This window comes from Chrysoperla carnea, chromosome 2 (assembly GCF_905475395.1).
Source record: "Chrysoperla carnea chromosome 2, inChrCarn1.1, whole genome shotgun sequence".
Lineage (NCBI taxonomy): Eukaryota > Metazoa > Arthropoda > Insecta > Neuroptera > Chrysopidae > Chrysoperla > Chrysoperla carnea.
In genome coordinates this window covers 12,905,038-13,049,216 of record NC_058338.1, presented here as the reverse complement: position 1 = coordinate 13,049,216, position 144,179 = coordinate 12,905,038, and the positions used below count along the sequence as shown (strand labels likewise).

Genomic DNA, 144,179 nt, shown 5'->3' with positions numbered 1-144,179 from the left:
ACTAATGATTTCAATAAAATTTTGTGAGTTCATATAATAACGAGAATCAGTTATTCAATTTTCAGGCATGAAATTTTTTGTTTTCAGGTATCAGCCTTAAAGAAAAGCCGACCGATCAAGAGAAATAAAACCGAAAACATTTTAGTTATTGGAGATATTTTACAATTTACTGTATTGTACTGAATATTGTCACTCAAACAAAATCTCATTATAATATTCGACAATGGGATCGAGGGCAGTTAATTCGTGATAATTGATTCAACTGCAATTTATTCTACGTTATCTGACTTCGAGGACGCTATTTTCTTCGATATCCAGAGTGCTGATAAACAAAAAAAATCTAAAAGAAATTGAAATCGAAAGACTGGTCAACAAAATTTGATTTTTTTGTCACATTGATGCGATAGAACATTTCTTATAGTGTTCGTGAATCTCAATTTGAATTCAGCTTCATAATTTCGGGGTAATACATAATGTTTTGGAAATATTTTTACATTAAAAAGCGAAAAATTTGCTTTTCGAGATTATATTTTAAGTTTTGTAACATCACTATGCTATTCTTTTCTCATCAGAAATTGAAAGACTTCCTTTTCCTTCTCTCTTCCTTTAAAATAATTTTTGAATCTTTCCAATATCCCCTTTACTCCTCGAAAAATTTTTTGGTATTTATTTAGGTAAAATATACATCCTGGAAAAAGATTTTGGAAAAATTTTAAATGGTTTTTGGAAAGGAATGAATGATATTTTGCATAAACTGATAAAACACGAATTTATTGATAAATTTAGTGACGCCTCCGAAGCAGTTTTGGGCTGAGATTCGTATTCAGGACGTAAAAAACTTTAGAATTAGTAAACTCATGTTTCTGTGACAAAATTTGCGTTGACCAGTATAATCTACAGATGTTCAAAGATCCCAATTTTTTTTGAATTCCCGTTATCATAAAAAAATAAACTTCCCATCGAGATCACTAACTGAACAAAAACCGTTGTCCTGCAAACATTCAAAAAAAAATACATTAACAATTGTGTTAAAAAATTTGCACATCGTGAGAAAAACTTATTCCAGTATTGCACACAGGATCAAATAGTGCAAATATTAAAAGTACAAAAAAAACAATAAATGAGTAAAAAATTAAACCTACTCAAATTAAAAACACACCTTGATACTATGATAAAATTTAATGAAAAACCATCTGATCAACTACAGTTTCAATATTTTTTAACAATTTTTTTTCCCAGGATCTTAAAAAAATAAGTACAGTAAATTTGACCTTAAAAAACTACATGTACAAGCATCTTTGTCTTACCTATGTTTTCTATTTATCTATGAAAGAGATTATTATAAAAAAAAACGGAACTTATTGGGGTAGGAACGTTTTTTTAACAAATAAAAAAAAATAGTGCCCTTTTCCGCTAGGTAAGGGTATATCAAACAAAAATAAAAAAATCTTATGTGTGCATAAAAAATATGGATAGAAAAAAATTATAGGGGTAAAGTGTGAGTGAGTTGGTCTTAAGACAGACCAGATGGTCCATGGTTCTTTTTTGTGTATTGTGTAATAATATGCTAAGGGTTGTTTCTTTTTTTCTCTTGTATTTATAAACATATGGGCATGTATATATGCAATTTGAGATTATATTTCGTCTATAAAAAAAAAATTGTGTACCTATAAAAATGTGAATGTGAAGTTGGATCCTTTAAGAAAAAAATAACTGGACCATTGAAGATCAAAACATCCGCTTTTGTTTAATTCTTTTAAATTAAATTTTTTTTTTGTTTAAGGATTTTTTTTATAATTATATCCGTTTTAAATTAGATTTGGATGAAGTGAATGGTAAGCCAAATTCACAGATTTTTTTATTGAAATTTGAATAATGTGTGCCTTATTTGTCTTTTTGAATCCTTAAAAAATTCACTATAAAAATTTTTTTTATTCTATTAAAAGTACTATGGCATTTTCTAATAAAATTTCCTAGATTTTAAAAAATGTACGTTATTTTATCCTTTTCAAACCAAACTCTCCTTTGTTTATTATTTTTTATTTGATTTTTTGCTTGGAAAGAAATTAGCTATTCAATGATTTTTTAACCACTGAATGTCAGATCATTTTGAAAAGTTCATTTACATAAGTTTTTGTGTGGTTTGAGTACAAAATTTCCGTTTTACTTTTTTCTTTAAATTCATAAGCTTTGAACCACTTTTTTCTATAAATACAATTTAATTATTATTTAATATTTACTAAATCCAAACACTTTATTCGATTTTAGATCAGTATCCTATCAAAATCGTAGAAGATATCATATCAGATTTCGGAATGCTGTCATTATCCTGTCATCAAAATGTCAGAAAAACCACAAATTTTTTGATTTATGCTATGCTGTTAATATTAATGTTATCAAAAGGTCATACTGTCCGACAATATTCGACTTCATTGTGCTCATTTGAGAACGAAGCGCTTTCGAAAAAACTTGAAGAGAGAAGTTTGGTAGACTCGTCAAAAGGAAGCCACTCACGAAAGTTCAAGTTTATATTAATCATTTTACAAAGCAACCGATCTATCCCGCTGTCGAATGGGTCTGAAATGTTCGGAAAAATTACAATTACAATTCTTGTGAAAATATCTTGATTTTTATGCAAATGACATGCATATTGGTTTGGTTTTATACGTCCAAGCGTGAATTTGAAGTTTAAAATTAATCGATATACCGGTTTTACACGGGCTTAGTAATAGCATCTTGACTATCACATATAAAGGGCCCGTGTGCAAAGTTGAAATTCAAGGTTCGATAGTAGTGAAAGTATACCATACGGGAATGATCCGAAGCTAAATTTGATTAAGGAAACCTTTTAGAATACTACTTTGAGACGATAAGTTTGTGGATGTCTGGCTCTCGTGGTAGTAGTGAAATTTCGAGATTAGTTGCATTACAATTAGGGGAATAAATCCCGGAGCCCAATATTACACATGGAACCTCAATTGCTTAAGCTAAAGTGTTAATTACCTTTCCAAATAATTAGGCTATAAAGTATCTTTTTTAAACCATTTTCCGTTATATATCGATATGTATTATTGCTTTTAAAAGAATCCAATATCATAAAGAGAGGATAACTCAATTTAATTCCAAACATATTTTATTCGTTATTCCATAGATAATTGAATCTCTGTCAAAGAAATATTCACAAAGAGTTTTTTTTCGAAATTAATGATCTAAATATTAAATTACAAAAATTTTATTAAAAGATTTCTTCAAACTGTTCATTTATTTATTAAACACAAAATCACCGTTAGATTTGCAACTACACAAAAAAAACCTAGTATTGCATCAGCAAATATTATGCAACAAATAAAATTGTACCTGTACCATCGGGGACCATCTGTGCAAAAAACTGAGAATAAAAATGCATTATCAAAAAATAATAATAAAAAAAACGTATCAAATGATAATGTACCTGAACAATCAAACAGATCTCCTCTCATCAGAACAAAAAAGTAAAGGAATAAAAAATCTCTCACGGCCTAGAAAAAAATAAAACTACCTGAAACTATGTGAGGGGGTTATTATTATTTTATGCTTTTAAAAAAATAGTTAATCAAATAATATATCAGTAAAAATCTGTTCAAATGTTTTGATGGTCACTATATAGGTATACTAGAGTGATACTCACCCGCTTCGCTGCGTTTAAAAGTAAAGATTGATAAAGATTGCTCTCGCTTATCTCCTTTCTATAACACTCGAAATAATGGTAAGTATTGTTTTTCACAGGTAAAATATATGTATGGTTTTCTATTTTTTTAAATGTATAATAATGGTAATTATTCATTGAGTATATCAGAAAAGATGGCCGTGAAATATTATATATTGACTATTTTTACAGAAAACTGTAATTTATGGTAATGTCAAATGACTACTTTTACAGAAATCTGTGATTTATGGTAAGTCAAACTAAATTGATTTTTTATTAATATACCTTTATAAATTATATCTCATGTGTTATTCTGAAGTATGAGTTATATTGCTGTACAGTTTCATTAAAAACCATTCGCTAGTTTTAGCGTGAAAGCGTAACAAACAAACAAACAAACAAACATGCTTACTTTTGCATTTATAATATATAGAAATAGAGATAGGTACCTATATGATGTCAGTTTTTATGGTCCAGAAAACTGCAATACAATGCAACTATAAGAGCTGTCCCTTATCTTAATAATATGCTATGGAGGTCTTTGACAATCGATTGTTTATCTATAAGTGGTTTTTTAGTATTTTTATTACGTTAGGTTCTATAATAGGTATTCAATGGTTGCAGTTTTTTTTTTTTTTTTGTAAAAATTTCAATGTTATTTAATACATTTTTTAAATGATTTAAAGGCGATGAATACCGAAGATAAGAATTTCGCTTATAAAAACTTGTAAATTTATTTGAACATTAAGGCTTTTTTTGCAAGAGGAAATGAATTTATTTAAAAAAAAATTGGTAAATATCAATCTATAAACCAAAAAATATACAATTATAGCTTTTTTTTTAAGTAATGAGTTATCCTACTTACGCTCAATCGTTTTCACTTAAGCCTCAGCCTTAGAGCTCGTGATGGTGATTCTGAGAAAACAATAGTTCTTTTATTGATCACACCAGTAATATTACCTCGAAAAAGAATACTTATAATTCTGTTATAATTACATACTTAATTTTTAGTAAGAGTCTTAAGTGGACTAACAAGTAAACGACTGTCTATAAGAGTAATCAATAAATTTTTCAATAAATATTTGAAGAAATTCTTTTAAAAACTGTATATACAGAATGATTCTTAAATAATACTTTTTTAGAAACATTACAATATTCTTGACTCAAACCAAAACATTACAACTCTTGATAAACACTCTATATATTTAATAATTATGTAATTAAAATCAATAAGATTGTTTTAATAATTTAAAATCTATCATCCATTTATATTAAGGACGTACATATAGCTCGCTGAAGTCGTTGAGTACAAACTCATTCGCAAAATGTTATTGGTTTTTAAAACACATTTTGAGTCGACCACGATAGCTCAACTCGGCAGAGACACGGCATAAGACAAATTATAAACATTATCCTATTATTATTCAATCCGGACATACTTAATAAATCCAGACAGTTTCGGTAGTGTCTAATTAAATGATTGACATCTTCAAAAAGGTTCGTTTCCATAATACCACAAGTCACAAGTGCACTTGTTAAAAGTTCTTTTCATACTTGTGGGTAGTACGCATTTAAAAAATATGCTAGTGTAGTGCCACTTTCTCATAACTTGACAGTGAGACATTCAGGCTTCCGTACATAAGACTACTTGTTAATAATGTGATTTTCAATTGTTCATAACTTCTTAAAATGCCGACGAGAAGTGTTGACTTTTCGAGGAACGGTTTTTACTTGATTAAACTTTCGAAAGAGCATTCAATTCAAACATTTATGTACTAAAAAGCCATGCACTCGTATGTCCTTAAGCATTGAACACGACAAGTTAGTAATATAAGTAAGTAAGTAATTCAATTTAATAAATATTTAATCATAAAATTATGATCACAATTCCAATATCAGATGACCATTAGTAAATATTTATAAGAATAATAATAATAATCATAATCAAGTCACTTAGTTTAAGTTAGTTATTATAAGTAATGGTTTGTGTTATTTATATTGAAGGTAGTAACGGTCTACTGAATGTTGAGAATCTGTTCTTAATTATTATTATGATTTTTATATTATATCTATATATGTTTTGTTTTTACTTTAAATGACATACTCGACCGACTGCGACTGTCCTATAGTTATGTGGACATGATAGTTGTGTCCATATGATATCATTTAGGATTTGAAACGAAACGTCATTCTATATTAGGAAATATTTAGTTAAGTTTTTATTTTACTATACACTTTTATGATTTTTGTGTGTCTAAACAAGCAACTGAGTTTGACAAATAATACTTCACGGGAACTAAGATTTGTTTACATTAAAAAATCGATAAATTATTTTATTTTTTTGATTTATAATTAATTCAAAATAACTTCGTATTTAGAGTAGTTCAGTTGGTTAAGGCGTAACCAGTTTCGTTCGTGGTATGCCTAGGGTAGCGGGTTCGATTCCCGCCGTCACAACAAAAATTAATTTAATTAAGGATTGTGATGGGGTGGGGTAGTGCATGGTATTCGCTCCGTGCGTGAGTTTCGTTTCCATGGTAACGATACACTACTTTAATTATAGAATTGTATGGATGCATATATAATTTTATGGATCGCATTTAAGACTTACATTTAAAATTTAATATTCTTGTCTCACAAATTTAAATAAATAATTATGATAATTTACATTTGAAAAATAATATTTGTTCAATTTGATTTCTTATTTTCACAATTTTTAATGCATTAAGTTTAATTAATTCGTGTTTTTCAATAATTTTAATTTGACATTTCTATTACATTAACATGTAAAGAATTGCAAATTAGTCATAACAGCCCCCTTTAACTCCAAAATTTTTCACTTAAAGCGCTGGCATCGATTTTATTGTCCCTACCATGACTACGCACACAACGAATATGCATGAAGAAGGTGCATTTAGCCTCTGAAATAATTGAGGAGCTAATATATAAAAGAATCAGCGAAAAAGGGGTAAAACACATACGGTATCACAATGGGCTTTACGCAGAATAAACCATTGCTTTTGCAATGGTATTGTTTTAATCAAAGTGTTCTCTATAACAAATGCATAATCTATCATCAAGGTTACTTCTATGAAAACTTGAATCATTGAAATTAGTTGGACAATTGACATGACAATAATGTATGAGCATGACAACTATGTTTTCCTGCACAAATTCAGCTTATTCTGTTAGATTTCGTACTCTCCGATTGCTGAGTGTAATTACCAACGACATTACATGCTAAAAAGCACCAAATTTATAACTATTTCAGAATAAAATAAGATAAAACATACCCAATTAAATATTATTAAATTAATATATAATGCAGCATTTTAAAATACTGGACGCATTTTTCATGTTAACAATAATTCAAAATTCATAATAATTTTTTCATAAATTCAATGACAACAATAAAGTCACATTACAAGTAGCAAGGATATGTTGGTAAAACATTTTTTTTCTAGCTGTTTACATCAAATTTAACGACATGTATAATAACAATATTGAACGGACTTTAGTATAATGTGAACACATATGAAGAACAACAAGATCATATATTTATAGAGGGACACTGTTGAGACATTGGCGATGTTATTATACTGGTGACAGATTGATACCAAATGTGTTTTCAAGATGCTAACTAATCAATTCTCTTTTATAATAATTCAACCAAATACTTGTAAGCTTGGAGCTCGCATCATAGCAATCCAATAATTATTTTTGTCATATCATTTTATATCTTCCTTCTGGTTGATTTTTTTTGCTCTGAACACAGATTATAGTTATAAAACTAGCATAAGAATGTAATAATAAAACATAAGAGGGGTACCGCAAGTGAGTCTCTAAGAGATATTAAATCAGATGAAGCTAAATGATTCTGCTTGAGCCAGACGCTACGCAAAAAGCCCACAGCTTTTCCACCGAGATCTCTCCTAGGATTGATGAATCCAATTTTTCGGTTCCGAAAATTCTGAATCTAACGCCCTGTAGAATTCTGCAGATGCAAATAACCTGCATGGAGGTTTCGCGTTCTACATGCAGGCCCTGCAAGTGGGATCATCTGAGAGCCTCATGTTATGAACGTGATAGTTCATCATTTGTGTCCTGTTGTGGGGCTCTCACCACTCTTCTCAGCTTTGCTCTGGTAAGTTCCAAGTAAATGGCCTAGCTGTGGTTATACACAATTTGGTCCGTAGCGCGTCCAGTACAAAGTTCCAATGATGTGCTTGAGCACAAAGTTCCAAGATGAGCTTGTCGTACCCATTCCTTGGTTCTGTAAATTACGGATCGTGACAGGCTCAGGTAGAAAGCGCTTGGAACGATCCCTCTCGTGCCAACGAGTACAATGCTTCATTATCATTAAAACCATTGTGGACTGTGGACTGGAACTTTAGTACCAGGTAATTCAGCTCCTCGAAGCATTGATAGACTATTCTCGTTTGGAATCTTGACGCCTCAAAGGCTTGATGGGCGACCTGACTATCTGAGAAGATGCTGTTATATTCCCCAATGTAACCTTTCGAGTTACAGATCTGAGCTTATCTCATGATGGTGAAGATTTCCGATTGAAAAACCGCATCAAAGAAATCCAATAATTAATTTTACCAGATCATTCTATATTTTTCTTTTTTTCAAAACTAGAGAAGGTTTATTTTAAGGGGGTGTCATTTTAAGGGGATGTCTCCCTTAGCCAGAAAGTATTTTTAATTACCTCGACCTAGCTTATTTTTAGTAGTAGTTATTAGTAAAATAACCATTGCATTTTCAATTTCTTCATAAAGGCTTATGAAATTGTTGCAAAATTCATTTTCGTGAGAATTTCAAAACAGACAACCGAATTTAATTCCAAACAATTTTGAGTTTAGTTAGAATTTGATTCTATTCAATCATTTTATCGTACAAAAAATTTGCAGTGCCTAATCAATCAATAATTACAAAGAAATGGAAAAAAGTCGTAATTATTTGCGGTTACAAAACACCAACCAATCTTTATTCTTCATATAATTTAATACAGACAAGCGTGATATTTAAACATATGTGTGGTAATATTAACCGTATGATGTCATATATGTATGATGGACAGCCAAGACATTAACAGACAGACAGACAAACGGCCACAAACATAGTTGTCGTCGGACAAGAAGACAACACTATAAATATATTTATATGTAACATATTAAGAAGTCAAACCAAGTTATTATTATATCGGAGGGTTGATTGTATATAATAATATTAGTGAATTTTTAAGGGATGTTATGTCTTCCACACCAAAAAAAAAAAAAAAAAAATTATACCAGCATGTGTAAAATAAAATCTTTTTTCGTGACTTCTTCAATGTAAATAAATTACTGAAAAAGTAATTTTTAGAAACTATACTTATAAAATGTCGTGTAGGAATACAGAATTATAAAACCCTTACATTCAAGTAAAAATATTTTTTAATTTTTTTTAAAGATAAGGTTTTACTGTACTTAAAGAGAAAAATAAATTTTTTGCTTGCCTACCTATACAGATACACCATCTATAGCACGTTAAATTTTTAAGAATTTCAAGAAATCCCCGACACAAAATTAAGTTTGATCGATTCCCTTGTCGCATCGTAATTCCTAAACGAGTGGGTATTTATTTATGTTTCAAGAAAATCTGCTTAGCCGTTTATGGACATCTCTGATTTTCTGGTTATCGAGTATAGAGCTGTAAACTCGAACTGGAGACATAGGTTAGAACACTATCGATGAAATTATCTTTAAAAAAAAAAAATCGGAATCAGTTCATCGGTTTCAGAGTTACGATGCTACAGACCGATACACAGATACGTTAAATTAATAGCATCAACCTTTATAGTCGAGGATAGATAAATTAATATAAATAAAGGCTTTAACACGCTCGGGAAAAAAGGACTACATTAATGTAATACATTTTTGATTTAGCTGATTTAAAGATGACTCTGAGAAAAATTGAATTTTTTTTTCTTTTTAAATTTTTAAAGGCAATAAAGACTTTGTATTTCTTTATAAATACAAATCGAAGAAGATATTCCTAAAACTAATATTTTCTTTACTTACAGTACAGTGCACAATTATAGCTACTGTGAATATTGTAAACAACTTAATTTCGAAACCAAAACTTCTAATTAATTGAACAGTATTAGCGAATTTCTAATTCAAGAATAATAAGCAATTGGTTAGGTACCGATGGTAAAAATTTGTAACAATTTCTTTAAATAATAATCGATTGTACCAGATTTATTACAGCCACAATTATTTTTCTAGGTGAAGTAAACAACATAACTGCGCTGATAAAGGGAAAAATTGATGACTATTTCTATTTTGAATTATAGTTTTTGGAGATATTCGCATAGTTTACGCAGCTTTCGTATATAAAATATTTTTTCTTTAATATATAAGACGGACAGTAGCTTTTATATTATTTAGGCATTTAATATAAAAATATATGACAATAAATATATTAATAATATTTTTATACAATTTAACACTTGTCTGTTAAAAGTTTTTAATGAATTCAAAATACACAATAAATAAATAAATAACTGTTTATTTTTTTATAATATTTAATAAAATATAAATATTAATAATAATAATTTTATTAACAATGTAATAAATTATACATACATACATATAACATTGTATTTATATTATTATTTATACATTTAATATTTATCTTTTCGTCATTTTAAATCAATTCTGGAATATTGTTCATCAAATCTTTCCTACAAATGTCTAAGTAGGTATCTATTATTTTATTTGTAGTTGATAAATTTATTATTTATAAGCGAAGATGTAGTGCCAGGACCATGGTACATAAGTATGAACTTTGGTCGAACATCATAATGTACCATGGTTCACATCCCAATGTATCTAAAATCACCCACGCCAGTTGTACCTGAACATTCTCTCTTCAACATATAATCGTTACAGTTCACTTATAATTAAAACATTAAAAACTCCGTCATGTTTCTCGCGGCCAGATTCCAGATACATTATGCTGATATATCAAATACTTTGCATATTTGAAACTCAACTGAAAATCGAACGTTATGCTTCAAACTGGAAAACGTTATATAAACTTCCTCACCATTAACCATTGATTCACAGAAAATCAAATTATTTTGCTTTAACGTTATTTTTTATTTATTCAAAAATAAAATCACATTGACAATCAGTCTTTAGCCTACCTACATTCTGATAAAATATCCTGATCTCAGTACAAATGCTATTTAGTTTATGAGAATCTCTGCCGAGAAACTATGTATCATTTGAGATACTTTTAACTCTAGGTACTATATCTTACCCCTTATCATTTATAACTTCCATTCGATTATTGTTAAAAATTAACTTTTCTCGTCATTTTTTTATAAGCTTTTTATATTTGCAAATTTTATTAGAAAAAAATTCCTTTTAGACCATTTTTTAACTTACTTCGAGTAATCTTTAGAACTGTTCGATAACAAGATCTCTAATCAAATTAATTACATTTCCAAACTAGTTTAAAAAAAAATGATTAATTCAAAATCGATTCATTTCTTTTTTTTTATTTGAGTTATAAAAATTGAAACAAATTATTTAATGGAGTTGAAAATTTCAGGATTCATCAGGATTTTTTAATTTTTCAGTTTTTAAAACTCAGCAAACAAAAAAATCGAGGAAATTAAGGCCAGCAATTTCAATACTATCCAACAAAGCTTCCATACCATGATATTATTTCTGTTTCGGGGCTTAGCCATCCTTAGTCCTTCGAACGAAAAGTATGCTTTTCATTAAAAAAAAACAGTGAAACCTTTCACTTCGGAAGCTGAATTTTTTTTTTTTTTTTTTTGTGGTAGTAATTGCGATTACAGTAGTTACACGATGTAAACAAATTACAAGAAGTAAGAAATTACGTATTTAGATACTTATTTGAAAGTACCACTTTAATAAAATAATACCTATTAGTCAAAAATTATTAATAAAAATATTAAATTAAAAAATAATGTTTTTAAAAACTGTTTTTAAAATCTTTATTACACGCATATTAACATTTTGAGTATATGGAAAAAAAACATTTATCTACACATATTATTAATTAATAATTTTATTGGATAATATCTACCTATCATATCTTTATCGATGGGTCAAATATATAAAAATATATTTATAATATATAGGTGTATTTATTTTTTTTAAATATTAATAAAACTCAATATCTATTAAAATCAAACATTTTTATTACATCTTCAATCATTCCGTCTTCATTTCCTTAAGCATTGGCGGCGAATTGAATGTGTGTGGGTTCAAATAACTTGATATGGTCATCTTGACCCTTACTAAATAGCAATAATTACAAAAAAAAACAAGTGAAGTTTACAATATATAATTAACCCTCAACAATAAACTCGAACTTGAAACATATCGATGAAGACTCGCCATTAAATTACTGTTTTCCTAAAAGCATTTTTCAAATTGAACCAATTATGAACATCTTCGCCAATTTTTTAGTTTTTTTTGTGTACGGAACCCTAAACTCGCACTTGAAATCTAGCTATTAACACTTTCCAATAAATTAACTTTCAAACGAAAATAAAAATCAAAATCGGTGCATCCGTTTAGGCGCTACGATGCCACAGACAGACAGACACACACACATAGCGGTCAAACTTATAACATCCCCTTTTTTTTTAGTACGGGGGTTAAAAATTGAATATGAATAAACTCCAAAACTTAGTCCATTCCCTCAACTGGAAGCTCATTAGGCTTTTATGTGAGTCTAGACTGACTTTTACTTTCCTGATTTTTAACACCCGAACCAAAAAATGGGTGTTATAAGTTTGACCGTTATGTGTGTCTGTCTGTGAAATCGTATCTGTCTGTGGCATCGGAGCGCCTAAACGGATGAACCGATTTAGATTTTTTTTGTTTCTTTTAAAAGGTTATCAATGGGGAGTGTTTTTAGCTATGTATCAAATGTGAGTTTGGAGAAGGATTTAAGGATAAAAGGTACGTTCTTAGATACGTTTCAAGTGCGAGTTTGGAGTTCGTATCCGAAAAATTTCTCGGGGGTTATAATTTTCTATTTTCAAATTTTTCTATTTTAAGTTCAAAGCTTAAGTTGATTTTTATACTACCTGGAATTCCCTCTAATCAGCAGAATAACTTTTCTTTGTAAAATTTTTCCCAAAAATTCTTCGCTGAAGAAATTTTTAGTTGGATTATTTAAAATGTTGTTGGATGTATATCCGGTAAAAGGTAAAGATAACTATTTTTAAAATACTCCCATTTAAAAATAAGTAAATATAAGGATTTATGTGAAATTAAACAGAATCACAGTTAACACCTAATTTATTATCGATTTCAACGCCCACCTACTAACGATTAACAAAAAAAAAAACATGTCAATATTTATGTTTCTTTTTTTTTAAATAACCACACAAAACCTGATGATGATGATCTATGTAAAAATAAGATTGTAATTTCATTTTTACAAGATTTACTTTCAAAACGAAGTCATAAAACTAATGTCACAATAAATAAATATAATTTCATGTGAAATTGTAAACAGAGTATTTAAAATCTATAACAGTATATACTTTCAACAAACAATACAAAGGTCATTTTTATAGGTTTTTAAACATAAAAGAAGGCCCATTGTGTAAAAGATAGTTGGCATAAGGATGTATGAGCATGGTAGTGGGGGCACAAATTTAAAAATAGATATTTTCAATTTTGGTGATAAATTTATATTATTACTTGACGATATAAGACGAAAAGTAAGAATAAAATTTTTCGATATCTGGCTTAATTTTCAAAATATCGAAAATTGAAAATTTTGTTTAATTAATTAGCTTTCGATATTTCGAAAACCAAGACACATATCGAAAAATTTTATTCTTATTTTTCGTCTACATTCATGAAGTTATAACAAAATTCATCATCAAAGTTGAAAATAAGATAAAAATAATTTCAACCCTTAATCTACCCTGCTCTTACATCCCTTATATGGACGGTGACACTTAGTTTTTTTCTTTTCTAATTCATTGCTAATATGTTTACTTTCTATTAAAAAGTTTTTTTTTAAATTTGTTTTCATTCATTCCAAATGAAAATTATCAAAAACTTCCAAAATATGTCGTTTTTTGAGATTCCTCCATAAGAGCCAATGTATTTTATATCGATTTTTAATGACGTTTTTCTTAAAAATTTGCACGGATACCTAAGCTGAAATTTTAACCACATATTCTTTGAGTAAAAGACTACCTACAAACAAATTTTGAGCCTTTAAATCAAACATTGTTGTCATGCTCATACATCCTTAACAAGGCTCAAATCAAATGAAGCTTGTTGAACTCTGTATCTCATCTAAGAAAGATATTAAAACTTAAGTATATTTGTAAAAAGTTTTATGTAGTAATACAAACAAATTATTATGTAAATATAATTTTAAACAATAAATTTATCTTCCAATACATATTTGCGTATGCATGTACACTCTGCGTCACAAAATCTGCACTGAGCAAATGTAAAAAAGGTGCCAAACTTTTTTCTCTAAAATATATTCGGTGAAAAACATATAATATACCTATCAACAAAATCTTAGAATTTTTTCTGATTTAATAAAAACCAACTAATGCAGATTTTGTGACGCAGTGATACCTCCGCAGTTCGCATTCAGGTAAATTGATGCACCTCAAGTCTAATTATTTAAAGAATGCCTAAAAATTGGGAAATGGGTTGCATAAACAATAAATATTATAAATTTCAAACTCTTGCAAGATTGAAACTTGATCTTGATCGATTGTAGTGGGTCTTTATCTTTATCTTGATGAGAAAACTTCGCTCTGCACTGCGTAAAATATAATGAATTTCTGAAAACATATTTCAAACTAAAGTAGAAAGCTCGGAATGAACGCATTGAATCTATATACCAATAAATATATTTCTAATGCTATTGGACGATACTGTACTTCCACGAAACCTGGGGCTTGGGCGAAATGCTGGGCCCATTATGATATTATACACCTAGATATTATTATACAAACTTAAAAGAAATATTTTCGTGGATAATTGTCTCAACCGAATCAATTTTATTATATCAACGAAATTTTTTTTTATAATTAACTTTTTAGTCCTTATTTAGACTTGCAACTGTTTAACTCCGATAGGTTTCATTTTTTTAAAGCTCGAATGTATATTATATTTTAAATAAGTATATATACATATACTATATTGAATAAAGATATTTTCAATCGATAATAATAAGATAAAATAATACATTTATATAATACATCTACATATATATAAAACACATACACACACCTTTAAATGACATTTGACTCAACCTGTAACACGTTTAAGGTCATCATGGACCTTTGACACCTTCACTTATTCTTTTTATAATGAATATATTATTCGTATGTATACGTTCCTAATATAAATATAAAATTTAAAGCTTAAAAAAATAATCAAAAGAATTTTTATATGAAAAATTATTATAGAATTTTTGGTTTGTATTTATTGGAGGGTAAGATGTAATACCAACAGTAAAATGTACCTTGGTTAATTTTACTGATATTGGGTGTTTTTGTACCATGTATTTTTCTTGAGAATTTAAATACCAAAAAACTATCAGTATATACGGGTGAACAACGGTACATGATATGTGAACCATGGTATAACATCGTACTATGGCTCACACTCTAATGTGTACCTTGAACCAACTCCACCGATTATACCCGAAAGCTTTCTCTTCAATATTACATCCAGGGTTCTAGCATTCGTAGTTCTGATTGGATGATGGAACGTTCATCCATGGAAAGGTCATGCTCTGAACGTTCAGCAGTGGTTTTTTTAATTTTAACATGTAGAAAGAACAGAAAGAACCGGACAAATTACACAAAAACCGGGACTCGAACCCGAGTCCCTTAGATATCCGGCATTGGACGTAACCCTTGCTCTATGTGAGTGACCCAAACTATATGTAGCCTCTTCGTGTTTTTGTTCTATTGGTATGTTTAAGTACACAGAACAAACAACTTTTTTACACTATTTTGTGAGATTCATAGTACATCACGTTGTGTATATGAAACTTTACCCTCTCAAAATTTAACGAATGCAACTGGAATATGGTATAACAACTTACTCATTTAAAACCAGTGAGTTTCGTTGAGTATGAATTAAAAAAAATATGCAATTATCCTCTTAGAAAAAGACAAGCATAAGAATCAAAAATTTATTAATTTCCAAACAAATTGTATTTTTGGTCTATTCGAAAAGATACCCACATTGGAAACAAGTCTTCAGCCTATCTGCATTCAAATAAAACACCCTTATGTCAATACAAATGCTGTTGATTCAGTATTAATATCTACCGTCAAACACAAAATTTAACTCTAGGTATTACATTTTACCCTACTATACGTGTAATGTACGATGGATGCGTGCAATGTGTGATCACGTACCTATATAATTAAAGTAGTATTTACTTTTGAATGTCTTAACTCGTCAAATTGTAAAATACTTTACTCAGTATAAATAGTGTTTGATGCATGAATTAATTTTATTAACACCTATAAATCTTTCCATTATATTTTGCTTTATTTTAACTAATAAACTTGAAATTTCTTCAACGAAGAGTATGTGAAAAAAATTTCCGAAGAAAAGTTGTTATATTCGGAGGGAAGCAAATTCTAGAAGACGTAAATTTGACCTGGATAAAAAGTTATTATTTATAAATAACAAACAACTTTATTGTAAACTTCATAATTATGGCAGAAATTGGAAACAAAAATCTGTCTTTACTCATAAAAAAGTGATACGAACTTTTTTTCTACCCCTTATTGGTTATGAACCTAATTCTTTTATTAAATGATCTTGAAAGTGAAGTTCGATGGCGAGAAAGATGTTTTACGAGATTCCTACCTCTAATACAGATTTTACTGGGTACTACTGAGTACTAGCTATCATTTTTTCCCAAAAAAATTTTAAAGGTATTTACCCACGAAATCTACTATAAAAACTTTCTTAACTTCTCGTCGATTCTTCCAAGTCAAAAACTAATTTGTATTTGTCCATGAAAACACGCCTAGATGCTACCAAACTTTCTCATTTTCAATCGAAAACCAAGGGTTCCTGTGCACCGAATTCGTATATCGGGACAAGCTCTAGTTGTTATGAAACGTAGACTGATATGAAGGTATCATGGTTTAACTTTTATAACATACCTAGATTGATAACTAACACAGTAAATGGTTTAATTATCATAAATAATTATTCTTTCTTTGGCTGGGGAAAGTTGGGGACGAGGTATGTCTGTCATTAATGGGAAATACCAGATATGAAAACTGTTGAATTGGCAAAATCACATTTATCATTTTTACCAAACTTAACCCAATCACCAATCAATCTTCCAAAATTCATTATATACTCATCGTTTTTCCGGAAAATAAATATCCTAAATTGAGCCAACTGATAATAGACTCTTGAAAACATTGCCAGCTCTTGTACTATCATGGTTCAGAGAGTATAAAGTTGGGTAACTTTTCCACATTATAGCCGTACACTTTTGTATTGATGCATATAACAAAAAAATCAAATTATGATCCATCGATCAAATATTAATAATCAATAAATCATTTTATTTGTGTGAAAAAATTATTTAGGCAATCATTTCTCAATTAGTTAATCATAATTTATCAGAAACGTATTTACGTTTAAATTCATTTATTCACTTATTATTATGAGGTCTTGATAATAAAAAGTCAATTTTATTTTGAAGGTTAGCAATGTGATATAAACGGGATATTTTCATTCCAATCTTAAAAAAAAAAAATATTTTTTTTAAAGAGAATGACCTATGATTCGAAGTGTGTCTTTCTTTTCATAACGGGAAATCTTATTGCATAGTTTTCAATAATATTTCTGTAGAATATACGAATAAAATTGTTTATAAGCTCCGTCTAATCACACATTAGCCCAGGCAGCTTCAATTTTAGACATAATAGTTTTGTTTAAACCTTGTGTAAACCTACAGTACTGTAAAAAAGTTTTGGTTTATTGCACGGTACATACAAAAAAACGCTTTGTAGTCAAATAATATGTTATTTTTTCCTTTACAATACCATGCAACTACAAAAATATATAATATATTGTGTGCAAGTGCTGCTTATAAAATAGATATCGCTCTTCAACCATTAATATTCTAGCTATAATCGTCTCTGTTCATCAAATGATGGATCTTCGATGAACTCATAATTAAATTAAAAATTTGTTTTTATATCATCGACAACCTTATATTTTTATGGTATTATTATAAACTATGCAAGATTGTAAAATATAATATTCTTTAGGCATGTTTTTATATAGAAATATCCAATTGAAAAGGATAACATATATGCTTCATCATTTTTCAGCCAACTTTGACCGATAAAATAATAATAAAAAGCCCGATGACCTAAGAATTTTTTATGATTTTTGGAAACTTTGTTAATCAAAAAATGTATTTATAAAGTTTTATTGAAATCCCTAGAATTATTCAATCCTTGCATATCTCCTTAAAGTTTTTATACCAAAGATCTACCTGGTAAAATATTCGTAGAGAATTCGTTTTAAAACAATATTAAAATAAACAAATGTTAATAATAAATTTCTAGAAAATGGAATATTAATAATAATAACAATTTTAAAATGCACTTGTTTATTTGTTTTGATACACATTTGAGAAACAGAAACAGAAGAGGACTCCCGCATGGTCAAAACCATGTGTATCAGAGTCAGTAATAATGTGTCTAGCATATACTAAAGTTTTTTTTTTTTTGTTTTTTTTTTTTTGTTTAAAAAGATCCGTGTTTAAAACATACACTATACATCTATATACATTATTTTCCTCAAAAAAATAAGCTTGTGAGAAATTAGAGCTTCGTTTTCCTAAAAATACGAATCACCTACAAAAAATATAGGGTTTCATTTGAAAAAAGTTGGCCACTATTTTACGTAGAATCTATCCACCTGAAAAGAACATGCATTTAAAAATTATCGAGGCTTTCAAATGATCAAACTTTTGTTTGTAACAATTTTTGGATCTGACTTATATTGTTTCAAAAGTCAATTTAAAAAAACCGTCCTATATAGCAAACAAAGACATAGAAAATGGACTGAGCAATGCCCGCAAAAAATAGACTGGTCTGTAGAAAGAGACAAAGCGACTGTGCGGTCAATATCTGTTTCCTTTTTATAGGCCTGTACAAATTCTAGATAGAGGCAGCTACTGGCTGTACATTCGCTTTCTCTCTCATAGTTTCTTGCCTTATATCTGAAAAAAGAAAATCCGAAAATTTTGAATTCATGACAATTGTAACTCTTTATGCACATCCTTCCATATTTTTACTTCCTTCTTCTTAACAATATGAAATGATTTCAGATTTCGATAGAAATATCTGTTTTGACGATCTACTGAATCAATGTCATTTCCTTTAAGTTTAATATTCACAGATACATTTGCAAATGAAAGCATGTTTCTTACTAAATATTTCTTCATATGGAAGTTATGTGAATGTTTCAAACCAAAAGATTTTGTAATATAATAATAATAATAATAATAGTTTTATGTAGGTCCGTCCATACGTCCATTTGTGCTCATATTTAAAATGTATAAACATGGTATTTTTAATGCCACCAGTTTTCTTCTGAACATATAATTCATGTTTGTTTTTTTGTCGTTTTTGTATACAAATTGTGTTATAGATTCTATTTTGGGTCCGTTTTCTCTCTTCAAATTATAGGATTATGTTAACTATCGGTCTGATATACGACTCCTCTGTAGGTACTGCATAATTTTTTTTAGGATTGTTAGACAAATATTCAGTACCGTGCAAGCTATCGTGTAAAATTTCTGTGCGTTTCCAAATATTAGTTGATTTTTCAATTTAAAACTTGTTAATCTAACCCATCAGCACTCGCGTTATGATAATTTTGCGCACGCTCAAATAATGATGTGGGTGGCCTCTGTTATAGGCGTATATGTCAGAGAAACGGAGGTTAAACCCTATAATTATTATATAAAACACTTTTTCATTTTTCAGAAAAATAATACAAAACTGTATATAACTCCTTTATACAAAACAAATATAATAGCAGACACAAAATGTCTATGCATCATATGATTATGACCTATGATTATGACAAAGACACAGGGGAACTTACGGGCAGTCTTCTCTCTCATTCACTATATCGCGTCCACTTACAGGCTAGTAGATTCCTCGCGTTCTCTATGTATATAAACTCTTCAAAACCATTCCTAAAAGATGTTTATATTACCATGCAAAAATTTGAGCTTTAACATTAAACTTTTAATTAAATGAACGATTAAAAAACGATTTCGATAGCTTAGATGACATTTTTTACACTTTAAATAACTAAAAGTGTCTATGAAGAAAATTTTGTAAAATTATTAAAATACCGGTTTTGTATATCACAACTTTTTAGAATCGCAACGAGTATAACAGACTTAGGACCAAAGATGGACGGATGCTGATATTGAAAAAGTACTTAAAATACTAATAATATTATTTTATTATTAAAATGTTAAAAATTTTAAGATGATGTGTTGGTTGTTCTTCAAATGTAAACAGGACAATGCATGGAAGACTTGATCACATAGTGCGGTATAATAATAATGTTTTTTAAACATTTTAATACATACATTCGTACTTGTTTATTATTTTATTAAAAAAGATTTTGTTATTGTTTATATTATCATAAAGAGTATAAACAATATGTAATGTCCATCTGTAAGTGAGTTTACATGTAATATTTTTACATATTATTACAAACATCAATGTTATAATATGTAATGTTAATATGTATGCATTTTAATGCATATACTTTTCTAGTACAATCGAACTCATTAGAAATTAATGTACCTACTCAAGTTTTTGAAGACAATTTACAAAATTTAAAAAAACCCCGACAAATGCGATTTACTTCTTGTAAACTCATTTTTGGAAACTTAGCTATAAAATATTTTCAATCAAGTCGGTTCAAACGTTTAAGAGCTACGATGTCACTAAGAAACACACGGACGCACAGATAAACACTTTAAACTTATGAGACTCCTTCTTAAATCAATATCAAAGTGATGTTCAAGGACATCAGATTAGATGAAAAGGATACTTAAAAGAGCTATCATTTTTTGGGACAAATTTTTCGAAATATTTTAATTGAAATTGAAATATTTGAGTTAACTTTGTTCTTTTGATTTATTGTTTTGAATTACCTAATTATTTTACCATTTCACTTTTCAAAATGAATTGAGCCAGGTTTATTTGACCATTCATTTCCATAGTAATTATTTATACCTATGTTATAATTATATGCCATGCCTTTTCCAAATTGAATCGATTTTGAAGATTATCTCAAATTTTTTTATGTTTTTTCGGGTATGGAAACCTAAGCTCTGAGATAACAAACACAAAAAAGAAAATCTTCTTTTCCTATTTTTTACTGCTTTCTGTGAAAAATAGTACATCACCGGGATAAAATGTGAACTAAACATGATAATTTGTCTATTACGGTTATAGCTCAAAAATGATGAAATAATGGCTCGCAGTATGTCCCACATTTTGGGTTTTTCGTATTTTTATACCATGCATATATGAAATATACATAGTATATTAAGTTTAGTCCCAAGTTTGTAACGCTTAAAAATAATGATGCTAGGAAAAAAATTTTGTCATAGGTGTTCATAAAATCACCTAATTAGTCCATACACGATAACTCAAAAACGAAAAAAGATATCGAGCTGAAATTTGTACAGCGTTCTCAGGACGTAAAAAGTGAGGTCAAGTTCGTAAATAAGCATCATAGGTCAATTGGGTCTTGGGTCCGTAGGACCCATCTTGTAAACCGTTAGAGATAGAACAAAAGTTTAAATATAAAAAATGTTCCTTATCAAAAATTATACAACTTTTGTTTGAATTATTTTTTCGTAAACATCACTGTTTACCCTTGAGGCCGCCAATTAGCCGGAAATTTTATAATATGTACTATACTTGATTATCAGTTATGTATGTGTCACATGTTTGTATGTGTAATGTGATAAAGAAATCAACACTGACTATGCATGGTATTTCAACAATTAACGCAGTCAATTTTTTGTTTTCACTTGTTCTATAATAAAAATTGTCCAGAAATTAACGTTTCAATAGCAAGAATGATATGACAAAATTTACCTAATTTTTTTGGTTGGTTTTCATTGAACCTAGTAGTACTAGAAAAGGAGTAAAAAAATTCATCTACAAACATATATTTTAACAACATATAATATATTACGAGCCTACAATAATAATAGGCTTTTAAATATCTTCATTTATAAGAACAAGTTGAGTTTTATTTGTAACTGTATTTTTCTTTAATTCTGCTATAAATTTAAGAGGCTTATTCACCGATAATTAGTATTCGTTTTTCATGTTCAAAAAATTGTAAAGTCGTTTAGGAAGGTCAATAATAATCAAAGGTATACATTATAATAGAATAGTGTATGTTTGTTATTCTAATGAATTTACAATAACAAACTTCGGTTAAATTTCGACTTTTCATCGTCGAATATAGATTGGAAATGAACATAGACCTACATGAATATACTGGTGGTGTAAGGTGTCGGTGATCATAGAGAGTGTAGCATTTTAGATTATTATTAATATCAATATGAAATTTTGTACAGTCATAATTTTTAAGATACTTCCCCGAAATCAGAAACTCAGCCAATTTGTAGTAGAATCGAAAGCATAATTTTTTTTGCTGAAGAAAATGCAAAAAAATCGAAAATTTTTTATTGCCTTCGATATCGATAAAATTCTTTTTATAAGATAATTTTGACCCATAAAATTCAAAAATCGTTTTTATTTAATGATTGGATGCGTGGTTTTTGAGATATAATCCAAAATTGGACACAAAGAGCGATTTTCTCAGAAACTATGCATCCAATCGGTACATTAACCCGATTTTTGTATTTTTTGGGTCAAAATTACCTTATATACACAGTTTTATCGAAATCGGAAAGAAAAATTTTTTCCTGATTTTTTCGATTTTTTTTTCTAAGGGATACCCCTTAAAAAAATTGAAAAAAATCGAAAATTTTTTTTTGCCTTCGATATCGATAAAATTCATTATTTAAGGTAATTTTGACCCCAACAATTCAAAAATCGGGTTTATTTAATGATTGGATGCGTGGTTTTTGAGATTTAATCCAAAATTGGACACAAAGAGTGATTTTCTCAGAAACTATGCATCCAATCGATACACAAACCCGATTTTTGTATTTTTTGGGTCAAAATTGCCTTATACACAGAGTTTTATCGAAATCGGAATCAAAAATTTTTTCCCGAATTTTTCGATTTTTTTTAAGGGGTACCCCTTAAAAAAATTGCAATAAATTGAAAATTTTTTTTTTGCCTTCGATATCGATAAAATTCATTTTATAAGGTAATTTTGACCCCAAAAATTCAAAAATCGTATTTATTTAATGATTGGATGCGTGGTTTTTGAGATATAATTCAAAATTGGACACAAAGAGCGATTTTCTAGATAGAACTTGATTTAAACCGTCAGCACTCGAGTCAACCGTTCAGTAATCACCTTTAAAACTGTAGAAAGATTGAATATAAAAAACGTTTCTACCAGATATAGATACTATTTGAAAACTAAAAAGGTAGTTTTTAAATCAAACATGAGCAAAATGCTAATAATGCGAGTGCTGACCGGTGGAAATCGTAAAGCTAATATTTACATTATAAAAATGTTAGTTTTAGTAAATTATATATTCGTAAATTGATAATTATTATAATTTTATAACATAAACATGGCAGAAGAAATGCTTAAACATACACACATATATACAGAAGAAGAACGGCACTCCTTTACACTTTATATGTTTTGTATATATTTGAAAGAAAAAAATTATAATATAAAGTAAAATATTAATATTATAGTTAAGTATTGAAAAAGATCATACCTAAGGCGAGGGAAATGGACACGGATTCATAACGCTAGGCTATAATGTGTAATATTATAAATATATGTGCTATGCATACATAGATAGGTATTATTATGTCATTGTTATGTCACATAGTACATGAAATGATGATATTTAACATAAAATTATGTAATGATGTAAGTCGAATTCTAAAATATTATGTCTATAGTTAATACTTGTGTAAAAATATTGTGGACTCTGTTTGGGAAAATAAACAGCTTAAAAAATATCATCAAAATGAATTTAAAAAAAAAATTTTAACAAAAAGAAAACCGACTTCAAAAGAAAAATTTTTCCTAAACAAATAAAAATTCACTAAAAAGTAAAAAAATAACGACAATATAATGCAATTGAAATTATGGTTATTTTTGGAGTCGGTGTCAGCCAAAGAAACAACTCTGACAGAACAGTTTACAACATTAGCTTGGCTGACACCGACTCCAAAAATACCAATAATTTTAACTACATTATATTGGCGTTATTTTTTTACTTTTTAGTGCATTTTAATTTGTTTTGGAAAAATTTTTCTCTTGACGTCGTTTTTCTTTTTGTTAGGAGTTTTTTTATTTTGTGATTTAGTAAACCTGAAGTGCACTAATTAGTTTATCACTAAAAAAAGAACCATCGAAATCGGTTGGCGTGATATTGAGTTATTTATCCTCTTGTCGTGCATACTTAATGCAAATTTAAAACTTTTATGATTTTCTCATGGATACCGTTATCAGAACTCGACCAAAATGAAATGGGACCACACGAAAATACTTTACCTTTCAAATAGATAAAGAATTATCAAAATCGGTTCACCCAGTCAAAAATTCTGAGGTAACAAACATAAAAAAAAAAAATACAGTCGAATTGATAACCTCCTCCTGTTTTGATTGAAGTCGGTTAAAAACCTTTATAAACAATATGCAGAACCTAAATCAAGTAGGACAGAACAAAAAGAGCTTTGAAGGTCAAAGGATCCACATGCTTGACCAAATCTGGCTACATACAAAATATAAATATTTAATCTACCTTAAGGACGTTATCAAAAGACCATGTGAGAAAGTGGTGTGTTTTCAAATGAATGTCATATTAAACTGTGGCCACTTAATATTAATAATTGTTAAACAATTATAAAAAGTTTTTTTCCGACAAAATGATTGCACCGATAAGCTTGTCCATGACCTCGAACTGCCACGCTTAAGTATATTTGTTTTTCAATACATACCTACATAGCTTATTTTTACTGAATTATTTAGTAATTATTATTATTAATGTTATCAAACATTCAAAGTGTCCGACAAAGTCCTTGCTGCGTTTTTTCAGACCGATTACTTAAATATGACCTAAATCATATTCATTTGAAAACACAGTATTTTCGAAAAAAAGTCGTAGAGAGTAAGTTTGGTAGACTCGCAAAGGGAAAATACTTATCAAGAAAGAAATCTGTTTTTTCTTGTCTCAAGAAAATTTTCGATTTTATTTGAATATTTATTCCAGGATCAAGAAACTCAATTTTTGTTTCTGTACCACAGTAAAAACAAATGAAGACAAACAATTGAATGAGTTAATTGTTGAAATATCATGTATAGACAGTGTTGATTACTCTGTCACATTACACATACATACATGTCACACATATATAATTGATATGCCCATATAATACATACTATACAATTTGTGCATAATTTGCGCTCTCACGAGTAAACAGTGATGTTTACAAGAAAATGTTTCAAACAAAAGTCTTTTATTTTTTTATAAGGAACATTTTACCTTTATATTTAAACTTTTGTTCTATCTCTATCGGCTTACAAGATGAGTCCTATGGACCCAGGACCCAATTGACCTATGTTGCTCATTTACGTCCTTAGCACGCTATAAAAATTTCAGCTTTTCGTTTTTGAGTAATCGTGATGGCAGACGGACAGACGGCAGACGACAGACGACAGACGACAGACAGAAAACCGGAAATGGACTAATAAGGTGATTTTATCGACACCCATACCAAAATTTTGTTCCTAGTATCAAAATTTTTAAGCCTTACGAACTTGGGACTTAACTTAGTATACCTTGGTATGTTTCATATTCACGGTATAATAATGGCTTGTCACATTATGAATGAATTCTCAATCAACTGTGATCGTTTTAACTTTTATCAGGAATACGCACCCATATAGTTTGGACATAATTTAAATATTAGCGTGGTAGAAAAATATGACATAGTCCACACACTTTTGTTTGGATGTTCACAATGAAAACGATGGACACAATACTCATATCTCTTTTTAGACTGACCCATTATTATAATAGTGACCTTTGGAATATCATCAAACAACAAACGACTCGCCTTATGTGTGTGTGACGTCACATGGGCGGAATATTTAATGAAAACAAACATCTATTCAATGCTAAAATATTATAATAATAACAAAGTAAGATTTAAAATAAAAAATTATGTTTTTTAATCTCCTCCGTACGTACCTTCGAATAGAACTGTCTTTTTTAATACATACCAAAACATTCAATTCTTATCTACTCTAACCACACAATACCATAATCGTCCGACAATGATGATCATCATGTTGTCCAGTTCTTTTATTCATCATCAAGTCTACCATGTGTGTTTGTACCATCTAGGCATATACATATCTGTAGTATGACAGAATACATCCGTTTAGTAATGCATCTAAGCGAGAGGTATTATATACATGTATTGAACATTAGTTGAAAGACGCTTGGAGAGTGGGAGTTTTTTAGTTACAGATAACCACTCTCTGCATGCATACAACAGAAGATCTGTCGTATCGTATCTGTAGTCTTACAACACATGTATATGATACCTCTCGCTTAGATGCATTACTAAACGGATGTATTCTGTCATACTACAGATATTTATATGCCTAGATGGTACAAACACACATGGTATATTTACATGTTCATGAAGTGTGTACAAGTTACGAAAATCATTTAAGTTTTAAGAAATAAGTTGAGATGTTTTTTTTGTAATTTATTACTCTCTATTGAATGTGGTCTAAGTATTATATTGTTTGTGGATTTTATTTTAATAATACCGTTTTATAATTTTATAGTATGCTTACTTTAAATTTGCAAAAATTACGAATAAAATTACCCTAGTTTACAAATATAAAAGTCGTGTCCTAATGAATTTCATATCCCTTGATTTAGTGGCAATAACTAAATTCAAACATAATTTTTATTTATTATATTAATTCAAAGAACCAGATTATTTGAGCTTTGCCAAGGTTTTATTTGTATAATACTAGCATAGCTATTAAGCATTTATGCTTCCTTCTTTCTAACCTTTCTGAAAACACTGTGCTTGAAATGTCACCACAGAAAAGAAGGAATTTTCTAGGAGATTACTATATAGTTTTCAACGATTCCTCCTTCTTTTGTGCAGCCGACATATGAACGTGGTCTTAAAAAATAAATCTTCTGCGTATTTTGGACTATTCTTTCTTCTCCAAACCAATCTCGCAAATAAATAATTGTAATTATACATTTTTTTGGGACACTCCGTATTATAGTCGTGAAAGTTTGGATGGATGGATGGATGTTTGTTACTCTTTCACGCAAAAAATTCGGAATAGATATAGATGAAATTTGGCACAGAGAAAGATTATATGGGCTACTCTTAATTCCAGAAATGGCACAATTCCTATGGGATAGCATACAGTAACCGTGGATTTTAAAGAGATTAATAACATTTTATTAACAATGAAAATGATTTTTAGCGCATTTTTCTCAAAGAGGCTTGATTAATTTACACGGTAACGATAAAAACTCTCAAAATAACTCTTAATCAGGGGGAACACCACTCTCTTTTAATCGCGGGTAACAACACATTCCGCAGCTAGTATACTATAAATCAGTAACCTTTGTTTTAGTGCCCGAATTTAGAATTTCGACTTGGCTGCACCCAATGGCTGTAACTCATTAAAACTTAATCATGCTGTACATAAAATAGAAGATTAAAAACTAAACAAAATAATACAAATAATAATAATAAAAATAATAATAATATTGTAATAATTTTATAAAAATAGGTGTACAAGTAAGGTGTAATGGCAGCCACAGCCACAGTCACAAGAAGAGTGCCAAGCCTTATTGTATTCAATGTCGGTTATATTTCCTATAATATCCAAAGACATTTAACATAAGACACTGTACAGTCCACTGTACACTGTACATAATACATAAGACAGTCCCATCTCTTTTCAATTGTGAAAGTTGTGTTTCATTATACATATATGCATAATAATATAATAATCATATACATCTTATCATATACGGAAAAATAATACAGATAATTCGTTCAAGTTTGGAAGCTAAATCATTTCCAACAATAAATGCTAATTTTGCCCTATCGCAACAAATTTGAAACGTATGACAAAATAGGATAAAATTTGGATGTGATTCTGATGACGTCATAAAGTTCAAAAATTAGATTTTTTTGATAACACAGGCAAATTTGATCCAATCTTATTGGAATTTTTTTTGAAACCCACTAATTTTGGGTCATTCTTTTCAGCTGTGATGTCAGTTTTTCGCTAGCTATCATTTATGCGCTTTATTCCGGGACCAGGGCTCCACATTCTTGAAACCTATTAGAGCTAGGTTAATTTTGATCACAAATTTGAAAAATATGACCCAAAGTTAATACAATTACATACTTGGTTTATCAAAATTGGATAAAATTTGGATGTGATAGAGCAAAATTAAATTTTCTGGATTCTGATGACGTCATAAAGTTCAAAAATTCGATTTTTTTGATAACACAGGCAAATTTGATCCGATCTCCGAACAGGCTATGTCAGTATTTTAGACTTGCGGATAAGAATAAAGAATAATTGAAGAAATGATGAACATGTATCCTTCAATTTAGTTCAAACACTCTGTAAAGCAATAATAATAGTATTCATCTTTCTATACACAAAAAAATTATTATAATATATTCATATTGTATTTTTTTTAAATTTAAACGTTCAATTTATTTGCTATATCATTTCAATTGAACATTTTTATAGTTTGTGGGTGACATGGGTTTGTTTTAATTGATTTTTAAAAAAAATATATTTCTTTCAGTGGCACACAGCTTATTATATTTTGGTGTTTTGTTAATAACTTTATTTAGAATTCATACATATGAGTAACGGTTGTTTGTTTATCTTCGAGAACAAAATTACTTAGATCTTTTATCTGCAATTATTATCATTTTAAGGTGTGTTTATCCGTTAAAACCAATTATAAGGTTTTATTCATTTGTAAAATGAAGCTAACTAAACTGTAGTTTGAAAAAATTCATATTAACTGAAATTTATTGGTATTGATTTTTAACCAACCTTAAAGTTCATTATCAAATAATAAATTATAAATTTTTTCCATTACTGTGATAAGTAATGACGGTTAGGTTAGGTTATATTGACTGTCCACGAAGGACACACTTAGGTTAAAGAGTCCATTGAGATACCATACATGTGTTTTACCATCTTTTCCGCTGATAATTTCATTTATCAGCTCCTCAATTATTTTCAGAGACTGAGTGCACTTCCTTCATGCATTTACCAAGCACTACACCAGCCCATCTCAATTGTTAATTAAATTAATTTTTGCTATGACGGCGGGAATCGAACCCGCTACCCTAGCCATACCGCTAACGGAATTGGTTACGGCTTAACCAACTGAGCTACTAGGGTTAAGTAATGAAACTCTGGATGCATTCCTGTGGTCAAATGTTAATATCAAAACATAGTATAAAAGAATGAGCTTAGATCTTAAAAACTACGCAACGGATTTTGATGCGGTACCAATAGATAGAGTGATACAAGAGGAAGGTTTTTTAGGACTAGGGAATAAAGGTCTATTGGGGCTAGGGAATAAAGGTCTAAAGGTCTATCCATAACAGATAAAATATACATTTTTTGTTTGAAACATTCTTTATAAATATCTTTGTTTTCTCATGTGGGTCTAAATTAGGGTAGTTTCCGTTTGCTCAACAACTATAACAGTCAAAGACTTTTAATTCCATATATTTATCCCATAGATAACATTTAGAGGATCAAAAGGATCAATCATATTTATTCAAATATTCGTTTCAAAGCACGTCGAGTCTACGTACATATTTTACTTTTTTTATACTTATCTAATTTATAAAAATAATACAAGTGCTAATAGTCAACAGAGTTTATATATAGGGTATTTCAACAATCAACTCAGTCAAACGTTTATTTTCACTTGTTTTATTATTAGAATATGTGTGTCACTTTAAGGTCATAGAAGGACTTTTTTAAAATAAGTAATTAATAATATTTCATGTTTTGTATTTATGTTTAATAATAATTATTCTTTCCTATCTGTTGACACTTCTAAAGTCATTATGCGATTTATAAAGTATGAATATTCGAATTACAATAAAAGTCTAGACATTTACCAAACATTAAATGGCGTCTATTAATAATTAACTATTAACTTACTTATTGTACATTGATATGTTAACACGTGTTAATTTGATAATTTAAAAAAATATCACTTTTCATCTTATAAATAGAATCATTAATTAAATTTTTTTTTGTAATTCTCTAATCTAAATATGTGTCATTTTTCAAACTAAATACATGTACAAAGTGGACCATTTTAATCTCTTATGGATAATAGATTGTTTTGTAGTTAACCAATCAAAAAATAATTTAACAAAAGTTGCAAAGTTTGATGAGGAACATAAAAAATATATATTTAAAAAAAAATTAAATTTACTCTATCACAGCCAAATATTATCCAATTTTGATAAACCAAGTATGTAATACTACTAAATTTGGGTCATAATCTTCGAATCTGTAATCAAAATTAACCTAGCTCTAATAGATGGCAAGAATGTGGAGTCCTGGTCCCGGAATTAAGCACATAAGTGATAGCTAGCGAAAAATTGATATCACAGCTGAAAAGAATGGCCCCAATTTAGTGGGTTTCAAAAAAAATTACAAAAAGATCGGATCTGATTTGCCTCTGTTATCAAAAAAATCGAATTTTTTAACTTCATGACGTCATCAGAATCCAAAAAATTTAAATTTACTCTATCACATCCAAATTTTATCCAATTTTGATAAACCAAGTATGTAATCCTACTAAATTTGGGTCATACTCTTCGAATCTGTAATCAAAATTAACCTAGCTCTAATAGATGGCAAGAATGTGGAGTCCTGGTCCCGGAATTAAGCACTTGAGTGCTAGCTAGCGAAAAATTGACATCACAGCTGAAAAGAATGGCCCTTAATTAGTGGGTTTCAAAAAAAATTCCAATAAGATCGGATCTGATTTGCCTGTGTTATCAAAAAAATCGAATTTTTTAACTTTATGACGTCATCAGAATCCAAAAAATTTAATTTTGCTCTATCACATCCAAATTTTATCCAATTTTGATAAACCAAGTATGTAATCCTACTAAATTTGGGTCACACTTTTCAAATCTGTGATCAAAATTAACGTAGCTTTAATAGATTTCAAGAATGTGGAGTCCTGGCCCTGGAATTAAGCACGTAAGTGCTAGCTAGCGAAAAATTGACATCACAGCTGAAAAAAATGACCCAAAATTAGTGGGTTTCAAAAAAAATTCCAATAAGATCGGATCTGATTTGCCTGTGTTATCAAAAAAATCGAATTTTTTAACTTTATGACGTCATCAGAATCCACAAAATTTAATTTTGCTCTATCACATCCAAATTTTATCCAATTTTGATAAACCAAGTATGTAATCCTACTAAATTTGGGTCAAAATTTTCAAATATGTGATCAAAATTAACGTAGCTCTAATAGGTTTCAAGAATGTGGAGACCTGGTCCCGGAATAAAGCACATAAATGATAGCTAGCGAAAAACTGACATCACAGCTGAATAGAATGACCCAAAATTAGTGAGTTTCAAAAAAAATTCCAATAAGATCGGATCAAATTTGCCTGTATTATCAAAAAACTCGAATTTTTGAACTTTATGACGTCATCAATATTATTTATGCTTAAGAATTGAAATATAATACAATAATTGATAATTATTTTTTATTCAACAACCCAATTGAGCTTTAATATTTGTTTTAGCAATACGCATGTTTAACGTATAAAATTGCTATCGTTTAAACGATGCATTTCAATAAAAGTTCAATCTACCACTCTTTGTGAACGCTTAAATAGTTCATTACTAGGCTGATAGACATACATATATAAATATAATATATATATGAAACACAATATTGTAACAAAGATATATATAATAGTAGCAAAAGTAAAGTTAGTTGTAAGCGTCGCGACGCTTTCTATGATTTCTATTATATTGTATGTGGCGCCTCATTGTGTTGAAAAGCGATACCATTACTAGCATTATACACAGTTAGTATTTGTAGAACTTACGTTATATGCTACCTTTATAGAGTACAAACCTATAAGAAAATGTATTTACTAACCAAAATACCGAATGATTCAGAAAAGTAGTCAATTTGTATTAAGTACGCAGAACAGCGCCGTTTTTTGTTAAATGTTTTAAATACAGACTTGAAACTTCGTGAGTGGCTTCCTTTTGACGAGTCAACCAAAGTTTCATAAGGTATAACTTTTAATATTTTTCACTATACTTAATTCTGAGAGTGATGCACATAACAATATTAAAAACTGACAATATATTTGTTGTTTATAAACTTTTCGAAGCTTTTATGAATGTTTTCTAACAATTAAAAAATTTTTTGTGGATGCGCCCGTAATTGTACTCTAAACGCTTGGAAAAATATCAACATTGCCTATACATTTCAACAAATAACTCAATCAATTGTTTGTTTTCACTTGTTCTTTTGTTAAGTTACTTTCTCAATAAAAAATACTAAGTCTATGAGTTCCCACATTTGTGGATTCAGAGTGGGAAAAACCTCTCTTTTAGAAGGTTACTTTAACCCATTGAACTGAAGGTTAAAATTATGTTCCTTTGATTATGTTTACATATAGTAAACATAATCAAATACAGGTTCCTATTCGCAAAATATATTGTCATTGACAAATTCTTTTCTAGAAATTATTGTGGGCTTAATTACCGTTGATCTAACATATTTTATATGTACAAAAAGCTTTGTAAAAACATCTTATTCTCTTTCATACAATCTCCCGACAACTTTCTGATCGCTGGCACAAAATCGCTGATTTCTGTCACTCTAATACGACGAAAATAAGTATAAAAATCTTTTTTTGTCTGATCACTTGAAAATTACAATTTTTTGTAATTTCATAAAGTGCATTTTTCGATGAAAATGTAATGCTGGCGGGAAATAGAACTATTAGTATGATATTTTAAATTCAGTACGCCTCATAACATCCTTAAGATTAGGGCCGGTCGTAGAGGTGTAATCTAACTAAGATGAACCCTGCAATAAAATTCATAACATAAATATCCTTAATTCTATTACAGTAAATTCTTTGATTTGAAATTGTTAACTGCAATTATTATATTACCTTTTCATCTGGCACATTCTGTAATGCATAGTATACACTAAGTGTACCTGACTACATTTTTTCCACCACCTTACATCGACGTAAGCCACCTCCCTATCATGATGTGTCTTGGAGAGAGCATGACGATGTTAAACAAATCCTTCACACAAAACGTGTTCTTGAAAACTTCATAAAAAACTAATTAACATCGATAGAAAGTTTTTTTTTTTTTTTCATTGTAATATAAAAATATAACGCTCTCTTTCTTCATTCAATTTTTTTCGCTCGTATACTTGTCTTTTTTTAACAACCCCATTCTACCACCCTCACATCATAATCATCATCATAACATAATCATATTTTGTGTTATTTTAAAAAAACAAGTGAAGTGATCTTTTCAAGTCAACTTTTTAAACGAGAGAAAGAGAAAGACACAAAAAAGGTTGAATATTTTTATTTATATTTTTTTTATTATGATTATTATTATTATTTATGTTTTCGCATATTTTGCTTTTTTACTTTTTTTTTTATTATGTTTTTCCTTTTTCGTTACTTCTTATTGTTTTGTGTGTCTCATTTTCTTTGGATAGGTAAATTTGTCATTTGTTTTTAATTTATTAACTGCAAACAAATATTTAATGAATTGTATAACAGTGGAGTTGAAAAACACGGAAAGTTTTTTCTAGTTTCCAAATTTTTTTTTTTGAGCTTATGAATGCTTAGGTCAAGTATCTCATTTATTCAGATGCACGAAGTTATGCAAATGCAGCAGCAGATTTTCAAACTTAAAGAGAAGTATAAATATAATCAAAGATAATAAATGAGAACTCTAGGATATTTCGAAATAATTTACGATTTTTCCCCCAATTTCCTAGATCAATTTTTTGTATTATAGGTAAATAGCTAATCGTAATTACTCTTTTTTATGACAATTTAAATTTGTCAGAACCAATTGAGCCAGTTATCGTATTCAAAATTGTTTAATTTTTTGTCATCATTAAGTGGAACTTGTGGATTTTTCCAATTCAAAATTACATCGTTTAGCATAAATGGGCTTAATTTCTAAATTAAGCCACTTTTGTTTCGCAGCTAATAATGATTTACTAGCTGCTCTACTGTTTATCTTTGTTTTTATTTGGATAAAATTAGGAAAGATGCAGTGTAAAAAATGTTTTGTTTTAAATATTTAATTTATTAAAATCACAAATATCTTAAAAGAAAACAGCGATAAAAAAATAAGCTCACCTATTTTCCGGTATAAATCGAGAGAAAACTTGCTCTATCAGATATTAAAATATTGTCGGATACCCAATTTGATCCTGATAAGAATAAAATTATGTTGAATTGTCACAACTTAGGCAGGTGTAGAATTTTCGACAAGGTAATTTTTTTGGGATGAGGTCAATGTTTATGGAATTTGAAATAATTTTTGCGGTAGGTATAAATTCAATAGCTTCAGTCAAGAAACTTGTCAATATTAAATTACAGTCTATAATTGTATGATTTTGATTATATTTATTTTATTTTTTAAGAAATAGATTCAATGAAATAATTAAATCTTTATAACTGAAAAGTTGAGTAAATATTTTTGATTTTCGCCGTATATTTTTAACATGTTTTTAATAAAAAGTATATTAAATTGCAATAAGACAATTATTAAAAATAAATTTTGTAAAATTATTCATAAAAATAAGTTTATTCATTTAAAAAAATTCCTAATCAAAATTACTGACACTGACTATTTTATCGTTACCTACTTATTTCATTAATGTTCAAAAAATTTATTGGTAAAAACGAAATCACAGATGAAAAGATTTTTATTATTTCTTCTCGAAAAGATTCTATTCAGTATCTAGCCTGTCTTTTCTTGTCAACGAGATATCTTGCACTATATATTATCACTTATATATTATTTTTTTTAACCTGTTTTTAGCCAGGGGTCTCACACTGTGGAATTCCGCATGAGTCGAGCTAGTTAAAATATACTAAAAATACAAGTTTTTCCATGCAGAGTACCCATAATTATTTATGCTAATATTTTAATTTTTTGGAAATAAATAATAAATAAATAATAAAATTTACTTCCCAGTTCCAACATCAAGCTTTCCTTTATTTTCATCGTTTATAGATTTTTCAAAATTCAATAAAAATTCAAAAAAAAAAAAAAAATTCCTATTTTTTTATATGTCAGCAATTTTATGAAATTTAATCGTTTATGTAAAAATTTTTAATTAAATATTAGATATTTTTTTACATTATTAATTATTAACTAAAATTCATTAATATTAGGATTATTTTATAATTATTTTCTTATTAAATTAGTCCAAAATTCATAGAAAATTTACAAAACGCATATTTTTTACAATTTTTTTTTAACATAAAACTATTAATATTTGGCTAATTTTAACAAAATTTTATTAAGTAATAATGATTATTTATTTTTAAAAAAATTGTCAATGGAAAAATTAAAAAAAATTAAAAATTAGAAATAATAATATGAAATGAATATTTGCAAAACAAAATTTTTTTATAATTAATTTTAGTAAATTGAAATTAATTGCTTTCAAGTTATTCAAAGATAATTCACGAACAATTAGTTTTTTTTTCTATTTTTTTTCAGTTTTTTGCACTAATTTTTCAGGAGTGAAGTAGGCAATAATATATATATATACATATATTTATTTATTAAATATATGTATATATATAAAGACAAAGCAAGAGAATCCATCACCTATCACAAACATATAAATAATATCACATTGCGTAGTGAGTGGAGTTGCATGGATAATAATAATGAGAATATGTGCGAACTCACACGTGAGAGTCAGTCGTATTATCATCATATACACAACATACTATAACGTATCAGTTATAGTATAAAGATATATGTATGAAACAAAGTATGACATACATGACAAAGAGCGAACGAGAACTATACACACAACGAATTCTGCGCAGCGCGCAAATCATGATGATTTTCACAAAAGCATCCCCTCTCTGAATAAGGGATGTTATATATGTGAATATGTAGTAAAACGTAGTTTATATATGTTATATATGTTGTGTGTATAGCCCCAGCATCCCCTGAGTACCCGATGGCTAGTATACGGCGAGTGGCCAATGTAACGATATATGCCGAGGTGTAACGAGTGGGTCCGAGATTAGACCGCGGGACGTAGTGAGGCTCGCGGGTTCTAATAGCAACACACGCGTCCAAGCAACCGACCGGCACTGACTAGCCATCAGCAAGCACATCAAAATCTAAACACACATACTACATACATTCTGAATTGTTGTATTTAAAAACCATTCACTACTCTGACTTCAAATAACATTATATTATATAAATATATTTATTTATTCCATTATATTTATATTATTTCCATCGTTATGATTATTGTAAAATTATCAAATTTTCTACGATTATCGTTGTTACAACAATAGTCGCGCAACTGTCAACAATGTATTACAAAATGTTTTTACACAAAACTCACGTGACTGTTGTATAATTGTTGTGGATTATTAAGTTTTATTTTTATTTTTTAAGTGCGATTTTTTTTTTTTATTGTTGAAAAGTGTTGTTTTATTTTTTTTTTTAAGTTTATTTTTCATATATAACAATGAAAAATGTGTTTTAAAACGTATTGTTGACAAAAAGTGAACTTGTCATATTATAAAACTTAAAAATTCAGTGACAAATATGTTCTTAGACTAAGCGAGAAAATTTGTTGTAGTGTTACATCCCCCGAAAAAAAAAACTATCGTTGACAAGATGCGTATTAAAATGCCAGCAGTTCGGATAGCACAAGGTTAGTAGAAATTTTCTTTTCAAAAAATTTTTCCAATCCACGTGGTTGGTTTGTTGATGTTATTTGTAATTTTTCTTACATCGCGATGTTATATATTTTTTTACTTCGTGTACGTTACTTTTTTTTTTCTTCTCGCGATGTAAAAACTTTTCTTTAGTCACGTGATCAATGTTTTTAATTAATGCAAAGTGTGTTCAGTTCGGTATGAAGGCGGGCGGTGATATATATATAAAGGGGTGGTTAAAGTGGGGTTGATGAACGTTTTCTTATATTCTTCTTTCTTCTCAATTGTCTGCTTGCTTTTAACTAATAAGAAAAAGTTATTATAATGATTTTTTACTTTTAAGAGATTGTCGGCGCAACTTTTTCCATTATTTTTCCTTATATAATTTTTCACTTTTCACGTTTAGTACATAGATATTTTTTACTAACAGATTTTTCTAAAAGATTTTTCTTTCATTTAGTCTGGTGCTCGATTTCATTTAAGATGGTGTTAATTAATTAAATGAAATTATTTTAATAACAATTAATTTTCTAATTATTTTATTTATGAATTAATTAAAAGCACTTGTTAATTAAAAAAAAAAAGGAAATGAAAGTTTTGCTCGATAATTTGTGACAAGTGAAAAAAATGAAGTTATATATTATTAATATTACCAATTTTTATCAACAATTTTCATCAATTTTCCGGAATTGTTTATCGATATTATTTGTGATTAAGTGAATATTATTATTTATTGACAGGTGGCGTTATTTTAAACAATTTAAGATTAATATTTAAATGTGTTTCCACTTGAAGAAAAAACTCTTGATAAATCGAAAAAATTCTTTTCCGATTAATTTGAAAATTATTTGAAACTAATTTTTCCAAATTAATAATTGATGAAAATTAGTTTATATTTTTAAAATAATTTTAATCATTTTTTTTTTCACATTTTATTTTAAAGAAATATTTGACAGGTGTCATTTGCGACCATTATTTAGAAATTAAACCAAAAAAAATTATGACTTAAAATTTTGATTATTAGAAATTTTAGTATTTTGACAGATGTCAATTTAAGCTGTCATTAATTTTTAATAATTAACACTAATATTAGAAAATATCAACTTTGTTTATTAGAAAATTGTCTTTTTTTGAATAGTTTTTGATAGATGTCAATTCTGTAATTATTTTTTTAATAAGTAAAATTTCCTTCTAAAGCTTGTTTTACTTTTTAATTAAAATTTCTTGTTAAAAAAGTAAATAAATAAAATTACGAGAGGTTATTCCTATTTTTAAGAAAATGTTTTCCTGTATTCAACTATAAAACAAAAGTGCTTGTCATCGATTTCAAAATACCTGACTGTGATTTTATAATCTTAGATTAACGATAAATAAATTATCTTTGAATTTTCTGTATATCTTGTTCAGTTTAAATTTTGCAATACGCTTTGATAAGAATTATTTCTCGAAAAAGCTCATTTACTGTTTGTCTGCGCTATGTTTTCACACGCTATATGAAGACATCGCGAGTTATTTTTAAAAGCTTGTAAAAAATCGTTAAATTAAAGTTGTTTTTATAGTTTGATTTAACCGGATCAATTTTATAAATAAAAAAAACATCTCCAAAATTGACATCAAATAACATCGTTAGATATTTTTAAAAGCTTGAATTGAATTTTTAGAAAAATCGTTAAAATAACGTGATTTTTATAGTTTGATTTAACCGGATCAATTTTCCAAATGACAAAAAATCGTGTATTGGTTCCAAAATTGATTTCAAATACATAAAACCAAACCTGTGCCGGCCATTATAAAAAAGTCGTTAACTTTATTTTTTTGTATAACAAATTGGTCAAACAAGTTGTATAAATACAATAGAATTTTTACAAATGGCCCTTTCTTTACCTATACTTCCGTATCGTAATTATTACTTACCTTTTTAAGACGTATGAATACATAAAAAGGGTTAAATCACACAAAGGTGTTTATGTGAACAAGTTGACCAATGTCCATTGTAATCTGATTTCAATAAAGGGTTTTAAAAAGTTCCCCTGTTTAAGTTAGAATAGTTGTTAAACCCTTCAAAGTAAATATATTCAGGTACCTTATATTAAGATTTATGTTTATTTATTTTTTTTATGTTTAAAATTATTATCTTGTTGGAAAGATAATAAGATGCATATAAAAAAAAAAAAAAAACAAGAAGATCCACCTCGTGGTATGTTAATTTGAATAGATAATTTGTAGCGCGTGCTTAGCGTACGCTTAAGATACCTATTTAGTGTGGAGATCCTATTATTTATTAAAGTCAATTACTTTTTTTTTATATGGATCAAAGGTTTATTTATTATCTTTTTCGACTCATTTTGTTATGTCTTTTTTAATCATTTCTTTATTTTTTTTCATTCTTTTTAAAATTAAGACATGAAATTTTAAGTAATTTTAAGCTTAAAACTAAATCTTTAATTTATTCGCACCGTCCGTGAGTTTTATTAGAGGTGTTTCCGTGGTAACGATACACTACTGTAAAATTAAAGAATTGTATGGATGCATATATAATTGTATATGGATTGCATTTATGACTTACATTGAAAATTTAATTTTATTACTTCACTTTGCCCAATATAAACATGAGAGAGAGAGTGACCGAATAACCTTAAATTATGATACTTGATATAAATCAGACTTTGGTTATTATCGGCATAATCGCAAATATCGTAAATAGAATTATTTATAGGCCCTAGTACCATATATTTTTCTGCATTAAGAATCTGAATCACTATCTAGTTAAGCCTAGAAGAATTCAAAATTTTATTCGGAGATATTGTATTGCAAAAGGATAAACATTTGAAATTTTGTAGAAGTAATTTTTTGCTGAATTTCAAAAGATATTAGTCGTAAAATAGCTGTTAGATTAAATTCCATAGATAAAAACAAAATCTATAGTTGTTTTAACGAAAACGTAATTTTCACAATGATTGAAATTTTGAAAATTGTAATGATTTTGCAAAAAATTCATGATATGCCCATTATTCAAGAAATTATTTTATTTTTTATTTTAAAAAAAATATCACAAAAAAAATTGTATTTTATAGATAGCCGTCGCGCATCTTTGCAACTTAATACTTAAAGCGCGTTGGTGGTTTTCAAAAATTGAATTATTGAAAATAATAAAATTAATTTACAATCGGTGAAAATTTTGCTTCATGCATCAACAAAACACGTAATTTTTTATAAATAATGAAAAAATGTATAGATTGTAGAATAAAATTGAATTGATAATAAATTTTTCGGTTTTACGATCAATTAATTTATCTGTTTAATATTATTATTATTATTTTTATGTGTTTTTTGTGAAAGCGATAAATTTTATTTAAAAAAAAAATTATATATTTTTATAAATATCTCTTAGATAATTTAAATACCATATTATTTACATTTCATTATTGTACCCATGTTAACTGATTATAAACGTTTGCGAAAATAACTTTTATCGATTTAACTATGAATAAAAATTGAACCAAAGAGTTAAATTCAAAATTTTGTGTTTAATTTTTTAGTTCAAAAGTTCTTGATAAGATGGCATTTAATGTTTAAGTGTGATTAACATCTTTAATTTTACCTCAATGTTTCTTTGCAAACTGAAGTCAATAAAAACGATTAATTACAGAGAATTGAAAAAAATACACTTGCACCAAGAGTCGAACACGGACATCTTTGTTACATGTCAAGTGTCTTAGCCAGTTCAGCCATACGAGCTCTAGATACAGAGTGTAATTTTTTTCACCTCATCGAATTTTTATTTTGACAATAGCTTATTTATTTATTATTTGTGTTTGTTTACTAAATTTGTACACAAGAGATTAGAAGGAAACATGAATAATAAAAAAAAAAAATTAGTACTACACTTACCGCAAAAAATTGAGATAAATAAACTCACCGCCTGCAAATTAACAATTTATGGATAAATAACTTGAATAAGTTTTTATTTTATTTGTATTCTAAAATAAATAACTTTTAATACTTGCCAATACTTGAAAGAAGATTATAACTCCCGCATCGTTCAACAGTAGGTACATATTTTGACTTTTTCTGATAGTCTTAAATACAAAGTTTATTGTTCGATAGGACCTATATGAACATTTTGTTTGTGTTTGAGAAGGAAATCTTCTATTGCCGGTTATGTCCAGTTTAACTTAACAAAGACACTGCGATAAATAATTACGTTCCCTAGAAGACCGTTGTTGTAAAAATCAACACCGTTTCTACTGTCATAATTCAGTTATCAATATCGCCAATAAGAATTAGATAAACCTAATTTTTAGCGTAATGTATGAAGAAGTCCTAAAACTTGTGGAAAAATTAGCTCCAACCAATTGATGAGTAGAATAGAAATTAGGTACACTAGTTTACAAAATAAATAAAAAAGTAATGGCCTTCCAGCGAATTTCATATCGTTTTAATTAGTGGCAATAACTAAATACAAGCGTATATTTATTTTATTTTTATTACAGAATCAAAGCTATCAAAGAATTAAGCTATCATCACATTTTACTAACTAAATATTTATTTTTAAATTTTTAAACTTTTCCAATGCTTTAGATAATACTAGCATAGCTTTAAAGCATTTAAGCTCCATTTTTCCTAACCTTTCTGAAGCATAAAGCATAGATTTTAAGCATTTGTACTCCATTTATCCAAACCTTTCTGAAAGATAATGGTACCAGGCCATATTAGGTGATTTTAGGTCTATTTTAAGACAATAAAAAATTAGTTTTATACCCAAATTTCCGATTTTGTTTCTACAGTACCTAATAATACAAGAGGTCATGAGAGTATTAAGATCTAACTTCGTTACATCTCAGAGTATCCATTATCAAATTATAAAGTATTAAATATCGTGAATTATGGGTTTTTCAAAGGATTGAACAACAACAACAACAAAAAACACAATCAGGTCAGTTTCTCAAAAAGAATCCATCAAACAAAACATGGTCAACTTATCAAATAATAATTCCCATAAATCAAATATCCGTTACACAATAAGTTTTCAATAACCAAAAACTATATCTCAAACAGAAATCAAAACAATTGGCTTGTTAGGAATATAGGTTCGCGTTATCGATACAAACGATAAATGTGGTTTTTGTAAAAGAAAGGGTTTATCAAATGACCTACATCAAAATTCAATGATTTAATAGTATATATACATAGTACAAAAAGGCTTGACCATCGCAATAGAGAAAAAGGGTACTATTAAAATGTACCCTTATCTGATATTCACTGACTGACTGACTGACCACCCTTCTGTTATAATGTGATAATCGTTAGGGTGTGGTATGATGATATAAAAAGTTAAACGTTTAAATGTCCACTATCGATGTCCGTTTACATGATTGCGGATCAACCCTATAACTATAAAACATGTGCAATTGAAAAGGGGTTTGAACAGTTCTTAGCCATGCGTAAAAATTGTGTTCTTTTAAATAAATTATTGCTTATTTCCTGCGTTTTTTTTTTTTGTATGACATTTACTGATTGCTTTCAAAATCTGAACTTGAACTGGTCTCAATTAAATCGTTTAATTTAACGTTGATTTCCGGGTAAAAAATAGTCAATTGAAAATAATTTTAGGTATGCGATTTTCAACTATTCTAGTTTTATCAAAATTCTTAGAGAAGTGTTAATTTTTTGATTGTAACAAGTCATTTTTGGCCCTTTACAACGGATATGCTATTTTCAAAACTCGATTTTTCGAAATTTTAATTTTTCACCATATACTTGTAGATTAGTTGAAAAGTGCAGCTTCCTCAATAATTGTTGGATTAGCCAAGTACTGTGCCAAGCGAAAAATTTTTGCCAAATTGCTAGTAATTTACATAAATAGACACTGGCTTTATACTTCCTTAGTTCTAGACACCCACTTTTTTTTCTATAGTTTATTACTTTGAAATATAAATAGAATTATCAACGAGGTTATGGTCTTGTGCTCCTGTTGCGATGATCTGACAAATCGGCTTAATTTTGAAAAAAAGCTTTAAAGGAAAAGGCAATTTTATGTAGAGTGATCTTAGATATGTTTCAAATGCGAGTTTAGGGTTCCGTAGACGAAAAATTTCTCGAGTGTTTTTTAAATTTTGTAAATTTCTTTGGTATAGAATTAGATAAAGCCTTGAAATAGATAACAGGTTCTTTATTGTTTGGGCATATGTTTGTTCGCACTTCAATTTTGTTTTTAGATTTACCCCTAACATTTTAATACTCCACAAAAAAGATTTGCAATGTACCACAAAATTTACCACTTTTGTTATTTAATTATTGTTTATTTTAAATATCCGTTAAATCCAATTTGTTACATAAAGAATTAGAACTAAGTATAGTATTTTGTAAAACGCATTGAATAAATTATACTCAATAAAATCGTCTTAAAAAAAATTTGATAAGCACTAATTAATGACTAAACAAATTTTTTTTATACTTATCTCATAATTTCTATGATTTAACATTTTAAATTACTTGTAAATTCCCAATATTATTATAGTTCAATAATTACATAAATTTGTCATAGACAGTAATTACTTTTAAAAAGGCATTGATTACTCTAAAAATAAATAAAAAATGAACAATCTTTCGTTAAAAATCTCACATAAATTGGGTTTAATGGTCAGGTCAATAACACTTTTTATATTATACAAAATCATCAAAATCAAATTGATATAATGATTTGAAGTTATAACTTCTTTTCTTCGCCTGTGTATTTATCGTTTCAGTGTTTGGTGATCACTGATGGGTATTGGCGAGTTTAATGAAGACATTTATCATCAGTGAAATATGTCGATTACTGTTTGAATTATTTATTTTTTTTTAAATTTGAACAATCTTTAATTATTGTTACCGGATGTTAATTTTTATTTTGTGTACTTTAAAATTTTCGTTAGGTAATGTGAAATTTGCTTTTAAATCGTATTTCTATGCCATTCTAGGACTCATACCATTGTTTGGGAGTAGATAATACAGGACGAGAAATCCTAGCGATTCTTTGTTAACTTTCATATCTTTAAAGGCGTTCCCTAAAAAATCACGGTTTCTTAGGATCATCTTTAAATCATGTATATGCATGCATTCTCAATAATTCTCTTTATTGCTTTTTTAACTTAGAAATCTTTTATTGAAGTGTTTTTAAAGGTATGCTTTATTATATAATAAGGCTAATTTTCCTAAAATTGATTTGGAAAAATAATATTCATTAGTTAAAAGCATGACCAATATTTTTCTATAAGAATATTATCAGAAGTGGCACTCTTTTTTCCATAAAATACATTTAAAATGGTGAAATGAACGGTAATTGTATGTTATTTCTTTTACAAGTGATTTTTTCTAAATATTTAGGAATCAATATTTCAAAAACTATATTTCGAAAAATTTCTTAATTTTCGTCTAATTAAGTTAAGTTCTAAAAGAATGCACCATGAAAATTTGAAGCGTAAGTCTCAAATATTTGCATACACTCATTTCTTTGGGAATACGCCTTTAAGATGAGTTGATCTTAATATTATATTTATTTTATATATAAACAAGTGAAAACAAACAATTGACAGAGTTAATTGTTGAAATACCATGCATAGTCAGTGTTGATTTCTTTATCACATTACACATACAAACATGTGACACATACATAACTGATATTCAAGTATAGTAGTATACATACTATAAAATTTCCGCCTTATTGGCGCCCTCACGGGCAAACAGTGATGTGTACGAAAAAATGTTTCAAACAAAAGTTGTTTAATTTTTGATAAGGAACATTTTTTACATTTAAACTTTTTTTCTATCTCTAACGGTTTACAAGATGGGTCCTACGAACCCAAGACCCAATTGACCTATGATGCTCATTTACGAACTTGACCTCACTTTTTCACGTCCTGAGTACGCTGTAAAAATTTCAGCTCGATTTTTTTTTTCGTTTTTGAGTTATCGTGTCCACAGACGGACGGACGAACGGACGGACGGACAACCGGAAATGGACTAATTAGGTGATTTTATGAACACTTATGACAAAATTTTTTTCCTAGCATCATGATTTTTAAGCGTTACAAACTTGGGACTAAACTTAATATACTATGTATATTTCATATATACATGGTAGAAAAATAAAAATAAAATAATATTTATAGCTCTATTTTGCAAACAAAGTAAACTTTTGATAAGATGAGTTTGGTACAAAGGAACAAATTAAACCATTAAAAAAATTTAATCATCTGATTGAGAGAATTAAAAAAAAATATATTTAAAGATTATTAATCTAATAATTAAATCATTCCAATTAAAACTGTATTTTCGAAAAACTAGATTTAAAAAAAAATAAAATAAATATGACATAAATCTAAATTTATTAACATATAATATAAGAAAATATGAATTAATATATTTATGAAATAGTTTTTAATAATTTTGTTGTGTATTTTTTTATTCATAAAAATCGATCAAGTGTGCGTTAAGTATAATACTTTACAGCTTTAAAGGTTCAGATAAATTTAAAGCAAATAAATGTTTGAAGTTTTTACCGCAGTAATAATTATTTGCGAATATAGTTGCTTCCAGATTACAGTATCTTCTTTAGTCTTCAGGAGAATAGATTTTGATTATGTGATTGTCTCAAATAAATATAATTTAACAAATCGGTGGGTTTTAATTTTACGTTTATAAGAGGATTTCGTAACGGATCAACCCTACAGAATTAGAAACACATAATATCAATACGAAATTAAGTAAATTTTAGTAAGACAAAACAGCAATAAACCTTTCCAACGATTTGAAAATAATCCTGAAGCATTTTACTAATAAAGCTATATATTTATAGAGTTACTGTATCCTAAAAATTTCTATAAACTAGTTTGTTTTTTTCGGTATAAATTAAGAATTATTATATGTGAAAGACAAAGATAAACAATAGAATTAAAAGGCGTTTGACCGAATATATAATAAATTTATAAAGGACTATATTATATCCAATTTTTATTATATAAGTCTATAATACAATAATACTTTGGGATAGCTACTATTTATTTTTTTTTTTTTATTTTGGCACAAAACCAAAAGAAATATTTATATAAATTAAGTGAATTGATTAAATACAATATCAAATTGTTTTTATTGATTTTTTTTGCTTCTGTTACAAATATTTATACCGAGTGTTAATCTAATTAAATCCATAAACAGAGAGCTTCTTGCATAGCTATCTACAGTACAGTTTTATTAATGTAGCATCAGTTTTACTTTCAAACTGTAATTTTGGAATACAAAACAATAAAATTTGTAGAGAAAATCGTGGAAAAAATATTTTTCAGCCTATTTTCTAGTTGTTTCGGGTACGAAACCCTAATCATAGTTAAGAAATTTCTCGATCTAATTACCTTTCAAACAAAACAAAAAAATTATCAAAATTGGATCATCCGTTTAGGGGCTATGATGCCACAGACAGACACACCTATACACAGACATGTATGTTTGTTTTCTATGCGTTGTTAAATCATTGGGGATGCCCACTTTGATTTCTGGACCAAGACTACACTCGACTTTTGACGTATTTATTGAAAAATTAAATGTCAAAAACTATTGTAATAAAATTGGCACTTGGACACACTGTATATGTATACTCTGTGTCACAAAAAATACACGGATTACATACAGTACTATATGTAATCCGTGCATTTTTTTTGACATAGAAATACTTGCTTACGCGTCTGGAAAACCTTCTGACTGATTCATGTACGCACCCGATGGGCAAATTAAAAATATTATGTATCAAAAAACACTTAAATAAACAGAATATACAACCAAACACTCGACTCGTTCATTTTATGTGCCACGCATGCGGTATAAAGCTACTTAAAATATATAAATATTGAAAAAAATATACATGATTGTTTTTACTTCGAAAATAATAATTTTACTAACGTGTCATTGCAGTCGACAAAAATTATGGTCAGTTAAAAAAATATTTCACATAAGTAATAAAATTATATGTTAACATGCTGAGCTTGTAATAATGCTTCTACATTGGACAGACGACACTATATAGGACCCATTACAAACAGTTCTTTCGGGAAACATATAATTGGTACATAAATAATGTGTACAAATATTTGTTTGCAGATATGGTAGCCAAAAAATTCATTTTAAAATTATTATTATTATTACAAATTCTTATAAAAATGTTCATTTTAATTTCAAAAATAAATAATTTTTTAAATAAAAAATATTATTTTTTTATTAATTACATTTTTTTTTATTCGAGTTGGAGAAGAAGAAAACCATAAAATAAGCCCAATTTTATTTGAATGCAGACTAGTTGTACAAAATTATTTTATATTACTCTTAAAAATTATTTGATACTTTTTAATCCACATCTTAATAAACTATGTTTTCTTACCTTGCCTAAACTTTATTTTAAAGACTTTTTTCTACCAACGCGATTCCCAAATTTCGCGAAGTATTTTTTAATTTCCTGAAATAATATCAAGTACCATAATATCACACTTTACTTTTGATTTGATGGTAAGTGGTTGCTAATTAATTTTTTGAGGTGTTAATCACGAAGTTAGGAAAAGAAATTATGTGTGCTTCAGCTCCAGACTAACGGCTGGAGTTTACTTCTTAAATGTTGTATAGTTTGTTGTGTCCGTCAACTTATTGTCAGTTTCGAACAATAGATGCTTTGTCTGTTATAAGTACCATGTATAATTTATGTATGGTAACTCGAAGACGTATGATGTTCGTTGGCTGAGTAGATATAAAATCATTCTGTATCGGTGGATAACAACTATTCTGTGTACTGTTCACATCAGGTTATTATCAGTTTCAAACAATAGATGCTTTATCGACAGAACGCAAGTATACCAGTTATACACACGTTGTGCACCTGAAAACGTACTTTTTGTCATACCGGGGGGCATAATTGAAAGAAAATCGATTCTTAACGAGCAAACTCCAAAAACTTGTATAACTTGTATATTTTTCTTCTCTTTGTTTGAGTCACCGTTTCGAAGCGATATTTACAAATAATATAAATTTAAACTGACATCGTGCGGACCTTACATATTACCAAAGTAAACTTTTAAAACCACAATAATTAAAAAATATTAACAAAAAATAAAAGTCATAAAAAATATTTTTATTTTCTTGGTGACATTATGCGTAATAGTGTTCTTTACAAAAAAAAAACGATCATTACACCTTTTTAGTTTTTTTTGTGTGTGTGAATGTTTTTGCGGTTTTCTATAAATACTTTTTAAAAATTTCTTACCAAATAAAAAAAAAAAGTTATTACCACACTACTGGTAAAAAGATTGTCATGTAATTATGAGAGATTGGTCATCAAATATTATATTATTCTGAAGGTATTCTTTTGGTCAATATTCAGTGTCTGCTATAAAAATGACTTAATGATATCTTTTTATAATACTTTTTTTTTTATTTACTATACTTAAGTATATATTTAAAAGGTCATTAAAAGTTTGATAATACTTAACTTTTAAAGATTTTTTTATTATTTTCGGCTAATAATTTCATTGTGTTTCCAGAGATAAATAATATTTGTTAGAAATTATTAATAATAGGTACTAAAAAGAATTATTTTTACTACGATTCCTAAAATATTACATCGATTCGCCAACCATCTGTCTCCAATGAAAATGAAAATAAACCCGATGTATAATTGCAAAACTTTTTGCATTATACTCTGTAACACATCTGCAGGTTGCTTCAATTTTTATGATTGTTTAATCTAGTCGATTTCTTGTTCTAGTGGATAAAAGTCTGATGAACCATCGAAAGATCGATAATAAATATCTTTTTCTAATTGGGATCGAATTGAGTTGTTGAACGGATTTTTTTTTGACAGAAATTGAATGATTGCATACAAATCTTATAGTAAAACTGCTTTTATTCTTTCATAATGATTTGAAAGTTAATTACATACAGTTTTAACAGACTTTTCAAAAGAGAAACGAAAAAGTCCGAAGAAAAAATTTCCGTAAAAATAGACTTATGTATTTTAAAATTTCTACGTCATGAATATAGCACACTGTGCCCAAATAACGTTTGTAATCTGTGAATTCATTTGTATATTTTATTCATTTTAATTAACATATATTTAATTATACATAGTTTAAAAAAAATTTTATTGGCGAAGTTCAATATTTATTATGACAAATAATTGAAATAAAATACAAAAATTGATTCTCATTTTTCATTGAACATCTCAATTTGATGATTGATAGAAATTTTGAAACCCTGGTAAGAATAACGGATTTGAATTTGAATTTTTTCTTCAAAAATTGCTGAATATTGTTTGACTACATGTTTTCAGACAATTTCTGAGCAAAATCATCTTTTACAAACTTGTATTTAGTTCGCATTTCCTACAATCACCGTCGTCCCCGCACAGTGTGTCTGCCTTTAATCATCGGTGTCTGTTTGTAATCAAATCTTGCAAATTAAATATGACCCAATTCCCGGTTCTCGATTAAGCTGAAATTATTCATGCACATATGTAAATTGGATAAAAAAGTTTTTTTTTTATGGTAAACATGACCAGAAATTTCCCATCGCTTCCACGATATTTGATAGACATACGTTTTCTAGATTTAAACTACGAATTTAAATAAAAATACTTTTTAAGGAAGAAGCTTTTATTGTACTAAACAGTAGAAAATCATTGTTTTGCCACATTTATTTGCCACTCACGCATCTCTTGATAAAAGCTTGTGATGATCCGAATCATTTTTTTTTGTTAAATTGAGTCTCCAGCTTTTACAAACAGTCATAACTAAAGTGTACATGTACAGAAAAAGTTATTTTCTACTTTTTAGTAGAACAAAATCCCTGAAAAAGAATCTTTTTATTTAAGTTTTATTTTAAAATACTTGGAGTATTTTGTTTCTGATGAAATAAGAATTTTATGATTTAATTAGTAATTTAATTTGAGCGGTATTAAGCTCATCGGTATTTCCCCATATGCCTACCATATTATATAAAAAAAAAAAGAGTTGAAAACAAACACAGAAGTTGTTGAACAAGTTTAAGACGACGACGGACGCTATATAATAATATTGTTTAAATAAATCATAAATAATAAACACAACTAACTTAAAACTTCACAAACGATATTTCAACAAAAACAAAAAAATAAATAAAATAAAATAAAATCTTGAAAGAAAAAGAAACAAAAAATTATTAATTTAATAATTTCTTACTTCACATTTACTACGTTTAGCGTAGCAGCCAGCGCAGTAAGCAAGAAACAAACATATGCTACTCAGTTTAGTTAGAGTAGTTATGAACTCTCAATGTGGTATACTTTATAATATATGTTTGGTGTTGAACAAGAACATCGCGCTGCGATGCGATCGCGATGTGAGGACGACTTGAAGAATAAAATAATAATAAAAATGTTACTGAAAAGAAGGTGTTTAAATCATCATCCACTAGACTAAGAAGGTATAGAACGCAACGTGGTGAATGTGTAAGTATATGTATAGGTAGTTGTTATATATTGATATATGTACCGCGGGCTGTGTATTTAGCTGAATGAAGAACGTACATATCACGCACAGCTCAAGTTTTTCAATAAAATATTTTGGTTTTGAACAAAATTATCGACTAAGGCCCAATATACACTCATGTAAGAAAACCGTTTCGTTTTTTTATACATATTTAATAGCAATTTCGTCGTGGGCAACTCTGTAGGAACTATGTCCCATTTGTAAAAAAATAATGTGTTATTGAATAAGAAAACACAATGAAGGAATGGTAATAAAATTGTTTTAATCAAGTGAAAATTTACCTATTTGGAATCCAAAACTCGCTATTGACAAAGTGCTAGGAATATTCTCTATTAAATTACCTTTCAAACAAAACGAAAACTGAAAAGCGATCAAACTTTTAATACTACTCTTTTGGTTCGGGGGTAAAAAGTGACGAACACTTTCTTTTGTCAAATATTTCAATTTCAATTAAAATATTTCCAAAAATTTGTCGCAAAAAATTATAGCTCTCTCAGTATCCTTTTCATTTCATCTGATGTCCTTGACCATCACTTTGATATTGATTTAAGAAGAAGTGTTTTAGGTTTAAAGTGTTTACTGTTTATCTGTTTATCTGTGTGTTTCTCAGTGGCATCGTAGCCCTTAAACGATCGAATCGACTCGATTGAGAACATTTTATAGCTAAGTTTCCAAAAATTGGTTTACAAGGAATAAATTACTTGTGATTCATAGCATTCTCAGTTAACAATTTAACTTTTTCACCAACATGGAAGTATTATCTGTCTATTTATTTATCACCAAAAGTAGTTTTTGACCAACATTATATTTTAAAGTATTTATTTTGGAATTTGTATATTGAAAAATTTTTTGCTTCTCTGTCATAGTTATTTATTTATAGTTATTTATAGAAGATGTGTAGTATAAATAATAAAAAATAAAAAAATAAAGAAAAAAACTGAATTAAATAATAATTTACATATTTTTTAATAAGCGTATAATACTTTTAAAAAACGTGTGTTGGCATAGGTCATTACATGACGGTAATATTATTATTTTTTTAAAATATAATAATCACATAGTTTAAAAAATAATAATTTATACACAGATCTATTCATCCATGGAGGTATTAACAGCTATGAGCTATTTATATTTATTGTTTTCTCTGGAATTTTCACATATATTTTATGGATTTTAATTGAAATTCATGAAAAAGTTTGAATGTGAAAGGAATTTTTAATAGGCATGCTTAGTTAGCTTAAAATCGTTTTTTAAACTGATTTACCTATTTAGAATTTTTAGAATTTTATAAATTTTCAATTTATTTCAATTAATTTAAATATATATATATAATAAAAATTTAAAAATAGATATTTTCAATTTTATGATAAATTTATATTATTACTTGACGATATAAGACGAAAAGTAAGAATAAAATTTTTCGATACCTGGCTTAATTTTCAAAATATCGAAAATTGAAAATTTTGTTTAATTATTAAGCTTTCGATATTTCGAAAACCAAGACACATATCGAAAAATTTTATTCTTATTTTTCGTCTACATTCATGAAGTTATAACAAAATTCATCATCAAAGTTGAAAATAAGATAAAAATAATTTCAACCCTTAATCTACCCTGCTCTTACATCCCTTATATGGACGGTGACACTTAGTTTTTTTCTTTTCTAATTCATTGCTAATATGTTTACTTTCTATTAAAAAGTTTTTTTTAAATTCGTTTTCATTCATTCCAAATGAAAATTATCAAAAACTTCCAAAATATGTTGTTTTTTGAGATTCCTCCATAAGAGCCAATGTATTTTATATCGATTTTTAATGACTTTTTTCTTAAAAATCTGCACGGATACCTAAGCTGAAATTTTAACCACAGATTCTTTGAGTAAAAGACTACCTACAAACAAATTTTGAGCCTTTAAATCAAACATTGTTGTCATGCTCATACATCCTTAATAGACGAAAATTGTCCTTCATATGTTCGAAATTTCTTAAATTCGATTGCCTACAATGAAATCTGAAAGTCTCATAGTATCTACAGTATACAGAAATTGTATTTATGTAAATATTTCGAATTGTAATATCGAATATTGACAAATGATTATAAACACAGCAGGTTATCCACTCATATCTCTAGGATATCATCTTTTTTTCTTGTTTTCGTTGTAAAATTGTATAAAATATGAAATGTTTAATAATAAGACGTTGTCTTCTTTAACTTGAAAGTTGTTGTAACAAAACTAAGTAAAGATGTAAGCTTGTAATGAAACACGTAAAAATGTCATTTTTTTGTAAATAAAATGCATAAAGGTACAGTCAAACTCAAATGACATGAATTTACTTGGAACTAATGGCGAAACCAAATGCCTTCGGAACCTATTCTACGACATAAAAATGTGAAATCAAAGTCATTATTTAACGATTAATGTTTTCTTATCAAATTTATTAAACTGTAATATTAACAAACCATTATTCTCTTAAAAATCAATATGGCACGGCTGGACTACTTTCACTTATGAAATGATACATATATCTTTCCAATCCCCCGCTACTTCCACCCATTATTGGGGGAAAATTTCTAAAAGTACATCACATCTTCATTTAAAAAAAAATTACAAATTTTGTTGAATATATATATATCTTTTTAAATTGTTCAAGGTAAAAACATTGGCACGGTAAGCTTGGCGAATTAATTGTTTAAACTTTTTTAAATTAGTTTTTAAAAAAAATAAAGGAAAATCTCTTCGGTAGGTTTTAAAAATAATAATAAATTTAATTTTTCATTGTTTTAGTGAGAATCGTTCAAAAATTTTGAATAAACGATGACAATATTTATCTACACAACTAATGTCAAATTTATTGAAACAAATTGTACATTTTATAAATAACTAGTAATAAATTAATAGCTTTAAACTATTGTTTTGATTTATGGAAAATATTCGATGTATTTTGCAATTTGAGAAAAATTTATTTTTGCAAACATTTTATCATAAATTAACTTGAAATGAAATTAATATTGATTATTATTAATTATTCACATAGTTTCTTATTTATTTATAACTTTTATAGAAATTTTCTTTCATATGTGACCAACAGTATTGTAAAAAAGTTTTGGTTAATTGCACGGTACATACATATTAACCAAATACATGCTTTGTAGTCAAGTAATGAGTTATTTTTAGCTTTACAATACTACGAATCTACAAAAATATATAATATAATGTGTGCAAGTGACGCTTATAAATTTTATAATATAGATGTCGATCTTCAATCATCAATATTCTAACTATAATCGTCTCTGTTCATAAAATGATGGATCTTCGATTAACTCAATAATTAAATTAAAATTTTGTTTGTATATCATCGACAATCTTATATTTTTCTAGTATTTTTATAAACTATAAGATTGTCTAAATATTTTAGATAGTTTTTTATCACACTCTCTAGATTTTTTGATATAGAAATATCCAATTAAAAAGGATAACCTACATGCTTCATCCTTTTTTTCAGCCAACTTTGAACGATAAAATAATAATAAAAAGCCCTTGACCTGAGAATTTTTTGTGATTTTTGGAACCTTTGATAATCAAAAAGTATATTTATAAATTCAATTTTTAATCCTTGTATTTCTCCTTAAAATACTGATAGCTGAAAGTACTAGTGTGTTTGGCACCATACTTAAGTATTTTTACCATCATATAGAGTATACTTTTTATTTCCACTCATGGTGCATTTTATCATGGAATCACCCATATACTAAATCAAGCTCAATATTAAATTTAAATAATTTTTGTAGTTAATTTCTATGAATCAACACTGTATAAGAAATTCATATGTGTAATAAATACCCCACCCACACGTACATATCTAGGGTTAAACCTATAAAACCTACTTATTTCAAATATACTACACCTTTAATAAATAAATCACTATAGATATATACTTATTAGTAATTACTCAAAAGATATATTATTATTAAATTATTATAAATGATAATTACATATAAACATCAATTTATTAACATCAATCTTTTATTTGGAAAATAACAACAAAAAAAAAAAAAACAGTAACAACAAGTGAAAACAAACAATTAACTAAGTTAACTGTTGAAATACCATGTATAGACAGTGTTGATTACATTGTCACATTACACATTCATACATGTCACACATAAATTACTGATATTCCCATATATAATACATACTATACATTTTGCGCATAATTTGCGCCCTCACGGATAAACAGTAACTTTTACGAAAAAATGTTTTGAACAAAAGTTGTTTATTTCTTTATAAGAAACATTTCTTACATTTAAACTTTTGTTCTATCTTTAACGAGTTACAAGCCAAAACCCGATTGACCTAGGTTACTCATTTACGAACTCGACCTCACTTTTTATACCCTAAGCATGCTATAAAAATTTCAGCTTGATATCTTTTTTCGTTTTTGAGTTATCAGGTACACAGACGGACAGACAGACAACCGAAAATGGACTAATTAGGTGATTTTATGAACACTTATATCAAAATTTTGTTGGTAGCATCAATATCTTTAAGCGTTACAAACTTGGGACTAATCTTAATATACCATGATATATTTCATATATACATGGTATAAAAAAAAATACAAAAATTTATTATTGGAAAATAAATAAACTACATACTCAATACTCACTCGATAGTAATATAATAAATTGATGAATCGTATCATCAACACTTTTATAAATATGGACGCGATTCCACTATAAGGTTCGTAAGGTCAAATGCATTTATTAATGTTGATAATTTACCTTTAAGGTAATATTTTATTTAAAAAAAAAAAAACCACTTCTTTCTACTTTTACATATAGATTGTAGGTATATTGTATATAAAATATATGTTTATTAGGCGTGATAAAAATATTAACAATTTTATGAATAATTGAACAATTCTATTTTTGATATTTACATAATTTTATGTTTTTATTAAAAAAAAATATATATATGTAAGTGTCCCTTAATACTCTTTCACACGAGGATTCATATGTTATGTGTACGTGAATGTCATTTAATATCGTATTGCAATAGAAATAAATCCGTTAGTTTCCATCCCAATTAGTTCTTCCACCTTTATTAATGTTTTCAACGTAGTCCGAGATAATAACCGCAGAAGTTTCTAACTAATTATTTTCGGTTTTTATTTAATGCAACTTTGTTCCTTATCTCACGTTATCGTTCTGATTTATTTACGGGTTGAGAGGTAAAACAAAACAAAAACAAGAATTGTAACAAAAAAACTACACCAAAAACCGACTATTTACACCTAGGTCACCTAGGAAACTAAAACTTTTTCAATCGATTCATCTTGCCATGAATTTTGAGAATATACCAAAAAAATTTTTATAATTTGTCAATTTTTTTTTTTTGTCATAATTTTTTTGAGTTGTGAAAGTGAGTTATCAGAAATTGAAGGTAATTTCAGTAAGAGCAAGGGTTATGTCGTAATAAATATCCTGATTAAACCAAATGTAGTGTAAGTAAAAAGTAAAAATAGCTAAATTAATAAAAAAAGTATTTTACTTAAAACTAAACTTAAATTTTCAAGAAAATATCTTTTGAATAAAAAAGTAAACGCTACCTTTAAAATTTATGAAGGTACGAAAGGAACATTGTTTCAACCGGATGTGCCAAAACAACTGTCGCTCTTTTTTTTTTTAAATCGTTGAACTAATGGCTTAACAAGAAGCTAAACCCAGTGAGCTCAAGCTCAAATATTGTTGTTTTTATAGGCTGGAAAACCTAATTACAGGGTATTTCAACAGTTAACACAGTCAATTGTTTGTCTTCATTTTAAAATTAGCATTGATTCAAAAAATAAATTTAAAAAAAGATTAAACTCTTGGTCAATGATTTTAATAACTAATTAATTAGATGAAAATATTTGAATTTCTATAAAATAGATAATATTGAATAATAGGAATGTTTCAACTTTAAAACATATGTTATTGTTGTTATTAACAAACAATAATAATAAACATTTATTATTAATAATAAAGTCATACCTATCCATTATCAAGTATTATTATCACTCATGGGTTTATACATAAATGTGTGTATAACATATATAACTTCATTTGTTTATACAAATATGAATATAAAGAGAAATACTAAAATATTGAAAGTGGAATTCATTGTAATAATGGGTTACAAATTTTAATGTTGAAATATTTTTCTTACTTAATTTTTCATCATATTTAGTACAATCAACATTTTCGTGTTACAAAAGGGTATTCTACTATATTTGAAGAAAGTACTTCAAAATGTTGATTTTGTTAATAAAAAGCCACCAAAAATTTATTTCGGAAAAATACACACACTTTCTTGTCAAATACTTAAATTAAATTTTAAACCTTTTTTAAACTGTCAAAAACGCGGCCGCGGGCATCCAATTTGGTGACGTAATATTGGTATCATTATACGAAATAACACAGACAAGTTTGACAGATATATTCATAGACAACTGATTATAATTAATAAAAATACTTATTATCTATGGATATATTATAAACAGCTGTCTACAATTAAATATTTCGCGCTCAGAGATGAATTTGGTATTTATCATGCACTAAGAAGAAGTAAGTTGGTAAGTGTAAGGTGTTTGGAAGTTGTCTTCTACCCAGTTACCCACGCGAGAAATTGAAGAAATTACCATACTCTCGCTCTTATGAAATATATTTTGTGTAGCTTCTGATAAAATTGGATGTTGTTGTTAGCTTTTCAATACTGGAATATTAGTTAATGCTAGGTAATTTTCGTTATAATTTTTTGTTATCTCCTGAGGTAAATATCAACTATCACAAACATCAATTTTCTATTCGAACAAATTCTTAAGTGAAATTCCATCTTAAGAATTCTCTGTGATATTTTATGAATTCTCTGTACATATGGTATTATTTAGTTGATCATTAACGGTGTCTGTAGTGTGCATGTATCTTTTTTGTAGTAATTCAAAAATATGTTTTTATTAAATATTATTTTAAAATCAAATAAAACTATTTATGCATACTTTTAAGCATCATTCATGTCAAATATTTAGCATATCTTCTTAATTAAATTGTACTGTAAATGGACATATGTACATTGTAGCTGCAGTTGATCTGCCTATAGATTCAAAGGCCACGTTTGCTGGCTTGTCTCTATTGAACAGATTACTAGATTTGCCTTAGAGGCAGAGCAAAGCTTGCTTGAGATTTCCATAGCCTTAGTTAGATAGCTTTATGTTCATGGTAATGTTCTTGTTAGAGCTTTTGGAAAATGTAGCTGTAGAGTATATTAAGTAGAGTGCTTAAGTCCTTCTACCTCCCAGGTTAATTAAAAAAGATCAGATTACAAGAAAAATATAATATTTTGGGTACGGAACCCTAACCTCGCTATTGAAACATATCTAATATCACTCTTCATTAAATTATATTTTTACGTATTTTAAGTATTTTCCAATCTGACCCTATTTTGAAGACCATCGCTAATTTTTTAGTATTTTCGGGTACGATACCCACAAACTCGCACTTGAAACATAGCTAAGATTACTCTCCATTAAATTACCTTTCGAACGAAACATAAAAAAATCAACATCGATTCATCCGCCTAGGCGCTACGACACCCCATACAGACAGGCAGACACACATACGCACAAAGCGGTCAAAATTTCTTCATAAGAAGTTAAATACTTATTTTATTGAACTAAGGAGGCACTTTTTCCACCAATTTTAATTTTTCCTAAAAATGCCAAATTTACTTCCAGCCAGTGCACAATTTACTTCCCCCAAGCGATTGGACCTCTTTAATGGATTTATCATGTAAACGTGGTCTTTGAATCTATCTATTTTAAATCTTCCTATATAATATAATTGTTTCTGCAGCGTCGGGCGTGAATACCAGATAAATTTAATAAGAAAGTATGTTATAAACTGCGATCCATTACAAAATTGACATCCCGTATATAAATAATAATGATTCCTCATTACTTATATACAGTTAAAAAGTAAACCTAACTACAGATAATATAATGAGTATATTAAATGTCATAAAGATTAGTACAGATATGAGATATATGACCATGTGAAAAAGGTCAAAATAAATGACTTGAGTATTATAAGCAATTAGGTACTTTAGATTTGTTGTTTTGTGTTGTTTTAGAAATTCTTTAAAGTCAATCAGTTTTTATTTAAACAGATTATTTTATAGGATAGGACTGATATCTATCGTATAGATTAATAAATATACAAGTTAACTTCTTGGTCATACTCATTTCCCATGCAATAAAACACACATTTCAATTATTGTAATTACTTTGCAATACAATTGACACTTCAATGCATATTATTAACCTGTTTTATGGCGATATTGTTGGTTTTTTGTAATCCTGTAAATGCTACAACAACTTTAGATATAGAGCATTGGATTATTTATGTGTGTGTTGTAGGTACATTTACGTAATAAAAATTAACAATTTTAGCCAAACCTAATAAAGTTTTATTCGGCTATTTTTATACCTAAAAATTCGCATTATCTGTCTTTGATAAAAGTATGTTTGGTAAAACAGAAACATAAAGTTTTGAGTAGGTATCTTTGGAAATCGTAATTTTTCGATTTATATGATTTTACGGTTTTTTGAAACATAATTATTTTAAAAAAATTATAGTCAGTCATGGGAACTGTAGACGGAAGTGAAAACTTTGGTATAGCTGTGTTTTTTTTAACTAATTTTAGTACGACTAATTAAAATTTCATAATTTTTAAATTGAAATTATTAACGCTCGTATAAAATTATATTATAAATACCATCTATGAACAGTAATCAAAAGTTACCAAGGAAAAGAATCATTTTGTTAATAGTTAATTGTACAGCTTTAATTCATGTAGATGACGCGAAATCATAAGATTTTAGCCTACCAAATACTCTTTTTGATACATATATTACATATCGCCTAAGGCGCCTAAAGAAGTTTTCACATGAAAAACCTATTTTTGATCAATTTACTTGAAGCAAAAGTTGTGTAAGGCTTTCAATAAAGCAAAGTAGTCATACTATTAACCAAACGAAATTATCCAACAAGGCACTTTTTTCGATACTGTCAGTAGAGAACGTGAAGTAACAGTCCCTATTTTCACTTATAATCCATTTTTCCTGTTGAGCATGAAAAAATTTATATTGCCATCTTATTTTGAATGATCTTTTGTAAAGCTGACTCCATGCACCTTTCTATGGCTTCAAAATATTTTTCACTTTAGTGACGTGAGAAAGAAACACTAATCTAATTCACTAAACATACTCCTTGATTCGAAGTTTATGGCTAAAATTAGGTAAGTATGCTTTTGAAATATATCCATTGAAATTTTCCCTAGGAAAATTATAGCCTATTATAGTCAAGTTCGAAGATTTTAGTATAATTCTTTTAGGGGCTAAAAGTGGTCGGTACAAACTAATTTAATTTATAATTTTTTTTATTATTTCAAGTTCAAAACCTTCAAACTATTATTAAAGTTAATCCGCCGTTTTAATTCATTCTTTATAGCCATCTATATAGATTTTATTATTTAATACACCTAGTTAAACACTATTCTTTTATGTATCTGATTTGATATCTAAGTATACAAACAAACAATTACTTAAAACTAGATCACGGACATTTTAGAATAATTACATATAGAAAAAGAATTACACTTTGATATTTTTGTTTTTTAATAAATTTTATTGTAATTTAATTAATTGATAATTTATTGTATATTTCAATCAAGGTGATTATTTGTACTTACGCCATCTGTCAGAATTCATATAAATTACACGATTTTTTTCACTAAACTTAATAGCTTTAAAAACAAAAATTAGGATTTTGAAAATGCTAAAAAAAGAAACAAAAATTGATTAAAGCTGCTGTTACTAATCGTTAATGTTCTCTTATTACTGTTTCACGATTAAAATAGGAATTAAATGAAATAAGCTATCATTAATCGTTTATTTTGTCGTTTTTTAATAACATCTTGTATATATAAATAGAGACAGACCTTACCTGTAATGTAAAAAAAAAACATCTACATTTCAAACAATAGCAATAAGGTCAGTATGGTCATATTTATTATAATTATAATCGATCCAACAATGCAAGAAATTATTATTCTTGAAATTGTAAATACATATATAAATATAAAATATAATATATTTATGATTAATATGAGGTCATTTACAGTTCAAATCTTCTAATCTTCTTCGTTGTATTTTATCTATTAAGACATAAGTCTGTTTTATCTTACTTACCTACGGTTACTATCTCAATCCGTAATCGAGATATTACTTTATGGTTGATTGTACTATATAACCAGTTTTTTCTTGATGTATAAAACTGTCATCTCATTTATGTTCGTCTTTTATTCTGACTATAATTCACATTTACCACTCAATTGATTTGAATGGACCATGTGTAAACTTAAGAACTTTCCCAAAAAAAGAGTGTATGAAAATATTTAAGACTTCCTTTCATATTTTGAGGATAGATTCTGTTAGAACTTCACACAAATAGACACAAAATTAAAAGTAAAATTCTTCGATATAGTTTTTGAAATATTTTTGCCTAAAAATTTAAGAAAAAACACACAAATGTCATTCTTTTCATCAATACATTTTTTGATTAACAAAGTTTCCAAAAATCAGAAACAATTCCAAGGTCATCGCGCTTTTTATTATTATTTTATCGTTCAAAGTTAGCTGAAAAAATGATGAATTATATAGATTATCCTTTTCAATTGGATATTTCTATAACAAAAAACCTAGAAAGTGCGATAAAAAACTATCTAAAATATTTAGACAATCTTGTAGTTTATAATAAAACCATAAAAATATAAGGTTGTCGATGATATAAAAACAAAATTTTAATTTAATTATGATTTCATCGAAGATCCATCATTTGATGAACAAAGACGACTATAGTTAGAATATGAATTATTGAAAAGAAATATCTATATTATCAAATTTATAAGCATCACTTGCACACAATATATTATCTATTTTTCTAGTTGCGTGGTATTGTAAAGGTAAAAATACCTCATTAATTGGCTACAAAGCATGTATTTGGTTAATATGTATGTACCGTGCAATTAACCAATAGTGTAGGGTTACAAACACCTTAAATTAATCTTAATAAGAGAAAACAAACCTCATTCAATACAAACGATAGATGATGATACTGTTCTTAAAATGGAGAGAATATGAATATTATATTGTGTTCATGGGATATTTCATATTTTACATATATTTTATTTATTTATTTCATTTTGTTTTGATAAAATATTATTTTATATTCAATTTTCTTGTTACACAATAAATAGTAATAATACATCAATAATATGTTGATGAACGAACACTAAACTTAACTAACTAATAATTGTTTTTTTTTCTCTGTTTGTCCGTAGGTACTTTTCAATTTTTTATTCTATACAAGAAATAAATTGATGATGAATGAAGTATGATAATCATTTCAACACATATCATATGTACATGATGGCTATAGTATACGAATAACGAATTGATGGTATAGTATATAAAATGCAAAATTTAATTTATTTATAATAAAAAATAATACATTTTTTAATTTATTTTGAAGACTTTTGTCTATCTCTATTACACAGGTCTGCAAATATAAAAACTGTACAGGATTTTAGCTACTTCTTAAAAATTTTTACCCACTTGTTGAGTAACATATTAAAAAACTTCTATCACCCGAGGTATTTTTGCAAATATCAATAGAAAAATAAAAAATTCGATAAATTTTAATGGGGAGAATATTGACTCAAGAAGAAATCTGACAATTTTGACAGTAGCTGTCATAGGTGTGAGGAGGAGGAGACAATGTGTCATCTTCTCCGTCAGTGCCCAGCTCTTGCCATGAGGAGATGGACTTACTTGAGCCAGCCTCTCTTTGACGACCTCTCCGACCTAAAGTCCGTCGACGTCAGAGCTCTCCTGCTGTTCTTAAACAGCTCCAAATGGTTCATGGAGTAGTGGCCGGGGTCAAAAAATGGATATTATTTTTTAATTTGGCATCCTATAATACACAATAATTTTTCAAAAGTATCACATTCAGCTGAAAAAAAATTTTTGCAAACCTGTGTTATCCATCCATTGTTAGTAAACAATTTCTTTACCTGTTTTAACGGAGGTGAACACTGCTTACTTACTTCGGCGTTAAATAGTTTACTTAGACAATTTTAGCATTTTTGATATTAATGACGAAATTTTAAACATATTGCTTTTGTATTTAGATGTATGAAAATAACAGAATTAATTGCAGGACATCAGGGCGTAAAGGATAAATTACCATGAATGAGGACAATCTTTTTATCCTATTGAAGAAAATTTCTATTAATTTATAGTTTCTTGAAAAAAAAACCGTCTTTTTCATGTCTCTGATTGAGTTGGAAAAATTTGATTTTTCTAAGAATGAATAAAAACTTTTCCATTGATAAAGTAATAGATTCATTCTGAAAAATTAACAAACAATTAACAAAAAAAAAGTGCATATAAATAAGAAGAAACAAATATAAAAATATTTACTTTCTAATACCGGAAATATTGATTTTATTAATTAAATACCTTTATGTGTAAATATTTCCATTGAAAATTGCATTTTACACACTTTAAAAAATAAAAATCAATTGAAAAGAAATGTATAAAATAAATATGTAATTAATTAATAATAATAAACTTATTAATTTTATTGTTTTTATCTTAAGTCAGATAATTTCTCTTTAATATAAAGAAGAAATATTTTTGTCACTAATATTTCCTGATCTGTGTAATCATTTCATAATAGAAGTATCCTGAGAGAATTTAATACTACGAGCTTAAAGCCTTATTTACCAAAAAAACAAATTCGGACGAATAACTCAATATCACGCCAACCGAATTCGATGATTCTTTTTTTAGTGACAACTTAGTTAGGGTACTTCAGATTCACTAAAAGTCACTAAATAAAAAAACATTTAACATAAAGAAAATCGACTTCAAAAGAAATACTTTTCCAAAACTAATTAATATGCACTAAAAAGTATAAAAATAACGATGATATAATGTAGTTACAATAGTTGTTATTTTTGGAATCGGTGTCAGCCAAGCTAATATAGCAAACTGTTCTGCCAGAGTTGTTTTCTTGGCTGACACTGCCTTCAAAAATAACAATAATTGTAGCTACTTTATATTATCGTTATTTTTTACTTTTTAGTTCATATTAATTAGTTTTGGAAAAGTTTTTCTTTTGAAGTCGGTTTTCTTTTTGTTAAAAGTTGTTTTTCTTGACCATTTTTAATATTTTCAATGTTTGTGTATTACGCCTTGAGAAAATGAATTAAATAAAAGGTGAATTCAAGGAATTAAATATAAAATAGAGTCAGTCATACTAAAATAAATATTTAATTTGATAATTTGATGATTCAAAAAAATAAAAACTGTTTTATAGTCTTCTACATAGGTACAACGATACAGTTGCCACATTGTCACATTTCAAATTTGTAAATAAAATGTTATTACTAATCTTATCTTTCCATATGTGTACGTTTCGTTTTTGTGTACATATGTATAAATTTTTAAAATGGACAATGATTTTATAATTTCGTAATAATTGCGGTCACCTTTAATATAGATTACACACTGTACCTTTTTATAAAAAATAGCTTTTTATCCAAACTATCTAAAATACAGTGTCGTAGTCAATAAAACACACTGTGTTCTATTTTAATTTAACTAACGCATAATTATACTTTTTTTAAATTATGAAACTTTTTATACCATGTATTTATGAAATATACAAGTTTAGTCCCAAGTTTGTAACGCTTAAAAATAATGATGCTAGGAAAAAAATTTTGTCATAGGTGTTCACTAAATCACCTAATTAGCCCATTTCCGGCTGTCCGTCCGTCCGTCTGTGGACACGATAACTCAAAAACGAAAAAAGATATCGAGCTGAAATTTTTACAGCGTACTCAGGACGTAAAAAGTGAGGTCAAGTTCGTAAATGAGCATCATAGGTCAATTGGGTCTTGGGTCCGTAGGACCCATCTTGTAAACCGTTAGAGATAGAAATAGTTTAAATGTAAAAAATGTTCCTTATCAAAAATTAAACAACTTTTGCTTGAAACATTTTTTCATAAACATCACTGTTTACCCGTGAAGATGCCAATTAGGCGGAAATTTTATAATATGTACTATACTTGATTATCAGTTATGTATGTGTCACATGTTTGTATGTGTAATGTGATAAAGAAATCAACACTGACTATGCATGGTATTTCAACAATTAACTCAGTCAATTGTTTGTTTTCACTTGTTTAGATTTATTTCAAATTTGTGTGTATTTTGTATAAGTCAAAGTCCCTATCATACATGATACTTTTAATAGCTTTTGTTATCTTAACACATTATACCACTTAACATAGAAGGGTAATACTGCATACTTTAATGGAAAACGCATTTTCATTTGAACAAATAGCAAGGAACGAAAAAATTATACAGAAGCCAGGATTGCTTTGAGCCCGGGTCCTCTAGATGTCTGGTCTATGATGTAACCAACTCCGTCAATCCCCTTCCTGGTGAGAGACTCAACCTTTTCGTGTCCTTAGTCTATTTGTATGTTTGTGTATACAGACCACACAAACGTTCCGCACTGCTATATAAGTAATATAATTACACTGTACAAAAAAACTATGTATTAGTTGTATTGAGCGATGTTCCTGAGATGGCTGAAATTGAGACAGATACCGGATACTCGGTTTCGGTTTAGGTAAAAAGTCCTGCTTCACACTAATCCTATTTTTCACACTATTGCGCTAAAAATCCGAAAAAAGTTATGGATTAATATTGTTTAATTGTAGATGTATCGAAAATAATGATTAGAATAACCAATCTCACCAAGCGGCGACTTATTTTTCGCCTCCCTAGATTTTCCTTCTTTCAGGGCATCACACTGGAAGAAAATTTATTGTATTAAAATACCTAAATTACATTTAGCTATTAACGTTTTTAGATATCCGCCACTGCTTGAACAGAATTGAATATCACATGTACGTGTTACATTTTAATGAAGAGATAAGTTTCCTTTTTTCAAAATGAAAAAAATTATCTCATAGGTTTTAAATTTTATGATATTTACAATTTATTGTTAAACTGTTAGAACGATTTTTTTTTTTACGTTTGCTTATGTAAATATATGCATAAGTGATTATATATTATAAAATATCTTTGGCTCTGGCGCATAAGAAATCTAATCTTTTATTTTAAAGATTAACTACGTGTTTTTATTCCGCCTTGACTCAAAAACTCGACCATTCTATGTATTTAATTAATTTTTCTAATAATTTTTTTAAATAAATTTTTCGTCGTTTTAAATCAAGACATAATATTTGATCCTTTTTTCAATTCTTCCATCAATAAATGTTTATGCAAAATTTGAAGTAGATTAGCCCTCCACGTTTCAGACCAGAAAAATTAAGTTAACACCAAACCTTCTGTTTACAAAAACGAAAGTATTGGGCTAAAAATTAAATGCGTGATACGGCCAATTAATTTCATATGGAAAATATGCATTTTATGACTCTCTTAAAATGCCTTTAATTTTAATTATGTTCAATAAATTCAAATACCTATACAAGATTTTTTTAAATATATTAATTTCCGGTTTTAATAAGCCTGGCGGTATAATCGTTTATACAGAATTTTTTTTTCAAAAAGATATTAAATATGGAGTAGCGCAACGCTACAAAAGTACTTTATGTAGATAAACAAGTTTATTTTTTGCAGAATGAAATATAAAACTACTTAATACAGAGCAATGGGTAATTTATGTTTTTTTTTTTTTTGTACTGTATTGTTTGGGCTGAGTATAATTATTATAAAAGTAACTGAGTTACTTATTGTGTTCTGGTGTTTTTAAGAAATTGTGTACCAAAACTGAATTTGATTGGATATTTAAATACAATACAACCCAGCACGCGTTCAAAATTGAGGCGGAGTTATTGTTATATATATTTTTGGATTTTTTTTACAATAATTTTTTTTTTTTTTTTGAAAGCATATTTTTTATTTACAAGATTTTAATAAAGCTTCTAAATTATTCAGTACGAGCGCCAAGGCAAGTTTAGACATAACATGTCGGTTGAAACAATTTGTACCTTATTTTCTTTCAATTTTAATGAATGAATGTAGACGAAAAATAAGAATAAAATTTTTCGATATTTACTTTGGTTTTTGAAATATCGAAAGCTAAATAATTAAACAAAATCTTCGATTTTCGATATTTTGAAAATTACTCCAGGTATCGAGAAGTTTTATTCTTACTTTTCGTCTTATATTTCTAAGTTATTACATAAGTCACCATCAAAATTGAAAATATATATTTTTTAAAGTGTTCCCACTAACCGTGCCCATACATCTTTAATTAGTAGGGTACAATGAGTTTTTTTGTTTTCAATCATTTATTACGGTTTTTACTTTAATTTAAATAGTTTTTTTTTAATTTCCACTGACCAGTTTTGGAGAAATCTATGAAAACATATCATCCTTCTCCCTCTTAATGACCAATGTTAAATATGCCTACTTTTTAAGTCACATCTTCATTTAAATAATCGGGCAACCCGTCCTAAATTTTTTAGAATTGATTTAAACTTAATCCAACTTTATATAAAATAGCCCTATTTTCAATTATAAAATAAAAATTGATACTTTTCGGTTAGTTTTCTATTTCTGAAATGGAAAACTATTTATTTTATATAGAAGTACCATTCATATACAGTTTTTCAGAAATCTTAAAAAGTCGAATATTGGCGACACTCCCTAGAAAAAAATATTTCAGATTTATTATTATTCCAAGACAAATAAATTATGTTTTTTAGTAAATATTCCGCTAAACAAATATATAAGTTTGTTCAATAAATCTTTGTATGTGCGTGACGTAATCGGTATAAAGGTATTGATTAAAGTATAATTAATAATTTTCAAATATGTCACTTTGTAAAAAAAAAAAGTTATGTATGTAGGCACTTTGTAACACTGAGTCTGAACACATGCATATACAATTGTAAGTAAGCTAAGACGCTAAGCAATGAGAATTATTATAATCTATCATTATTAATTTTTTAATTTTATATTACTTTTATTGTTAGTTTCAATTATTTATTAATAATAGTGGGTAGTACATTATTTAACTATAATATGTGTGTGATGTGATGATGGGTTGACTATTATATTATCATGTACATGTTCCAATCACTTCCATTATCTACTATCTTTTGGTTTTTTCGATTATGATTTCAACGCCATAATGTCACAAATATTAACCATAATTTTCTTTTCGCTAAAACATCTATTCTTTGCTTACAAAATTTTTTGCAACTAACCATAAATCATCGATATAGGACGAATAGTAACAGTAAAATTTTCGATATCTGGCGTTATTTTCAAAATATTGAAAACTGAAAACTTTCTTTAATTATTCGGTTTTCGATGTTTCGAAAACCAACACTTTCGAAGAATTTTATTCTAATTTTTCGTCTACATTCAAAAAGTTATACAAAAATTCATTATCAAAGTTGAAAATAAGATAAAAATGATTTTAACCCTAAATCCAACCTGCTCGTAATGCAATGTGTCTCTAAGCTGCAATGAAAAAAAAACGATTGAAAAAAGAAAACTGGTGTTGATAATCATCATGGACAAAAATAAAATTTTACGGTTAAAGTAACCATATAATTTGATAAATAAATAAATAAATAATAAAATAAATTATCAATCACTTTTCAATTTGCACTTTTTTAAGTATTTATCGCGGTTTTCTGTAAAATGATAAAAAAGTGAAATCAGTGGGTGAAATCCGTAACCAACATATACCCAATCTTAATAATCAAATCAAACTATATATTTTATCGATTAAATTTTCTGAAAAATATCTTGTTTAATTGCAGATTGCACATTAAAATTGTCAATTGTAAATTTGAATTTGTCTGTCTTGAAAACGATTGGGTTGATTAAGTCATAATGGAAGTTGAATTAAACATAAAAATTTATAATAAAAAAATGTAGTATACAAAGAAACATATCGTCAACAATATTTTGATTATTTAAATATTCCGGAAAACATCGTTGTGTCAACCTTACATACAAAATAAAAACATGTACTTAAAATACGTTATAGGTGATAGTACAAATATGTATAATCATGTCCAATAAAACTGAACTGCACCAAAGGTTAGGTTAGGTTACGTTATATTGGCTGTACACGAAGGACACACTTAGACTATAGAGCCCATTGTGATACCATATAAGTGTTTAACCGCCTTTCCGCTGATAATTTCATTTATCAGCTCCTCAATTTCAGAGGCTTAGTGCACCTCCTTCATGCATATACCATGCACTACACCAGCCCATCACAACTATTAATTCAGCGAACGGAATTGGTTACGCTTTAACCAACTGAGATAATAGGGCGACAACTGCATCAAAATTTTGGGATTTATTCAATCAATAAGCATGGTCATCATGAGAAGGATGTATTTATCTAAGAAAATAAGTGTCATTTGTTTCCAAATAAGTGTTAATTTTTATCAGAAGTAGTAGATTTTAAGTCAAACTTTTACTTTTTTGTAAAAAACAACGGTTTTAGCAACATTATCTCGCTGAAGTCGTAATTGAAAAACCCTATAAAGCTTTACTTCGTGTCATCATTTTATTTGAACTCGATTATACATATTTATATAATATTTACTCTTCAAATATATCATACAACTATTATTATATGAAAACAAGAATACAAATAATATTTAAAATATTATATTATTTTATTGTAAAGTAAATTATAATTATTATTAATAATAATAATATATTTGTTACAAGGAACCTATAATGTACTATAAAATAACTGTAAATGTATTATTTTATTTATTCATTCAATAAAATAATAGAATATATTTTTAAATAAAAGTTATGTTGATCAATTATAATCATAGTCAAAATCACATTAATATTTGATGAGTAATTATAATAATAATCATCATAAGGAATTGATCACTCCTTTAGTAAGTATTTTAATAAACGTTAAAAATATCATATCAGCTGGTCAAGAATATTTGACCCTAAGTGACTGTACATGATATTCTTTTGAACCGTTTCACTAAATTGGATGGTTCAAAAATTAAAAATAGATTATTATAAGAATACTAGCGGCCCCGACGGACGTTGTCCCGTAAAAACGTAACTATAATTCATGAATACCTATACTACGTTTAGCCTGTCCGCTAAACCCATCCCGCTAAACCCCAATTTAACTCCTATTTATTGGAGTGGCCTGACCTTCGACCTTTGGCCTGACCTTTGATAGTAGAGCTCGCTGCGCTCGCATATGGCTCTAATAAATGCCTATTGACAATACCTGAATACTATTAAAAATACATAGTACACATAGTATACATAATGTGATATGATTTATATGCGCTCCCACCATTTAATGAAATTTCATTTTTTTGGTACGGAGCCCTCAAAAACAGTTGTACTGGACCAAATTGTAAATCTAAGCCATTCTCGAATCTCCACGAACACACACAAAAAATTTCATCAAAATCGGTCCAACCGTCTAGGAGGAGTTCAGTCACGTACACACGCACACAAGAAATATATATATTAAGATAAAAACTGAGAGTTAAAAAATTCCATGAGCTCTGCGTTTACAGTAAATGAAAAAACTTCAAATAATATATAAGGAAAGAAAGAAAGATTTTAAAACTTAAAACAAGGATAGACCGTGTTCATTATCAAAGTGCTTTATACAATTTACAATGCGTGTTAAATTTCATGGTGTTAGCTTTATTGTAAACACTGATTCATTTTTTGATGTTTCATCAATTAATTGGACATGCAAATGAACTTATGATAAGCCGTTTATTGAAAAATATATCACGAAAATAAGTATTTTTTCCTACTAAAAATCAATCATTTTGGATTATTTTTCTGTTAAATCTTTTTCATGAACTTTTTGTCGAAAGCTTTATTATTTTTTCAATAGAGGTTTTAAAGTCAGTAAATAATCCAAGTTGTTTTACATTTTTGTGTAGATTTTTTAATATTTATTTCAATAATTTTCTAAAATAAACTAAAACACTGATACATACTGTAACAACTATATTATCAACACTATATGTAAATTAAACATAAAGGTTTAAGATAATATTTTAATTACCTTATAATTATCGAATAATGTTTATAAAATGACCTGGCAATATGCCATTTGATAAATTTATATTATATTCAAGCTAATTAATATTCATAACTACCTAATCATCGTAAATTTATTATTACCTACTGTTGAAAAACTGGCTAAGTGAAAAGCAAGTCTGTGCTTTAAAGGGCTTCGTATTATGAACTTGTAAATATACAAAAATTGGCATCGTTCGTGATATTTAATACGATATAAACTTTTTTTATGGGTTGGACCCGATTTTTTTAAAGCATTCGATTGAAGTACAGAATGTTTCAAAAAAATCTCAGCTCACAAAAATTATTAAAGATGAGAATATTGAAAGGCCTTAATTTAAAGCCTTGAATTTTTAAATAGGATTTCGTAGGATCGTATCAATTTACTTCTCCTGATATTGCGTTTTATGTATAATTTTATTTAAGATGAATCGTTAGGAAATAATTTTTGTAATGGCAGTGAAAAGAAAGAGAAAAATTCGTAGAATTTCAAACTTAATATTGCCCAAGTTTCCAAGTTCCTTTTTTTCGGATACACGTTTATAATGATACGATGATCGTCTAGATGTTTTCTAACACTCGCTTGAAGTGTGATGGCTATTTAGTCAAAAAACAGTAGAGTTAGGTAGGAAATATTTTTCACCTGACTCACTCTGTACTTAAACACACTTTGTGTTACTGTACGTACCTTAGTAATAAATCCATTCATTAATTTATCTTCAATCCGGTTTTTATGTCATTTCAACTATTTATATACAAGTTTTTGGATTAATTACATAAAAAACAAACCCTTCAACAACGTTTTATAAAAAATTGCAATGTTTATGTATTTTTTACGTTTTTGTCATTTCAGTTTTTATTATGCTGTTTGTTGCATTTTTCTCATTTTGTTGAGATTAATGACAGCAATCAAAAACAAAACTTGTAAGCGTAAATGAAAAATATTTTTATTTATTTTATATTCTTGCTTTTTTTTGTAAGGTGACAGTGTGGTGCTGCCTTCACCTTGAAATTTTTGCAACAAATCACAAATTTTTGTAGCTTTTAGGTATGGGTAACCAATCAACGCCAAGATCAGATGCCAATATGAAAGCACTGCCATTTGAAGAATGGTGTTTTACCCATGATACTCGCTGACATTGTAACTTTCTATAAGTCCAATCATTGAATTTACCTGATTTTTATACTTTCTGGATTAAAATTACTCCATCCACCAAGTTTCATCAAATTCAAAAACAACATTTTTTTTTTGCTTTTTTCTCGATTTTTTCAAAGCGGTGCCCCTTAAAAAAATTGCAAAAAATCGAGAAATTTATTTTATCTCCATTTTCGATAAAACTCAGTATATAAGGTAATTTTGACCCAAAAAGTACCAAAATCGGGTGCATTGGACGACTGGTCGAGTAATTTTTGAGATACGGACTAAAATCGATCCAAATATTGCGATATCTCAGAAACTCTGCATCCAATCATTAAATTAACCGGATTTTTATACTTTTTGGATCAAAGTTACCCTATCCACCGAGTTTCATCAAATTCCAAAACAAAAATTTTTTTTCCGTTTTTCTCGATTTTTTCATAGGGGTACCCCTTAAAAAAATTCCAAAAAATCGAAAAAATTTTTGTATCTCCAATTTCGATAAAACTTAGTTTTTAAGGTAATTTTGACCCAAAAAGTACAAAAATCGGGTGCATTTGATGACTGGTCGAATAGATTTTGAGATACGGACTAAAATCGATCTAAATATTGCGAAAACTCGGAAAGTCGTCATTCAATTATTAAATTAACCTTCTTATATAAAAGTTTACAGAAAAAGCAAATAATTATTGTTTAGGATATTTACACAAATGCAATTTATTAAAGATTAGATTAAAAATTTACTAAACCTACAAACCGAGTTGAATTTAAAGAACATAATAATTGTTGGTTATACTTACACAAATATAAAATTACGTAAATTTGATTATAAAAAAAAAATACAACCATTTTTTTAAAGAAAAATAGCAAACAGCTAAATATGAAATTAAATTATGATTTGACATTTTCTTTTTAGCTAGACTATAAGATTTAATAAATGTAGACGCGATGTCACAATAATATGATTAGATATTATTTCTTAAACGCAAATTATACTTTTGTTTTCAAAATAAGTAATTATTTATTAAAAAATATTATTTCTACAAACCGCATTTAATTTGCTTTTTTTTTTTCAAAAGTTTGTGTGAATAAATTGAATTGTATATGAAATGAAGAAACTCTGAAATTGAGCACATAAGATTTTTTTAGCTAAGTAACATTTTTAGAATAGATTAGAGAATTATATTTTTAATTAGTTAATAATAATAGATATGTTTACAATGACCGCGATTGAATTTAGATTTATTTTTAATATTTTATAGTGGTTTAAAATTATCAAAATTTTAGATATTTAAGCATAGACTATTTTTCTTTTTTCAAAGTATTTTTACACACTTAAAGTACACTTTTTTAAACAGAAAATTCAGGAAAAATCGAAAATTCAGAATAATTCAATTTTTAAATAAACATATTTATTTTATTTTTGCTAATTTTTCTGGACTTTTCCGCAATATACTCTTGTTAATCCAGCCTGGAATTGTAGTCTGTAGGTACTAAGACCATATAATTATAAAAAGATGAAAGAAATTTTCTTTATAATTACACGTCTAAATTTTCTTTATAATTACACTTTTAAAATTCGTGTTTTAATCTCTACCTCTTCTCTATATATATTATAAATGCGAAAGTAAGCATGTTTGTTTGTTTGTTTGTTTGTTAGGCTTTCACGCTAAAACTAGCAAATGGTTTTTAATGAAACTGTACAGAAATATAGCTCATACTTCAGAATAACACATGAGATATAATTTATAATGATATATTAATAAAAAACAAAAAAAAATAAAAATTAGTTTAATTTGACATTACCATAAATTACAGATTTCTGTAAAAGTAGCCATTTGACATTACTATCATTACAGATTTCTGTAAAAATAGTCAATATAAAATATTTCACGGCCATCTTTTCTGATATACTCAATGACTAACTACGACTATTATACATTTAAAAAAATAGAAAACCATACATATATTTTACCTGTGTAAAACAATCCTTACCATTATTTCGAGTTTTATAGAAAGGTGATAAGCGAGAGCAATCTTTATCAATCTTTACTTTTAAATCCAGCGAAGCGATAGGGTATCACTCTAGTTATCCTAGTAATTTCATAAAAAATTATATTTTCTTTTAGCGGTTTTTATTCTTTTATTACTTTGTATTAGTTTCATTTTATAAATACTGACATAATTTCTTGATGACGTAGAAAAAAAAACAATAATTTATACGAAAATTCTTTTATTACATACTGAAAAACAATTTTCACAATTGACATTTTCATTTAGAGTATATAACTTTATTTTATAATGCTTCTGTAGTTGTGACTATGAACTGAAATAAGCTTTTATGTAGGTATATAGATTAGATTATATGTTTTAGTTTTAATCGGAGGGCTATTGAAGTTATTTTAGCAATTTGACCAGTTCAAACATTTAAAGTTGCCCAAGCAAGTAATCATCATTAAAATTATTTTATTATTATAAAGTTGTTAATTAATTATAAAGAGAGAGCTAAGGTGTTTTTTTTTATAAAATTTAACATATTTATTTCGCTAAAATCTTACCAACTCCTCAACCAAGTCTTATATTTCGTTGAAAATTTTTGGATTCCACTTTTTATAATTCTTTTTTGGATTTGTCAATTTAAAATTAATTTGTTACCGTGGTAGAAATCATTCCATTCCGGGCGTCTCACCGAGTTCCGTACAATTTACGCGGTTTGATATAAGGGTCCGAGAAACTGACTCGACTATTAATTTCCGACCAGAAAGTATTGCGTTTTGGGAGTGTTTTAGTTTAAATGTCCAATCAGGATAATCGCTAGAGAAAAAGACCCTACCTGGTGGTTATTCGGCTGCATGATCGAGAAATAACCACGAGGTCCGACCGGTTTTTTAAATTTGGTTCCTAAAATTAACAAAAAAATTTCATAATAGACCCATTCGATTCTAAATATTTATAATTCTTTTCAAAAATATAAAATAATATTCAAGCCAAATCAAAATGTACTAATGTAAACGCTGCTGGCATCCAATAATATATAAAGGGTAAAATTAAATTCTACTTTTTGTATTCGGAGAAAAACTGGTCAACTACATATATTCAATTTAATAATAAAATAACACATTATTTAGAAATTTCTAATTGGCAAACGTTGTTAGTATATTACTCCTATGTGAAAACTTTATAATAAATAAAAGTTTCTAGAAATTGTTTTGTCATCACAAAGAGAGTGATGAGAGAGTGTTAGTTACTATCATCGGAAAGTGGATATGTGGGTAATTCTACGTTTAACTCGATTCTAAGTGTTATTACTACATGTGACTCACATATAATGTTATAGTTGTAACACTTAGAACTGTATAGCACGTGAACAGAGTGTGCTTTTAACGATAAAAGCTCCTGAAGAAAATCAAATTTTGTATAAGCCAGGTAAAAGCAGTGGTTCTTTTTATAGTCACGATTAAGCCAAGCTTCAAGCTCAAAAGCATATTAAAATAGGTTAGTTGTTTGTAAGGGTATTTCCACAGAAACAAACAAAACAATAAATCACAAAAAAGAATCAAACTGATAAGTGCTGACTCATTTATGTTTTAATTCGAGCATGAGCAAAATGACATAGCGCGAGTGTTGGGTTAAAAATTTTTCCTAACTTTTTCGACAACAACAAAGATTTTTTTTAACGTAGAATCACCCTTACATAAAATAAATATGCTTAAAACTTTTCCATGCATATAGTGTCGTCTCTCAGTGATGTATGTCGTGACCACAATATCTAATAATTTATTTATAAGACCCATTATGTGTGACCAGTGTCATTGCATCACACCTTTTTGTTCTATGTTTTCATTCAAAGTTTCCATTTCAAGCACCCACCCTTACGTAGTATGGTGTTTGTGTCATTTTTTATTCACCCTTGTTAGTGTAGTTTTTTTTGTTATTCTTGTTGTTTCTGACTTGATGGTTACATTTGTCTTTTTTTCCAGTTAGAAAACATTTTGTGTAAACAAATTCAAAACACTGAAAATCAATTAGATTAAATGTTTCTGTTTATTTATTAATATCAACATTATAATTTACAAAAATAGTAATTTGTAATGCCCGTTATGCCATTTTTTAATGAAATAATTTAATTTTTTAAAGAATTTAATTAAAATTAGAGTACATTTTAATAAATAAAATTTATTATTTATAATGCATTAAATTTTGAAATAAAAAGTATTAAAAGAAAAGATTTTTTTAACTACTCCAAGATAAGTCTTGAGCGAAGATCGGATGCTTTTCTCAATTCCACAGTTTATCAATTTCCCAATTTGGAAAACAAGTTTTTACCTATTATGAATATTCTCAACGAAAGTCGAACATCCCACGCTTTTTTACTAATGTTTTCACTCCGTCTTTTTTCACACTATATTAAATAGTTTTAATATAAGATTGTCCAGAACTACTTTAATAGTAAAACTGGCGATATTACCCCACTTGGATTACTTTTAATAGTCTTAAAATGGATAGAAAAGGAATAAACACAGTTTATTGAATACATTGTGTTTATTATAAAATCCATATGTGAACAAGATGGTTGATACATATACATAATATTTTTATTATTTTATTTTTCAATTCGTATATTGTGTAATGTTTCTTGTTGTACATGTAACCATACTATAACTATAGACAAAGCGCTATAGCTGGATTTAAGCAGGTAGAATTCATGAGCTGAAGTTTTTCCTCTATGTCGTTTAAGTTAGCCATCTATTTGAATCTATTGCTAGATTGAAGAGTGAGTGAATTTATGCCTATCACTTTTAAGGGAGGGCCATTAACTAGTTGCTTAAGTCCAAAATTCTTAACGAGAATTTATACAAAATTAAGTCGTATTCGAGGAATCATTGTCGACAATTTTTTTTAACTTTCACATGATACGAAATGCTTTGTTTGCGCATAGTAACAAAAAAAGACATTAAAAAATTTCCCGCAATTGCTTTACTTTTCAACTTCAAATATGAAACTTTGACTTTGATAATGTTTTATCCTTCATTTATACTCTCGCCGAGTATACTCGCCAAAGATAGTTGAAGTGTAGCATTCAGTACGACATACAGTTTAAAAATTAGTGGTGATATACCTAATATAACCAATCTGCTCACATAGGTGCAGTCACTCGCCCGCTTCTATGTGCTATTCTGATATATGAGCTATATTACTGAAAAGTTTCATTAAAATCCATTGAGTAGTTTTTACGTTAAAGAGTAACAAACATTCATACATTTTAACAAATTTTCACCTTTATACTATTAACTACCGCGATATATATCTTTATAAATTATAGCTCATGTGTTATTCTGATGTATGAGCTATATTATTGTTAAGTTTCATTCAAATCCATTCATTAGTTTTTGCGTGAAAGCAAAACAACAAAGAAACAAACATCCTTACTTTCAGATTTATAATATATAGGAATAGGATTTGCTTGAGACCTATAAACGTATCATTTTTCTTAGGTCACCTCACTTAGCGCCTGTACTAAATAGTTACATACACTTATTACCGCCATGCAATGAATTGTTTCTTACAAATGTTACAGAGAGCTTCCTTAAATTGAATATTTGTTTAAACACACACGTTTGGTTTAATAATAATATTATTGAAACTATTTGTTTATGGTTTCTGTTTTACAATTTCTATTCAATAAAATTCAATGTTTCATTCAATTAGTTCGTTCTAATCTCTCACTTCCATTTTGAGTTAACAACATATAATGTACCTTATACCTACAAGTATAACTAAATGTGTTAAGTTCCTTTTCCAATACAAATTTTGAACTGTGTGTAAAATATCTTTCCCAAAAAAACTTTTAACAAAAAGAAAACCAGCTTCAAAAGAAAACCTTATCCAAAGCAAATTAATAAAAATAGTTATTAAAAATATTTTTTAAAGATCGAACAGATAGACACGTTTGATAAAGATTATTACAAATTGTGAGTGAATTATGGTCTCTTTTTTTTGAAAATAACAAAACTCATCTTAAATTTCATATATATTATAAAAATATACCCACAGGCGATTTTAATTTAATATTTAACGCCATTCATGGCATTCATATACCTATTTTCAATAAAAGTAATTTGACACCCAATTGAAATATAATCTATTTCAAAATAAATTTAATTTTTTCTATTAATATTTTTTATAATTTTTATTGATTTTTTGTTAAAAATATTTTATTGAATCAGTGTTACGAGAATATCTTTTATGGCTATTTTAATAACCATAAAAGCATCTTTGTAGCATGAAAGTTTTTCTTGAATTAAAAGTTTATATCAATTTTCCAAAAAGATGGGTTCTACGGAGAAACCCAATGTGACCTATGTTGCTCATTTACGAACTCGACCTCACTTTTTACGTCCTGGGCAAGCTATAAAAACTTCAAAATAATGCTCTAAATCGGTAAATATTCCTTCATCTTCTGCCCTACGGAGGGGTATCATTAATTTTGTATCTACTTTTTATAATTTTTATCGCTGGATTGATTTGGGATAACATGTTAAAAGAAAATCATTGACAAAACGAACCGTCAAACAAATTTTTGAAATTTTTGGCGAGATGCTGCCTTCCTGAAGTTTTTTTGACTTATTATGTTGTCAATTCCATTCTTAACAAAGACAGGCAAACAAATTCGTTTCAAAGTTAAAAAATAAAAACTCTGAAGGGTTCAAGCGGTTAGATCGACCCAAAATTTATGTTTGTAGGTTCCGATGTATCAAGCGTCATTTAAATACTTTGTTTTTCGCACTTGACTATTTCGTAATCTTAAATAAATAATTGCAAATGAAAAATATGAACTGAATACAAAGTGTTGACATTTATTGCATGTATCGCCTATTTTTTGCTAACATATAAAAATAAATATTATAATACATTTTCTTGCTTAAACAATAACCATTTGTTATTTACAATTCAAAATCAATGTTTTATGGTATTGATGGTCAAAACAATGTATGCAATGTTATCTATAAATGTATTTGGTCGGCATCTTATCTTATTGGGAACGTTACGTTAGTGTCGTTATATTGGATATACAATCGAAAATGAAAACGATATACGTTTAATACCTACTATTTATTATTATACAAAGGATTTGTCAAATATTGAGAATGGAGAATTCTGAATTTGTTGGGGTAATGCTGTATGCTGTTGGGCAATATCTATCTTGGTCTTGGTCTCACAACTTCTATGGACCAAGATAACGGCTGTTCAAGTATCGCAAGGCAAGACAAGTGTTATTTCACGTTTCTTTTTCTTAACTTTCAAAATAACTGTGTTCCTTATCCCGCGCTTAGACGTTGAGGGCTAGACAAAAACAAGTATACGACACCAACGAAGTGGCCCTTGTGTGATCGAAACCTATCCCCGCCAATTGATTTTTTTCTAAATTTTAGAAAAACAAAAAATTATAAATATGTTGATAAATAAAAATAAAAACAATTGGCTAAGATGCTTGGAATGAATCTAACAGATCCGGGGTCGATTCCTGGTAGATGTGTATGTTTGTCAATTATTTTTTATTAACATTTGTTTCACAAGTTATTTGTCTATCTAGTTTACGCCATTGTTTTATAAACATTAATTATAATCGATGAAGACTTTGATGCTTAAATTTTAATATAAAAATTTAGTAAACAAACAAAAATAATTAGTAAAGACTGCTAATCAATTCCACTTTCAAAAATTTATGAGCTCCCTGTACAGAATTTTTTATTAAACTTATAGTATAGTGGTCAGTTTTAGTAGCTTTACATAGTATATTATTCGCTGCTTATTTAAGTATGCCTGGCATTTTTTTTAATGTATATATATTTATTTTATTTGCAAAGATTATAATCTGAAATATGTATTGAAAATCTTTTACGGGGCTTTTAAATCTGATCTGATTTGAATTGATAAAATACTTAAATAAAATACCTAACACGTAATTTTATTAAATCGATTTATTTTTTATTTGTATTAAAACAAGGGCTTTGCTGTGAATTGTCTTATTGCTTTATTGGCCCGAACAAGTGAAATGCTTGAGAACCGATTTCAACAACCGTTTGAAGTTTATCTCGTTCTAATTACTTTCGCATGAAATGAATCGATACATAGTATAATGATACGGTATTCGCACCGTGCCCGAGTTTCGTTTCCATGACAACGATACACTACTTTAATTATAGAACTGTATGGATGCATATATAATTGTATGGATTGCATTTATGACTTACATTGAAAATTTAATATTATTGTCTCACAAATTTAAATAAATAATTATGATAATTGACATTTTAAAATGCAATTTGATTTCTTATTTTCACAATTTTTAATACATTAAGTTTAATTAATTCGTGTTTTTCAATAATTTTAATTTGACATTTTCTATAACATGTAAAGAATTGCAAATTAGTCATGACATGGCTCCTTTATCGCCAAAATTTTTCACTGGAAGCACTGGCATCGATTTTATTGTCATAAAAATTCAAATAAAATACATCAAAAACAATATTTAATATTTCTTGGAACAAATTTAGTAATAATCTTCCAAATAAAGAATTTCTTTCAAATACAATTTTCTATTGAATTTAAAAAAAAAAAAAAGTATATCGGTTCGGATCGAATCGTATTGATATTTATATTTTGATCGATATCAACTAAATATGGTATTATAATAACACAAATTTTTTTAAATAAAATTGTAATAAAGTGTATTTAAGTATAAGTAAACATTGACGGATATATTTAGTAGATCTTAAGTCGATTATATATCAGTCAAACAATAGTATAAGTAAAAAGGTGACATGTTGACTACCAAATATGCTTAAATATATTGTGGAAATATCCATTTTTGATACGAACGCTATCCAACTATTTTCTTTATTAACCCATTTATATAACTACTTAATTCTTAAAACATAAAAAATCTTTATGTATAAACATATAAATTCATTTTAGCTATGTTTTACCTTCGTTGATTTTCATATAATCAAATCAAATCTAGATGGAACACCTCTTTGCTTAAAACTCAATAATTATGATCAAAATAAACGAATAATAATCTTTTGCCACTTTTTATAATAGCCTCCTATACGAGGCTGGAGTTTGGAGCTTGAAAATTATTATAAATTTATTTTTAACGGAGTTTGTTTTTGTCCCATTGGACCAAAACAAATAAATAATAATTTCCAAATTTTGTTGACAAAAAAACTGCTATTTGATCTAAAATTGGTGCGACGCACAAAATTTTGTTAATAAAAGTCAGCTTTTGAACCGACTTCAAACAAAAAAAAGATGGTTCTCAATTCGACTGTATTTTTTTTTTTAATGTTTGTTACCTCAGAACTTCCAACTGGGTTAACCGATTTTGATGATTCTTTATCTACGCCATCCATGAGAAAACCATAAAAGTCTTAAATGTGCACGACAAGAGGACGAATAACTCAATATCACGTCAACCGATTTCGATGATTCTCTCTTTAGTGACAAATTAGTTAGTGTACTTCAGATTCATTAAAAATCACAAAATAAAAACAACTTTTAACAAAAAGAAAACCGACTTCAAAAGAAAAACTTTTCCAAAACAAATTAATATGCACTAAAAAGTAAAAAAATAACGATCATATAGTGTAGTTAAAATTATTGTTATTTTTGGAGTCGGTGTCAGCCAAGCTAATGTAGCAAACTGTTCTGTCAGAGTTGTTTCCTTGGCTGACACCGACTCCAAAAATAACAATAATTTTAACTACACTATATTATCGATTTTTTTTTTACTTTTTAGTGCATATTAATTTGTTTTGGAAAAGTTTTTTCTTTTGAAGTCGGTTTTCTTTTTGTATTAGTTTTATTTTATAAATACTGACAAAGTTTTTTTTTAGCGACGATATTGGTTGATATGGCCCTGAAATCTTAATTAAAAAACTCAATATTTCAAAGGATAAAGATGATTATAAAATTCTTCTATTAGATTTTGCCGGATTATGATTTCTGCTAAGACAAAACAAAGTTTAATGTCTATTTTATTATAAATAGTCACAACCAAAACGTTCAATTATAATGATGGCTTAGCTTGCCTTTGTATTGGAATATCATGCGCGTCCATAATACTTGGTTTGTTGGTACTGTATATTATTCTCATTATTGTTGTATTGTATAATAATATAAAAGTTTAAAAGCGCGTCCTAGTAGTGTAGTAGTCGTATGTCCAACAAACGCATCCAAAATGTCCACTATATATTATTGTAAAGTGACAATTACTTTATTTGGACTCAATTATTATTGTAAAAATTTTATACAATTTCATATCAATAAATTATAATATTGTTATTATACCATGCATATATGAAATATACATAGTATATTAAGTTTAGTCCCAAGTTTGTAACGCTTAAAAATAATGATGCTAGGAAAAAAATTTTGTCATAGGTGTTCATAAAATCACCTAATTAGTCCATTTCCTGTTGTCAGTCCGTCCGTCCGTCCGTCTGTGGACACGATAACTCAAAAACGAAAAAAGATATCGAGCTGAAATTTTTACAGCGTACTCAGGACGTAAAAAGTGAGGTCAAGTTCGTAAATGAGCATCATAGGTCAATTGGGTTTTGGGTCCGTAGGACCCATCTTGTTAACCGTTTGAGATAGAATAAAAATTTAAATGTAAAAAATGTTCCTTATCAAAAATTAAACAACTTTTGTTTGAAACATTTTTTCGTAAACATCACTGTTTATCCGTGAGGGCGTCCATTAGGCGGAAATTTTATAATATGTACTATACTTGATTATCAGTTATGTATGTGTCACATGTTTGTATGTGTAATGTGATAAAGAAATCAACACTGACTATGCATGGTATTTCAACAATTAATTCAGTCAATTGTTTGTTTTCACTTGTTTTATTTCATTTTTAGTAATATTTTCAACCACTTACCTACACACGAAGATCAACTTTTTAGATAATTTAAATAATGTATGAAAAATATATATTTATTTTGATTTATGATATTTCCGGAAACTTTTAAGAAAATCACGTTTGTTCTACCCTTTGTAGATCAAATATACAAGATTTAATAGATAGAGTTATAGTAAAAGAAACGGTATAAGGTCAAACATCACGCATCTGGTAACCAGAAAAGCTATATTTTTTATGAAATATTCATCTAGTTATCAGATGGGTGAAGAACGTATTCGCACCGTGCTTGAGTTTTATTGAAGGCGTTTTCATGGTAACGATACACTACTTTAATTATAGAATTGAATGGATGCATATATAATTGTATGGATTGCATTTATGACTTACATTGAAAATTGAATATTATTGTCTCACAAATTTAAATAAATAATTATGATAATTTACATTTGAAAAATAATATTTGTGTAGCTCTTTTGATTTCTTATTTTCACAATTTTTAATGCATTTAGTTTAATTAGTTAGTGTTTTTCAATTATTTTAATTTGATATCTTCTATAACATTAACATGTAAAGAATTGCAAATTAGTCATAACAGTTCTGTTATTTTTTATTTCTTTTGGAGTTCATATTGTTTCAAGATATTTTACTAGAATACCTAAAAAAATTGATCTATACATAAATAAAAAATAAAAAAGTTTTGTACAAAAATAAACATAAAATCAGTTAGGGTGGAAAATATATTTTTAAGATGTATCGCAAGTCGCCGACACGGCATCACACAACGGACAGACGAACGGACGGACGGACACACGGGGCATAAGCATAAACGATCACACACAGACATTACAGTTTTGAAAAGAGAATTGAATAATGTTTATAATATGTATAATTGAATAAAATAAAATAATAATAAAAACCGGAGGATATGACCTCCACAAAACCTCCATATTCGAACTAAAAAATATGTTAAAATCAATAGTTTATAGCCAAACACATCATATTTAACCTAAATAATTGTTTGCGTAATTCTTTTAAATTATTCTCCGTTTCAAAAGCTTTTAACGATTAAAAAAAAAAAAAAACTATTTCAATTCTAAGCATTCGCTATCTACACTATCTGCCCTTAAAAAATTTCTACATATTATAAATGTGAAAGTAAACATGTTTGCTTGTTTGTTACGCTTTCACACTAAAACTAGCGAATAGTTTTAAATGAAAATGTACAGCAATATAGCTCTTACTTCAGAATAACACATGTGATATAATTTATAAAGATATATTAATAAAAAAAAAAATTATAAATTAATTAAATTTGACATTACTATAAATTACAGATTTCTGTAAGAGTAGTCATTTGACATTACTATCATTACAGATTTCTGTAAAAATAGACAATATAAAATATTTTACGGCCATCTTTTCTGATATACTCAATGAATAATTACGACTATTATACATTTAAAAAAATAGAAAACCATACATATATTTTACGTGTGTAAAACAATCCTTACCATTATTTCGAGTGTTATAGAAAGGAGATAAGCGAGAGCAATCTTTATCAATCTTTACTTTTAAACCCACGAAGCGGGTGGGTATTACTCTAGCCATAAATATTTTTCGACGATCTTACAGTCTGTATATAGATGTAAAAATATAATACCAAAACACATATGAAAACGAACATAAAAATATGTTATAAAGACGTTTTTATGATTTTATCCTTGTTTTTGATGTGTTTTTTTTGAAAAGGAATAATAATAGTTTGGTAAAAATAATAATATATGTATGTAGTCTCATTACACAGCAGCAGTTGTTGCTGGTCCACTAATTTAGTTTAATTTTTTTTTCTGTGTATGTGATTTTTTAAGACTTCCGTTCTAGCGTATTTTTTTTTTTCTTAAAATATTTTTTCTCAATTCAAAGGGTCATTTAACTTTTGTGCAATGGTCGTAAAACATGATGTTAAAAAGAATAACCTCAATATGTGGATATTAATATTCTACAATGGGTCAATGTCCATTAGATATTTTAATTTTTGTAAATTCCAAATATTTTCTTTCGATATCTCAGAAACTATTTATCTAATAATTAAATTAACCTGATTTTTATACTTTTTGAATCAAAATTACCTCCGAGATTACCTCCGAAAATTACCTCCGAATCCACCGAGTTTCATCAAATTCCAAAATAAAATTTTTTTTTGAGTTTTTCTCGATTTTTTCAAAGGGGTACCCTTAAAAAAATTGCAAAAAATCGAGAAATTTTTTTTATCTCCAATTTCGATAAAACTCAGTATATAAGGTAATTTTGACCCAAAAAGTTCAAATATCGGGTGCATTTGCTGACTGGTCGAATAGTTTTTGATATACGGACTAAAATCGATCAAAATATTGCGATATCTCAGAAATTCTGCATCAGATCATTAAATTAACCTGATTTTTAAACTTTTTGGACCAAAATTACCCCATAAAACGAGTTTCATCAAATTCCAAAACAAACATTTTTTTTGCGTTTTTCTCGATTTTTTCAAAAGGGTACCCCTTAAAAAAATTGCAAAAAATCGAGAAATTTTTTTTATCTCCAATTTCGATAAAACTCAGTATATAAGGTAATTTTGACCCAAAAAGTACAAAAATCAGTTGCATTTGATGACTGGTCGAATAGTTTTTGATATACGGACTAAAATCGATCAAAATATTGTGATATCTCAGAAACACTGCTTTTTGGATCAAAATTACCCCATCCATCGAGTTTCCTTTTGAAACTGGAGAAAAAAAAATTTTTCTTACTTTTATGAAATCTTTTAATTAAACTAATTTTATCATTTTGCAATATTTAATAATAACATTTATGATAAAAATTAAGTAATAAAATTATATTTATTTAATGATGAGAATTCTTTTTCTCATTGTGACAGTGTTTAAAGATCAGAAGAAATGATTTTTAGTAAATAAATGAAATAATAATCATACAAAAAAGAAAAACATTTAGTTTTTTTTTTGTGTATGTTATCTTTGTCTTTGTCCGATAGATACTTTTAAACGATGCAATTATATTATTATGTTTTTGTAGGCTAATTTTATTATGATTATATTATTTTTGATTACTATCAGAAAAAAAAAAGTAAATTCTAAAGATGACTTTAGAAATAATCATAATAATAGATATAATAAGTATGGTTAAAAACTATGATTATTTGGTACAGAGAGGCTATCACATTATTGCAATTCATTGCAAAATTTTGTCTGTCTGTTGGAAATGAATGGTTTATTACACGAGTTTAATTACTAATTACTTCACTGCTTGAATAAGTAAACAAATGAAATTTACAAAATTTAAAAAAACCCTCGACAAATGCGATTTATTCCTTGTAAACCAATTTTTGGAAATTTAGCTATAAAATGTTTTCACTCAAGTCGGTTCTGCTGTTTAAGGGGCTACGTTGCCACGGAGAAACACACAGACCCATAGGTAAACACTTTAAACTTATAACACTCCTTCTTAAATCATTATCAAAGTGATGGTCAAGGATATCAGATGAGATGAAAAGGATACTTAAGAGAGCTATCATTTTTTTGGGACAAACTTTTTGAAATATTTTAATTAAATTTGAAATATTTGGGTTTACTTTGTTCTTCTGAATTATTGTTTTGAATTACCTAATTATTTTACCATTTCACTTTTCGAAATGAATTGAGCCAGGTTTATGTCATACCTTATCCAAACTGAATTGATTTTGAAAATCTGCGCCAATTTTTTAGTTTTTTTCGGGTATGTAACCCTAAGGTCGCACTTGAAACATAGCTAAGAACACTATCCTTTAAATTACCTTTCAAATTAAACCAAAAACATTAAAATTGGTTCTTCCGTTTATATATCTCGAAAAATATTACTTTTAATTTTCCCTTTTTAAGTTCTTACAAACTAATTTTCAAAATATGAAACGTAATTCTGCAGAAATGTTTTCATATACTCATTTTGTTGGGAACGTCCTTAGGAAAATATTTTTATATGGATCATGAAGATAAACTGATTGAAAATGTGAGTTTTATTTTGAAGACTAAATTTTTTATAAGCATTTTGATCTGCTTATAACCACTATAGCTTCTATTCAGTCCCATTTTGCTTCCAAAATACTCTGTATTATTGAAACAAACAGTTAAACACTCTGTATTGACTGATTGAAAATCAGAGCTTTATTTTGAAGATGAATTTTGGCCTATAACCACTATGGCTTCTACTTTTATAAATCCAAATTTCATGCTTTAGATTCAGTTCTATTACTTCCATTTCGCTTCCAAAACACTCTGTATTATCAGATACACTCATCATAAAAATATAGTGAAATGACATTTTGTAATGTATAAGAAGTATACATACACAAAAACCGTACTTAAAATTCTCCCACGCTCTGAAAAACTTGCCACACTAAGCAAAAATATATCATACATAGATCATACACTCTTTTGTACTTTTTTGTTGTTGTTGGATCTTTTAAAAAGAAGAAAGTAAAGGCTTCACCTTACAAACAAACATTCATGTATACGTTTATGTTCAAAGGGTCAAATTGATGAATTAACATATTTTTATGTACATTACTAAACATAACTATATATGCTGGTGTATATGTATATATATTATTTATTTATTCACTTGTCGACAAGCGGGACAATGGTCAAATGATTTTTTGTTCAAAAACTTTTGACAGATCTATTCTATACATAAAAATAATGTTTGGAAGTTTCCTACCTTTTAAAATACATTAATAAGAATAAAAAAAAAATTGTATATACCGTATGTTTTATGAAAAGTTTTTACTTCCTGCAAATCAAAATATCTACTTTTAAACCTGTTGTTTTGCTATGGGTATAATGTCGAAAAATTCGAAATTTTTTTTATACTCATTAAGAGTATTGTACTAATCAAGAAGTCGATTGACCGTCTCTAACTCGAAATCAACTTAATTAAAGTTCGAATTATTAACACGGAGCACGGAGAGCATTACAAAGGTTGTGCTTTTAACAAGTTTTTTAATTCTGGAAATAAAACTAACTGTAACGAATTTTCGAAAAACTAATTAATTATTAATTGATGTTGTTCTGAATTTAAAAAAAAAGCAAAGACAAAACTATTGACTGTTTCAATTTTGAGATATAATGATGCAAAAACATATTATTGTTGAACAACTATATTGTGGTTGAAGAGAAATAACTATATTAGTAGAATTTTAAGCAACTAATATATCTTAATATCTTTTTTCGTTTTTGAGCTATCGTGTTGACAGACAGACGGACAGACAACCAAAAATGGACTAATTAGGTGATTTTATGAAAACCGATATCAAAATTTTATTCGTTGCGTCAACATTTTTTACAAACTTGAGACTATAAACGTAGTACTTGGGACTAAGCGTTACAAACCTGGGACTAAACATTTTGGACAAAATTTTTGTAGCACTGATTTCAAAACACATGTATTGTACAACTTTCTAAGTTTACAGTGGGAAAAAAAACAAAATTTTCGATAAAAAAATTCTATGTATTTAAAAAATAAAATAAATAAAAAAAATTGTTAAATGTACAACGATTTTTTAATTTAATAAAAAACCTCTTTTACAGGATTCATAAAACATATTCTTGGATTTTGTAATTTCATGGAGGCCGTTTTCACCACGAATAATAGATATTTAAATCTCAATAGTTTTTTTTTCTTTTTGCAATATTTTTACAGTAAACATTCTGTATATTCTAAAATACACCTACAATAAACAGTAAAGTATAAAATTTCACTCAGTTATTGTGTTGTTTGATTTATAATAATGCATTTTGATGGTCTAAAAATTTATAAAAAAAAAAAAGAATGAAGTAAATGTGTCTCTCTAGGGTTTTATTATTCAGTTTTTGAATATGATGATCAAAAATCATAGCAGAAATTTTTATGGTCGTGAGAATATTTCTATAACCCTTTCTTCAATAATATTTGCACTCCAATTCTTTAATAGTAACAGTAAACCTTTTCTGTCTTTCTTTTTTCAAAGAAAAGGATGAATTCCTTTATTTATTCGTAAAAACAAATAGGAAATAGGTCTTAATTTGACCTTGGATACAAATAATGACCACCCACATCTTGGAATTTCTGTGCGTAGTCATGGTAGGGACAATAAAATCGATGCAGATTTACAAACACTAATTAATTAAACTTAATGAATTAAAAATTATGAAAATAAGAAATCAAATTGCACAAATATTATTTTTCAAATGTAAATTATCATAATTATTTATTTAAATTTGTGAGACAATAAAATTAAATTTTCAATGTAAGTCATAAATACAATCCATACAATTATATATGCATCCATACAGTTCTATAATTAAAATAGTGTATCGTTACAATGGAAACGCCTCCCATAAAACTCCGGCACGGTGCGAATACATTATTTTTGTTATTTAAATGGTTAAATTCAACTCAAAAGCATGAATTTATATAAAGACAATATGAAAGTTTCGAACATCAGGTCAATCTTCTCCTTGAGGCGTACCTGTTGCAGGTAGAAAAAAAAGCTTGGTTGAAGAGATTTGGATTGCTATGTCTCCTATAAGTGATTTTCTCTAAATCTATAGGCGTCAATATATTTCTTATATACCTACCTATATCAAAAAATTTTACTCTTATTTTTCGTCTAATTTTCGCAAGTTCTAAAAAAAATTCACGCTCAAAATTTGAAACGTAAGCGTCAAATATTTTCATACAATATTTTTTTTTTTTGGGAACGTTCTTAAGTTCTATATAAAAAGGAGGCTTTTTAGATTCTACCTAAATAATTTTAATTAAGTGAACAAATTCAATTGTAGTCACTTTTGAATTTATCTTTCTTAATTATTTAAAATTCGTGTGTGGTCAAACTTTCATACAAACATATTGTTATAAACAAATCCCTCGATTATCGATATTCAATTTTTAATGAGTTCTTGTTTTTATATATTTGCATAGAATTTAATTTGACATAATAAAAATATAAAAAAAATTAAAATATACAACTACAGGCAAATGGTCATTAATTTGATAAATAAACAATAATTTTCAATTACCAATTTCACTCACGAAATCGAGATCGAGAGATCAGAGAGAGAATAGAATGATCTCTGTTTGATATAATGACGATTGTAAAGGTAAGTAAGGCATCGATCGATCGCTACGCTATATAAGTAATCAATCTAAAATAACAAAGACTGCGAAGTAAACATTTAAGACCGCACACATATTCTTGTAAATTAAATCTTTCTGGACACAAATCGAAAATAAATAAATAAAATATAAAAAAAAAAAAACTTTACTATATGCCAATTACAATGAGAGATAGATGTGGATGCAACAGAACAGAAACAACTCTACTTGATATGCAAATCTTCTTTTATTGTGGACAAAAAGTGACGTTTACCACCGGTTTGTGTTCGATGGCGTTTTATACCACAACAAAGATCATCTGCCTTCGTAAAACTTTGTGTTTTCGTTTTCTTTTAGATCATCTCTTTGATGGTTTTATCTTTTAAGATATAATATGCTTAACAATTTTATATAGTGTTTTATATCAAAATCAATATATCCTTATTTTGCTTTAAATAAATTCAGTAGCTTTATCTTTCTTATTTTTGTGATTTAAAAGATTATACAGGATTAGTTTTTTGAAAGTTTCCAGCATTATGTTTCGGAAAGGGAGTGAAAAACCAAAAAACGCGTAAACTTGTATCGACTAATTTATAGGGGGAATGAAAATACAATATGTCAAAATATGTCGAAATAGTGAAGGAAAAAAGTTATTTATTTGAGGCAAGGAATCGGAATCTGTCCCAATAAATATGTAATTCCATTTAAAATAACAAAATTGAATCATGTTTTGAGCCAATACGTGTTTTCCGTTTATTGTTTTTGCATCGCGTCGTTAGGAATATAAGAGTGGAAACTTTTTTTTAAAATCACCTTGTTTATTGATCTTTTAATTTTAATATTTTATAGTCGATTTTGAATTTAATCAGTTCACGTATTCGAAATTTTTAAAACATTTGGATATTGTGTTAAATATTAAATCAGAATTATCGACTCGAAATATTTTGAACTCTCTTGACATTTTTCCTTCTTGGAATATCTCTTGCTTTGTAATTTTTCAAGGCAAAAATTTATGAGAACCAGGACATTTGGTAGACATACAGCAGTATAGTTTTGAAATTTTATTCAAATATTTTGAGTTTTGTAAACCTCCAAAATTCCATGAACTTTTAAAAGTATCTCCCTCGTTTTTTGTTCGAAGTGCATAGACAATAAAAAGTATCAACATTTTCAAGAATAACGTTTTATTAATATTAATGTTTGTTTACTAAATTTTGTATACACATTTTAAACGGCAAAGTCTTTCGATTAAACTATAAAGACTAAGAACTTAACTAATAAATAAGTTAATGTTGAGAAACAAAACAAATAAAAAATTAGTTGAGTTGAAAAAATTACACTTTGTGTACAGAGCACGAATGGTCCAGTTGGTTAGAAGACGTCATGAATAGAAAAGGCCCCAGTTAGACTCGTGGTATCTTTGTCTATTTATTCAATTTTCGTTAATTAAGAACTGAACTTATTTTGTAATCTTCTTACTACGAATTAAAAAAGTAAACTTACCACAAAAAAAATTACCACAATTAAAGAAGGTACAAAGGCGTAAAATATGGTAATCGATACTATAAAATTTTGTTTTAATTATTGTTTAATGACTGAGCTTTTGTTATATGTCGTAATAAGTCATTGAATAACATTCTTCCAGCTATATGACGTAGAAATCAAGTTTTTATAAACTTAAAAAAATATGAAATTTCGTATATGAATGTATAAAAGTTTTAATAAGATATATTAATAATATTGTACTATAATAAATCCACTATAAAAATAATAATATTATAAAATTCCAATAATAAATTTTAAATAAATTGAGATATTTTTTTTTGATATATACACTTACTTATTGATTTGACTTGAATAAAATATTAATCCGTCATTTTTAATTTGGCATATAAATTTTTTGAAATGTATATTGCAATATTATTTTTGAAGTTAATACTGAATTTGAATTTTTATAGACCATCCAATTATGGTGGGTCTATCCAAATGTTGATATTGTCTTGAACGATATTATTTAAATTATATTTCCGAAAAATTTATGACCTTATTTAAATGATATTTAAAAAAAAATAAAAAGAATAGTAAACCTGAAAACAGAGAGAAAACTCGTAGGCGATTGATAGTAAAAGTTATTGTATTTTTTATTCTAGAAGCACAATTCAAAACCATTTCCAGCGCTCCCATTTGATCCTCCAATTGCGACATACTCAGTATTCAGCTTTTAATCTTTCTTTTGATCATCAAATATAGCTTACACTCTTTTTAATCAAGTAAGTTCAGATAATCAAAACACTCGCACTCTCTGTCACATTACACATTCATACATGTCACACATATATAACTGATATTCCCATATAATACATACTATAAAATATAAAATGTTTCAAACAAAAGTTGTTTATTTTTTTATAAGGAACATTTTTTACATTTAAACTTTTGTCCTATCTCTAACGGTTTACAAGATGACCCAATTGAACTATGTTGCTGATTTACGAACTCGACCTCAGCTTTTTCGTCATTTCAACTTGATATCTCTTTTCGTTTTTGGGTAATCGTGATGACAGACGGACAGATAGATGACAGACAGACAACCGGAAATGGACTAATTAAGTGATTTTATGAACACCAAATGGACTAATTAAGTGATTTTATTTTATTAAGTTGATTTTAAGCTTTACAAACTTGGGACTAATCTTAGTATACCTTGGTATATTTCATTTACATGGTATAATAAATGTATGTCCCAAAGTGTTTTTTTTAACTCCCAGATTTATCTTTATAAAATTAATGTTCGAAATTTTTGATGAAACCAACCAAGCAAAAGGTTAATCAATTTTTTTGCAAACGTCATTTTTATAGTTTAAGCCTTAAAAATCATTCTCTGTTTATGAACGTGGGAAAAAGTAGATTAGTATCAAAAAAATATTGTTAGTGTTACTATTTTAAACACTTTACACTCATATTCTGATTTACAAAAAAGGTTTTTAATCCTTAAATTTTGTACAAAACATGTGTAGGTATATGTATGTTTGTTAAAAATGTGGTCCAGTTCACAATATATACTCTTTTAAATCCATTATTTATACTTTTAACATTGACCAAGTATTGTAAAAATGTTATTTTTGTGTTAAAATATTTATGAATGGACAAACAACAAAGTTTTTAACCTAAATATTATATTTTTAATTTATGAATACAATACCACCTGTGAATTTTAACTTACTAAAACCCATGGGGGTGGATATTTTGACAAATATTTATTTTAGAAATTGTTTTTAAATTATGGGATACTTTTAACAAAAGTTAATTATGATCTTAATTACCTTTGTTGAACAGTAGTGTAGTACTATTATTATTGATTTTTACTTTTTGAGAGGAGTCAAAAATTATTGATTTATTGCTAAGAAGGATGTATTTATGAGTTAAATTAATTATTTATTTAAAATTAACCTAATATTTACTCGATTTTTGGCTTTCTTTTCTTGATATTTCAATATTTTAATTTAAATTATTCATTTGGAAATAATTTTTTGAAATTTAATAAATTATAAATTAGACTTATTTGAAAACATTATAAAATTGACGAATACATTGTTTAACTCTTTGTCCTTTACGTAGAAATGGTTTTTTAAAAAAAAATCAGGCTTATCGAAGACAGGAAAATAATGGTATATGCTTACGTTAATTCAATTACGTTTATCATTTACGAAAAAAAAATCGTTAATGAAAAATTGATTAAAATTACCTAATTTAATTGAAAATAGCAATGAATTCTTTTCGGTAGAAAATCTATGATAGAGGTGTTTAAAAATCAATAAAATTTCATAAGTCTCTTCTGGTTATTAAATGAGTGAAAATCGACCGAATATCGTCTCTTAGACCACAACTTTTGCTCAAAATATCTACATAGATTATGTTTACAATGTAATTTTCCAAGAATCATAAATCTCTATATATTTACGTCTTGCGCCGTATTATTAATTTAATTTTAAAATTATGAGCTAAATTTTTTTGGCATTATAAAAAAAAAATCGTTACCTAACTGAAAATTTCCATTAATTTCGAAATGGAACCGTTAAATTTCTGTTGAATATATTATTGCTCTTTTTTTACATATTTTTGTGGGGCCACACATTTTTTTTTTTAAGAAAGTAAAAATTTTTTCTCACGAAACATCAGATTATATCTCAGAGAGATCATTACAAATTACCTCAATAACAAAACCATAAAAAGTATATATATGCATCTCTTGACTTCTTTCCAGCATGTAACGATCATTTTTTTACATCGAAAAAAATTGGGGAAGTCTAAAAAAATAGTTACTGGGTCATATAAATCTTAATATTATCCGTTATGATAATTGGCATTCTATGGAAAAATTTATTATAAAAAAATGCAAACAAAGACTCCAAATGGACCTAAAAAACACAGAACCCCCCTTCTTATTTTTTATTGTTAATAAAAAAATTATAATTTAAAAAAACTAGTAAAAAATTATGCTAAATAGTTTTTAAAAAAAAAATCTCACACTAAAAAAATCGTAGGGTATAAAAAATTCACCCCACAGAAAAAAAAAACTCACCCCTCTTAAATCGTATCAAAACTAACCCTCATCTAATATATGTGGATGAATGTTACCTGTAATAAAAAAAAAAAATGCCTGTATACCTGATGAATGCGTATATTATGGGTAGATCTATCGGATCTAAGAGTCTTCTTTGACTGACTTTGAATGTTTAGTGATGGCATTATAGATCTGACCTTCGTATGTGAAACATTATCGTTGTTCAGATCTAGTTTTGTGCATAGAAGTTGGAAAAAAAATTGTTAGTGTCAGATAGTTTTTTTTTATTCAACAATCAACTGCAGTTTGGTTAAAGTGTGTTTTTTATTTTGTTGTGTGTAAGAAATGTAAAGGATTTTCAGTTTTCATTTTCATGTGTAACTTTTGTGCTGGTGAAAATATGTACAATTGTAAGTTTTTATTTTCCAAATTTTTTGTTTTATTTTCACAAACTTTTTCCGAAATTTTATAGTTTTAAATTCACATCGTAAACCGAAACTGGTTTACATAAAGAAAAAACAAAGGCATAGTTTTCTCTGGAAAATATAATTTTGTGTAAATTATATCAATTTTAGTTTTTTCAATTTTGACGTTTAGCTTTTGAGATGAAAAATCTCAAAACTAATGATTTTTACATATCGCTAATACAATTGTTTTAAAAAGGGTATCGCAAATTCTGACTTAATCTAAGTAATTAATAACTTCTACAAACGATTAAGCATTATTTCATTAAAATTCGCAAATTTTAAAAGGGCATTTTTCATTGAAGAAAACCATTTTAGATTCAAATAGTAAACTTTCTGAATAAGTATTTATATAATCATACAATTTTTTGCAGCTGGGAATGCTACGAAAAGCAATTAATATTTGCAATCTCTACATATTATAAATGCGAAATTAAGCATTATTGTTTGTTTGTTACGCTTTCACGCTAAAACTAGCGATTGATTTTTAATGAAACTGTACAAAAATATAGCTCATACTTCAGAATAACACATGAGATATAATTTATAAAGATATATTAATTCAAAAAAAAAAATTTAATTAATTTAATTTGACATTACCATAAATTACAGATTTCTGTAAAAATAGTCAATATATAATATTTCACGGCCATCTTTTCTGATATAATCAATGAATAATTACCATTATTATACATTTTAAAAAAAACCCGTGAAAAACAATCCTTACCATTATTTCGAGTGGTATAGAAAGATAAGCGAGCACAATCTTTATCAATATTTACTTTTAAACTCAGCGAAGCGGGTGGGTATCACTCTAGTAATTTAATGGGTTTTTTTCAAGACAATAGTAAGTAAAATCCTCGAAACATTCGACATGGATTATTTCAAAGACCACTTCACACACTGATTATGAACCAGACACAAAAATATATTTAACCATAAAATAAAATTAACTGTTTTCATCGATTGCCGCAATAATTTGTGACAAACAAAGATTTTTATTTTGTATATAAATTGTCTCATTTAATTAAAAACAATTGACTTCAACAAACTCGATTGTAGTATTTAGAACGGTTATAACAAACACTATACGTGTACAGAAAATAAGTCGTACCAGCAATTACCCTTAATAGAAAATATTACATACTTACCACTTAAGTGAGTACCGATATATAAGGTCTGATTAACACATATAATGCTTTTCCGTCCGTATACGATAAAATACACTTTTTTTTTTTGTGTCGAGGGTACTTCTGAATTATTTTTATTGGTACTTGTAAGGTGACAAATGACAATCAGGTCATGACACAAACTACCCACATAATATTATTGTCAAAGAAATATATATATTTTTTGGTATTTTTCTTCGAGAAAATTATCTTTTACACAGTGAGAAGAAAAATTATAAGTAAATAAAATAATATACTTATTTATTTGAGTACCTACTTCAATCAACCATAAAATTTTTCCAATAAGTCAAAAATAATTCATTATTCTCCGATTTTTTTAATTTCTCTAATTGGATATACTAAATTAGTTACTTACCAATTATCTTAATGTCGGGTTATTTACATTTTCAAATTGAAATTTTACGAAATAATGCAAAAATTATATTTGGTTAATATATTAAAATATTAACATTATATTTTCACAATAACAATAAACCGATTATATTATTACGTAATAATATATATTATAAAAATTTTTACAATATTTAATATTAAATAAATAAATGCAATACAAAATAAGTTTTATTTTTTTCTCTAGAAATTTCATACACAAATATCAAAAATTGATTTGTATTATATTTAATATTAAATATAATATTTGCAGATGTTAAAATCTAAATGTTATATTATATTCGAAGCGAAACGGAGGCATTTCTAAACGCATTATATTCATGTTTGCGTTTATAGTATAGAATTTAATTATAGTTTAATAGAAATTTCTTTTGAATATATACACGGATGAAAACTGGTTTTATTTTTTCCTAATAATTTGAAAATTACACACAGTTTTAAAAAACTTTTCAAAAGAAAACTAAAACGCCCAAAAGGAAAATTTTCGTAAAACATCGTTGTCACGTAATAATTTAAATTATGAACTACTATATGAACTAATTTAAATTATGCCTACGTCACGCACATGGCACACTGTGTCCAAATAACGTTTGTAATCTGTGAATTCTTTTTTAAATTTTATTCATTTTAATTAACTTTCTTGGCGAAATTCAATATTATTTATGATAAGGAATTGAAATAAAGTTCATAAATCGATTATTATTTTTTATTCAACAATCCAATTTTATTGTGCATCATAATCAAATTTTATTAAAGCGATAGCAGATAATTAATTAATCGAAAGTTAGCTTGACCATTATTTTAAGAGATGCAATTTTATAATTTATTACATTATCATACGTCGTTATCAGATGAATAATATCCAAATTTTAATAGCCAATTATTACTTCCTGTACATTTACACATTTGCCCTGTACACCCTGTACATTTGTATCAAGTATATTGAAATGTGTAAAAATATTTCAGTTATTTATTGAGATCTTGAATTGATGTTTACCCTTTTATTTCTACAGAAAGATATACAATTTTAGTTATATTACAGTTGAAGTTTTTGTCGCCATCATATGTGACGACAACAAATGACGAATAACAGACAAACAAAATTGTGTAGTCTGCCCGTCATCACTTATGTCATCATATAAACATAATATAAGCATATTAATTTTTTTTTCTTGTGACAATTGATTTTGATTTTGCAATAAAATATGGCAAACTAACCCTTTTTCAATAAATCCATATATACATACACTCTAATCTGATTGACAAGTAAGTTTCAATTATGTAACTGTTTACTATGTCACAAGTCATAAGAACAGTGTGTCAATATATATCGGTGATTTTTTTTCTTTAATAAAAGTTGATTCATGTTACAAACAGCAGAGAAAAATAATTTTTCAAATAACTGTAAAAAGCTAAGATGAAAGCCATCAAAGATTTGTTCGTATCTCTTTCTATCAAAACAGAATTTAGTATTTAATTATGATATGAAAAATAGAATATGACGTCAAATACTATACCCAATCTCTCTGTCTGGTAAGTAGTTTAAAATGCTTATATCATTCATATTTCTTGCGCAATTTTAATTTTTAATTCAATTTTTTCTCATCTCGATTGCGATATTTTCAAATATTTTCTTAAAAAATGCGACAAAAAAGGATGGTCATTCGCCCGATATACGAGGGAGTTTTTCAGAATTCATATTTTCTGTAGATTTTCCACCAATACTACATTTTATAGTTGGATATATTCCTTTTAAGAATTTTTTAATTCATTTTAAAAAGTATTATGTACCCAGAAATTTGAATAAATACAGTTTATTGAAAGGCAAATTTAATTAAAGCCAGTATTGAGGTTAGGTAATGATTAGAAAATATTACTTGTAGAGTAAGAAATAAAAAATTTTCTATAATATAAAAAACTAAATGAATTATCTCTTACCCGATACAGGCTCATTACATTTAAATAAATAATTTCATTTATATATCTGTGCAACTAGGTACGGTAAATATTTAATATGAATACATAGCAGGTAATATCATTCCATACTTATCCGATAAAAACTTATCATTTACGCAGCTAAGCTAAAGTATTTTACGAAACATGTAATATACATTTTTTAAGTTTAATTAAGTCATATACTTAATTGGACTTCATATAGTTTTGGCTGTAGAGAGTACATTTGGTATCGAAAGAACGGAAAACGATTGGCGGTTTTCTGACTTCTGAGATTTGTCCACCTTTCTTCTGACCGAAGCTTCAGGGTGTCCTTTTTGCTTTTGACTCACTAATTGAAAGCTTTGAGTGGTACCAAAATTATCACACTGTTAAATTTTGGGATTGGGGTTTTATTATTTTCGGTATTTCAATATTTGATCGATATTTCTTGAATTTATTTTAGTTCCCATCTCGGAAGGAAATAGTTACGGACGATGTAAAAACTCATCAATATTTGTTCATCCTTTTTCTTAAAGGAAAAAAAAATGATAAGGCAGAGCTGAAATATCGTGAAATTATATTCGTGAAATACATTTACGTAAAATTTTGGGTCTGAATTCCTCTATTTTTTAAAAAGGTTCAGGTATTTTTAGTATCCTGGCTGTTTATTGGGTTCAGCGTCTAGATACTCTATTTAGTAAACATGAATTTTTGTAATTTTTTGTTTCTATGGAATCAAATTCCCAAAACTAAAGTGATGTCATCTGCCTAACGCGGGGATTGCATATAATGATTGAAAAGTAAAAAAGTGCTGTTATAAGTTATACCTCTATGTGTGTCTGTCTGTGACAAAATGGGGAGTGTTCTTCGCTATGTTTCAAGTGCGAGTTTTGGGTTCCGTACCTGAAAAATTTCTCAGGGTTTTTTAAGGTTTTGGCACTGGTCGTGTTATAATAAGAATACAAGTTTATGTTAACATGTTTCATAAAACGTTAACTTTAATATACTGATATACGTTTTAGGTGTACGCTCGTTAGTTAGTTTATCTATCTAAACATATAAGCATCGATAGATAACGAAATTATTGATTGATAAATATTGAATTTATGATGTTTGTTGAATTCCCAACAGTGGATGTCATATACTCGAAAATAATATGATTACTGACCAGTGTAACGCTAACGGCTACAAAACATAAAAATACATATAACACATACGTTTACGAGTTTATCTTATTAGTGCCATTGGTGTCAGTTTATTTGTTACGACACACATAGATAGATAGCTATGACACACACACACACACACTAATACAATCATTTGAGTTGAGGTGACATAGTTAGTTTTACACATCATACGAACGAAACTATCCCTTTAGGGCAAACGAGCAACGAGCAATGAGCAATGTTGATGATGCCATGCCACCAAACATATATAAATAAATACCCAATGGTTAGTGTTTGTGTTATTTATTTATGTATACATTGTTTGTAATTTTATTTACGTGCAAAAAAAGATAAAAGTTGTTGTTTTTATATCATACGGCGATGGATGTAAAGTTAAATAATCAAACGAAGTGTTTTTGAAACTATTTTTACTTTTGTTTGTTTTAGAAATAAAAAAGAAACTTTTCAAAATTAGATTTAGTAAAGGTTATATCAACATTATATTTTATATGTAGAGAATTTGTAAAGGTTAAATCAAAACATATTAGGTATATTTTATCTATAGAGAAATTGATACTGTTTGTTTTTTACACTGCAGTTTTGGACAAATTTTGATGATAAGGAAAGGAAGGTGGAGAGAGAGATGGTATCTCAAAACAATTAGGAATTTATGGAAGATGAATTTTAAAGCTGTTGTCTTGCTATATGAATAGTATTAGAAAAATTTAATTTGTTTTATTAACCGACTTCAAACAAAAAAGGAGGAAGTTATCAATTCGACTGTTTCTTTTTATGTGTGTTACCTCAGAACTTTCGACTGGGTGAACCGATTTTGATCATTCTGTATCTATTTGAAAGCTGGTGCTTCCCGTGTGGTCTCATTTCATTTTGGTCCAGTTCTGATCACAGCATCATGAGAAAACCATAAAAGTCTTAAATTTACGTTATTTACTATTTAAGTATGCACAGCAAGAGGATGAATATCTCAATATCACGCCAACCGATTTCGATGATTCTTTTTTTAATGCCTAATTAGTTAGTGTACTTCAGATTCACTAAAAATCACAAAATAGAAAAAACTTTTCCAAAACAAATTAATATGCACTAAAAAGTAAAAAATAACGATAATATACTGTAGTTAAAATTATTGTTATTTTTGGAGTCGGTGTCAGCCAGGCTAATATAGCAAACTGTTCTGTCAGAGTTGTTTCCTTGGCTGACACCGACTCCAAAAATAGCAATAATTGTAACTACATTATATTTTCGTTATTTTTTTACTTTTTAGTGCATATTAATTTGTTTTGGAAAAGTTTTTCTGTTGTAGTCGGTTTTCTTTTTGTTAGAAGTTTTTTTTTTAAATGTAAATTTTATAGTTTGTTTTAAAAGAACCTTTAACTTGGACCACAGAAAATTATCTCATTTTTTAAACAGTACATGTAAAAACAAAGTACAATATTCTTCTTTAGTAATTTCGTTTTTCATATTCCTTTACGAAATTAATTTTAAATTTAAACAGTTATTTTTCTACAAAAACAATTTAATAAAAATGTAGTAAGCATTGTATTTTCTTACGAAGATACATTCTAACAAAATAAGTAATAGTTAAAGAAAATACACAGATGGAAAAATATTTACTAATAACAATAAAGGTTCTGCTATTCATAAAGAAAAAAAAAAACAAACTTGTCATTAAATGGACCTTCCTTTATATAAGCTCATGTAAGCGATGGTAAAAAAAAACGTAAAGGTCTTTACAATATAGTTTTCTCCGTATGTTTTGTTATTCAAAGGGCTTTTCTTTGTTCTTTTTGTATTTGAATATGACAAGATAATGGAATTTTTTTTTAGATTGCAGTTGAGTCTTGAATATTTTTTTATATAATTTACCACAGGAAAAATTATTTTATTGTGTCAAGAATACTCAAAGAAAAAAGAAAATTTAATTGAGACAAAAAGTAAATACAGTCTTTAAATTAAGGAGGATCCCTCACCAGTAATAGAAAAAAATAAATTAGTAGAAAATGAGTAGAAAATGAAATTTTTAGTATGTTGTAGTTAGCGATACATATTATTAAATCAACAAAAAATTTAGGTATCTTATCGATCAATTAAGAGAGTAATTAATTAATTAAAAATACACTAAATAACATAGCATGATATGAGGATGATTATGTTATTTAGTGTGTTTTTAATTAAGAATTACTCTCTTAATTGATCGATAAGATACCCAAATTTTTTTTTGATTTAATAACATGTATCGTTAACTACAACATACTAAAAATTTGGATCATTTTCTACTAATTTATTTTTTTCTATTATTGGTGAGGGATCCTCCTTAAGCTTTTATTTAGTTTCACCTGAACGTTGTTTGTAATCTTCGCGATTTTCGATTGAACTAAAATTTTAAATTAAAATTATACCCCGGTGTACACAAAAAAAGGATATTTAATTTTTTACGAAATAGAATATACTGAACTCAACTGTAAAACTATATATAGAAAAAATTAATAAATGTGGAGACGTAGGTTTGAGTAAATAAATCTAGTGGTGTAATACTGAACCCAAAATTATTTTAAAATGGGAAGATTGCGGGTGGTTAAAATGGACGCGTATTCATTCAGTCCATTATTAAAATTATGATTACGATTATTGTTTACTATGGTTCAATGTACTACTAACCATCAAATAAAAGGAATTGCTATGTAAAACAGTATGATTTTACATCACATACGGGTGGTTTTTTTAAAAACTTTTCATCCTTCTATTTCGAAAAGCGAATGGAAATCGAAAAAGTCGGATTAGCTCATTTTTAGGAGGAATAAAAACATTGTATTTTTCAAGGCCAACTTTTTTTTTTAATGGAACTCAAACTTTTTTGTAGCAGATTTTTGTTCTTTAACGTACAAAAAGCACGTTTTACAGTTATTAGCCTTAATCTATGAACCCTTGCGCCACCTTTTGGCAATCTATAGACGCGAGATGAAAGATTTGCTATTTCACGCGATAAATATGTAAATCATAACCTCTACGTAATTTTATATGATTTTTAAGCGAACTAGCTAATTAAAAATATTTTGATTACATGATTATTGAATGATGGTTGAGAGAGAAAAAATTAAAGCAGAGAATTAATCTAAATAATTAAATTCATTTTGATTAATTTCATCATATTTCTAGTACAAGTTTTCTTAATTTACCGAGTACAATTTATATTAATCTAACGAAACCACACGAAAATTGCTGTTACTATTCCAATAAACTTGATTTTATTTGACAAGTACTATATTTAAGCATGAAGAAAGAAGAATAAATATTATTAATATCTACCTTGAGAGGTTGGACGTCTTTTTAAATAATAATGACGCATCATATTGATTAAACCAGAATGAAAATGACATATTTTCTCCTCTACTATGACACATAATCACTGGCGACCGACCACTGGAAGAAAAATCTAGCTGTATTGTGTGTGTGTGGTTGTATGTATAGATGTGCCCTGGTAATATAGTTTGCTTTCTTTGTTTATTTTATTTTTTAAAAGGAAAATCATATTGAATTACCCAAGCATACTAATAAAGCCATCATAATAGAACGTTATTTTGCTTTATCAGTGCATGTATACTGAGTTGACCTGTGATTCGAAATAGGTTTCTTCCCGAGTTTAAAACGGAAGACTTATTGAATAATCAGAAAAGTAAAAATTTGATCATAAACGTCTTTGTTATTCGGTTCATTTGAAAACTACATAATTGACTGAGTTAACTGTGGAAATGTCCTGTATAGTAAGTGTTAAATGCCAGTTATTGCAAAAACAAATTTTCTAGAATTTGTTTTTGTTTTTCAAGAATGTTTCAAAAAATTTCTAGTTTAAGCTATCTTTTAAACTTCCTACTTTTGATAGTTTTGCAGAAACTGGACGCCAAAGTTCAGTCTTAATTTGCGGCCTCACAGGCAAACAGTGATGTTTACGAAAAAAAGTATTTGAAACTAAAGATGTTTACTCTCGTATAAGGAACATTTTTATACCATGTATATATGAAATATACATAGTATATTAAGTTTAGTCCCAAGTTTGTAACGCTTAAAAATAATGATGCTAGGAAAAAATTTTGTCATAGGTGTTCATAAAATCACCTAATTAGTCCATTTCCGGTTGTCCGTCCGTCCGTCTGTGGACACGATAACTCAAAAATAAAAAAAGATATCGAGCTGAAATTTTTACAGTGTACTAAGGACGTAAAAAGTGAGGTCAAGTTCGTAAATGAGCATCATAGGTCAATTGGGTCTTGGGTCCGTAGAACCCATCTTGTAAACCGTTAGAGATAGAACAAAAGTTTAAATATAAAAAATGTTTCTTATCAAAAATTAAACAACTTTTGTTTGAAACATTTTTTCGTAAACATCACTGTTTACCCGTGAGGGCGACAATTAGGCGGAAATTTTATAATATGTACTATACTTGATTATCAGTTATGTATGTGTCACATGTATGTATGTGTAATGTGATAAAGAAATCAACACTGACTATGCATGGTATTTCAACAATTAACTCAGTCAATTGTTTGTTTTCACTTGTTTATATTTGAAATTTTGTTCTATCTTTAACAGTTTACAAGACCTTAATGTATATTGCTCATTTAGGAACTCCAACTCACTTTTTTAATGGAAACCCAACCATAATTTTAATGGAAAATAAAATCAATTTGTAGAAACTTCGAACGAAATATTAAATAACACTTCAATTTATATGACAATAAAAATAATTTTTAATTTATAAGCAAAATACATTTTCAAATATATATATATATAAAAAGCAATTAATTAACAATAACAATCGTATCGATATCTTGATCATCATATTCAATAATTTATTTTTATATTGGTTTGACTAAAAACCTATTTTTCTATTATAATAATATGTCGTCCCTATCAACGAAAAAACAAAAAATAAAAACCATAACTAATATTCTTTATCTATCAATAATATTTGGTAAATAGCCAATTTATATTTATATTATATATATATATACTGGTTGGTGAAGTTATATTTATAAAAATTGGAAATGGATACAAATAATCAAAGAAAACAATATGTCTGTCTGTCTGTCTGTCGATATATGTGTGGCAGTCTAGTCGATTCAATCAACGTCTTTCAAATATTACCACTATCCATTCGAACTTACATTTCTTGAAAAATATACCAAGTTTTTTATTGATAGAAAATCACTTTTATATTAGTTTTTCTTCATACAGAAATCGTTGAAAGTATTTGGTTTACATCACTTTTACAAAAATCCATATTTTTTTAATATTTGATTTTTCAAAATTTCATTTACTAAATATTAAATGTGTTATAATTTCAAAATGAACCATAAAAACTGAAATCTTTTCCAATTCTTGGAAACTCTAAATTGTAACTGCCATTCCATCTGGTGTTACTTTTACCTACTATATGAGGGACATTTAATTTTTCCTTTTCCTTTTGGGTTTTGCCATTCCTTAAGTGTTAAATTTAAAATGTATTTTGACATATAACATTCTTTTGTTTTTAATAATATAAAATTTAAGTACTTGAAAAGTATCAAATTCAACTTATTGGAAACACCTCATTCATTTGTTTTTAACCCCCGAACTAAGAAAAGGGGTGTTATAAGTGTGTGTCTGTCTACGTGTCAATATGTGTGCCTGTCTGTGTGTCTGCCTGTGGCATCGTAGAGCCTAAACGGATGAACCGATTTTAATTTTTTTGGTTTCGTACGAATGGTAATTTAACGCAGAATGTTCTTATCTATGTTTTCAAGTACAAGCTTAGAGTTTCGTAGCCGAAAACTTTGCCGGGCCTTTTTTAAATTTTGTAAATTTCACTTGTGTTTCATAATTTTAAAAAGAATCTAAACATGATGTTTATTTGCTTAAAAATCCCCCAAATCGTTTTTTTTGTCAATAGATGGCCAAAATTGTTCGTCAATAGAGAATATATATATTTAGACGTATAAACTCAAAAGGATTTTTCAATAAATTATTGATATTTTTTTAATACTTTACAAAGTCTAACAGTTAAAAATGATTTATAATGTCAGGGTCAGACAAAAATTATTTTTTCGAAAATACTTCAATTATTTAGTCTAGAAATTAAAATAGACAGAAGTATGAAAATATTGTATGGATAAGACAAAGACAACAAATAATAACTACAAGTAATAATATATATTACAAGTGAGTATATAAAAGAATATTATAAAAATTTACTGTCATATATGCACTTAAATTATTAAAATATATAAAAAATTTTTGGCTCGATGCCAGAGAAATATATATATATATATATACACACACACATACACACACGCTTGTAAACGAATCAGCGGCCAATTTTCGAAGTCAAAACCAAACCAAAATAAATAAATATTCGTTCGTTTTATTCAAACACACACACACATTCGCACAACAAATGTAGAAATGATAATGGGAAATCAATAAAATTTTTCGTTGTAGAAAAAAAAACATCACAATAAAAAATAATGATTTTAACAAGTTAGTTGTACTAAATTTTTATTAAAATTTTATATTGTGTTACACTTTTGTTTAAGGTTATTCGATCATGAATACATTAATAGGTACATATCTTAAGGTTTTGTAATTAGTTGGTCTGAAAAATGGGTGTAAGTAGCTTATCAATATCGATTTAAGCTTATTGTATTCACATACCTACAGTGGAATAACTGTGATGATTTACCAAGAACGAATTTGATAATTGATATACCGAAATGATATCGGGAGTAATCAGATACCATCGATCTCGACTATGGTAAATCGTACCCCAATAATCGAATTTGCTATAGTATATACCATGTTCAGTTTTCTGGCCCCTTTAGTTCACAGTCCTCATAGAATGTCTTAGATTTTAGTGAAATTGATTAGGGATTGGTTTTCTAAATTTTTAAGGAAAAAAATTCTATTAGTTTGAAGTATTATTGAGTAAAATTTGCTTAAACTACGCAGCTTCTCTGTAACATAGACTCATTAAAAATTCAAAAACAGAAAGTTTCATCTTTTAACGATGTTCATTACTGTCCTTTTTACGATTTAATTTTATTATTGAAATGAATAATATTGTTACTAGCTCGGTCCGTACGGAATTCGGCAGTACCAGTGACTAAAAAAAGGCTAAAGAAAAAATACAACATCAATTGTAGTTTACTCTATTTTTAGTTATAGGCAATTTTATTACAGATACGATATACAAATTACATAATGTACAAAATTAAATCTTATCTCATTAGCCTATTTTTTCGTAAACGGTACATTTTTAGACCGTGAGTCTATTTTATGTCAGGAGCCATCACGATCAACTTGAAAATGAGAGTAAAATCATGGAATTTGATCAATTAAAATGTCGTATGAACAAGAAAAAACGGGCTCAAGAAATAATATATCAAATATGACGTATGTAATAAAATGATTAAATAAAAATCTATATCAAAAACAGCTTTATTTAGTTAAACAACGACCAATGCGATGAAGCGTGGGTGTGTTGAAAATATTTGTGCTCTAAATATGACACGCATGACCAGTGGTCAGTTTATTGGGGCGTGGTTACTATTGTACATTTTAATACAATAAAATATTAATACAGAAAGAAAATTTCCAGAAATATAAAAAAAAATTTTTCACAAATATATATGAATTTAATTGAATAAATTTTTTCCTGAAATAAAACGTCTTATAAATACATTCTTTTTCTAAAGATGGGAGGTAAAGTTTTCATTAATAAAAGTTTAACATAAACTTTTTTTGCTGAAGTAGTCTGGTTATGGATAATAATATTTTTTAATATACAAATTGATGAAAAAAACTTTAATAATAGTTTTTTACCAATTGATTACATTTTAGTAATTATTTCATGGTCGAATGATTATTTAAGAGTACTTTTACATCTCGATCGTGCAATATTCTATTTTTATAATTTAGTTTTAGTCCAAGTGATTATTGTTATTAAAGGGTTCACCTGAATAATAATAAAAATATGCATCAGTTGAGAGAAAAGTATTACATATTAATTCATTTATAACGTTTTTTTAAATGAAATAGCTACGTCATTACATTGTTTTTTCCTATGTAAGCTCAATGGGAAAAATATTTTTATGATGGTCAGGTGGAAATTATTAAACCTCATATTTACTGAATTTTTGACTTATCTTATACTTATTGTAGAACTCACTTAAGAAATTTTTCAATACTTTACATCAATTTTTCGAAAATTTCATTGAGAATTCACTGTTATCAATCAATATTTGGTACATAATTATGATACATCAATAAAACTGATGATTTGTCAATAATGTTTTGAAACTTCTTAAGATCTAGTTTTTGGAACCAGAATATTTATAAATAATACAGATGGGCTATAACAAAGTCCAATTTTCCAATAGACTGAATGTCGATTGAATGGAAATTGAGTTTATTTTTATCTTTGGTCTGTGAAAGCGTCCAACCGTTTTACCTCTTGTGCGGTCAGAGAGACTGTTAATTTACAGATTAACATTTGAATAAAAAACTATTATAAGAATAAAAAAAAAAGCCATCTATGAGCAATAGTCAGAAGTTACCAAATATTAGAATCACGTACTTAATAGTCAATTGTACAGCTTTATTCATTATTACATAGGTATCGTTTTTTTCGATTGATAAAAGTTTTCGTTTCCTAGGAAACGGTGTTATATGTGTGACTGTAGCCATAAGATTTTATCCCACCTATGACATATTTTCTTACGCGCCTATAAAAGTTTTCACTTCAAAAAAATAGCTAGCAATTTTTAGGCGTGATTTTTAGATGGAAGTGCAATTAATTGTAGAGTGCAATTAGGATTTTGATGCAATTCATTTCGTTTAACGAGACTCTTGCTGCTACATAATATGACGTAATACGTCACTAAAACTTAAACGAACTATAATTAATAATTTTACAACGTATGAATTTTACAACTCAAGCTTAGTTGCTATATGAAATGTCTAAACCCGATGTCCAAACACCCTGTGGTGTTTTTACGAAAATGAATATGTTGACGTACATATATACTGTGAACACAAATTATTGTTATGTTTCAACCCTGTTTCTACTGTTATTTAGTTCACAATAATAACAGTTGATATCATTAGACGACATAATAATAAATAAAAGGAGGGTGGTTTTTGTGTCCTATTTTTCTACACATAATTTTTTTTCCTCTAAAAAGGGGGGTGGGAATATCGTACATATAGGTAACCAAAACCTTACATCTGTTTTCTTTCAAATATTATTAGCAATATATATTTTTTGTTTAAATCAATAATTTGAAAATATTTTTTCATGTGGAAAGAAATTATCGATGGGTAGTATTTTTTTTATAGTTTTTATGAACCACAAAACTACATGACAAAAATTATTAAATTGATTGACCAATATTTAGTAAATACGTTCAAACCCTAATTTTGTGTAAAAAAATAAATGAAAAATGAAAAATTGAGAATCAAACTGTTAATAATAATGACTGTCGTTGACAGTATTGTGATTTTTTCCCTTTATAACTTAAAAATAAAAAATAAAAATTATGATTTGACTAAAGATAAATACAGAGTTTAATAATGACCAAAAATATCTAAATGTTTTCCACATCAAAAATGTATTTTCCGGAAATAATAAGATAATTTGATGAAAAAAATTAAACTTTACGAAAATATTTCGAAAAATGCAGATTATAAAACTTTCATCTTGATAATTATGAAACATTTCGAGAACTTTCATTCAGATATTTGTTGCACAGTTGCATTCCTCGCACTTTGTCTTTTTTTACAGTCAGGTGAGACGTTAAGGTCTTCTCTTTTAGTTCATATTATGTATCTTTTATCTTGCCTCCATTCTAGCTTATTGCTTGGCGAAGTCTAAATTGCCCTTTTGTTGAAAATACGATAAGAGTTTAAAATATGGTGGAAGCGTCGTGAAGAGTATAAAAAAAATACCAGCATTCTTTTAAAATAACTAAAAATCAAATAAATCTGTCTAAAAGATATTTAAGAAATATGAATGACTCAAAAGGTGGAAAATCAATATTCTTTTCCTGTGCCACATTTTTGGAATTATTTGAGAAAAATCCATAAAATATATCTCTAAACAAAACAATATTTCTTAAGATATGATTTGCCTAAAATTTGAATACCTCCATAAATGTTGAAAACGGTAAATTTAATTGCCGTTTTATTAAGCTGTTAATTAAGTAAAAATTTTCTTTTCATTTGTTTCAGCGGATGCCGATGGTCCCGACAATGGTGATCCTAATTTACAAGATATTCTCACATGCGGCGTATGTCAAAAACCATTTGCCTTATCGGATATCGTACGATTTATCCAACATAAGGTAGTTAGCTGTAACAAAGAGAATTATGTCCAAGGCGGTGGTTTCCACCAAGGTGGAGCACCTGAACGTGATCGTGACTTGGATGATGGAAGTTTACCTTTATCTGTCGTCAATTCACGACGACCTAGTATATCAGCACCAATATCGGGTCATAAAAAGTCACAATCCACATCTTCGAGTACTAGTAGTACGGGTAGTAATGCAACACGCGCGTTACATACGCCACCACCAGCATCTCCACGGCTACCAGCTCCTGGAGAATTCTGTGCGGATGGTGCAACATCTTCAACCCCGAAACGACGTCAATCATCATCACCATTAACGTCTAGTATGGAAGATGCGGATGATATTAAAGCGAATATTAAACAAGAACGAATGGATATACCTAGTTCCGATGATTCAAGTCCGGCCAGTAAAAAATCACGAACTGAGGTGGCCGATGCTGAATCAAATACAACGCATAGTGGTAAGTTTTATTCGTTTCTTGATTTCCAGGTATCAAGGCTGTGAATTTCTGGTATTTTCAAATAACCGCCAAAAAATTTAAACAACTATCGTTCTAGAGAAGCGGAAAATATTGTTATTTTTAACCGTTTTTATTTTTTTAACAATCCTTAAAGTGAATCCTTTGGTGTGATGCCTATCACCTTAAAAGTAATTTAAATGAAAAAAAACCACATCCCTTAACAGATTTTGCTTTAAGAGGGTTTTATTATTAGCTATACTAATTTAAAATTAATAAAAACTAGCAATACCAACAAATGTTTAACAGATATTAATCATAAAATTAATTTTTTTTTTTTATAAATATTGTTGTGAATGAAGAGACCTTATAAAAATAAATTTAAAAAATATAATTATGTAAATAGATTGTGCCACATGTTATCTCACAAAACGTGTCTGTCTATCAATTCAATCATACAGTACAGTACCTTAGTAATATTTTTGTACGAAAGGGTTGACATTAAAAAGGGATTGTTTTTGCTTTCAAAAAAGTTCATTCATTCATTATGTTGCTTAAGGTAGTACCTACACGAAAGTGATATTCCAAGAATTTCTCAAAACTCAGAATATAAAATATTTAATTCATAATACACTTGCTGTTAAAATTAGAAGATGATTTACCATGCCATACATGAGATATTAGCAATTAAAAGTGACGCAATTTGTACGTGTACATGGGAGAAGTGTATAAAAATACACAAATTTACAAATATTATATTTATTTACCAATGAATGACGTCCACCATCTCTATGAAAAACTAATATAATGTAGAATACTATATTTAGAAAATATATAAATAAAAATAAAAATTATTTACCATATAGTTTCGATAAAAAACTTAAATAAATAACTCGTTTTAGCGATGATTTTTGTGGAAAAGATATGAAGACTAATGTTAAAGGCATATGTCATAGTGTGTGTGTTTATATGTATACTAGAAACAGTAGTGAGGAACTACAGTCTTGTGAAAATAATATATGGTATATGTATAATAGTCATAGCACAGTTAATGCACTGAATGATAGTATTAGTCCAAAACTTTTTGACTGGACGGTCGCGGAGGAACTACCTTAAAAATCTGTTAATATGCTTTTTACATATACATAAAATGTTCTAATCTTTCTTTGAAGTTCCTTACTTATTCGGGAGTTTTTTTCTGTCAAAAATAGTATGGATTGTCGATTTTATTTTTTATGAACGCAACGTTTTGTTCATGGGGGTTTTTTGGTATTGTGGCGTAAATTTTTATTAGAAAAAAAATTTGTTTACTCAAAAATTAACTAAGAAATTATCTGTTAATATACCCATTCTAAAAAAAAAATTTCACACATAGGGTATTCCACTATTTTTGAAAAAGTATTTCAAAATGTTGATATTGCTAATAAAAAGCCACCAAAAATTTATTTCGGAAAAATACACACGTTTTCTGGTCAAAAACTTAAATTAAATTTTAAACCTTTTTAAACTGTCAAAAACGCGGGCATCCAATTTGATGACGTAATATGGGTATCACTATACGAAATAACACAAATAATTTAGACAGATATATTCATAGACATCTGATTATAATATAAATATAAATACTTATCTATGTATATATTATACCCAACTGTCTACACTTAAATAACTGATGGTCTATGACTAATACCGCTATGACATCACCACCTTTCCGCTGATAATTTCATTTAGGCATCAGCTCCTCAATTTCATAGGCTGAGTGCACCTCCTTCATGTGCTATACCATCCCATCAGAACTATTAATTCAATTAATTTTGTTGCGACAGCAGGAATCGAACCCGCTACCCTAAGCATAAAAATGTTTGCTACTCAAAAAGTTAAACTCAAGTTTGCTAGCGTTAAAACTTTTTTTATAACGGAATGATATTCAAATATTTTATTCATTCAAACACTTCCATATTAGGATTGATTTCCAATTTTCTTTGTTTAGTCCACCAGAAAAAAAGAAAATCCAATAAATAAAACAGACCCGAATCTATCAATCAAATTACTCCCATGATGTACCTACTTAAAGGGTTATTGATATAAAAAATAAAAACTAGATTGTACACAGTTTTATTTATTTTTTTTAAAGAGTGCCCTTTTAAAAACTTATTACAGCATATACAAATTAGTAAAGAGTGCATACTACTCATTCGCTCACCAACCGTGTTTTTATTTTAGTTAAAACTTAAAAAAAAAAAACAATATAATACCAAACAAAAGTGAATTGTATTCAAATGTCCACTCCTTTTTCTATAATAAAATATATTAGCTGCACTTCTCTATTGATATAACAATTTTTAATATGACATAATCTGTCATATGGTCTCTCTCAATACACAACAACTCCTTATATAACATCCTTCTAAAACACAATAACTTTGTATAATACGTTGTACGTTGTTTTTAGAGAAGTGTAGGGGTCAGATATTTTTTTTCCTGTATAAAATTCATAATATTGTTCGACATAACAATATTCAATATTCAGGAGGATACTGTAACAATAAGTTATTATTAATTTTATATAGATTTTTTTTTTTACAATATGAGGGTTCATTGTTTACAACTTTGGTATTAAAATTAATAAATTTGTAATTTAATAGTTATGTAACACAATTCAGATTTTGTTCAAATTTTATTGAAATGATTTCCTTAAGAATGTATGAGCATGACAACAATGTTTGATTTAAAGGCTCAAAATTTGTTTGTAGGTAGTCTTTTACTCAAAGAATATCTGGTTAAAATTTCAGCTTAGGTATCCGTGCAAATTTTTAAGAAAAAAGTCATTAAAAATCGATATAAAATACATTGGCTCTTATGGAGGAATCTCAAAAAACGACATATTTTGGAAGTTTTTGATAATTTTCATTTGGAATGAATGAAAACAAATTTAAAAAAAACTTTTTAATAGAAAGTAAACATATTAGCAATGAATTAGAAAAGAAAAAAACTAAGTGTCACCGTCCATATAAGGGATGTAAGAGCAGGGTAGATTAAGGGTTGAAATTATTTTTATCTTATTTTCAACTTTGATGATGAATTTTATTATAACTTCATGAACGTAGACGAAAAATAAGAATAAAATTTTTCGATATGTGTCTTGGTTTTCGAAATATCGAAAGCTAAATAATTAAACAAAATTTTCAATTTTCGATATTTTGAAAATTAAGCCAGATATCGAAAAATTTTATTCCTACTTTTCGTCTTATATCGTCAAGTAATAATATAAATTTATCATCAAAATTGAAAATATCTATTTTTAAATTTGTGCCCCCACTACCATGCTCATACATCCTTAAATAATTATTACGTTATAAAATTTACTTTAATTTCTAATAAAAGTAAGAAGAACACATTTTCCTTTCACAGAATAATTTAGAAAATAGTTTTAGAAGAAATTAATGAAATAAGGTTTTCCATTAAGAATGATAAAACTTTAAGCTTATCAAAGTGAACACTCCCTCAGTTCGGCTCATATCGCCGTGATATGTGAGTCAAGTAGTCGTCGTTTGTTAAAAACTTTTAAGAAGATAGGCAAGGATTGAAAAATACTAGGGATTTCAATAAAACTTTATACAAATTCCTTGGTCAACGGGATTTTTATTATTATTTTATCGTTCAAAGTTGGCTAAAAAAATGATGAATCATATAGGTTATCCTTTTCAATTGGATATTTCTATATCAAAAAATCTAGAGAGTGTGATAAAAAAATATCTAAAAAATTAAGGCAATCTTGTAGTTTATAATAGTACCATAAAAATATTAGGTTGTCGATGATATAAAAATTATAATTTAATTATGAGTTTAATATCTAAAAATTATTTTACTCGAAAGTCAAAATTTTCTAATCTTTAAGCATTAAGATTGATTATATCGTTTGTAAATAGAATTGCAATTGATAGTTATAAAATTTGTATCGCTTAAAACAAGAATCAAAGTCGACCCATTTGCTTTCAACCATATGTGCTTTCAACATCTATCAAAATAGTATTTAATATGTCAACACTAAGTCAATATATATTCCAGATATGTATAAGTTGTATAGGTTTTTTTATTTTTTACTTATCCTTTCTACAATGTCAATCATCACAGTTGAAAAATATTTATAAATATTTTTTTCTGAATGATCAGGAAATTAAACTCTCACCTATGTAACACTTTTCTTTGATTTGCGAGTTCCTTTTTTTTTATAAGTTGTATCTTCATGGCGTCAGATTTAATTTATATGTCAGAAAGATATGGAAATGATAGAATTCCCAATATTGTGACTACCATAGCTCAAACAAATTCAAAAAGAATATACACCTAGAAATATCTCAATCTTAGAAATCTAACGGAGTTAATCCAGATTTAAGCCAACGGTAGTACCTAATCCAAAAATCTTAACTTTTCGCTAATCTTCGAGCTCTTTCATAACCGAAATTAGGTTGATATTAAGATTCGCCTGACATCTATCTACCCATTATAGAATTGATACGTTTTTCCTTCGCAAGGACACAGCTGACGTCAGATTTTATTTATATGTCATTTATGGAAATGATTGAATTCCCAATACTGTGACAAACATTACTCAAACAATTCAAATATAAATGAAATATCTCAATACTTGATCCATTGATAGTAATGAAAAAATCTTTTATTTCTGTTTCGGAAATAGCACTGAAAATACGAGTCAATTTTGAGAGCGATAACTGTGTTTTTTCAGTTATTTTCCATTTTTCTGTAAACTTCGCTAAGATAGTGTATAAAATACTTGTATTATATTAAATTTTTACAGTACATCATCCTAAAAATATTATGACAACATCTCAACGAAAAAAAAAACGTCTTTAAGAATAAATACACGACATTACTGTCATATTCATATTGAAAATATGTATTTGACAACTTTATATATTTTTTTTTTGTCTTCACTACTTTACCACCAGTCGAATGTGTCATATGTTAATGTCCTTATAATCCTTTTTTTTTTGTTTATATATTCAAATATTGCCATCAAATTGTTATATAAAATATCTTATAATATAATATCGATAACAATGTCATCTTCTTAATATTATACAACATGCTCTTTAGCTGAATATTTTATCGTAAATATCAATAAGTTGCGTTTTTAGATTAAAACCAAGTGAAAACAAACAATTGACTGAGTTTATTGTTGAAATACCATGTACAGGCAGTGTTGATGACTCTTATCACAATACACATCCATTCATGTCACACATGCATAACTGATATACAATTGGCGCCTAATTTGCACCCTCACGGGTAAACAGTAATGTTTACGAAAAAATGTATCAACAAGAGTTGTTTATTGTATTATAAGAAGCATTTTTTACATTTAAACTTTTGTTCTATCTCTAACGGTTTACAAAATGGGTTCTTAAGACTCAATTGACCCTATGTTGCTCATTTACGAGTTCGATCTCACTTTTTACGTCCTGATTACGCTGTATAAATTTCAGCTTGATATCTTTTTTCGTTTTTGCGTTATCGTGTTGACAGACAGGAAATGGACTAATTTGGTCATTTTATGAACACCTATTTTTAAGCGTTACAAAATTGGGACTAAACTTAGTATACCTTGCATATTACATATATGCATGGTATCATAAGAAATATAAAACACTTCAAATGAAACTCTTTGACTTAAGATGGAGCATCTAGCAGGGCCGTAAGCTTGCATCCGAATACTTACCTTACTTAACGTATCTATAAACAAAACCCTGGACCAATTCGAATGACTATAATAACTATAATTAACCTTTTTGTAAGCTAAAAATCTCTATTGAAAATTATACCTTCCAAAAATAAATAAATTTTTTTAATCTAAATTTGAAACTTATGCTCACCACGTGCCGAAGCAAAAAAAAGGATTAAAATTACAACCACTAAATAGACGGTGTTTTTTTTTCGATGATCGTGATAATTTATGAACAAAATTTTTTTTTTAATTTAATTCGTATTTAAAAATTTGATAGACCATAACAACCCCTAAAATATCAGAGTAGTCTCGTGTCTAAATGAAAAAAATTTACATTGTTCTATATAAATATTTTATTCGGTTTGATAATTTAAGGGATTTTTTTCTATTAATTTTTTTTCTAGTATCTTTTAAGATGCGTTGTGTTATAAATTAACGTATTTTTATTTCGTTTTGAACCCTTAAATATTTAAAGTTTGCTCAGTATAAATTTATTCATGTGATAGAGTGAAAGGGATGTTTTTTTGAAATTTTGTTTATGTATCCTTTTGTTTAATAAATAATTCGCTTCGTAACAACGGCACAGACAAACAATATCTTGTTCTTAAATTATAAACACGTGGCATAGTTTTTTATGGCTTTTTTTTCTGTAGCGACTTTATTTTCGATGGATGTCGTTTTAACGTATCAAATTTATATTTTACCTGAATGTATACATTTCAATGTCAAGTTTATTGAGGGTTGCTTCTTTTTATAATTTTTGAACGATAATTCAAACTAAATACTCCTAGAAAAAAATTCTAATTAACATATTTTTAATTATTTATTATAATAATGATCCAAATACCCAACGATTTAGAAATTTATGCTATGTAAGTACGAGCTAAGATTTTCGTTCCCTAAAAAACTAAAAAATTGGCGATGATTTTTAAAATCGATTCAGTTTGGAAAAAGCATGACGAATAATTTTAACATATAAATAATTACTATGGAAATGAATGGTCAAATAAACCTGGCTCAACTCATTTCGAAAAGTGAAATGGTAAAATAATTAGGTAATTCACACAATAATAAAAAAGAACAAAGTCAACTCAAATATTTCAATTTCAATTAAAATATTTCCAAAAATTTGTCCCAAAAAATGATAGCCTTCTAAGTATCCTTTTCATCTCATCTGATATCCTTGACTATCACGGAGTGTTATAAGTTTAAAGTGTTTATCTGCGCGTCTGTGTGTTTCTCAGTGGCATCGTAGTCCCTAAATTATCGAACCGACTTGATTGACACCATTATATAATTTAGTTTTTTTTAGCTTGTAAATCGGTTTACAAGGAATAAATCCCATTTGACGGGGATTTTTTAAATTTTGTAAATTTCACTTGTAGTAAGAATCTATCACAATACCTATTATCATAATGTAACGGATCCTCAAAAAACGATAAAAAACCTATTTTCCAAAAGAAAAACTAGCCACTATTTACATAATGTGAAAAGTGTTGTATTGTAATATTTAAACTTTATAATACACGATACGAAGAAATACAATAGAAAAAGCTGTATTATCCTGTTTTTTTTTTTTACTGTGGTGAAAAATTTGAATATCAGAAAGTGAAAATATTGTAGTTACGTGTGGACGAACGGATGTAGTACGGGGCAGAGACGGTCATTGTAATTTTATCATTGTGTGTATATTTTATATGTGTATGCATGTATAATCTTTAGATGAATGTTAGGTTTGGGAATAAAGAGTGTATACCCATATACTGTTGTTTTGAGGGTTGAGGGTTGAAAATAGTTTGGTTCACTTTCAAAAAATATATTTTACAGTATGTATCCCAAATATGAGCCATGTCGGTCGTATCAAGTGACGGATTACTATTAACTATGTTGGTTAAGGCGTAAGCAATTTCGTCCACGGTATGCTTAGGATAGCGGGTTCGATTCCCGCATCGCAACAAAATTATTTTAATTAAAGTTGTGATGGGCTGGTGTAGTGCATGGTATATGCATGAAGGAGGTGCACTCAGTCTCTGAAATTGAGGAGCTGATAAATGAAATTATCAGCGGAAAGGTGGTAATTCGAAATTAAAATATAGACAACTTGAATTTTCTAAATCGTTAATCAAGCACAAATTAATGGTAGTAATCTGTCGAAAGATAACTTCCTTTCTAATTTCTGGTCCTGCTCTCGAATTAACTTTTTCTTTATTTCAATGAACATACTCGGGATTTATCCCTTTTTTTTTATACTTTAAACTACTAACGTCTTTTGAAATGATATGAATATTTCTAGATATTAATAGTGCGACAATATTTAACTCCACTCTGTAGGAATACGTTAACACAATGAAAATGATACATGGCTCTAATAAAATATACTTTCTTTTTCTTGTAAGTAAAGTTTTCTTTCACAGAAATTTTACAATGTAAAGTTTTCATCTTCACTAGACATCAAATATTGTTGCCTTTTTATGATTAGCAAAGAGCATTAAACAATAATATTTTCTTAGAAATGTGGAAAATTTCTTTTTTTCTACTATCAATAATTCTGACCGCTACCAATATTAGACTAAACTTTTAGAATCCTACGTGAATACAAAAGACTTTATAGCAACCCTTCTTCATCTTTAAAATTTAATAACTTTTGATCGAACATTTTCTTCGTATGCTTGATTGGTTTCAGTATATACAGAGAATTTAAACAAATTAGTACACTAAGATATTGCAAAATACCTTAAAAATGATTTTTACTTCACTTCTCTCTTGAAGTGAATAGTGTAAGTGTTATAACTGCAAGAGGTAGTACAAAAATGTAAAAACAATTGCCTATATTAATGAATAAATAGACAAGAACCGAATTCACGATCCATCTACACAAAATTTTAAATTAATTTTTTCCAATTTGTATATGAATAAATGAAATAAATAGTTTTGATAATTAAGAAACTATTCTCGCCATTTAGAACGTAAGGTCATGAGGAAATAAACTAATTGGTTCTTCTTTAAAAACACTTCTAAATTTTCTACGTGATCTAATGGTCTAAAAAAAATCTTGGAATTCAACTTTTCATTCTTCTGCAGTCACGCATCCCATCCATTACCAATAAAATATTGGCAACATGTTTTCGACCCTTTTTTTTTCGTACATACATCTCTCAAATATGTGTGATAATAAATAATAACTCGGATATGAGAGAACGGACCGTACAATATTCTCTTTGTATATGGTTTGTTGGTTTTATAACCGACCCCGATTACGATAGTCAACACACATTCAATTTTAACACCCACCCACACACTAACCGCTGTTGTGTGGGTTATTCTTTTCTTTTCCTTTTTTATAATACTCTTACACTAAAAATAAAGAAAGGAATATATGATTGTGGGCTCTACTTAAATCTTAAATATATGCTAATTTTGATAATATATCATCATTTTCATATGTGATAAAAATTTTCCTTTTTTTCTAAATTCAATAGTGACATAATCAGTATATAAGTCATTTTGTGTTTGCTTTTTCGGAAATTTAATATATACGATTTAAATATTGGACGTTGAATAAAACATGAAATTTTATTAACGATTATTCGACCCTTCAACTATTAGTAAATGTGTTAAAAAAATAGTTATGTAAAAAAATTATTATTCGTTTAGTTGATATTTTAAATTGATTTACTTTCTATACATTCATCCCTTTTTTATTTTTGATTGAGATTTTCAAAAATTTAATGATAAATTTAAGATATATATTGAATTATTAAAATAGAAATACTGTTGCCGAATTAATTTTGTTGAATTTTTAGTTTAAAAAGTGTCAAGAAGCAGCGTTTTTACATTGAAATTAATTAAAAATATAAATCAATTTTTCCCAAAAATATATCGATAACTATACTTGAAACTTTTACCAGTTAATATTTATTTAAACTTTTAATAGATTTCCAAAAAAATTTCCAATTTTCTATCAATTACAATTATTTAAAATTCACTTACAGTTTCGTTTTGATGGCAAATAGCAAAGCAGGTTGGTTCGGAATGCAACCAGCCTAATTGGTGTCCTATAAAAATACTTACCTTTAAATCGCTTATAAAATCTGCCTTAATCTGTTGTAAGATAATTACTTACCCCTAGATTACGAAAACTTTCGAGGGAATATTAACAATCTTCTTGTCAATTTTTATTCGTGTACCCTACATTAATTTTTTAGAACTTTCTTAAACTGTAGAAATTTCATTGAGAACTTAAGTCGTAAGAAAAAATAATTTTATTTTGAGACAGATGTTTTCTTATCTTGAATTTTTTAAGAATTATGTACCTAGGTACTTAAAAAAAAACACTTGAAATATTTTAACGAAATTTAGATCTAAGAAACCACCAGACCCAATTTAAACAAATCAATTTTATTAATCCCCTTTTGAAAACTCAATCATGCGAATTCAAAAAAATGAATTAACAAAAAAAAGCATATTTGTTTTATAAGATTTTTTTTCAAAAGTTTTTATTGTGTAATGAAATTTGACTCTTCAGACTGGACGTTACAATTGAATTAAGAATAAATAATTCGTGAAGTATGATGTATACAAATACACAAATTAATAACGATCATAAAACGACGGGTCCATACACACCTGGTTTTTTAAAAACATTCACCAACTAAAGAAAAAAAAAACAAATCAGTGTTGTTTCTATAAAATGATTAATAAAAAATTGACGTCACTTGAATTTTAACAAGGCGTTGAGGATGTGACCTTTAGAGACTAGATAAATAACTTCTATTAAGTAACTTCTCTTGTAATCTTCAGCTTTGCTGTATACTACAGATCGCTTTATGAAGGGTGTATCGTGATTAAATGGAATTTTAAAATCAGTATTGCCATTTGGTAAACTTTTAAAATATCTGGCAAACAGACTGCTCTTGCCTGGATTCGAACCTGCTACCTATCAGTCAGTAGTCAAAAGAATATAGGCGATTGCGCTAATATTTCAAATTGATATAATCAATCTTTCGAGATATATAATGCTGCAAATACTTGACCACAGAAAAAAGTGTAAGAAAGTTTAAAATGTAAGACTACAGTAAATTTTTCGATTTTTGGGATGAAAACAATCATTTTCTTTCTTTTAAAAAGATTTCACATAAAAACGCGATGATATAATAAAACTTTTTTATTTCACTTATCAAAATAATAATAATAATAATAATAAGAAATTTAATATAAAAATTTTTTCGAAAATTGTTTTTTTTGTTTTTATATTATAAAACATCGAAGAAAATTTTCTCGCATGCATCATATGTTGTTCGAAACGAAATAAAAAAAATAACATAATATTGAAATATGCACAAGAATAAAAAAAATTGTAAAAAAAAAAAAGAAATATTGGCATATTTGAAGTCGGGTTGTTGTCGCCAACAGGAAATCTCTCCCGTTTCCGTTTCCTTTTCGTAACTATATTGTATGTCAGTTTGTCTGGATGCCCGTCTCTCTGTCGTTAGTCAACAACATCATCGATGTCTCCTTCTGTTTGGTAGTACATATACAATAGAGTACACAATTTTGTCGACTTTTATTGAAGGAGGCTGTGTGATAGTTATAATAAAGTTTCAGCCGGCCGCGTCATTTAAATATACATATCGATCTGGTTCGTCAAATTACCTTCAAGAGATGGGAGAACAATGCATATATTTAATATGGCAATCAATGTATGTATAACCGTTTAGTACGGAGTGGACCATTCAAATATTGATCTGAAAACAAAAGAATTCCAATGACATCGATTGACTAAAATTAGTGTTTTGCATCAAAGGAAGTAGAAGTTTCAACCGCATATATCATTGATAAAATAATACTTATTTATGTTTTAAATCGAGCGTGAGCAAAATGCTCACGCTACATCACACCTCAAGCATAACAAAATCTTTTTGTTTAAGACATCTTATCCAAACGGTTTATCCCGCTACACACTGTCTAGGTACTGGTGGCAACTCCTCAATCTTTTACAACAACAATTTATTGATTTTATAATTCGAGATCCAAGAACTTTCTTGGATCTCGAGTCACAATGATGTCTTTGTAATAGAAAAAAAATGAATTTGACTAAACTGACTTACCATTAAATTTTTAACAACTTAATTCTTATGTATGGTAAAAGGTGTAGACCCTTAGTTAAATGTAACCTGACGAAGTTGTTTCCGAAAGTGACAGAATTTAATAGCTAAGATTTTATTTCATAAATTACTTTAATTACTTAGATCTTTTCTTAGAGAAAAATTTACTGAAACTATGTATGAAAATTAGAATTGGCCTAAAATATGTGTAAGAAGGAAAATTGAGACAGCCTGTAATATAATCGATGTAGCAAAAGAATTGTTAATCGGTAGTCCTCCGTTCCCTTGGCTTACGTATTATGTATAACTACACATACACACACCCACAGTTATCATCTTCAGGGTGACCTCGTCAGTAAACCGTGATTCCTCCACCTTCTCGTACACCTCTCATATTTATTCGACTGACTATTGTCATCGCTTCTATTACTTCTTCGCATCAATAACTAGAAGATTATAATAGTAACAACATGGATATCTATAAGATATCCAGCGTGTACTATATACATATATATCTACCTTTTTTTTTAAAACAGTGTTATTAACAGTTCAAGCACGTCGACTGCTACACCCTGACTGCGGAATACATAAAATAATGTCCGAACTATTTTTCATTTCACAATTTTGCACTTTATTATTGCTACAATGTCTCACACCCGTTACACACATTTTCACTAGAGTGTAATGGTTCACCAATATGTGACCGCATGTAGATCGCCACCGCTGCGATATTACATGGACGACACTTTATGTAATGTAGTCAAAGACACTCAACCCTCTATGGTTTTGTTCAAAAAACCCTCTCATAACAGTCGCCTCATTTTATAATCTCACCCACTTTATAGTTTTTATTTTTTATTTTTGTTCACATATGGTTTATTTTTCTAAAAGAAATACTTCCATAAGTAGTAACTTCTTCTAAAATGTTTCAAAAACCTTTTTTTATTGTATCTCAAAATTATTGCTAAAAATTACCAGAAATTCTAAATCGTAATTTACCAATCTCTATTTTCAAAGTTAATCAAAGTTATTTTTTATTTGTTTCAGAGCCAAGCAACTATGTTTGTTCAACGTGTAAAGCCCGTATGCATTCTGCATGGCGTTTGGTGCAGCATGTTCAGCATACACATGGCGTAAAAATTTATGTGGAAAGTTCAAGTAATGGTGCTAATAGTTTAGCGGTATCACAAAACAGTAATAATCCAAATGGAAGTAGTTCAAGCAGTGGAAAACAATCGAATCACAATAACAATAATAACAATCATAGTGGAAGTAGCACTTGTAGCAGCACGTCATCGTCAGGTTGTTCAGCCTCAAGTGGAGGTCCACAACAAGCTCCTCCACCAAATTTACGACATCATTTATTACCACCTCCCGATTTACACAATCCATTCGGTGTAGGTGGCTTACTTCGATTACCATTACCTGGAAACTTACCACCATTAGGCCATGGTCCTATTCCGCCAGCACCATTATTTGCCCGTCCAAATGCTGCTGATCCATTTAGAATGGAACAACTTGTATCTGAACAATTTCGTCATCATGGATTAAATTTGGCTGCAGCTGCAGCGGCAGTAGCTGCAAGTGCAGGTGTACCACCACCGCATCCAAATTTTCCCTCACCGGCCGACCGACCGCCTCAGATACCGGTAACCGCACCAAACAGAGACAGACCACCCGCTCAACAGAATCACCAACCCCTTACTTTGGAACCTCAGTTGGATTTTTACTCGCAGCGGTTGCGGCAGCTCGCGGGAACTACCAGTCCCGGGGCAGCCGCGACCAGTTCCCCTTCCCCCCGTAAACATTCACCACCATTCGCTAGTCCATCACCGTCCCAATTACCGCCTACCCCCTTAACTAATAGTAATAGTAATCATAATAACAATAATAATTCGAGTAGTCATAGTGGGGGTAGTCGTCCGAATAGTTTATCCCCACCTGCCAGCAAAGATGAAATGACTGCAACGGCAATTACTACAACACCACGATCAACATCAACACCCCCAACAAAACCATCATCACCAAGAAATTCCATATCAAATGATAATCAACAAATTCATGCTTGTGATTTTTGTGGTAAAAAGTTTAGATTCCAAAGTAATTTGGAAGTACATAGGCGAACACATACCGGTGAACGACCCTATAAATGTACAGTCTGTGATCATGCATGTTCGCAAAGTTCGAAATTAAAACGACATATGAAATTACATCGAACACCGGAAGATCGAACCAGTAATGCTGGTTCAGTTGAAACATTGGATGGTGAGGATAGTGAGGATGATGAAGAATTAGAGGAAGAAGAAGAAGAAGAAGAAATTGAGGCCGAAGAAGAAGAAGCTGAAGATCTCACAGTACCAAGTCAAGGTACGCAACCAAAATTACCTCCAACATCATCAGCGTCGCTTGTTGGTGAGCTGATGGATAAATTTGGTTTGAGTAACATTGCGCAATATAATGAAGCTTATAAACAAGCATTGCAAGAATCTGGCTCGGCTTTAAAAATGCAATTGGCTGGAAAAGATCGTGATAATAACAATACAACAAATTTGCCAAATCCAATGTTCCGATTACGTGAAGATTTCACAAAAGGCTTATTGCCTACACCACCTCAACCGTTGCCATTATTTGCACCATTTGAAAATGCATTTGAAGCAACCAAACGACTTAAATTGGACTTAGAACGTGGTGATTGGTGGTTGCCTGGTATGAAACGGGATGGTATGGGTGGTGGTCCTCCAGGTCCTAGTTCCCTATTGCCTGGACCATTAATTAAAAAAGAATCACGCCGTAATGATACATGTGAATTTTGTGGTAAAGTGTTTAAAAACTGTTCTAATTTAACTGTGCATCGTCGATCACACACTGGCGAAAAACCATACAAATGTGAGCTTTGTTCATACGCATGTGCACAAAGTTCAAAACTTACACGACACATGAAAACGCATGGACGTTTAGGTAAAGATGTATATCGATGTCGTTTTTGTGAGATGCCATTTTCAGTTCCTTCCACATTGGAGAAACATATGCGAAAATGTGTGGTAAATCAGGGTAAAAGTCATTTATTACCACCATTGCCAATGATGAGCAGTGGCGATGAAAATTCTTCATCGAGTAACATCGCACCAAAAGTTGAAGCCACCACATGACTTTTTCCCTGGGGTGGATTTCGTCTACCCCCACCCCCGCCAAGTCTCACATACTAGTCAACAAATTTATAAAGAAAAATAGGGGTATCAACAAATTTCCTTAGAAAATTTTTTAAAAAGACTTTCCAGTGAAAGACATAAAAGTACTTAAAAACAATATTTTTCGTGGTCTACAAACAGAAAATAAAAAAATTTATATTTTTAAATAAAAATTTTATTTATTTTTTACTTTACAAAATTTGAGTAGGCCATGTTTTATCCTTAATAAAAGAGCCTTTTTTATTAAATCTGGATCTCATTAATATATACAAAAGACAAAAAAAACGGCCAAGTATTGAATACAAACAAAAAATGTACAAACTTTATCAAGTATTAAAAAAAAATAAATAAAAATGGCTCTGAAAAATAAATAAATGTAACTTATACCAAAGCAAGTTTTTTTTATTATTTTATTAAAAAATATTGTGTTACATATTTAATTAATTAACTAATTAATTTTAATTTAGCAAATAAAAACAATTTTATGTACTATATTGTAAAAAAACATAAATTAGTAAATAATTTTTAAAAAGAGGGTAAACTTTATTAGTTTTTAATCGTATACGAAAAAATTTTCAGTGGCATAACGAACAAAAAAAATACGTAAATTCAATGTTTAAATACATTCCTTACCCCTCTGTGTACGGGCCATCATATCAGTGTATAAAAAAACATTTAATAATGCCCGAACCCTCGGAATTTAAAACCAGTGTATGTATAAAAAAAATTTATTATAATTTTGTATATAAAAAAGCCTTGTATTTAGCAATTTTCAGTATTTATTAATAATTAATTATCGAAAAAATTATATTGTTCTCTAGAATTTATTGTTGTACAAAGAACTTATTTCCAATATCAGAAAAACCACAAAAAAAAATTAAAAAATTTCCTATTTCAATGTGTATTTAGTCATTACTTTTAGGACTGTGTGTTCAAACATAAGAAAATTTAAAAAAAAAAATAATTAAATGTCGAAAAGAAATTAATCGTAATTTAAAAGAAACGCAAAAACCTAATCTAATTGATTATTTCCCCCGATTTTGGGTAAAATCTTAAATCAATGTCAAAATACCTTTATTTAATGTTTTACTTTTGAAATAATCAATTAAATTATAAAAGAATTTCCTAATTTAGAGTATGATTTTAAAGTCTACATACAAAATTCATTTTTTTATTCAAATTGTTTACGTTTTTCAAGTTTTTTTATGTAGGCTATAAAATTTGGTTTAGTAAAAAAACAAAAGTTTCTTGATATTTAATAAGCCCCTGTTGTTCACTAAAAAATATAAATAAATAAAATACAGGAATACATCATTTTTTTGATTCAGGGTCTAATATGAACATAGTTTGACAAAATAAAAAAAGTAGTGTAAATCAAATTAAATATTGAATAAATTTTATAAATTATATTTAATCGATTTCTTATTTGTTTGATTATAATTTGTATATAATATTTTATTACGATCTGTTTATAACTAATCCCGTAGTTGTTTTAATTTTACGTAAATGTAACAAGAATATCATTAATTGGCGCAAAATTTCTTCTGAATTCATCTTTTCATTGTAGTACTTAAACCCAGATGCCTTGCAATGAAAACTCGACATGGAACCGCCATTCCCTTGTGGATTTATACATTTAGAAATTCTTTTTAAAAGTTATCGAGCTTATGAAAAAAGTTATAAAGAAAAATGAATTATTGTTAAAAAAGCAAAACACTTTTTCTTTGAATTTTTCTCCTAACTCTTATAGCTTAAAAGATCAATGTTTATGGCAAAAAAGTAAATTTTCCCATTTTTGTGCGTTTACGATCTTTGTCAGTGTTCTGTTGAAATTGGATATCTAAGAACAACAAACGGTTTGGAATATGAGCCTTTTTAAATAAATTGCTCGTTAGTGGGAAGAATACTAAATTATAAGGAGTCTGAGCCCATATCGGGTATCCACGAAGGGATTAGAGTATTCGTCGTTATTAATATTACTTGTTTATTGGGTTTAATTGCTAAAAAAAAATTTAAAAATTGAAATATTCTCAAAAAAAAGATTTACAATAACATTATTCACCGAAAAATAAAATATTTACTTATTAATTAATGTCACTATTGGACATAGCTAAAACAGATCGTACAAAATAAAATATGATTTTTAAATAATAAAATTATTTTTGTTGCGTTCATGTACTTAAACAAAATAGATTTAAAATGAACAAAAATTAAAAATAAAATCAAACAAAATAATTCACAACCATGGACCAGGGTTTCACAAAAAAACTACAATACAAGAATTTATACTTTCTTCCACTTAAAAAAAATGTTTTGTTTTAATTTTATTAATAAATAAAATTTTATCAAATGTATTTTTGCATAAAAATTTCACAAAAATACGTGTGATAAATGGAAAACTTCTAGACGATTCTATAAAAATAATTTTCGAAAAAAAAAATATTTTAAAATGATATTTAATTTTTTTTTTATACGTTTTTGTACATTTTTATCATGATTTTTTTTCTGTAATTTATTAATTATTAATGTTATTGCGTTATTTGTTTTTTTATTTATTTATCTATATACAAGAAAAATAAAAACAATTCACTACAGGGTGATCAAAAAAATTTAAAGTAAAAATTATCTTCGATGTGTGTATTATTTAACGAAAAACAAAGCAAACAAAAACTAAGTAATCACCCTATACTAAGTGTGAATTAATTTTACCTAATAATTATTATTGAACAAAAAAAATTAATTCAAGAATAAATGTTTGTTTTCAAAGTTATAAAAAGTGCTTATTTTTTCACCTGATTTTCCTTTTGTTTACCTTAGTTTGTTTTTTATTTCAGCAGACGTAAGTTCCATATCTGGAAAAGAAATAATTATTAATAAAAATCCTTTTAAGATGAATTGTTATAAAAGTCTATGATAGGTGAAGGGAGAAAGGAAGTGCTGTTAAATTTTTCGAAATTACGAAATCATAGCCCGTCACTTTATAGGTTACTATATTTTCGAAATTTTCATTTCCAAGAAACTAAATGGTACATAAACTTTAAACTGGTCAAATTGTTTTATAAAATTCCGAGTATAACGAACAGAGAGACCTCTAAAAGGATAAATGGATTATTGTAAGGAATTCGATGGTGTATCAAGAAGACACCGAGATAAGGCTTAATGTCCGATTTTGTGTCCTCTGTAAGTAATCAGTTCAGGAAAAACCTTTTAAGCAGTACTCAGAAACTCATTGATTCGAATCTAAAAATCAGGAAAATCGAAATGGTTTTACAAAAGTAAAACATTTCCATTGTTTCGAAATATCTAATTTTAAGATTTCCGTCGCCGACAAGTTTTAACAAAAGCATTTAGTTTCAAGAACTTTATCAAAATTATTTTACACGAAAAGATTAGGTTAGATTCAATCGTAAAATCACGATCAAAAAATTATTTCATTTCAAAAAGATTTATTTACATCCTCTACGAAATTTTAATAAAACCCAAAGTTATAATATTGCAGAACAGATACGAATTACAAGTTGCCTATGTAGTTTATTTTAGAACAGGTATTGGTTATGGAATACAAATTACCTGTATACTAATTGTAAAACAGGTATGTAATACAATTTGCCTACCTAATGAAAAAATATAAAAAAACATTCTCGAAATTATATGCAACTTGTATTGCATATCGATTTTGAAATTCATAAATTTGCCATGGAGGTTTTGTTTGTTTTTCCTCCTTTATTACAATAGCTTGGATAATGAGCAAGAAAAGCTCGAATGCTAGGTAAACATTACAACAAGTAAGCGTGTTGCCAAAAGGTTAGTATATAGCCAAAAGGCATTCATTTCGACGGACAATGGATGTATTTCGCACACTCTTCGGCAACTTCAAACCATAATATGAAAAATAAAAGTGCATTTCAAGTTACTTTTTTTGGGCAACCAGATACCACACACTTGAAGGTGATTTCAAGTGTAAAAAGACACAGTCAAAGAGGAGGTGTTGTAAAAAAATTATTGGAGTCATTTTTAGAAATATTTATAAAACGGAAAAATTTTCAAGTCTCATGTTCGCTTGAACTTCAAAGCTTATATGCTTATTTTATACCCCGTTTATTTGTAAATCAAGGTATACTAAGTTTAGTGCCACGTGTATGATAGCACTGTGTATAAAAATAGTTAAGTAAAGAGCCCCCTCTATAACACAAGTATTTTTTTAAATTGGTACATTGCCATCTAGTAGTGAATAGCGACATTTACATATAAACATTCTAATGAAGGGTAAGTATTTATTAAGGGTTGTATGCCATGTTTAATATAATACGCTGTATTACAGTGTACAGTTATTATATGTGAACACTATACATACATAAATGCAACTATGTAATAGCAATTGCATAATAATTATGTATGTATTATGGGGTGAGATTCTTAACATGCATATCAATTGTTAGTAAAAGTATCGGGCGTCGAAATAGAACAAAATAATATGCCAGGTAATTCATATGAAAAAAGCTAAGTGAAGTTTTCTGGAAATTAATCTGAGTAAAAGTTAGTTGATCATAGATAGAGGAGAAGCTTTTACCAGAAAGTTACTCTTTATAAAATAGTAAACAACTTTTTTGGTCTTATTTTGGTGGAAATCGAATGCAAAACTTTATTGATACTAATTTTACCTTTCGATAATTTTTTGCCAACGTACGTTATTGGGTATTCTACAAAGAGAAGCTTTATTATTTAAAATTTTATTCTAACTCCTATATTCTAGGATATGGCTCGAAAAATAATCCTTGAAACCCAACTTTCCGTCACGTGGTAATTAAGCTTCGGAGTCGATGTGGAACTTTTTCTCCTATAGGACATTTATATAGCAGAACGGCCATTTTTGAGAGAGAGGAAAAGGGGGGAAATGAGTATAAATTGAAGAAAGTTTCTGCTCCTTGCCAAATAAGTTCTCTAATGACCACACAAAAGTTACCTAATGGTAGCATACATATCCCCCCTTTCCTTTCCGAATAATATCAATAAAACCTTGCTACCCTTTTTCGGGCATTTTGAAAGAGGGAGAGTGGGTGAAATGCCTGCCAGCGTTATGTAACGTTTGTGCGATCATTAGGGAGCTTATTCGGGAGCTTTTTTCAATTTTTTTTAAGTTTACTTCTCCCTCTCGAAAATGGTCGCTCTGTCATATACATGTCCAATAAGAGAAGATACGCCACATCGACTCAGGAGCTTATTTACCACGCGACAGAAAGTTAGTGTACTTGGATTTTTTACGTGCCATATCCTAAAATATTACTTTTACCAAAAATTGAGCGCATCGTTATTTTAAAAAGACTTGGTTCAAATATTGGTTTTAACATAAAAATTATCGATAGATTATTGTGTGAAAATTTTTGTGATGATAATGATGCTTCAACGACAATTTTTTTTAACATAATACTCACAAACAAACCCTTTTAAGAGGTCTTAACTTAAATATTTATACTAAATTTCTAAAAATAAAGTCATTTTTAAATAAAATTCCAAAACCACGTTGAAGCCCTTAAAATTTTTTAATATAAATTTTGAATGCTAGTCGACACTTACTTATTAGTTATTTCTAATGTTGGGTATGAGTATAAATTTATTATATTTAGTATTTTTAGTTTAATACATTATATTATGGAAGTAATACGATGTTACACAAAGCACATGTTAAAATACCTGTCGCGTATAGGTAACTACAAGCGCTTATGTGTAATAAGTATTGCATATACCGTTTCATTTATATACAAATAATATTTATCCAGGTATAAAACCAATAAGACGTACCAATAAAAATACTGTTAAACTTAATAGTATTAACAATAGGTAGGGTACAGGTAAATAGACCTATAAATACCTTTACACATTAGGCTAAATACATACACGTACCTGTAATGAAAGTTGCATACGCATAATAAATTGTTAATGGAATTTTAAATAAAAAATTAAAAAATACTTTTTACCAAAACTTGCAAAACTTTTCCAAGAGAGATGGTTTTTAAGATTTAAAAAAAATTTACTCTTTAAAAACAATGCGAAAAAATAGGAATAATTTAAATCAAAATTGTATTTGCCAAAATTTGTTTCAAAGCATGCCAATTTTTTTTTGGTTTGAACGATTATTTTCAAGGTAAACGAGAAGATGTCGGGTTATTTTTTTAAGTGAAAACACATATTTTTTTATGTGAAAACACTCTTTTTGGCTAATTAAAAACTTTAGCTAGTGAAATTTTGTTCTTGCACTAACAATTTTTGGCATATAATTTTACTTTTAATGCGGTTAAAAAATATAGGAAATATAGTATATAATTAAAATTTGCTAGATTGTTAGCCCCATCCAACTTATTTTAAAAATAAAGCCATCCAACTAGCCAGAACATAAGCCATTTTTTTCGGACTGTTATTTGTCTACTATCGTGTTGAAATATCCGAGTAAACATAATTAAATTATCAAATATTTATTTATTTCACCATATTTTGGAAAAAAATTGTTTGGAAATTTGACTCTTGGACCCAAAAAGTATAAAAATTAGATTAATTTAATGATTGAATACAGAGTTTCTGAGATATCGGAATAATTGAATCAGTTTTTTTGGGTCAAAATTACCTTATATACTGAGTTTTATCGAAATTGGAGATAAAAAAAATTCCTCGATTTTTTGATTTTTTGCAATTTTTTAAGGGGTATCCCTTTGAAAAAAATCGAGAAAAACGCCAACAAAATTTTTGTTTTGGAATTTGAAACTCGGTGGATGGGGTAATTTTGACCGAAAAAGTATAAAAATCATGTTAATCAATGATTGGACCAATAGAAAGTATCATGGGCATAACTTCATTTTCAAAAAAGTAAAATCCCTAAAATTGTGATCAATAGGAAGGATAAGTGAGGGCCATAACGTGATAGTCTTTGTTTTTTAAAGGAGAAATTGCCCAGCAAAGCGAGCGGGTATCTGTTAGTTAGCTAATATAAATGTTTGTGGAGATAATACTACTTTTTGAGTCATCATTGTACAAAACAGTACGAAATTTTTAAACTATCATACTATTTTAAAAAGGCGTATTAATTAAACGGAAATAACAATTAAAATCTTTTTGAAAATAAATCATCATCTCATATCTATACAAATGATATATCTGATTAAGACATTTCAAACAATTCATATTTTAATTGCACAAATCTCTCTGACTCTCTCATTTAATAGTTTTATAAAAAAAAATCAACAACCTTAATTCAGGTACTTATAGGCAAACATTAATAGCAAGTAGTTAGTAAATACGAATTTAGACTATGAAGTTGATGTTTGTATAGTTAACTCCTTGATAATAGAGCAGCATAAAGTACATGTTATCATACTTATTATTTTAGCGTATCTATTGTTAATGATATCACCGCAAACGAAAACAATTAGCATTGAAATTAATGATCCTTCTAAACAATAATACCTTACTAAGAATTATTATTATATAATATCACATACAATCATTTAAATATCATAAAGCTCATTGACAAAAGCTCTCTTGTCTGTTGGTATAAATGAAGTCATCACCACCATATCCAGTCATTAATTTTGGATTGTGTTTATTTTTGGGTTTGAAAAAAAAAATTAAATGTTTTTAGTATAAAATTTAAGAATAAGGACTATAAAAATATTTAACTTATGGCTTACGTACTGTATTCATACAGCATTGGATTTTAATGGAAACGATGTATTTTTTTTTTTTAATGTATGTTATCTCAGAACTTTTGACTGGGTGAACCGATTATGATGATTCTTTATCTGTTTGAAAGCTGGTGCTTCCCGTTTGGTCCCATTTCATTTTGGTCTAGTTCTGACAACGGTATCCATGAGAAAATCATAAAAGTCTTAAATTTGCATTAAGTATGCACGACAAGAGTACGAATAACCCAATATCACTTCGATGATTCTTTTTTTAGTGAAAAATTAGTTAGTGTACTTCAGATTAACTAAAAACCACAAAATAAAAAAAACTTTTAACAAAAAGAAAACCGACTTCAAAAGACAAATTTTTCCAAAACAAATTAAAATGCACTAAAAAGTAAACAAATAATGATAATATAATGGAAATTATTGTTATTTTTGGAGTCGGTGGCAGCCAAGGAAACAACTCTGACAGAACAGTTTGCTACATTAGCTTGGCTGACACCGACTCCAAAAATAACAATAATTTTAACTGCATTATATTATCATTATTTGTTTACTTTTTAGTGCATTTTAATTTGTTTTGGAAAAATTTTTCTTTTGATGTCGGTTTTCTTTTTGTTACAAGTTTTTTTTTTTTTTATGAAATGAAAGTATAAAAATACCTAGGTACTTCATGTTAAATTTTAATGTGCTGTGAAAAATATGTATCCCTTGATTTGATTTGACTTGAAACATGCATATCAGCAACTTTTTCCATTCTCAATATGGGAATTCTAAATACATAGTAATAAAACAATGGATCCATAAACGGAAAATTTCTTGTATTTATGTACTATTGTCGATAAATTTGTACCAAAAACAATAAAGTGTTTGTCGAATAAAATTCATTTTATGTATGGAAAATTTAAGCAAATCGTGATGTTAGCAAGAGCAAAAATATTTGTGTTGATGCCTAGCAGTTATTTATTGTTTTTTCATTATGAAAAATCTGAAAAACTACCAATTTTGAAATTACCGGTATAAACATAAAGATATACAAATATTTTTTCAGCCCTACGAATGAAAAGTGTCTCCTAGAAGCCACTTCCACGACCACTTGGACCGCTGGGTACTTCTGAGTCGTTTCTTTTTTTTTTTGTAGCAAGACACTATGCCAAAATTGACAACAGTTGTACCTCCTCCATGACGATATCACACAGAACTAAGCGAAATATACAGATATATCTGCGTCATGTAGATGCTCTAAAAATTGCAACATTTTCATTCTGTCTTAAGACTGCGCAGAGAAAAGGTTGTGCAAAACGTAATGTGTGAGCCTGCCTTACTTTTGCTCTCTAGATGTATAATATTCCCTGCAAGTCTGCGTCTGCAAACTTGATTTTCAAGGAAGATTACTGTAGTCAAATGTTTGTATCTAAGACCTGAGCGGTTCTTTAAAATAGAAAGCTTTCTTTCTTTTACTGTTGTCAGAAATTGAAAGCAAAACCAAATTTTAATAGAATTCCAGATATAGTTTTACATTCAAAATCTTACTGAATCTATTCGATTATCGAAAAATGATTTCCATAATTTTCGCCCTTTCTTTTCTTCATCTTGTATTATTTATGAAGCTGAGTTTGTTTTAAAATGATTCTGGGGAGAGTTTAGACAAAATTTAGTTCAATGGGCTATACTTTTTACTGCAAGTTATTTGCACAAAGTTTAATTAGTTTGTATAAAACTTTAAGTAAATGTAGTTCTGAGCTTCTTTAAACTATCCATCTTAAGTCTGTGCTATCCCGAAATTTTACGTAGATACAATCTAAAAATCTTTTTTATATTTTTCGATGCCATTATTTGTCCTGTTATTCAATTAATTTGGTAAGTTTTACATAAACATAAACATGATCATCTTACAATAGTATAAGAAGTTCTATATAAGGCTGTCAGAATCGCTTGATGGATTAATCTTCACCCTATACACGAATGAATTATAAATTCTAAACGATATCATCCCTATATGTACGAACCATAAATACACTTATACTCCACCCATATCGTTATGTCATTGGCGTCGATAAGTCATAAGATCGCGACGTTTTAAACAATGCATACATAATACATTCATCTAAAGATGAATATAATGATTCTTCTATTGTATACAAGATGATTTAAAAAAGTTTCCATCATTATATTTATAGTTATTTTGAATTTACTTTATTTTGAATTTATATTGGATAAACAAATGCAATTTCTTGCAACTTTATTACCTGAAAATACCCGAAATTAAGTATTAAAAATGGAGGTCTAGGAAAAAAAATGTAGTCTAAATAGTTACTCTTTTGAGACAAAGAACAAGAATATGCTAGAAAAAGCCAAATTACCCCTGTTTGACCATGAAGGAATTCCCATAGAAAAAAAGATAGTCAGTCATGGGGACGGTCGACGGAAGTGAAAACTTAAAGCTTTTGAATAACTGGGCCTTTGGCCTGTCTGGAGCCTTAGCAGTGAAGCTCGCATACAGCTTTAATAAATACCTATTCACCAATACTTGAATTATAATAAATAATACTTCAATATAATTCAAATAGCTGTTCATAATTCAAGATGAATATGGTGGGAGCGCAAATAAACACGTTCAAATAGTAAGATGTAATGTATATATCATATTTATATGCGTTTCCACCATTTATTTCATGGGTTGTAATTTGTGATCGAAATAAAACATTAAAGATAATAGAAACATTTTAAAAACTTATCCTGTATCGCTCTGTATGTTGTATAAGACAATACCCATCATAGAGTTCAACACATATTACAGACAATTTTTGAAGCTGTGTATGGCCCAGAGCCTAAGAAAGATTTTACTTGGAAACAATTTTTACCCAAACATAAACAAAATAGTGCTCTTTAGTTTATGTATGGAAATTTATGCCCTATATCTGTATATATAAAAATAAATTGCTGTGCGTTAGTCTCGCTAAAACTCAAAAACGGCTGGACCGATTTTCAAAATTTTTTGTTTGTTTTGTTCACTATAGTTCAGGGATGGTTTAGAAAAAAAAAACTAAACAGAGCTGATATTAGAGTCATCGTAGAGTTACTCACAGGGCATGATAACCTGAACAAGTTCCAACATCAGATTGGAAAAGACTGTCTCCCGCGTGTGACAGATGCGGAGAAATTTCAGAAGAAACATCGATCCACTTTCTCTGTTACTGCCCGGCGCTCATACAGCATCGAAGGAAATGGTTTGGTTCAGCCATAGTCGAACCAGAAGAAATTAAGAAACTCAGCGCTAGGTAAATCCTGGGTTTCAGTACATCAGTTGGTTTATAATAGCCACTGAAAAGCGTAGCGGGGATAGAGTGCAAGGGTCTATTTGGCGATGCTAGAGCATGGTCCGCTAACTTCCGTTCCCCATACCCCATAGATGGAATTTGCCAATCACATTATTTTTCATAAACATTGGTTTGGCTGTTGATTTAGGGGCTTGCTCCAGGACTGCCAGATGGAATAATTGGATACAAAAAGGGAATAATTTTGTAATTCTCTGTATTCAGCTTGATACTAATAATAAGAAGCAATTACACTTCTTTCTTTTGTAATTTATTTATTTAATTTATTTTACTGACCACGTAAAACTTAAGGCACATACACAAGTCACGGTCTAAAAATGTTAAGATATAATTTTGTTCATTATGTAATTTGTATAGCATATCTGTAATAAAATTGCCTATAAACAAAAAAGAAAGTAAATTATGTTGACTTTTGATATTTGACATTTTAATTTAGGTAGGTATTATTACTATCTATTGACATTTGTATCACTTTATATGTTATTTCTCTAGCACGGATTTAGCCATGGGTTCGTATTGCGTAATTCCTCACGCGTCTAGCTAGTTCTAAAGACAAATCTCTTTACATATTCAGTCTAATGTCAACATCACATGTTATGGGTACAAATGATAATAATAATATGTAACTATTATTATAATTATCTACAAATGAAAATGGCGTAAATAGATTTATCTATCTGTTTATTTGAATGAATGCATGTTGAAAATAGATATGTCAACTATCTACTTATTTCAACAAAATCATATGAGAAGAAATTTATGTATAATGGGAAGGTATATATGTGAGTATACTGATAATATTATTATTATTATTATTAATATAACGATTATGATTTTGATTTGTTTTAAGATGTAAAATCACAATTAATTAGTTCTTCAATACAATGCCTTTATTATTAAACGAATAATGAACATTGTTCATTTAATAATAATACCTAATATATTATTATTATTATTCAAATACAGGTTGTTTTATTCTAGACGAAAAAATTTAACATTTTAAGAGCCTAAGTGGGCGAGCGGTCTTAGGCGCTAGTCTTCCGATCGTTTGTTAGGAATACTTAGGAATAGGTTGCGGTTCGAATCCAGGCAGCGGCAGTGTGAACAATATATAATTAATGGGGGCGGTAGAATTGATCACATTGTCGTCGCTTGGATAAGAACGTAATAACCGACTCCACCCACATCAAAAATGTAATTGTAAAATATGTTTGTAAATGAATAAATAAAGATTACCAAATAATGATGTGGGTGACCTCTGTTATAGGCGTATATGTCAGAGAAACGGAAGTTAAACCCCATTATTATTATTAATTTAACATTTTACCGCAAAAATTTCTAAAGATGAATCGTGATCGTGAACTGGACAGTGACAGATAAGATAAGACATAGTTTTTTCCTCCTTGTCACTGTGACAGCTTTTGCAATAATCATGATAGGGTTATGTAATAGCTGTAAGCGATATAAGATCTTCGGAACGCCAAAGATTGTATTCAGTTCATATCTGTCTTGTAGTACTACAAGTGAGATTCTGGTTCTTTGCATTAGGTTCAAGAAGGTATTTATAAACTTTTTGAACATTGCAAATTATGGGAAGATAATTTTCCTCGTTTGTGCATTAAAAAATTTGGAAATTTTTTGTTCATAAAATAGTTAAAAATGTGTTAACGTTCATTAACGAAGCCACAACTCGTTAATATCATATCAGATCAAAAAACTGTAAAGAAGCCTTTTTTGGTGGAAATTCGATATAAAATTACTATTGTTCCTTTGTCTGTGGTTGTCTGGGACATCCTGTATAAAACTTATATGGCTGTATACCAAATAATATGTAGGAATTATTCTAAAATGTACAAACAATAGATTTATACCAATGGAATCACATATAATCAATCAACAAGAATATTATCTATTGTTTTACTTTAACATACATGTGTGGGGTTTTGAAAACGTTGTTTGAAATTTTTTTTTACCACTTTAAGGTCGTTTATTTACCACCCAGTTTTACTAAATGCGTTCATAGGGAAACAAATTTAAAAAAATATTTTGTGAAGTTTCGAAAATTTATCAATTAGTTGACTCTGATTTTAAATTCATTTCCTGTACTATATGACAAATCCCTTTCGATGCATGCTAATGCTTCAAAAAAAGTTTAATTTGATTGATAATACTGATTCTGTACACACAGTTGTGTGAAAATAAAAAGAAATTTAAAAAAAATTCAAATAATCGAAAGTTAAATTATTTAAGTTGAAAGTTATTCGACTTTCAAAAATAAAATAATAACAAATATTTATACTATTTTGAACAATTGAGCTTTAATAAAATGGAAACTTTAATTTTAATTATAATAAAATTTTACATTAACATTCACAAAGCTCTTTTATTGTAGTCTTTTATACGGATTATAAATTACAATAAATGCTTTATTAAGCATACTTAATTAACCATAACTTAAATCACACACGACATTAATTTAATAAAGTCATGACGTTGCCATTAAAAATTTTCTTAAAATCATTGACATTTTGAAAGAAATAAAAAATTAATTTATGGCTAATTATTCTGATATCGTTTAGCTAATTATAATTTCAACTATCAAGCTAATCTTGGATTAAAATAAATTTATAGCTAATGCATTTTTTATCCCCTAAAAAGTGTTGAATGTTTGTGTTGTTATTTATAAATTAGAAAAGTTTTAAAAACTAACACAATTTAGGCACCCTTACGTCTGCCATTTATTTGATTTTCGAAAATTTTCGAAAGAATTTTCTGAAGTAATGGTTTTGTTTTTCGAGAATATTTCACAAGATCACCAATTGAAACTAATTGCAAATTTTCAACTTATTATCTTTTATACTTTTGGAGAAAATGGACATCAAAGTTTTCTACGGACTTTCTATTAGTTTTCTACGGACCCATTTCCCAAGACCCAATTGACCTATGTTGCTCATTGACGAAATCAAACTCACTTTTTACGTTCTGAACACTCGTTTCGTTTTAAACGTCAGCCGGACGGACATACGGAAATAAATTAAGTGATTTTATAAACACCTATATCAAATTTTGTTCACATCATCAATATTGTTAAGCGCTACCAACTTGGCACTAAAATTACTATACCTTGATATATTTTACATTTATATACATTAATTTCAATATTAAAAATATAAGTAATCAAATTTACCAATACCTACCTGCTGATAAAATGGAAAAAAGAAAATAAATAAATAAGAAATTGAAAAATAAATCACAAAGTTTTAAATAAAAAATCACTAATTTAAAATTGGGTGAAACAACTTAATAATCACCCCAATTATATTATGTATTCACAAACAACCCTTCAATTATATATAGATGAAATAACTAACTTTTCATGGTAGGCAGTCCTTCTGACCATATTCAATAGCGGAGGGGTTGAAATGAAAATGGTCATTGGTCAATACGCATATCCAGTGAATGTCATGACATACCTAACATTAACACACAATTAATAACATATATACCGTACATTTAACGTAAACTATTATGTCATAAGATGTATACTATACATTGACCGTCATTCCCATAAGTTTGTGAATCCGACCCCCCTCACATAATGTCCAATACATATGTATATATATATATATATATATATATATATATATATATATATATGTTTATCTCTTACACACTTATAGGTAACATATATATTCACTAGCACATGTTTACATGTTGTGTTATAGTTTTCATAATAAACACGAAAACATTTCGATAATCCTTAATTTCATCCAAAATTTTCCTTTTATTTTAGTAATTTTTGGATGTATTAAAAAAAAAACACATTTTTTTTTATATTCTGTTACTCGTTGCAAATCTAAATTAAAACTGAACTTACTGTTCACTGAAAATTTCTTAAAACTGCAGCTTTTTCCCTTGCACCTCACACCTCTAGGCTATTAGCATATATACCTACTACCATACCCGCCGCCGCGTCGTTTCACACCCGCTCACCCCCATTATAAAGCGGGTACATGTATACCCCCCGTTATACACCCCTACCGTATACCGTTGTCGCTATGTTTCATTACCCCGCTATAGTCCCTTATCTATCTTGATATGCATTGTATATCGCGCGGCAAGCGAACATAACATTTCTTCATCAGGATCTTAATGAGTTCGCCTCGCTTATACAGAAAGTATTGACTTTTTTTCTCAAGTCTTTCTAAAATTGTATGTGTGTGTGTTATAAAAAGAATGAACTGATATAGAATTTACTTTATGTTCAAGAGAGATAGATGTATATATGATATTTTTAATATATATTATATATTTTAATTTTATATAAAGTACTCTAACATTTGTTTGATAATATATATATATTCTTCTTGGGGAATGAAAGCTATGCGCGCGGGATAAACGATATGAAAATTTTACATAACTTTACATAAAGAATTGTGCTAGATATATATTTAAAAACTAACCTCCTTCAATTACCATCCCATGTTTATCCACTTGGCAAGAGTGTAGACAGACTTTTTTAGTTAATATATTTCTTAATTAGAAGAAGAAAAAAATTTTTCTTTTATATAATATAAAAGGTATAAAGCTTGCGTACATTTTTGAACTTATTTGCAACAAGTCAAAAATTAACAACAATTATGAGTGCCTGAAATTAAGCGAGCTGCGCCTTTCAAGTTCTTCAAGCAACAGGTTTTTTATTTGCTCGAAATCAACTTTATGGAGGCAAGACTATTAAAATTATACCAGACTCTTTCTCAGGGCGACAGAGAATAGTACGATCATGCATCGAAAATAATAAATATTTTTGCCCTATAGAAATATACAATAGATAATTTTGTATATTTGTATATGTTACGGTCAAAGTACATAATCAAACAGAAAACGGTAGTTGCCTGATGTCAGATTTGCCATTTTACGCATAAAAATGTAAAATTACACTTGAACCATGACAAAATTTGAAAGTGAAATTAAAATTGATTAAAAAACGAAGAAGTAATAAGCATCCAAAGTGATATCGGACAATGACGTTACTAACGTATATCTTCCTCTCTGTTTAATTAGGAATATTAATTGAGTCAATATCGACTATTTTTTGTCCTTCAGAACCAATTATAATTGTCACCAAAAATTTATTACACGAAACTACAATGAGAAAGCAAAGAAACATATGGCAGAATCGACATGATTGTGCCATTGCTTGAAACAAGATTATACTGATCTACTAATTCATAAGAAGAACCTATTCTACCTAATCTTTTAGAAACTGTGATAACGTCTAATTGGATAATAGATCAGAGAATAGTTAGGAATGGGCATCAAATATCAAAGTCGCTTAACGACTATTTTGTTGATGTAGCAACTGATATTTACAATTATCAATATTACCTCATACAATTGTTATAAAACCCGTTACCGACCTAGAAATAGGAACATTGAGAGATTGCTAACAATTATCAAATTGTCGACTGAAATAGATGCTGCACCTTTAATTTGTGACTTCTTTAACTGATATTGTAAATTTCTGAAGACTGGAAGTTTTCCGGACAGAGTAAAAGTTTCAATAAAAAAAAAAAATAAATAAAAATAATGAAACTTCAAACTTAAGAATGTATGAGCATGACAACAATGTTTGATTTAAAGGCTCAAAATTTGTTTGTAGGTAGTCTTTTACTCAAAGAATATGTGGTTAAAATTTCAGCTTAGGTAACCGTGCAAATTTTTAAGAAAAAAGTCATTAAAAATCGATATAAAATACATTGGCTCTTATGGAGGAATCTCAAAAAACGACATATTTTGGAAGTTTTTGATAATTTTCATTTGGAATGAATGAAAACAAATTAAAAAAAAACTTTTTAATAGAAAGTAAACATATTAGCAATGAATTAGAAAAGAAAAAGACTAAGTGTCACCGTCCATATAAGGGATGTAAGAGCAGGGTAGCTTAAGGGTTGAAATTATTTTTATCTTATTTTCAACTTTGATGATGAATTTTGTTATAACTTAATGAATGTAGACGAAAAATAAGAATAAAATTTTTCGATATGTGTTTTGGTTTTCGAAATATCGAAAGCTAAATAATTAAACAAAATTTTCAATTTTCGATATTTTGAAAATTAAGCCAGATATCGAAAAATTGTATTCTTACTTTTCGTCTTATATCGTCAAGTAATAATATAAATTTATCATCAAAATTGAAAATATCTATTTTAAAATTTGTGCCCCACTACCATGCTCATACATCCTTAAGGCCGGTATAATGTTTTCCAGTATTCTGCTATAGCCTCATTTTCTCGAACTCTCGAACTTTTGATTACTTTAGTAATCAAAAAAATAAATAAATAAATAAATAAATAAAAATACCCGTTATTAAAATGCTTCTGTGGGAGATCTAATATCACATAATAATTGTCTTATATTTTAATTTAAAATATTAATAATTACAATGTTAATTGTTTCTAACAGGTATAATATGCAAGCATCATCGTAGATAAAATAAAACAATATTGTAATTTAATATTATTTTATAAATAATGAACTTACTATCTATTATATAATTTATTACTTATTAGTGATGGAACGAATATTCGTCTTTTTAAGCATTCGCATTCCCATCATCATTTTGTATCATAAATTGCAAAAAAAAAACCGAAATTTCACTAATATGTACTTTACTCATAGTTTTAGATGACTTTTTTTGATCACTGTTAATTAGAATTTTGCTTTTAATGGACATTTTGCTTAAATGGTTTGTTTTTAACGGACTTATACATCGGACTCTTTTACGCTAATGAAGAGAGATAAAGGTGGCAACAGTGACCTATTAGAATTCAGAAAAATTACCCCACAAAATCTGCACAGAACAAATATTTAGGGATATACATGTGATAACAAACCTCAGAAATTTTAAACCTTAGAAACCTTAGTATTTTTACTGAATTAATAAAAATGGATAATCAACCAGTGCAGATTTTGTAACGTAGAGTATAGATACGCGAGAAAAACATAATCACTACTTGAAAGTCGGGTAAAAATGAGTCAAATGCAGCTTAATGTTTCAAAATTAATATTTAACCGTTTTCCAACGCAAAATTCCCTCTTCTGACAATTTTTTCTATATAATTTTGAAGTTTAGAGATATTATTTTGTGATATTGTATCCTGTTTATACAATTTAATTGGATAATATTATGTGTAGACTGTTTAATTGAAACAGTTATTAAAATATAATAATAGGAATTCAATACCATCTAAAATTGTTGCAAAATTAATTCATGAAAAGAGTCGAGACAAGATTCATTAATATCTGGAAGGAAGGTGGAAATTAAATATAGGAGTGAAAAAGCACCGCTTTTGATTTTTTCCAAATATCTCGTAAACTAAGTAAAATTTCAAGAAATTTTATAGACAGTAGCATTTTTTTATACCATGCATATATGTAATATGCAAGGTATACTAAGTTTAATTAGTCCATTTCCGCTTGTCCGTCCGTCCGTCCGTCTGTGGACACGATAACTAAAAAACAAAAAAATATATCGAGCTGAAATT

The 144,179-nt window shown here is 27.9% G+C and overlaps 1 protein-coding gene across 1 annotated transcript; it reads left to right on the top strand.

Moving 5' to 3' along the window:
• The first annotated feature begins 36,843 nt into the window (after positions 1 to 36,843).
• On the top strand, positions 36,844 to 125,746 carry LOC123291845 (B-cell lymphoma/leukemia 11A). Its single transcript, XM_044872274.1, has 3 exons — positions 36,844 to 36,979; positions 110,005 to 110,583; positions 123,478 to 125,746. Exons 1-3 carry the CDS (start codon positions 36,943 to 36,945, stop codon positions 125,577 to 125,579), a joined length of 2,718 nt encoding a protein of 905 aa, XP_044728209.1. The 5' UTR covers positions 36,844 to 36,942; the 3' UTR covers positions 125,580 to 125,746.
• The last annotated feature ends 18,433 nt before the right edge of the window (positions 125,747 to 144,179 follow it).

Bases quoted from the DNA above. Each gene is read 5' to 3' on its own strand.
- LOC123291845 (XM_044872274.1), top strand. From the start codon at position 36,943: ATGCGTATTAAAATGCCAGCAGTTCGGATAGCACAAG. The intron at 36,980-110,004 runs GTTAGTAGAAAT...CATTTGTTTCAG, and splicing joins AGCAGTTCGGATAGCACAAG to CGGATGCCGATGGTCCCGAC. The intron at 110,584-123,477 runs GTAAGTTTTATT...TATTTGTTTCAG, and splicing joins ATCAAATACAACGCATAGTG to AGCCAAGCAACTATGTTTGT.